Source organism: Rissa tridactyla, chromosome 4, assembly GCF_028500815.1.
Source record: "Rissa tridactyla isolate bRisTri1 chromosome 4, bRisTri1.patW.cur.20221130, whole genome shotgun sequence".
Taxonomy (NCBI): Eukaryota; Metazoa; Chordata; class Aves; order Charadriiformes; family Laridae; genus Rissa; species Rissa tridactyla.
Genome location: NC_071469.1, coordinates 84,320,958 through 84,446,081, shown reverse-complemented (window position 1 = coordinate 84,446,081; position 125,124 = coordinate 84,320,958). Strand labels below are relative to the sequence as shown.

The 125,124-nt window shown below is 39.4% G+C and overlaps 5 protein-coding genes across 30 annotated transcripts; 2 read left to right on the top strand and 3 right to left on the bottom strand.

Annotated features, from left to right (window-relative positions):
• Positions 1-8,306: 8,306 nt before the first annotated feature.
• Positions 8,307-36,133, bottom strand: DYNC1LI2 (dynein cytoplasmic 1 light intermediate chain 2). 3 transcript variants are annotated; one of them, XM_054199393.1, is made up of 13 exons: positions 35,977-36,133; positions 35,206-35,279; positions 34,668-34,784; positions 28,267-28,497; positions 21,596-21,762; positions 21,160-21,253; positions 20,458-20,593; positions 20,013-20,124; positions 18,884-18,943; positions 18,119-18,160; positions 17,566-17,683; positions 16,640-16,756; positions 8,307-11,314 (listed from the first exon to the last, which is right to left on the bottom strand). In XM_054199393.1, exons 1-13 carry the CDS (start codon positions 36,069-36,071, stop codon positions 11,208-11,210), a joined length of 1,470 nt encoding a protein of 489 aa, XP_054055368.1. In that variant the 5' UTR covers positions 36,072-36,133; the 3' UTR covers positions 8,307-11,207. The 3 variants fall into 3 exon arrangements, with proteins under 3 accessions (XP_054055368.1, XP_054055366.1, XP_054055367.1); XM_054199392.1 differs by lacking the exon at positions 8,307-11,314 and adding an exon at positions 11,321-14,294 and having other exon boundaries at positions 35,977-36,126; XM_054199391.1 differs by lacking the exon at positions 18,119-18,160 and having other exon boundaries at positions 35,977-36,126.
• Positions 36,134-37,203: 1,070 nt separating this feature from the next.
• TERB1 (telomere repeat binding bouquet formation protein 1) lies at positions 37,204-57,675 on the bottom strand. 17 transcript variants are annotated; one of them, XM_054198316.1, is made up of 21 exons: positions 57,602-57,675; positions 54,970-55,028; positions 53,911-54,021; positions 53,603-53,731; positions 52,997-53,128; positions 52,493-52,553; positions 52,284-52,399; positions 52,050-52,172; positions 51,359-51,511; positions 50,082-50,213; positions 48,542-48,667; positions 47,418-47,575; positions 46,102-46,457; positions 44,607-44,668; positions 43,493-43,585; positions 41,990-42,160; positions 41,426-41,503; positions 40,189-40,302; positions 39,672-39,784; positions 38,913-39,125; positions 37,204-38,351 (listed from the first exon to the last, which is right to left on the bottom strand). In XM_054198316.1, the coding sequence occupies exons 2-21, from the start codon at positions 55,001-55,003 to the stop codon at positions 38,322-38,324; spliced, it is 2,505 nt and encodes an 834-aa protein (XP_054054291.1). In that variant the 5' UTR covers positions 55,004-55,028; positions 57,602-57,675; the 3' UTR covers positions 37,204-38,321. The 17 variants fall into 17 exon arrangements, 15 of the variants coding, with proteins under 15 accessions (XP_054054291.1, XP_054054300.1, XP_054054294.1 ...); XM_054198325.1 differs by lacking the exon at positions 57,602-57,675 and having other exon boundaries at positions 38,913-38,966; positions 54,970-57,592; XM_054198319.1 differs by lacking the exon at positions 57,602-57,675 and having other exon boundaries at positions 43,493-43,564; positions 54,970-57,592.
• A 62-nt stretch (positions 57,676-57,737) lies between these two features.
• On the bottom strand, positions 57,738-71,435 carry NAE1 (NEDD8 activating enzyme E1 subunit 1). Of its 3 annotated transcripts, XM_054198332.1 has the most exons (20): positions 71,312-71,435; positions 70,353-70,456; positions 70,202-70,262; positions 69,257-69,287; positions 68,628-68,699; positions 68,245-68,324; positions 66,996-67,105; positions 66,532-66,641; positions 65,894-65,956; positions 65,580-65,643; positions 64,418-64,509; positions 63,100-63,159; positions 62,879-63,012; positions 61,954-62,029; positions 61,554-61,593; positions 60,327-60,413; positions 59,752-59,844; positions 59,208-59,322; positions 59,082-59,131; positions 57,738-57,953 (listed from the first exon to the last, which is right to left on the bottom strand). In XM_054198332.1, the coding sequence occupies exons 1-20, from the start codon at positions 71,365-71,367 to the stop codon at positions 57,844-57,846; spliced, it is 1,608 nt and encodes a 535-aa protein (XP_054054307.1). In that variant the 5' UTR covers positions 71,368-71,435; the 3' UTR covers positions 57,738-57,843. The 3 variants fall into 3 exon arrangements, with proteins under 3 accessions (XP_054054307.1, XP_054054309.1, XP_054054310.1); XM_054198334.1 differs by lacking the exon at positions 59,082-59,131 and having other exon boundaries at positions 71,312-71,400; XM_054198335.1 differs by lacking the exons at positions 68,245-68,324; positions 68,628-68,699; positions 69,257-69,287 and having other exon boundaries at positions 71,312-71,400.
• A 5,434-nt stretch (positions 71,436-76,869) lies between these two features.
• On the top strand, positions 76,870-84,563 carry CA7 (carbonic anhydrase 7). Its single transcript, XM_054199183.1, has 7 exons — positions 76,870-76,909; positions 78,930-79,127; positions 81,685-81,803; positions 82,701-82,796; positions 83,042-83,104; positions 83,994-84,149; positions 84,441-84,563. Exons 1-7 carry the CDS (start codon positions 76,870-76,872, stop codon positions 84,561-84,563), a joined length of 795 nt encoding a protein of 264 aa, XP_054055158.1.
• A 9,762-nt stretch (positions 84,564-94,325) lies between these two features.
• Positions 94,326-99,608, top strand: PDP2 (pyruvate dehydrogenase phosphatase catalytic subunit 2). Of its 6 annotated transcripts, none has more exons than XM_054199175.1 (3): positions 94,359-94,422; positions 95,195-95,319; positions 97,488-99,608. In XM_054199175.1, exon 3 carries the CDS (start codon positions 97,544-97,546, stop codon positions 99,146-99,148), a length of 1,605 nt encoding a protein of 534 aa, XP_054055150.1. In that variant the 5' UTR covers positions 94,359-94,422; positions 95,195-95,319; positions 97,488-97,543; the 3' UTR covers positions 99,149-99,608. The 6 variants fall into 6 exon arrangements, with proteins under 6 accessions (XP_054055152.1, XP_054055154.1, XP_054055150.1 ...); XM_054199174.1 differs by having other exon boundaries at positions 94,366-94,473; XM_054199178.1 differs by having other exon boundaries at positions 94,366-94,473; positions 95,195-95,346.
• The last annotated feature ends 25,516 nt before the right edge of the window (positions 99,609-125,124 follow it).

Genomic DNA, 125,124 nt, shown 5'->3' with positions numbered 1-125,124 from the left:
TGTTTGAACAGTTGCGAGGCACGTTTTCAGGGAGCCTGTTGACGGTGTCGCTGGCCAGGATTTCATGGCCATTCCAGGCAGCTCCTGGGGCAGCGGGGTATTGGCATCACCATCTGTGGCCACGGTGCTCCTCTCGACACCCTGCTCTGTACAGCCCCCCCTTGCTCTAAAGGGCCCCACGCCAGTACCAAGCCTTACTGGGGGATTTTCTGGCATCCTCCTGGATGGGTGGGTGGGCTGGACAGACTTGGCAAGGGCTCACGAGGTTGCTGCCAACACTTAACAAAGGAATCCTTTACACACATTCTTGCCTGATACGGCACCTTTTCAGCCTGCTCTGTAGCACTTGAAGGAAAAAAAATGTCTACGTTTAATATGTAAATAAAAGTACTGATCCAGTAAAAAGGTCACCGCATTCATCCGAGGCAGATCACGTTGCTTTCAGATAACTTTGTTTTTGCAAGTTCGTAAGCTTTCCAAGCACGGGCTGCTGTTCCATTGTGTGGCTGCCCACCAGGACTAGGGAAATGGGGAACCAGGTCAGTAATCAGCATTCCAGACGCCACCACAGTATCAAGCTAATCAGATCATGGAATTCATCAGCGAGGATTCCATATCCAGCTAAAATATGAGTGAATAGTGAAAACAAGGAAGAAACAGCACAGAGGGATTTTACAGTTTTACAGAACTGTTAAGCCAGCTTTGACAGAATTAAAAACTCCCCATCAGAAAGAATCCCCAGGACAGTGGTGATAAATTAAAACCAACTGGTGATTTAGCTGTAAAAAGCAGTGGAAAGAGAATCTTAAATATTATCACTGATCAAACTGAAGAAAACAACCCTCATCGCCCAACTTTCATCTCAGCTCTTCGTACAGCCTTCAATAAACTTGTGAACTTCTTGTGGGTTCATTTCATTAAGCACATTAAAGTTTTATTTTCAAGATTAAAGGGTGTGATTCTATTGCAACTGAATAGGAAAATCAACTTTAAACCAGATTTTTAAAGCTGCATTTATGTAGCTTTAACACACTTAAAAGTATTTTAATGTTTATACATAAAATTTTGTAGATCTGAACAGTGCTTATGACGAATGGTGCTTAAATGCAGTTAAGAGTGCAAAAGGAATGAGAATCCTAACAGGAAAGTTACATCTGTGCGAGTACCTGAAAAGAGCCGAGAGGTTCTTTAAGAGAATGCTCCGGTATTTCCACATGACCTACCAAAGGGAAGGAGCACTGGTATGCTGCCAAATTCCAAGAGAGCTGAGCGGTGATTAGAGTTTAACTCTGGCATCAGAGAGGAGGCTTTTTTCCCCCTTGAATTTCTCAATGTAAAAAATGCTGAAGCTTTTTCTCAACTTTTCAGTTGAAGGAAAAAAAAAAAAACACCAAACCCCACCCCATTCTAAAAAGCTAATAAAGAACTTGCTTTAGGAAAACATCTGGATTTTTTAAGGGCCTTAGTTCAGTAAATTGTCCGTTTTCACAGTGTGGGAGTGTGGCATGCAGACTTTGCTTCTGTAGCCACGAGCAGCATGGGAAGCAGGCAAATCATTTTGCTGAGTCAGAGTTAGGAATTAATACACCAGGAATAAGCTGCAAGTTCTGACATGGACTTTAAGCAACAGGAAAACTGGACAGAAGGGAGTCATGGAGTCAGTTATCTCTGGCTGCTGCTGAAGGGTACGATTCCTACCTGGCCATGTCCATCCCCAACTGGAGAGCACTCTGCAGCCTCCCAGGGTAAGGCCACTCAGCATAAAGGCACCTCGGGGACAACAACGAGAACTGAATTCCTCAGCTAGGTGTCAAAGGACAGTCAGATTGACTGAGGAAAGTACCCAGAAAAGCAGAGAGGAGGACAAAAAGAAACTCATTTGAAGGGCACCCTATAAAAGCTTCTTCCACGAATATCCAAGAATGGTTTCAGGGGCTGACAGCGCAGTGCCCTCTTCTCAAACCTGAGGTTTGGTGGGGGTGCTTCAGGCACATACTGACAGAGCACAGCGAGCAACTCTCGGCTTTTCCTCTGGTTAAAAAAGCGCAGCTCTAGTAGCAGAAAGGGTCAGTGATCCCTACTCCTGCCCGGCAGATACACTATAACGTTAGCCCCTGCGGACTTTCAATACCTTCACCTGCATTACAGCCTTTATGCTTTGGAAAATAGATGGAAAGCCTGACAGGCCTCGTACGCTGTGTGACAGTCACATTGCCCTCCCGTGTGAGCATCGTGGGGCAGCCACCAGGGCTCATGGCTGGGAGCAGAAGGTCACCACAGGACCTGTCCCAAAGGGGATGGATGGGGCTGGCTTCACCTCTTAAGGGACAGGTGAAAGTGTCACTCCTGGAATTGCACCGTCACTATCAGGAAACAGCATTTCCCCTTCAAAACCAAGCCAACCAAGAAAAAAAATCCCCTAAAAAAACCAAAACCAAGGAAGGCAACACTGCCAACAAAATTAGTTAGACCCTCACTGTGCAGATTTACAAACGTGACTTTATATGCTATTAACAATGAGCCATTCACAGACCAACCTTTTTTTTTCTTTTACTCCAGGATTAGCGATTGACATCTCCTTCGGTATTGTGTACTAGTCCGTTTCCCCAGCCTCCATCACTATGAAGCAGTCACCGAATCCTTTCACCTCCAAAACCTTTTCAGGACGTTTGCAAGTGGCTGTTACCTTACAGCCACATCTGGGCTGAAGGGCAGCAGACATTCTGCATAGCAGGGAGGTGAAATTAATTTCTATTAAAAAATAGAAGCAAAACCTCATACGCTTAAGAAAAGTGCCAGTAGACCTTTAATGGTGCTGGGAACCAGCCAAGACTGTGGGTTATATTTCTTTTGAAAGAATCCTGTATAATGAAGCACACTGAAAAATATGCAGAGAGACTGACAGCAGTGTTTATTTTATTCATGGCACTACATTTATTCAGAGAATAGAGGGGGGAAAGAAAAAAAAGCCCTAAACCGAGAAAAAAGGTAGTCTTCTTCCAATAAACCCATAAAACCCCACAGGCCTAGAAAAGGAAGTCAGAAAACACTAGTTCCCTCTGAGTGCGTGGGCATGGTCGCGCTGCCCCTGCGATAACCAGTGTTTTTACAGCAAGAGATGGAGCATGTAGGGTACAGCAGGCCTTTGGAGGGAAAGAGACGATTTTTATTTTTTCAGAAGGTGGGAAGCTGGAGGGGAGGATGAAAAATTGTATAAACCGTGTTTTATAAGCAAAGTTTTAAAGGTCCCTTAGCAGGCTTAAAAAAAAAAAAAAGATGAAGTACACTCACTGCATTCCTTCTTTCCATGGATGAAATGGGCCAGCGTAAAACAACTGACCTCAACTGCTTTAATGTCGCGTTTGTTGTTAACGTAACCAAACCGATCCTTCCCCTGCATTTCTGGTGGGGAATTGCAAACGTTCAAAAAGTTCACTTTTTAATTATGCTTGTGAATTTGTTTTACTTACAGCTATCACTAACATGACAACAGTTCAAACAATATTCCTTTTTTTTTTCCCAACAGCATTCCATATGACAGAACTTTATATTCAGCTAGTTTGGCTCATTCCCTTGCAGAATATTTCTTTAGTTACACGGGTCTTCTACATGCAAGGGAAAGTTTGGGCTTTTTTTTTTTTCTCCTTTCTTTTTTTAAACAGGAAAAATCATTTCAAGTCTTCCATCACTGGCTATAAACTCCGTGCGTATGGCCCCAACTCCAGAGAGCTGTACACAGCGGAACTAATAAATCCTGATTCCTTGCAGGCTTGGTCTTCTCTTCCCACCTTCCCCACCTCCGAGCCCATGGACCCCGCGCCCCCCCGAGGGTCCCTTTGCGCACACAGCAGGCTCGGCTCCCATTTATGTCCTCCAACTGCTGCCTGAGCAAAAGGAAGCAAATGCGATGCCAGGTCCCATCGGTGCAGACCGACAGATTTTTGTTTGGCCCGTCTTGCCGACAAACCCGCCAAACTTCCTTGGCAATCCCTACCTAAAGCAGAGGAAATCTTTGGATTTATCGTCTCCGCCAAGCCACTAATTTTCACACAACTGGTATTGTCAGCTATCTGTGAGATCTTTCTTCTTACTGAAGTTGGCAAAAAGATTCAAGTTATTTACAAGGAGGGGAGAACACGACAGAGCAAAAATGCAAAAGCAGAGGAAACCATGCTAAAAATATTTTACATAGGACAACATTCTGTTAATAGTTGTGCTGTGCTTCTGTTCAGCTAAAAGGTGACTTGGAAGGATTTTGACAGGCTTTTGCTAAATTGGAAGTAGTTCAGATCATGCCAATTTCACTGGCAATTTCTCAGTCCAGCAAAACAGCATCGCGAGGTATCGCTCAACACATCCTAATGCAGCTAGTTAAACAGCTGCTAATTAGAGTTGCCTACTGACAATCCACTATTTTTCTGGGCCATGTGTGCTCTTCCCAGGAAAATAAACCTGCAACAAGTCAGGTTTGTAATGCACACAAATTTCAGTCTTAATGCAGTAACCCCAAGCTCTTACATACACCAACGGCCAATACACCACCTGGTCCTTTCAAACCCTGCCCATTACAACAGGAACTAACACTTGGTGCCAGAGGGTGTTGTCAGCCGACAGCTGCCGAGCGGAGCCACACGGTGAGGTTACAGCACAGATGATCACTCTCCTTACCGACCCCCACACCTCAGCGGGATAAATCCAGGTCTGGGCCTGGCAGAGGTACCAAGAGCCTTTTGCCTTTGTTTTGGATTTAAGAGATTTTCTGTGCAGTCAGTGACTGATCTCTAATAAAATGGATTTTTTTCCACTTCTCCATCTCTGCCTATGGGCACAGGAACTTAGTCCTTTACACCATCGGCAAATTGTGAACATCTTCACTTTCTAATAATCTCCAAAGTACAGTCAGTATACCAAGTCCTTCATGGATAATAATTTGATTCCTCTGGAAAAGAGGGGGTTTAATTGGTAGTATTTAGTGCTTCATAATCATCGTAGAACAGTTTTTATTAATCAACCAAGAAGTGACATTCATCTCCACCTTTATCCTACCATTTAAGAGCAATATGGTCATTTAAACTTGAGTGCAACATCCAAGTTTGCCCTGCCACCAAAAAGCGTGTGTTAAGTCTGCGTTGAGATACCGACATTAATTACCGGGCCTCTGCCCAGGCATGTATTGCCCTCCCAAAACCCATGCCCACCATTCCCATTTGCAAAATTATTCCTATCACCTTTTAGTTGCAACCACCTTTCTGGTGTATTTTGAAGGAGTTTTTTTTGTTTTTAGGCACTTGGCAAAGCTGAGACAAGGATGACATTTTTACACGTCATAAAGCTTCACTGAGTGTTACAACAAACAAGTACTAACGGTTCCATTAGTGAATATTCATCCTGAAAAATCAAACACTTTTCAAAGGCAGCTTGTGCGACCTAATTCAGCTTCACTCTGCACAGAAACAACTGTTTTCTTTTAGCGCTGGACATTGCTATTTCAGCTTTTGTTCCAAAAGAAAGGAACCAGAGTGTCTTAATTAAGACAACCCAAAATTAGAAAGAACAAAAGCTCAACTTGTATTAACAAAATTCTTAGAACTGAATGAAACTGCTTTAGTTTGGGAGAAATTCAGCAATTCCCTCTTTGAAAGATACTTAGCCTAAAAAAAATAAAACTGCCGAACAAGAATGATTAAGGGAACACAAGCAGCAACGCCATACGCAGCATCTTGCAATGCAGAGGAAGCGGCATTTCCTACAGGCATCGATCCCAAGTCTGCCACCTTCTGGGCTTGTAACACTCCAACTCTAGAAACCTTCAGCAAACATCATCATAATTAATTGTCAGGGAGAAGGGAGTAAAGGATCATTTTCTTCAGATAAAAAGTTACAACTAGCAATGTTGATTCTGCCACATTGAAAGTCTGCAAACAAAGGCAGAAAAAATTAACTGCTTCCCTAGTTCACATTATCTTCCAGACCTCTCCGTGGAGCCATTAGCATGGTTCCAGTAGAACCCTCCGATAACTCCAGGTCTGGGACTCCCAATGCTGAACACAACCCAAGCGGTGACGGGGCTGTGCCAGAGGGTGACGGTGTGACAGCGCTGCACATCGACCTACACTGACAAGTCCAATCTTTGGCATCCATCGTTCCTGAACAACGTCAGCACCGTGCTCTCAGGTGCGCTGCTGTGTTCGGCAAAAGAAATGTCTAAAGTGCTAACACTACTCGTCTTTGTTTTCTAAACCAGTTTAAAGCAGAATTAGGTGCCCAATACTTAAGATTTATGGAGACGTGCAGGATTTTGAAGCATTTTAATACCACATTCATACTACCACTTGTAAACCACTTCATTTGAGAAAACTTCCTTGAGCTTTCTTTAAGCATTTGGATTCCAAGAGGCGTTGATGCAGATGCACAGGTCGGAGCTTGCTTCCCTCCCCTTTTCCAGAGCCAAGCAAGGGCCTTGGCTCAGCCGCTGCCGGGGCACGCAACGGCCGCCTACCAACCCCGGTTACATCCGACTGCAGCAATCTCAGGTGTCTGTGAAACCAGAGCCGCGTGGCGTCGCAAAGCATTAGTTCAGACTCTTGGCTTTCTTAATTGCTTGCGCTTACATTATCTCCTTCACACAATCCGAGTGGATCAGAGAAGTAGTAATTAATCATTATGAAAGCTGCAGCACAACAGGCTGGAAGTTTTATGTCAACGCTTCCTTGAAGGGGAAACTGAATCCCAGCAGAAGTGTGCTTTTGGAGTTAAAATGCCTCTATCCTATGAATATATTATTTGTTTTTTAATTAAAGAGATGAACAACAGACAGGTTCTGCTTTTGGTACTGAATATTCAATTTAGATATACCATGGCAGCTCTACATACAGACCCAAACAACCAGAGTCTGGTTTAGGTCATCAATAACAACCTAATATCTACAGCCTTTCCCTTGTATGCATTTGAACTACAAAGACTCGGAAACTGATTATTTTCTTCAAGCAAAGATTCTTATCTGAGCAGTTAATTCCCTGACAAACCCCCGCCGTGGCTGAAAAGCCAGAGGGTTAACGCCACCCTCTGGAACAGCAGGGCCAGCGAGATTCGGGCAGCGAGATTCGTCTTGGAAGAGTAGCTTAGAGCCTCCAGCAAGATGTTTTCCACACCAAAACCTTATTATTCCATTTTTTGTTGTTGTTTTAAATCTGGAGACATTTTGCTTTCAAAAAAACACAAATTAGAGTTGAACATAAAAGTAAACATCAGAATTAGAACGATGATCTTCCATTTCGATCCACTGCTATGGTCCTTCTGAAGAAAGTCATTTTCAACTTCAGCACGTCTGAAGATGAAGTCGTCATTTCATTTCCTCCCAAATTAATATAATAGATAATTCTCTTCATATATTCAAAAATTATTTTCTAAATCCCATCTTAAAGGCCTAAAATTAATTCTTTACATTAATGAACTCGTTAAAACGTAAAGCTTTATGGCAATTCTAAAGTGATGATTGTTTCATTCTAGTGGGAGGTGTCCCTGCCCAGGGCAGGGGGGTGGAACAAGATGATCTTTAAGGTCCCTTCCAACTCAAACCATTCTGTGACTCTATGATTCGTGGCCTCATAAGGATTCACTTCTCGAGAACCTGTATTTTAGAAACCAAAATCTTAGTTGATTTGTATTTCAGAGGCAGCGTGACCCGAGAAACATTAACAACTAGAATTTCAATCAATGCAGGGGAATAGAGTCATCCAGTTAAAGTAACAATGAAGTAAACAAGTACAATCCTAATTAAATGAGTCTACTCTTCCTATGCTTACTAGGAAGAACTTGTTACACCCACCGAAGGGAGAAAACTTTGCTTTGCTAATGGCAGAGAAGAGGTATTTGCACCACTCAAGCAATTTACTCCTTCAACTTCCCATAACCTCAATTTTAATCCTGCAAATTTAGGACCAGCGCTCTGACCGGATACAGAATTCCACAAAATATATTAAAAAGTATACATCTTAACCTGGGAAAATACGCAACTGTTTCCCCGTTCTCATGAAATAAATTACTCTGCATCAATCCCAGTCCTGCTGCCATAGCTGTTCACGTGTGAGCTCTCAGGAGCAGACGTGGCTGTAACAACTTCGCTTTACTTACGCGGGGTGGATGCTCCACACTCCGGAGGGGAGCTCCTCAGGGGGAAGCTGTCACTAAGGTACACAGCTGTACAAGCCATCTTTTTTTTTCCTGTTCACAGAACTCACTAATACTCTGCTCCCACAGGAGCCGCTCTAGAAGGGTGATCTTAAAAACCAGAAAAGAGCACAGCATAAAGCAGTCTGGATTCGTGTTTATTGAAGCCAGTAATTAAAGACGTCCTCATTTTGCCAGCACTAGAAAGCAAGATTCCACATGACTGCATACTGCACCTGGTTAAAGCCATACAACTGGACTAAAGGTTTGTTTCATACATTTGCAGTCCTAATTGTAAGTTGGAAAAAAAACCCAATAAACTTAGTATACAGGACAGTGAACTTTCATTTACAGCATGTATATTGTTAAGTTCATGATGTACAGAGCAGTCACTTTCAACGTAGTTAAATTAAATAAAATACGAAATTTTGTTCAGTTTAAACAGGTTTTTTTAAATGCCAATAAAAAAAGTGCAAACTTAAAATCAAGCAGCATAACCACAGCATTTTTATGGAGGGCCAATCTTTAAACTTTTCTATTTGCTTCAAGTTGAATGCTTTCATCTTTTGTTTTCTTAGTTTAAACATGAACAGTAGATGCAGTCACTATAATGCATATAAATATAGTCATATAATAGTTTAAACAGTCTACCATACAAGTGTATCTGCAAATAAAATGAAGTTTCACTTGAAAATGTAAAGGCTGTTTGCAATTTGGCCTTTGGTTCCAATGCTCGAAGACACCAGAATAACAAGTGTGCAGCTCACCAAAGCTGAGACTTTGGCAACCACAGGATGCTACATCACTCACGACTTCCTTGCCAGAAACTAGGAGCATTCACTTGCAATTAGAAACTGGAAATCTGTTTCTGTTTTGTCGGAAGCATCTTTCTGCAAAGCTGCTAAGTTATCATACGTTATCTGTTTTGATCAGTTTTAGTATATTTAACATTTCTATTGAACTGGAAAGTACTTCAATTTTAAGGTTTAGCCATATTGCTAGAGAAAGTGCTCGTCAGGTTAGATGGCAAAAAATGCAGTTTCAGACTGAGGTTTTCAAACTATATCCCATTACGATTGGACACTTTTTCAATTTTCCTGTGGAGTTTGTGACGTTTTTGTCTCCCATCTCCATTCTCAGTGTCAGGAGGACAGTGTGTAATTACTTCTTCTGGTGTGGTAACTTGCAACTGGCACCCGCTACACCAGGAAGTACATCCACATCACCCAGCCACAGTCTTAGCCCAACTCTTATCTAAACAACCGTATAACTTCAGGTCATACCATTTATTTAAAAAAGAAAAAAGTAAAAAAAAGGAAAAAATATAATATTTTCAACAAAAAAACTGGCACAAATAAAATACTCATGTTAATGTTTGTCAAAGAGGCAAGTAAATACTCTTAGCTCTCTAGATAATGTTTAGACAGACTTACAAGAACAGCCTCTTGATGTAACATAGGATTTGAAGTTAACATCCAGTACTGTGTTAGTGGTCAATCTAATTCTGTATATTTAAGTAACAATATATATTAGGGAAGTTATATCCAGACATCAGATTTAGTACAACAAGTTCATAGCAATAAAAAGTAAACTCTGCATAATTCAAATTGTGGTTTTTCCCTTCAGCGTTAAGAGCACAGAATATGCTTGGTATTTTTTAATTTATGGTAGTGTGTACATGTAAAACAAGCATACCGTATAGAAAATCAAAGTGCTGTTTCAGTAACCATAGCAGTTTTGTTTTGTTCTTACAGAATGATGGTTTTATGTGACCATGGGCAGAGCTCCGTTAGAGCAACGGGGACAATCACAACCCATCCTGCCGAATAAAATGCTACATTAAAGAAAATACAAACCAAGTTATTGAGTACGTTCATCACGTACGCATTCATCCTTTTTAGGTCACAACTGGAGTTGGCTGCACCTGCAGCAGATGTGGTTGGAAACGGGGCCTTGAAAGTTTTTTTTAAAAACCTCCATAGGTGTAAGGCAGGAATCGATTTTAGCTTGGTAGCTAATATTTAGTTACAAAAAGTAAGAAAAAAAAATACTGAGAGTGTTCTATAGCACATTTCATTACGGGAAAATGATACGTCACCCACCATTCTTCATAGGCTACCCTCTTGGCATAAAAAAAAAGGCAGAAGCTATCAGAAAACAGGATTTAAACTTAAATACAAATCGCCAAACTACTGATTTTAAAATAAAACCAAACAGTGACTGTTTGTACTACAGTGCACAATAAGTTCAAGCACCTTCTAAAGACACATCACACACTGTGCCAGGCACTTGGATCTAAACAAGTTACAGTTTCTCCCTTTGTCAGCTACACCAGAAAGGGCATCCACACTCTTAGACTTTTTTAAAAACTAAAACAAGATTTATAACAAGAACAAATTCCCATGATGCTTAGTGTTTGGCCTGGAATTCTCCAATGTAAAGTAGTCTTTTTAAAACAGTGATTATTTACCCTATGTGAAACACAGGGTGTAACAACATTGCTCCTCTCCGGTCAATCCAACATTCTAGTTTCTCCCTGTCCCCAGTCTGTTTCCCCTTTGAGGGCTCCATTCCCTACCCAGGCGGCTTTCACCTAATTAATGCTCTGCTACACCACCACCACCTCTCCAAGTATATAACGCATTTGCAAACATACAAGTAGCCAATTCCAGTAACTCTGAAAGAGGATTTCGGTTCTCTTTCTTGCCGTGCGTGCAGTCAGTAGTAGTATTTGAATAAGAATTCTCCATTTTGCTTCTCTGTGTTCTTCACAACAGGAAATGCAGCTGCACCTGCTGACCTCCAAAACCAAAAGAATTGCCCTATATAAACTCTAAATGGTTATCTTATACAGAGGGATTTTATATGCAAACTTCCTGAATGTGCACTTTTTACTGGGACAAGGCAATGATGTAGTAAGCTCATTTCCCCTGCCCCAAGAAAACTGATAGCATCTGCCATAGCAGAAAATTCCTGGTCTTATCAGATCAATATACATAGTTATTTGGTCATTTACATATGCATTTTTTTATGCGCTATCAAGCTTCGTTCTCTGTTGGAGGAGAGTTTGTTGTTACCATAGAGTCTGGCTTGCGAGTCATCCTGTCCAATTCCTCTTGAACATTTGTCAAAACTGTTTTTTGTCCTAGAAAAAAAAAAAAGATAATGTTAAAGCAATCTAATTAAATGTTTTAACCAATGAGTACGGGTTTTCATAAAATCACTTTTATATGACAATATATTATTTAATTTCTCATTTTTTCACCACCTACCCAGGAACACAGGGCCTGACACAACGCAAGGTAATGTCTATGTAAAGACTGATAAATACTAAGGTTTGATTCACTTTAAAGAGATGAAACACTGAATTATACAACAGCATAAAGCACAAAAATACCTGTGATATATTTCTTACAGCAACTAGCATTTTAAAAAAACCACATTTAGAATTTTCTATAATAATCACCTATACACAATTTTGCTATTAGTATTGATAGCAAAGACTTTATTTAAACCCAGATTTTAACCACGAGTTTTCCAAGTTCCATAGGACACCTGCAACAAAAATCACATTTGTTTGGTAACACTGATACTTGCTGCGTTTTAATGCTGAACAACTAACAGGAATAAGTCTTTTACGTCTGCAGACAACGTTTCCCTTAAAAAAAAGGGACATGAATTGCGTATTCATGTAATATCTCAGTGCAGTCATTTCAAAGGACTTCTTCAATTGGAAACAGACACACTGAACTATTTCATGGAAAGGCGTATCTTACATTTTTATATTAGACTCCAAACTTTTTAACAATTTTCTAACTGAGCCATCAGTTTAATTCTCTCATTCTGCAAATTATAAACCCACAGACAAATTAATCACTAAATTGGAACAATATATTCTAATGCTTACAGCATATAAGCATTTAAGATTAAAAAGCTATATTTTTAGACAAAAAGTAGATTATATAACCATGTACATCTTCCTTACATAGCCGAAGAATTTAACAAGCATCTGTTTTCCAGCTCAAATGTGTGTGAAATATTAGGTGGATTTTTTCCAGGGTACATGCTGAAAACATTAAGAAGGCAAGATTTGACTTTTAGAGATTTAAGTGGTTTTTTTCCAAAGTACAAAGACATAACCAAGTTAAAAGGTTACATTTAATCACTATAAAGGTTTTTAGATTTAAGCACTAGTCACAGGACACAGTACTCTTAATATCATCTATTCAATGGCTGAGTATTTAAACAAAAATTAGTACATTAACTGCAATATAACTTACAACACAGGACGCTTTACATGTAGACTCATGGTACCTCAGAGTTAAAAAACCTAAACGCTAAAACAATAAAAACCACACAAAATTCTTGCTCAAAAGTAGGTCTAAACGAAAACTGTGGCTTTTTTTATCCTAGATGAACCGGATCCCTAAGCCTCCAGAACAATACCAAGCAGCTGCCTCCTGCAACTACCTCATCCCGGGCAGGAAACACAGCGCCCAGCAGTTCAGTGATCCGTAGGTTTATACGCTCCCCTTCACAACCACCACAGGTCAGCACCGTTCACAGGAGAAACACAAGGAGCTCCTTCTTAAGAAAATAAAAGCTTCCCCTCCGGTATAAATTAAATTGATACTTGCTTTCAGTCTCCCTGCAAAAATACCGTCAGGGACAGTTAACGGCCTTAGTCAATTAGATCCGTGCTATACGATTGTATGTATTCTCCTTTCCAGGGAGCCTGAGTTCTTTATCTATTGCACAGGAATAGAAGGGTGAAGGCAAATCTTGGAATCTGCAAGAATCTTCTTGTGGATATAAATGGAAAGTCTAGAAGTCCATGCAAAGAAAAAAAAAATCCACCACAGAAACCACCAATTGAAGTTGTTTGAAATACCACAGTCTATCAGAGAGAAGAAAGACAGTCCAGAAATATAAAGGCAAATCAGATGGGTGAGGAATTGCACAGCATGAAAAACGGACATGACGTTGCAGCATCTGCCCAGATAGGAGAGTTCTTCTCAAGTAAGAGTTAAGATAGCAGAAACCAACCAATCAATCAATCAGGCTGACCAGTACGTCAGGACCCACAATATCTCCCTCATCCTGTGACAGAATCTCAGCATTTCAACCACAGGATACCCATAGCTGTGGGAGAAACAGATGGTCTCTTTAAAGCTAAATAATTTTACTGTCAACCTTCTGAAAACTTAGGGCTCTTTAAACAGTTTAGATTAGACATTTAAATTGCCTACAAAGGTCATTTTAGCACATTTACTGACACAGAGGATGCTGCCGTAAATAAGACTTTCTCCAAGATAGTCTATTCCACAAGACAGCAAGTGATCTTTTCTGTTATCACCAGCTACCTCTAACTCAACGAGAGCTTTTCAGATATCCCTTACCTTCTCAGGGAAGTTTAGTCTTAAATTGGTTGAATATAAGACGTGAGCACGTCAGCTGACAAGGAACAGGCATATTATATTCTCTTGTGAGCAAAAGCCGACTGTTCTGTTCCGAAAGTCAGGGAACGAGCGTGAGCTGCCAACTTGATGCAGCCAAGAAAAGCCAACTGTGATCTCAAGACCACTCAGGAGCAGCACTTCCACCAAAGAGAGAGAACTGCAGTACCAGGCACTACAGTGAGATGCATCTGGCGTGCTGAAGACAAGTCTCATCACTCGTGTTCGAGAACAGCTAAGCCAATGATGGGAACTAATGAAGGAGAAACCAGTAGGGAAAACAGAGCCCAACCTCTAACAGAAGACTAGAAGAGAACTTGTCTAATTTAGTCTCACAAAACAGGAAAGTTAAGAAAGGGTATGACGACTGTCTCTACATGTGGTAAAACAAAAAAAAAAAAAAAAAGAAAAGAAAAAGGTACAGGTACACATAGCCATTTGTTATCCTTGAAAGCTCCTGAAAGGCACGTGATGTTCTAGAAGACTGAAAGAGGAAACAGTAAAGCCTGTTACAGACTAGTTAGTTTTTACCCTAGTATTTTTTCCAGAAATTGCAATTACGTTTTAGGTGCTTACAAACAGCCTAGCAGCACAACAAGCAACACACATCTGTTACCAACAAGTTGTGTCAAGGCAACCACATTTCTTTCTATGGTAGGATAACAGGTCCTGCGGAGAAGGGAGAAGCGCTCGGTATCACATCTCACATTACCTTCATATAAATAAACTAGAAAAAAGCCGGTCTCGATATTTCAGAAAAATGAATGTATTGTAATTAATAAAATTACCCATTAGTTATTCTAGTACTAGTCAATATTTTTATTCAGCAGTCTTCCTTGTCCAACTGTTGAAGGCATCAGGTACGTAGGCCAGCATGCTTGAAGGGACTACAAAGGATTTTGGAAGACAAGATTGGAGGTAAAAAGTTATTTACATAAAAATTATCAAAGTGGTCCATAATAATAGAATGGAAAACAATGATAAAGCAAATGTACAACCTTTGGAAATAGTACAGTAGTTTGACACAGACTAGAAAACATCCTACAAGGAGGCAGAAACTGTATTAAACTGCCTGCACTGTTATAACAGATCCTGATCAGTGTCGTACAGATGAGAAACCCCAGCATCGTGCTGAGAGGGCTAAACAGAAGCACAGCACATAACGTGGATTAAGTAACCCCTATTTTGGCCAGACAACGCCCTGTCTGAACCACTGCATTCATTTCTGAGCACCAAAAGAAACACGTCATCCCAGTAGTTCAAAGGAGAACATCAAGAATTATCAGCCACAAAAAGCACGTCCTGCGAGGAGAAGCCGAGAAAAGCGTATCTTTGTGGTCCAGACACAAGCCAGAGGCAAAAGGGAAGAGCTTTCACATATGGAAGAGACTGCTGCAAAGACAGAGGGGCTACGCTGGTCTCTGCCTTCACTCAAACAGGAGAAACAGCACTGGAGTAAGAAATACCGACTGTACAAGAGAAAAAATAACTGAGAAATTAAGTACTGGCATAGGCTTCCTGGACAGATGACGTTACATCTTCTATTTCAGAGTTTGTTTCGTTTTTCATCACTAGCCAGGAACTCCCTAACTGATTCTGCTTTAGATGAAGAGGATGGATGAAACAATCCCTAAAAATTACTTTTAGTCCTATTTCTATAAGAACAGTTAATTTGACATGGTAGTCAGTAATAGCACGGTGCTGCACTCCACGAAGCAGGGGACACCTTTCAGTGTTTAACTGAACAGGGCTTTCTGGATTAAGAAATAAATAATTAAATATTTTTATAATGTAGATACAATAATATTATGTAAGTAATGTGTAATACAAATAATTATTTTACTGTTATCTTTATAATAAAAAAATTAATAAATTCCATAATTCATTGTGGTAAAACAAACAAAAAACCCAACAAAATACTGACTTGTCATAAGTCAAATTCTAGCCATTTTTGAGCTCTCAGAGCATGGAACGCCATAGAGAACCCTTCCCAATTTAAAAAAAATCCTTACTTTCCCTCTCCAGGAATAGTTTCAGTTCAAAGAGCCCCACTCCAACAACTGCTCTGGTTCTCCTACTGGCAGTATCATCACTGTGCCTGGCGTGAAATAGTTTTTATTTCCAGTACAGAACGTCTGGGCCTTACGCTCTCCTCTACGCATCAGAAACTGTGGGTTTGGCATCACCATTAAATTTGACATGATTACACAAGTCTGGGATCAGAAGTGGTATATCTATCAATAATTTAGTAGTGAAATAACTCTGGAAGGAAAGCTCCTGAATGTACGTGTGATGGGAACACCCATATAAAAAAGAAACAGTTAAATAATCAAAGTAGTAGTTTCTAATATCAGATGGAACAACCACGCGTTTCACACCACTGAGTTTTTACAGGTACCAAGTATCCTGATGGGTTTCTTTTATTTTCACCTAAACTCGTTCAATTACTTATCAGCAAATATCTCATATAATGCAGTCATAGGCACATACACAGGATGAGTCCACTTGATCAGTGTTATCGGTTGTGTTGGACCACAATCAAACACTACATAATTAATGAAAGAATAACTTCAAGCCATCACAAGAAGTAATTTATTTCAACTTGAACTCTGGAAGATTTCAATAGTTTAGAAACTACAGACCAAACCCAATAAACCGCATTTCCTTCAAGCGACAGTTAAGTGTCAGGAAAGGAAGGAATTCTCAAGTAACAAAAAAAATTAAAAAAAAAAAAAATACAATCAGCACTTTTTGAACATGATCAAGACTGAAATGCTATTTATATCCCACCAGTATAACTTCACTCAAAGAATCAAGAGGCTTAACAGAAGCCCCAGAGTTGTGAAGTTGCAGTAGTTAGCTCTTTTTTTTAAAGACTGCACACTTTGGCACTGTCATCAGTCAAGGTCTGTCACTTTACTGACCAGTTTAAAAGATACAAGCAGTTAGACCAACATGAGTCAAATAAAACATTAAAAGATATGCAAACCATCCCGCAATAACAAGTCCAATACCTGATTTCTTGGCTGTGCTTTGCACTCCTCCAGCACCGGGACTCCCGGGAGAGCCAGTCTTTTTGCTCAGGAGACTGTTAAAGAAACTAGCCAAGACACCTTCGCTTGCAGCATTATCTAAATAAAAACCAAATATGCATATAGATCACTGAATAGTTATTGCTGGTAAATTGTGGAACTTACATACATACATACATAACTCTTACCAATCAAGGAAATAAACCTCAAATATGACAGTCTCTCCTTGCTCAATTTAAAGACACTATTCCTTTGCACTTTTTGGCAAAATCATGTCTGAAAGCATATTACTGCCCTTCTGGAATAAGGGGGGAGATGGGTCACAAAACTTTTAATCTAAATCACGGAATTTTCAGAGTTGGAAGGGACCTCTAGAGATCCCCTAAATATTTGTATGCTTTTGTTTTTTCTAGAGGTAGAATCCAAACCCCAAAGTATTAAGTATGGATGTGCAAGTCAAAGATTTTTAAGTCCATTAACAAACTGCACAGACGTTTTAGTGCAGTCTTTCACTACTTTTCATACATCAGGCCATTCTAGAGAGGGTTTAGTAGAACAGGTTTCATTGCGGATTCCAGAATAAGCGATATAAATTACAAAACTGTGTGTAATTTAAGGCAGTCCCCAGTCTAGGAATCCAGCTGCTGCACAATAAACGTATCTAGGCAACCTAAGGAAATAATGTATTTGAACTCTGTCTGACTGCTTGACAATAACAGAACTCTACTTCAACTCATATGAATGACTCAAAGAAAAAAAAAGAAAAATCAAATCTAAAGCTATGTCATAGATTCATTCCTGCTGTTAAACTATCTATACCATTACTGAAAAAATTCCAAAATCTTTCTACAAAAGAGAATTTAACAGAAATTAACACATGATAAAACCAGTAAAATGCTTATTCATACTTTTAATATTTGGATCTGGTTTCTTAACTGATGTTATTGGTGAGGCACTGGGTACGTTGGCGGGACCAGCTCTGCCTTGAGTTCTCGGGGATCCTGCAGGGCCTCTTGCAGGAGATTCCTTCAAAAAAGTCCAAATCGCACAAATCAGAGAAGAACTTAAATGGTTTAGTTACATAAAGCAAATGTAACGTTATATACGAATTACTTTTTTAAACCTTTATATTGGCACAGCAGTGTGTCCACACTGGGGGGAAAAAACACCCAAACAAACCACCACCAGTTATTTTGGACATGTGCCTCCACCAAAAGAAAGGATGAATCACTGTAGGAAATGTTCAGTTCAATAATCATCGGATATTTCTATGTTTCCACAGTGAATTAGAATGCTTACAATTAATTTGTAAGCAACATTTTAAAATACTGACACTTTCTTGAATTTACTCTCTGCAGTTTGGAGAGACTATGTATTTTACATTTACAAAATGAACCTCTAAAGGTTAGAATCACTCCCTCTTCCCAACACACTTCCTACTCTTCTCTTGGATCTACTTACTGATGCTCTTGTAGGCGTTGCTGGCTGTTTGGCAAGGAATGACTGCAAAACCAACATATTAAGACTATTAAATATGTTTCAGAAAATATAAAGGAATAAGATACAGTGAAGCTGACTAACCATTAATTTATATTTTTTTTTTATATTTACACACTTCTTCAGTATTTATATACTTCCAGACACTACCAGATAAAATGAGATAAAATGAGTAAATAAGCTTCAGCCCTTTGTCTCACACAGCCATTCCAGAACTATAGGCCAGACCACAGACACTTACGTCTGTAACCTCTACAATATTTATAATCAACTGTGCAGGAAAGTGTTATTAGGTGTTTTAAACAAGAGCAGTAAAAAAAAACCCCAAGATACAGCATAGCCAGATTTGACACCCTAAAGTATTTCAAGCCTCTGGCTGTAAGAAAACTGCAGTGCTAAAATGTTTTAAAAGTATTTATATTTTACAGATTAACACATCCACGTTGTTAAATTTCAAGTTAACTTCTTGCTCTTCTCCCTTGAAACGTAAATTATTTCTGTTCTCAGCATGTTTTCCTTACAACTTGCCAAGATAAGTGGCTGTATTTTCTACTAGTATTTGTTAAAAGAAAGAAAAGTCATATTTCACAACTACATATGAATTTGGAAAGCTGAAAAGTGGCTATCTAGTGATTTAGATGAGGAATAAGAAACTGAAGGCAGTAACAATGGAGAGCTTAAAGTGAGATCTTATTTAGTAAGGACTTATTTTCATTTTTCCATTCTTACCTGCTGCTTCATAAGAAATACTTGTTCATCTTCTGCTGCCAGCTCTTTATCATGGACTAACTGTTGAACAAAATATTTTGTTATTAGAAGTAAAAAGTGAAATTACTGTAACTAGTTCTGTGTTTTGGTGATCAAAAGGGAAGAAAAAGAGGCAAATCTGTAATACTATTCTTTTTTTTAAAAAAAATCAACACTTTCATATTTAAAAGAGTACTAACATTAAAGAAGTTGTAATAATAAAAAAAATAAAGAAGCGAACGGAGCAGAGGAGCACTGATGCCAGCCTGTGGGTATTCTCCTAGGAAGACGAGTACTTGCTAAGTAGCCACATTCTTCTTTTTAAGTTTAGCTATTAATCTCATCAGCATCTCTTCAAAGAGCTGAGATTGCCTTACTCCATGAGACCCCCACGCAGTCCCTCAATCCAAAAGCATTCCGCTAGCTCCTACCACTATCCCTGAGTTACAACATGATCGAGCGTTTCCCTTACAGGAAAGCTTCAAACAGCTCCTCCCTTTTCCAAATACTGGGGCTTGAGCTAAAAATGTTAAGCGCGTAAGAAAGTTGTAAAAGCAGCTTTCTGATAGAGACCAGAATATATTTTCATTTACAATTTTCCATATTACCCATTTTACACCTATCCTATTCCTGTGTGCCTATACTCACAAAATTAGCAATACACAGAATTTATATGGATTATTTACTACTCTTGCCTTACATAAATAAATTGGTCATTAATAGTATGTTAATGCAATAGTGATATCCTGTCGTCTTTTACAAGATTTGCCTTTACATGGTAACCTCAATGCCATGGGCACACATATGTAAATTGTTGAAGCCCTACAACACTATTCTCCATTTTTGAAAAGTGTTTTTGCCCCATGCATGCAAAAAGGTACATGTGAAATGGTTATTTTTGGACTGCCTTTCATTCACGAAGGTGAATGATATCTGTGTTCGTTTGCAGTATTTTAAACAAATGGAAAATGAAAGCTTGATGTTTTGCACATTTGGATACCAAAAAAAATTACATTTAGATCTGGAGTTCTTCAGTATTAATAATTAGTAGCCAACTCAAGCAAACTGCACTTATTTGTCAGGGGGCAGGGAAGAGTTTACCACTTTTTACCTTTCTTACAGGAGGTTTTACAATGAAGTCCTCATACGCATCTTCTGGTTTCACCGTTGTGAAGTTTTCATGTAAGATGGCAATTTTCTTTTCATTGTCCCAACCAGCAGGTCTATAAAAAGAAGGAAGGCTTTGCCTTTTCACTCACAAAAAGCACTTCTACAGAGACCATTTCTTTACTGCCCTCTACCTGAATTATTATAGATCAGTCCTAACCCTCAGCTAAATTCCACAGATACTAAGAAGTTGGAGTGATATACTTACGGAGTCAGGTAACCCAAGTAATACGCATTAAATTGTTTTTTAAATTAGGATTTCAGAATATTCACATGCTAAGCATTTGATCAACAAAAAACATTCAAGTTATTTTTATATACATGTTATATGAAGTGTAGTGCTTAAGAGAAAACAATCTGAAACCACGCTGCTTATACAATTGACTTACATAAAAACTGCATCCTTTTCTACCACTAAGGCAGGTGTGGTAAACTGAAAACCGTATGTTTTATGTACAATGTACTTATACAACAGGTCAAGGTTCTTTTCCTCCTTAACTGATGTATAAATCAAGGCAGCCCCATCTGATTATGTATTTAAGGAAAATGATGTCAGATATAGTTTTTCGATTGTAGTAAGAATTTCAAAACAGGCACTGATGGACATAGATCTACTAGACCTAAGTTTGAGAAGCAGCTGAAGGCAGAAGCTACAGCCATTCAGAATTCAGGGAGAGGAAGGGGGTCTAACAGGAGAAGACTCATGATACTTTACTTCGACATAAACAAAAGTTACCTACTCTCCCCAGGCACTTAATCTGAAAAAGTCAAAAACTTCAGAGACAGCTGAAATCTCTGGTTTATGCAGAAATTGCAAGTTCTGAGGGGAAAACCAAGAAAAACCACCTCACAAAATGCAAGACAAGTCCTTTCTAAAGGAACAAAATTTCCAAATCCCATGCACAATTTAAAAACTAGAAGAAGTTTTACAAATCTCTCAACATTTTCAAAGCAACAAATGCTACACAGTAAATAGCTAAATACCAAGCAACCTTGAAGTTTCTCAGATTAACTTTATGTGCAATTCAACACTAAAACGCATTTTCTTGCTTCCAGATTACAGCAAATCTCTCCATAGCAGGAAAGGATACACTGTAAGCAGAATCTACGAATGTGCGACTGAATGAAGTCAAAGTGTTCTTCTCTGTAATCGTGCTCCTTCTCTAGTACACTCACTGCATCGCACTGGAAGAAAGGGAGAAAAACCAAACCAGAAAACCCAGTCATTTAACCCCAGCACATCTTAAAATATTCTCCTTAATATTACACACACATCGTATTTATTTTGAGCCTTTGGTTTTAAAGTGCCACCAATAAATCAAAAGATAAAGTAACTAATATATAATTGATAAGGTTACTCCTCTTCCGCAAAATTAAAAATTGACACCGCTGGCAGAAACTTAGTTTTTAAAACAAATCCCTTCCCTATTAATCCAGAATTCATTTTGCATGTCTGTATAAGGCGTGTACTTCTAAAAGAAAAGTAATTAAACTTTTCCATAGCAGCAAACAGAACCAGAAACTCACTTTTGTACAAACTACCAGCACAGGAATACCGAGGTTGTGAGTCAGCACATTTTCTCCAAGCGGCAATGAAACATGTTCATCCTCTTGGCCAGACGAAGGGCCTCGTCTCTGCGGTGATCCTTGGTAGCCTTCCTCAGGTTCCACATACTCTTGAAACTCCTTTATAACTATTAAGAGAGAGATCTTATTAAGGTACAATAAAGGAACTACTTCTTCTTTTTAAACCATAATTAATTTATGACTAATTAGGTATCTCAAGGTATTTTTCCTTTTATAATGAGGCACTACCTGAGAATAAAATGCAAGCTTAAGCCTTGTTGCCCCTTCAAACACGAGTTCTCCACCAAAATTTCCAGCAAGCTAAATCAAGAGCAATTTGGAGCTATTACAAATAATCAAAACTATCTGCAAGCACTATAGTATGCACAAATGCACACTCCTCAGCTCAAGGCATTTCATTGTAGGTGAGTTGACAACAGAAAATGTAAATGTAGTTTAGCAACCCAGGCTCTACTCACTGCAATTTGTACCTACTTTTGGAAGAAAGCATGTGAAAATGTCAACAGACACAGAAACTACCAAGCTGAAACAGCCACTCTTTCTTAGAAACTATTACTCAATTTAAGTTTCTATTACTCTACAATTCTGTTGCAGGAGTCCAGCGCTAGAAATATAAAAAATACACTGCATAAATACAGGCTCAAGGACTTCTAAATGTTATCTGAAGAAACTCAATTATATTCTGGAAAACTACAATGCAGTCCAGAGGAAATTAGATGCTTTCAATGTTTCAATGTTATAGTAACAATGAGCGTTCCAATAATATTGAATGCTACCAAATACTGAAGTGCCTAAGAAAAAGTATTATTTCTGTGCACTGTGACCCTACCCTATGCTTTATCGAGCCTGGGCTGCAACTTACAGCTTTTATGTCTTTTTTCCGGCCACAGAACAGACAAATCTGCGTCCTGGCTGTCCCTGCTCCCAGGCACAGCACTTCCCGAAGGCCAGGGCTCTCCCTCACGTGACAATCCCACCTGGAGCCTCCCTCAGCCCAGAGAAGCCTGTGGTTTGCCCCCATGAAGGCATCGCGGTGGGAGCAGGCTGACTGGACGTACAGTAAGGAGATCTCTCTGAAAAAGCTCCCGATCTCCAGTGCATTCACAAAGAGAGCATTGTTCATCCATCCATTCATGTGACAGGGAAGAACTGCCACTGCACTGCAGGCCAGCTGATACTTCTGAGGTTTAGGAAGTGGTGAAACCTCAGAAAACTTTAAAATACAAACCCTGCAAAAGGAAGTCACCGCACCTTTTCAAACCAGAACCATTCCTGCCGCAGAATGGGTATGTGGAAGGAAGAACAAATCAGAAAAACGCTCCAGTTCAAAGCTGCACAATCTATGATTTTTTATTAGAAATATAAAACCGTGTGATTCTTGTGGGGGAAAAAAAAAAAAAAAGAGAGCTCTAGTCCAGAGAAAACCCCATCAAATACTCCAGAAGACTTTCAACCACCAATTCAACGTATCCTAAGGTCCAAGGAAATAAAAAAGAAATTTGAATGCAGTTGCTTTTAAACGTGGGGAGTCAGTGCCTTCTGGTGGCGAGGAAGCAGCAACGCTTTCAGAGGGATGCTTTGCTCCAGTACTGTTTCCTACTCAGCAACTGCGAATCAGAATTCCATTATACATTCTGCACATTAAGTACATTTACTGACTGTCTCGCAGAAAGCAAATTCATTCCAGAGCATTTAACGAGAAAAGGGTTTAAAGAAAGTACTTATTTCATTACTCAGACTCTTCCTAGCTCAGGATAGAAAAAAAACCTATTGAAGACAAGTATATTAATGGCAGTTAAAAGAACACCTTTTACATCCACTACAATCACTCAGATAAGCCTCTCTGACTTAATCAGATGTAAAAGAATATTTGACAATACAGCACTCAATCTACTACAGCAGTATAATCAGACAACATTAGCTTCCTAGGTTTTGTTCATATCAAAGCAGAAAAATCTTTTCTTTACTAAGGTATCTATTAGTATAAACCCCCTCAAATTCGGGCAAGAAAAGCCTCTCTTGAAAAGAGTAAGACTCTGACAACATGATACAAATCACTATTCAACACATCCCAAGAATTTTACTAATATGAATGATAGCAAATGCAACATAGAAACTTCAGAAGACTGACAGCCCATCCTCATGAATTTCTGCCGAGGGGGAACACGGACCACTACCCTACAGAGCGGAGATTCCCGGCTCTGCCCATCCCCAGGAGGGAGCGGTACCAAACTCCTGCATCCCAGACAGTGACCAACAAGGCCGTATTGCTCTGGTCGATCCACGTATGGAGGGAGAAAACACTGCACTGTGGAGACGAACTGTTGCTGTGGATTGTTAATAACAAACACACGCGGGCTGGCATTAATCCCCCGTGAGCAGCTGAGAAATGCTACCGCATACACTCAGCTCTAGTTAACAGGGGTGTCTGCTGAACAAGTAACTGCTAGAGTTAACAGAAGGTAAAAGCTGCACTAAGAACCTCTAACTACTCTATCTTGAATGCAGATACACTTGTTTTGGAATCAAAGTGGTCTAAATGCCTGTTAGTGATAGGCTCTTAAACACTTTTTAATCCCATATCCATTCAAAATTTAGTCTTGTTAAATCCAAGTAAACCAGTGTCACCAGTGCACCCCTTGGGAACAAGCTGTATTCTGAGCAGCTAATAAAGAAGGTCACTTCAGTTGAAGTGTTTTTTTGTCACATATCAATTCAATACTTTTTCCTTACCTCCCATATCCACTTCTCACTTGATCTCCACTCTCAAACTTTTAATGGACATAAAGTTCATCATGCACCCAAACAGCTCGCATAGATCTTTTCTTTTCCTGTTTTTTCTAGCGAGCTATGAATATTTTCTCCCCCACATAATTCCTATTAAGGAATCACATTCTATATGGTATGGGAAATAACTCTTTTCTTTATTAAGAAAGAGAAAAGTTGGTTTAAATTTTTTTTTAACAGGAAATACAGATAAGATGATGCACATACAATAGGAAGGTAGATAAACAACTATTCATCTGACACATCAGTAATACTCTGTTACCTATCAGCAAGGTCAAGTACTAGGAATGGCCTATTACCTTAGAAAAATTATCACCAGGTGACAGTATGTCACAAAAATCAAACCTCTGCTACAGTGTGCTAATTTATCTACCAAAGTTGGGGCTTATCTGGGTAAAACCCCCTTTATTTAACCTTTTGTATTTAACACAGCAACAAAATGTAAGTGTCCAGTTGAGTGTTTGGTTCTCATGTTACTGCTTATTCAACACAAGCTCCTGAAAGCCAACTAGAACAAGAAGAGATGCATCTTCATGGCACAGGAGCAACTGGCTCAAGCACCACCAAGAAAGCGATCCACAATTATTCTTAGGTTTGGTTGTTCTAGTAACAATAAAATCCTCAGGCTTGTTTAACTGCAATAAGGAAATGGCAGACAAACACTACAACTTACTTATCTAGACACGCTGCAAAAGCACTGAACAGTAGAACAAGGAAAACTCGGAAAATTTTTTTGAAACCATCACTCTACATTTACATTCAATTTCATAATCAATTCATGCAGCTTTTAGCCTTTTTGTGCACTATCTTTACTGATCATAAATTTTAGTCTTGTGAAAAGAATTCCCAGACAAAAGATGACTGGAAAAAGTAAGTTTCATTTATCTTTTAGCTTAAGAATTCCTTCAGACCTATGTCAGGGGGGAAAAAAAAAAGAAAGAAAAGAAAAAAAGGCAGAGAACTTGCAACTAATTCAGCTTGAACGGGACACTATTTAATTTTCAGAAAAATACGCTATTGTGTTTCAAGTCTTTAGCTTCAAACGCTCCAGGGCACATTAATATAATAGCCATTTTACCAGTATACTTCCTTTCTGCATTTCTTGATTCTTGATAGTTGTCTTTTCCGCTTTGCTGTCATAAACAGGGAGGCAAAATTTAGAACTTCCCTGAAATAATTATTCAACAATGATTTATTGCAATTGAGCTTGAATTAAAATGCAACATTTGAACTAACATTATTTATCTGAATATTAATCAAGCTTTTAGCAAGGAATTTCCAGAGCAGCTCGGTGACAGGAGTGAGTGCAGACAAACAATGCTCTTGGTATACTCTAAATAATTCAATTTATTATTGAATATAGCCTGTTGCTTCCATATGTGTGTCCTGCCTCCCATTCTGGAAGCTCTTTAACACAAAAGAAAATCTTCTCATGTACCAGATGGAGCCTGGCGTCATCCACCCAGTAAAGCCAAGAGTCAGTATCTCAAATAGCAAACACAAGACAAAAGGCTGGGTGGAGAAAGGCCACGAAAACCTTGAAAGCAAAGACAAGCAGTCCAAAGTTCAATTCCACTGGGGACGGTCAGCCAACAAAAGGATTTCTGGAGACTGGTAATAAGATCCTGGTAATGGAGAAAGTACAGCCTAGCAGCACTTGGAACAGATGCTAACGGGATAACACTACAAAATGTTTCTTCAGGGTCAACAAGAACGACCAGTTGCTGACAGAGAGTGTGACAGCACTGCGGACACTCGGCTCGGGCCACATGCTCCAGCTCACCCCCAGAAGCAAGCGTAAGGGAATATGGTTCTACAGGCTGAAGCCAAGAAACACACCCCTCCACGTGGTGCTACACTGCGGTGGGGCTTCACTGGAATGCATTCAGCATGTCTCTTCATTCTGCACCCTGTTCCTAGGTTTCAACTGCCTACTTTGCATATGCACTTTATTATCCCAGTTTTTTCATATCCAGGCTATCGCAACACAGCAATTCTCTATTTTCTAAGCGGCAGCTCATCTCGGGAAGCGTATGCAGCAGGATTTTAGTAAGGAAAACTTTGCTGGTGTAGCTTTACTGGTGGACTGTAGTCACAAGGCATTCTTCAGGCATGTGTACTCTATACTGTCTAAGCAGTTACACTAATATAATTTGCTGTTAAGAGAATTACAAGCTACGGTGGCCAACATTTTGAGCACAGATCTGGCCTCAGGGCCAGTCTGCAAGAACTCAGAAGACAAGCATCTGAGATGACACAAGTGTCCTACACGGTGCCTGAGTAAAGGAACAAGATGGAAGTTTGGGAGTGGAGACATTGAGGCCCCTGTCTACTTGCACACTGATGTGGGACCGAAGTTCACCTCTGTTTTTCATCATAGGATGGGCTGCAGAGTCCTGCAAGTGTGTGAATTAGGCAGCGCTCAAATTTTCCTTTTCCCTTGACCCTATTAAAACATAAGAGAAACTAGGAATTTCTATGCTACTTTAGTTTAGAAATCTCTACGACAATACTATTGGAATGTCTTTAGTTCCCCAAACATGGTGCTAAAGCTTTGCCATAGCTGTAAGTGGCTCCTCCACACAGCACCTTTTTAGTGAAGCCTGAAAACACTTCTCTGCCAAAAGTAAAATTTAAATGCACAAACTCCGCATTTATTTGGATTGCCTTAACATTTGGTGTGTCTCAGAAAAGTGCAAATTGGGTTAGCTGATATATTTTGAGACTAGAACTGCCTTTCCATCTCCCATTCCCAAAAAAAATCTCTCACATGCACAAAAAAAACTTTTTTCCCTTAAAAATTGACAGATTTTACTCTTTTTTTTTTTTATATATAACCTGGTGATCAAACCCAGGTGGTTTCAGTCATTAGTTCAAACTCCAGCTAGTATACTGTAGGCACAAGTCTTTTAGGAAAGTAATATTTAACATTCAGAAGGGAGATCAGCTATATTAATACATCTGAATGCACACATGCCAAACAGATGACACTGCTCCCTGAACTGAATCTAAGGAAGCTACTGGTCAGTATTTGCAAGGTTTAAACTCTCCGGTACAGCCAACCACCCAGCCTGAACAAGAGCAGCAACCAGCAAGGATCAGGCTGAATCACACTTCAGCTGAAAAGGAATGCATGTTGCTAAGGCCCTTTCTACCAAAGGAATTTATTTTGGAGTAATTCAATATGAAAACAGAAAAAAAAAAATCTCACGAAACATTCAAAACTATTTTCAGAAAGAAAAGAAGCTGCAGCAAACAATACTGCAGCGATGACTCCTTGCCAGTGCCAGATTCTTTCCTGACACAGATATGCCAGGAAAGAAAGTTAATTTATATAACGTTCCTGAAGTCACAGGGTAGGGATGGCTATAGTGAGAGGCAATTACACGTACCAGAGCACAGTCTGAGGCTGGTGAAAAAACAAGGGCAAAGAGACCTACTGGAAGACAAACACAGTACCGGAATGGGACCTGGCTTAGACAGACAGCTCACTTGGCCACTGAATTTTGTCAGGATTTTAAAAAGCGTGATTCTGTATGGAGTTAGTTTTTTAAAAATCGGCCTTTTAAAAAATCAAATTACCAAAATATCATTATTGCAAGGGATTTAGACCATTAATTCACCTGACGATTCATTAGCACAGCAAAATTAGAAGAGTCTATTTGGATTAGAGTTGTAATCACAACTTCAAAGTATATTCTTGTCCAACCCATTCTCAAAACACTAATCTGAAGAAATTTGTCGTTACAAAAGAAAGTTGCAAGAGGTAGTACAAAAAAAAAAAAAAAAAAGAGACAAGAATGCATAGATGCAGAAAGACTTACACTTCTGTTCCATGTCTCTCATCTCTTCTGGAGGAATTTTCATCTTATCAATATGTTCTTGCAAGACGCTGGCCCATTTCTGTAAAGACTCCATAACAGTCCAAGGTCTAGACATATCTGCAACAAAGACTACAATGGTGTCTTGCAGGGATTCTGCAGAAACTGCAAACTTCAATAGCCCTTTATGGTATAAGTCTCCATCCAGGATCCAAACATTACAGCGAGTATGATCTGAAAGGAAAAGGTACAGTTGTAACTCAACAGACCCCAACATTTTGCTTTGCTAGGAGTAAACAGATGAATGCCTTACTGTTAAATGAACGACCAAAGCCCAGCTACCAGCACATCTTGCCTGTTTATTTTTAATACAGGTGCATGTGTAAATGCCCACATTACTTGGCAGACGCTTTCATTTAACAGAATTTTTTTTCTTGGTTCAGAATCTTTTTGTTAAAAAAAAAAATTTCTGTTTTTGCCATTTACAAAGGACAGCTGACACACCAGCTTTTAGACACTGCACAGCATTCCTGCACTTGAAATACGTATATTCCAAGTAAAACCAGAATACATGTGACACGCATGTAGCTTCAAGTTCAGAAGGGGGTGGTTATAGCTAAGCCCAGCAGAGAAGCCTTCGGTGTCCCTCAGACACATAAGCCGGTTCAACATCTCTCACCAGAAATAAGCCGCAAACAAGATAGAAGCAATAAGCAGCTTAGGTTTCTAGCACAGGAGTAGGAGGAGCAAATACATGATAAACTTACAACCTACCAAACTTTAAAGCTGTGCTACCTGCTCTTAATTCACCCTAACTTAGCTCCTACTTGCAGACTCCTTACAAAAGGGTACTGGACAAAAGATTTAATATTTCAGTTTTTGTGTTTCAATAGTGATTGGATATTTTTTCTTGAAATGCAAGGTGGGGAGGTGGGAAAAATCATCTGGGACAGACAGCTGGCATGAGAATTTTACCCCAGGCATGAACTTTGGCAAGAACAGAAGAAACTAAAAAGGGAGCATCATCCAGGAATGATGTATCAGGTACTCTGAACAACCAATTCTGTCCAAACTAAAAAATAAAATAAAATAATTACATTACCCTCAGAACTTCCTCCTGAAAAAGAACAACTCCATTTGTTTCTATCGTCTTCTAGACACTTCCTAGTACCTCTTCCAAAGTATTCCTTATTCTATTACAGCTCTCCAGAGCGAACAGGGGGTCTCCATAGGTATTGCATTACTAGATACATGAATTCTGAATTACATGGGTCAGCAAAACAATCACTGCAGAGCCAAGATTTTCAAAACAGCCACCGAGCTTCATAATTACTCTGCCTCACTATATTTCCCTGCCCTGTGCTCGATATCTTTTAACTTCACAAAATAAATCCAGTTGCTGCAGCTATCGTGACTTTAAGAAAGAATCCATCAGGATCAAAAACACTGGCCTAGAAAAAGGCAAAAAGTTAACAAAGGAAACCAAGAAGAAAAGAGTAGAGATACACATGCTACCTTTCTAATCAGGTCTTGGATAAAATTACTGAACAGCCAAGTTACAGACAGATTACATCAAGATCTATACGTGGGCAGTCTTCATTTAGCATTTGTTATGCTCCCGCTGTTAGGCTGTCATAAGACATTCAAACATTAGTCATCACACAAGCAGCCCAACAGTGATGCTTTTTACTTAAAGATCTTCTTACTTCCAGTTGTGCATCTCAGATCTGTCCTTTGCAAAACCAGTTACGATAATCGTCGTATTTCTAAGAAATGCCCCTTTGCATATCCATTAATTGTTTCCACCCCACTTTAGGACACCGTCTCACTGGTACTGCACAGGACTCTCACAGCACTGCATGTACCAACCTAAAGCTGTTGGAAAGTCTGGTAGAAGTTTGGAAAAGCAGAAAGGAAGCTAGGACTTAATGTGAACACATTCACACGTTTACTATGACACAAGAGTAAATGAACCATCTATGCAGGAGTCCCTTATCCGCTGCATTCCAGAAGCATCCTTTGTATATTCCCAAAAGCAGAAATCTACCAGGGAACAAAAACCCTGTCAGCTTTCTAGGAGTGAAAGGTTATTAATAGACATTAACTATGCCTATGCACAACTGTCTCCCTGAAGCAAAAATGAAAGTTTTAAAAACCTAACTTAAATCTCCTGTAGTCGATGAAAATGTACAACTCAGCACTTTCACAGTTTCTCCTGTGGCAAGCACTTTGATCACAGAAAAAACTTTCACACCTTAGCAAGTAAAAAGAATTAATAAATATCCTAATTCACTCCTAACTCACTTTTTTAAGCCAATATCTAAAGGTTACAAAGGTTTTGTTTGATAAACACCTTTGTCCTACTTAAGGATTTAGTTTCTGCTTAACATCTGCTTAATACAGACTGGAACTAGAATAGAGGTGGAACTAGAATGCAGTTGGAACTATCACCCAAATGAAATCAATCTGCTAGGAAGGCTGGAAGCCTAGCACTCAAGTTAAAATGCACTTTAAAAAAAGGTAACATATGAAAATGAAAGGTTTTCCTCCTTTCTTACAGTAAAGAGGTATGGCTTGTGATTTACATTTGCTAGAAATATAAAACACACTTAAAAATACAGTACTTGTTGTTCAAAATTTGGCAAGGACTTGATGGCAAGTTCAACTAATTAGTCCGACGATGTGAACGGTAACCGGGCCTTTCACAGCAGCTACAACATGAGACACCAAAACAGAGCAAACAATTACCAGATCCTCTTGGAAAAGCAGATGCTACTTATTAAAGACTATTAAAATAGCTGCTAAAACTACATTTCCAAATCCTGTCAATACTTGATTATCCCTTCAGTCATGAAAAAGAGTTTCCAGCTTTGATGAATTTTACTGCAGATGGTTAATACTGTGAACTGCAACTACATCTCCTGCATTTATTCAGAAAGTATCAGTGGTAATTAGATACCCCTTGTCCAAGCTGTCAAGGGAAGCAAAACAGGGAAAAATAATTTTCAAGAGAACTACTTTAAAGATGTGGACAAAAAATCCCCAATTTTCCCATTAGAAACCGGTGTACCAGCAGCACTTGGCTCAATCTGGAACAACCAGTTCAACTGGAATATGCATATGATGTGACTGAGGCCAGTCCAAACCTGAGGCAAAAACCAAGACTACTTGATTTTGTTGCAAGTAAGAATGTAACAACAGAATGGCTCTACTTCGCTGGCACATTTGGCACAGTCAGGACAAGCGTACTGCACCGGTAATCTGAGGCAGTTCACCTGAAAGTTCTCTCCGGTGTTTACAATTGCCAGCTAACCCATACAGTACCACCACAAAACCAGCCCGTGTCATTTGTCTCACTGTCTTGCTGTACATCCTCACTTTAACTCTGCCCCATCACTGCAAAAGACTCTGAAAGCTACTCTAGACATACATATCCTTTAAGGAAATTCTGCAGAGCCTCTCTGCTACCTCCTACAAATTAAGATTCTTAGCTCTCAAGAGCAGACTAACCAGCATAGACACAAAACATCTGCTCATCGCAAAGAAAGGCATAAAATTAAAACTGGCCACACCCCCTGAGAAATTCCACTATCAGAGGACTCTAGGGCCTGAGCTCCAAGGATATTTAATATTCTGAGTTAACTTTACAGCTAGTGCTGTAAGTGCTTTCATGCAGATGAACTTGGGTGTTGTGTATGCAGCAGCAGCCATATGCTCCAAGGATGCTGTACCCGGGGATAACGATCTAGGAGAATCCTCTCGCTCCTGGAATTGCTCCCCAGGCGCCTCCAACCTCTCCTTGAACAAATGCCTTAGCCTGGGCAGAACTGGGAATAGTACGCTAGGGAGCAGATTTTTGAGGTAGAGATTTGGTAGTGACCTTATTCTAAGTTATCCTGAGACCCAGGGACCAAAGTACTGCACGTTACATCAAACAACAAACAGCTCACAGAACCAACCCAGCTAATTACCAACACAGTGGTGATGTGCATGGTGCCATCCAAGCCAGGTACCAGCTGCTGCCAAGAAACAAGCAGATGGCAGAGAAAACCAAAAAGTTAGTGGGCACCTATATCAGCCACAGGGGTCCTTCAAAAAAGAAGTGTTTTCTACGCACTGATTTAACTTTTGTATTAAAAAAAAAAAAAAACAAAAACAACAAAAAACCCACTTTAATCACTGATCTGATCTTTAGGCGAAAAGACAAAAGTGACTGTAAACTAAGACATGCACCTAGCAATTGAGAGTAATTCTACTTCAATGCAGGAGGAGCCAGATTCAAATACCCCTTAAGGAGGAAGGGGAGGGGCGATAAGAAGCAACACAGAAGATTTTCCTTAAGATTTCCGAAGGGAGATTCGAGGTAGATAGTGACTCGGCACTATGACCAAAATATTTCTCCTGGACAGAATAAACTCTTCTGAAAGGAAGAGGAAAAAGGCAAAGAGAGCAAAGAAAGCTTCTAGCACCTGGGAGAGAAGCTGGAAAGATCTGCTCACTCCACTACAGAGTTTCAGTTACCAGCATCGATTTGACAGCCCTGACGATCCTTGTGGTTTGCTGGTCTTGAATAGGTTGGGGTATAATAAAAAGCAAATACCCTCAAAACTGAGTTTGTGACAGCAAGCTCCTGAATGCCTGCTTTCAGTTTCTTTACGGCTTCCAAGAATTGTGGGTCAATTATAAAGGCTTTGTTCCTAAATCTCTATCTGAGCATACCGACATCTAAGGTCTGCAAAGTTTTTAAAGAAACAAACCCAAACCCGTCCTAGAGAAGGAAGAGTGTTATCTTTGCCTGCTGGGAGGTCCTGACCCACTTCGCTATTTATTTTGCTTGCTGATGACACTAATGAGACAGAAAGGAAAAAGGCATGTATTATTAGATCCTAACACATCTGCTAAAGGAACGCATGAAGACCTGAATTCTCTAGCTGAGTCTGGCAGTCAAAAAGGTCTCTTTTTTTCCTGCTAGTGCTGCCTGAGTTCTTATGACAGGCTTCTCCTGATCACCTCAAATACTTCTTACTTCCAGCTACTCAGGAAGAGCCCCAAAATATTTCCAAAGTAGGGACATACTTGAGGTTTGATAGACAGCACCAGGAAAAACAGCACACCAAACATTTTTCTGCTTATAATACCATCTGCTTTGATGTTGCAAGAAGCCTGATATCACAGGCTGTCTTAACACTCCTAATCATAGGGGGTTTTTTTCCCCCCTAAAGTATTTATGCAGTATTAAGGAAGATTGCGCATGGTGAGAAAGCACTTACACCAAGAACCTCAAGAAGCCAAGAATGGCTCAGCACTTAAAATTACCGCACAAAAGATTTTTAGGAACTGCAAGATTAGGTGGCCACTGAAGCCACAGGCAATGTATGCATCCTTTAATTGTGCCTAACTTAGTATCCAGAGACAGTTTATTACCATGTGAGCACAGGACCAATCTCCATAACAACCAGTCACATATGGTACTTAATCACTCGTGCAAGCCCTCAGTACATTTCCACTTCCAAAATACCATTATAGGATCTTCCTAGCGCCTTTGTTTTCAGGAACATGGGTGAACCACCATCATTGCTTCCCTCTTCTGAACTGAAAACTCAGAAGGAAGTCATGAATAGGAAGACAGACAGTCCCCATTTTTGAAGGGGGAAACCAACACAAAGAGGTCCAGCAGTTCAGCCAAAATGAGACAAGCAGAAGCAGATTTAGCAGCAAAGATAACAAACCCACTTCCCATCTCTTCCTGTCCCTAACCTTTCTAAAAATAGGAGTATTCTGATCATTAGACCTGCTTTTAAATGGTCTTTTGTCGTTATCCCCTTCTCATATCGTAGATAAGAGCAATCATCAACAGCAACAGAAAGAAATACAGAGACAAGCTCCAATTTGAGAAAAGGAAATACTAATTCTGACTTCACATTCTGTTCTTCACTTATTCAACTCTAACAACTCCATTACAGTTAACTAAAATTCTGCATACAGCCCTGCAAGAAAACACCAACCCCCACCCCCAGAAATCCCTACTGAGAATTAAATTCTCATGGATGTATCACTTACTCTCTACAGTTATCACACAGTCATACCAAATGACAATCTATCGGCCAGTAAGTCAACATCAGCAAATGTATCTACCCTGAAAGTAAATGGATCCCGAGAGCCGCTCAAGTGTACTTTTCCCTCATACACAGGTCAAGCCATAAGAAGGGCAAGAGGCAGAATGTACACTGAATGCAAAACACATTTCACTTTTAAGAAACTGATACAGCTTCTAAAACATACTGAACAATGCTGGAATCAACTACTTGGGCGTAACCCAAAATACACTGATGAAACCACAGTTAGAAAAAAAGCACGTCAGCTACTTAATTACAGTGAAGAGATTACATACAAAATGAACTTACCATCTCTGTCTTCATCATGAATATTTAGATACAAATATTCCAGCCCTCTTCCTTTCTTGCCGTGCTCTGCTCCCTGTATTTTAGCCATAAGTGTGGTTTTACCTGAACCATCATCACCTGCCAGTAAGTTTTTACAGGAAAAAAAAGACACTTTCAGAATTCATTTTAACTTTGCAGAGAAAATTTTTGAAAACACACTTAAGTAATCAGAATTATTCTCGTATGTTTTTGGACTATACTTATTTCTTTTCTTTCGAGTATTCCAGCTAAATGCAACGGCTTATATGATGACAACAGGAACAAAGCACTTAAATATTCTGTATTACAGTCCATTTGTTCAAATATATGTTATAAATCTAACAGCATAAAGCAAAAAGAAAGTAAATCCACCAGCCTGAAGACAAAACCACCATAGTTTATATAATATAACCTAATTGTAACAAATTCATGTGTCAGTCCATTCACACCATTGTTTTAAACACGCCTTGCTTCTACAAAAAACCCAAACACGACCCGACTGCCTGCACCTGCTACTTACCAAAAACAAGAATATTCTTGCCCGATGGCAATTTAGATCTGGACCGGGTAGAAACTTCACTCAGTATAGAGGACCTAGAAGAGAAGCAGCGTTCTGGTTAGACTGACGGGCACCAGGATGCGCACAACCCCAACGCCACACAACACACAACACGCCACTCAATGCCGGCCCGCACGTTTGACAGCGCCAATGAGCTCAGCAGATCCGTGTGGGCCAATCCAGTCACATTCGTTCTATTTACAAACCAGATGCGATGTTAAAGTTCATTTTAAAAGACCTATAAAGGGCGCTACCTTCCTGAAAAAAGCTTTTGTAATTTCTAAGACACGTGCAGTGACATTTTCTTAGGTGTTTCTCCCTTCTAAGAGGCCACATTACTGCAAAACATTACTTTTCACCTGATGACTAACTCTTCCCACAACCCGACCCTGTATTGTACACACGATTTTTCTGCCGTTCGGCGTTTTCCGAAGCGTTACCAGGCGACCGGCGAGGAGAGCACAACCCCCGGAGCCCGCCGGAGCCCCTCCCGCAGCGCCCACTCCCCCGGCGCGCTGCCGGCCTGACTCAGCCGGCGGCGGGGCTCCCCCCCGCGCCCCGCGGAGCCGGGCGGACGGCTCTCCTCACCGGGCCCCGCCGCGGGGCCCGGCCGCGGCCCGGGCCGAGGCGGCCAGGCAGAGCGGCGGGAGCCCGCCCTGACAGCCCCGGGACGCCCGCCCGCCCCCGCCGCTGGGCTACCGCGGCCCGCGAGGTGCCGCCGCCGCCGCTCACCAGAGGTTCTGTCCCTCCTCCTCCTCGCTGGGGAGCTCGGCGCCGCCGGGCCCCTCCGGCCCCAGCAGCTTCTTCTCCACCAGCACCGGCGCCATCTTGCCAACCGCAGCCACAAAGAGTGACCTCACCCGGCCCCGCCGAGGACCCCGCTCCTCCCCCGCCCCGCCCCGCCCCGCCCGGCTCGGGTCGGCCCGGAGCGGACGCCCCGCTCCGCCGTCCGCGCCACCGCCCCCCGTCCCGGCCGGCCGGCCCCGCCGCCGCCGCTGCTCCCCGCCGCCTTCCGCGCAGGCGGCGCCCGGGCAGCCCCAGCAGCGCTCCCCGCCCTGGGCGGCGCCCGCCGCCCGCAGCGCCCCCCGGTGGCGCCGGGGCCGTGGAGCGCCGGGAGCGGGCGGCCCCGCAACGGGCGCTCGGGCCCGGCCCCAGCTGCGGGGAGGCGGGCGAGGTGACGGGTCTTCAGGAAATTTCCCGTTTCAAACGATTTCCCTCCGATTGACACACAAATTCTTACACCCCGACAGTCATTTCTCTTCTTGCTTCTAATCTATGACTTTTTCCTTTCGGACTATATCAGAATTACAGAATCACAGAAGGGTGGGGGCTGGAAGGGACCTTAAAGCCCTTCCAGTGCCACCCCCTGCCCTGGGCAGGGACACCTCCCACCAGACCAGGTTGCTCCAAGCCCCGTCCAGCCTGGCCTTGAACACCTCCAGGGATGGGGCAGCCACAGCTTCTCTGGGCAACCTGGGCCAGGGGCTCACCACCCTCACAGCAAAGAATTTCTCCCTAATATCTCATCTAAATCTCCCCTCGTCCAGATTGAAGCCATCACCCCTCCGTCCTACCACTACCTGCCCTTGTAGAAAGTCCCTCCCAGCTTTCCTGTAGACCCCCTTCCGATACTGGAAAACTGCTATAAGGTCTCCCCCGCACCTTCTCTTCTAAAATACATGTAGGGCAGATTAACAGGAATTGCTAATACACCTTCGGTCACGAGGTGACAGAGCAGCTTGGCCAGACCAGTTTTTGAGCCCTTGGGACAACACTGTGGAGGGTGAAGAGACCAAACCCCCCCTGTTGTGAATACTGCTCCTCGGTAGTCCTTCGGGTCAGGGTCTGCAAACACATACGTTGATATTTAACTACGCTGCTTTGAATAGCTCCATTCAAAGACATCTGTTACAGATGCTTTAATATTTTAATAATATAAAAAAACCAAAGTGCAAGAGCTGAAAATATTAGAAGACCTATTTATTATACCATTGGCATCATCTTTACTGCAAGTCTTTCAGGCTTTGGTTATCTTGCTTGGTTTTAACGCATTTAAGCTACATCATAGTGAAAGCCTAGCGCTAATTAGATAACTAAACTTTTTCCATAATAAATGAACTATCAATTAATTATTCCTTTATCAGAATAGATAAAAAGCACAAATGAAATACTGAAGCTACCACTGAAAAATCAAGTTACTAAGGCTTTCACTAAAGCTTTCTATAAAAACTGTGTAATTAGCAGAAACGGTGGTTCTGCTCACTTACTTGAATACACCCAAAAAAAGTCCAAGTGTAAGCAGAAGCCAGATTTCATCAGTGCCCACTTTCTGCTCAGTTCAGCACTGCGGTATTTTATGTAGGGCCAGAAATGTCACTCCAGTTGTTAATAGCAGTCAAGAAATACTGAGCTGAACCACACGCTACATCTTCTACCCAGAACTTCTGACATTTCCACAAGCTTTCTATCTTTATTTCTATTTATTTACTGTACCAACGTAAAATTACCTGCTATATATGCAGCAGTGTTTAACCATACATTTGGTACTTTCTGTCAGAGACACATTTTTCTGCACATACAGCACATTAAACCCACAACAAAATGTTTTACCTGCTTTAAACATTTCACTGATTAAGAGGAAACAAATTCAGACACAACATTAACACTTGCCAGTTTCTGACATAAAATACTCATTTTAGCAATATAGCCTTTTCTTACAAATGGTATAATGCAAACTATAAAAAGATTCAAACAGAAAGCCAAATTGCATGTTACATAAATCACATGTTCAAGAAGGTTAAATTAAAAAAAAACAAACATAAATTTTACTGATAAAAGATTTTGTTAGCTTTGTTAGCATTATGTAAAAAAAAACAACAACAAACCAACTTATCAAATTACATGTAATTTAAGTTTACAAAGCTTAACAACTCTGTCAGTGAATGTTATCAGTGAGAAACATGAGTCCAAGCCAATCTAAATTCTCTCAGGGCTCTTATTGTTGTGACAATACCTCACTGTTAATAACTCTGTTCTTTAGCATTTTGCAACAAAATCCAAAACACCCTTGAAAGATGTTATTGATGATCTTTGGTTTTTTCTTGCCTCTATAAAATGGAGATAAAAAAGAGAATATCAAGGCAAATGTTGACACAAAACACTGCACAACTTTAGAATAAACGTTTCAGTAGACCAAGGCTTCTCACTAAACGATCCCACCACTATCCAAGGCGCAGCAGAAATGCCTGGAGAGCATCCCTGGGTAAGGGGTGCACGTACCCAGCATGGTGCAAATGGCCAGAGACTGTCACAAACCATCATCGGAAGAGACTGGACAGAGAAAATACCAACTTCCTAATAAACACAGCGATTCATTTCGAGTCCCTAACTGAAATTCTCTAGATCCTGTCTGGTGGCACTGGAAGGCTGAAAGGCTCTGCAATATTTTCCCAGTTCAATTCTCTCTCTCCAGGCACGAGCCCTGACTGAGCCATGTCAGAGACCGTTCTAACACCTGGCGTGCACAGCACGGAACCAACACAAAGCACAGGCCCAGGGGCTGCAAATTGTGACAGCCTGGCCTTGTTTTTTGCAAGTCAATTCAGGGTCAAAAGCTGAAAACTGAGCTTACAACATATATTAGTAGTAGAAAATTAAATTATGCTTACTTGCAACTGTAACCTGTAGTATTTCTTGGAAAGATCAACACTTGTCCGTCCTTTCTGAAATGGATAAGACCACAAAATTAAACTCCAGTGATTACCCATTTTTTTTACTCCATTCAAAAGACAGTTAATTTCTTCAGTCGTGAAATCTTTTCGGGTTCTTCTTCTCTTGGTTACAGTTCTTGTCCTTGTGTCCAGCGAACATATTTCATTGTTCTGAAAATATTTATTTTAATGGAATTAAAAGTTATGTCAATTTACATGCTATTTCACATTTGGAAGTAACACATTATTACTGACAATACAATCTTAAGTACTTCTGTAGAAATGATCACTTTGTCAAGGTAACAATGGTTCTTCAAGATTTCTTCACTGTTACCCTCTTACTGAAATACAGTATTTTTCCGTAACCATCACCTTAATTTCTGTCATGCCTACATAGCTGATACCTTTGGTATGTATGTTTATTCCTTTAGGTTTCTGTTATTTCTACACTACGCAAATTTTCATCAGTGCAGGAAAAAACATACCTCCATACCCGTTATCCAGAAAGGACAGTCAGTTGGAAAAGGCTTAACTCATTTCAGGGCTAAATCAGTTATGACTAGAGTAGAATCAACATAGAGGAGTATCTCTTTAATAAGGTTCACTTTGCTACTGACCTCCTGTTAAAGGCGACTTAAAAACAAATTACGCAGTTCATAGTGATTTTATGTGGACATCTATAAATGTGAGTGTATGATTACGCTTTGCATAACTAACCTCATCTTTGTCAAGTGAATATATGCAATTTTCTTTTAAGCGCCGACATTGCTGGTTGCACATTTCTTTGATTCTCTGTCTCTTCAGGTTAGCATCTTGGGTTTTTTGGAAAGCTATGAAATTGTGAACAAGGCCACCTCTTAGTTACTTTAACTGAATTCTACTGTAAAACTGAATATAATGTTGTAAAGGAGCACTTCTCATGAACTTGAATATGTTATATTAGTAATATATAAATATATTATTAGTGCTATCTAATTTTCGTTAGATCTTTTCCTCATCATTGACATTAACACATAAGGATTATGTATGCATTGGAAGCAACTAGCAAATAATAGGAATTAACTCAAACATCACTAATACTATGATTGAAGGCACAAGAACACATCTATTTAAATTCTTAGCCATTTGTCTCCAATAGCAAGCACAGGTGCTTTTTCTCAGAGCCCTGACTAAAATGCAAAACTTGATCTTTAATTTATGCCTATTAAAGAATTAACTTTCCAGTAATACTCACACTTTTCATATGTAGGTATCAAATTATAGTCGTCAGTTAACCTAGTATTTTTACTATGTGCATCTCTATTTGAAGTATCAGATTTGTTTTTTCTAATTGGAGTCAAAAGAATACCTTAAAAAAAAAACCAAACAATAAAACATTACGCATCTTTCTTAAAAAAAAAAACAAACCCCAAACACAAAACACAGTTAATGTTTTAGGAATTAAAATTTAAGAGAGAACCATCTTTTGAGTCATACTACAATCTGGTCTTGTAAGAATGACTGGAAAATTCAGTTTACTTCAGAAAATGTTTACTTGCTAAAGGTAACATGTTAGTGTAATGGGGTTTTGAGATGGAATAAAGTTTGGTGATTTTTTTTAAATTTTAGACAACCTCAATGGCTATCATCATAGACAAATTAATTTCTTAATCTGAAGGGGGAAAAGTTTTTTTTTAAATAATTTTAAAACATAAAATCAATCTACTACTTTTTCCAGAAATTAATTAAATAGAATAATGATGTAAACAAGGTTTTTCAAAATAGGAGACTAAAAATAAATTCCTGATGGGTGGGCTGGTTTTTTAAAAGAGAATATTTTTAAAAGTAATGTTTTAGAATTTAAGTATTGATTTATTAAGCTGCTTCAGCCTACTTTAAACAACACCTTGTAATACAGGACTGGTAAACAGATCTCCTGTACTTAATTTTTTGAGAGGTTGTTTTCAGTTACTTGCTCTAGTATTGTTGTATACATTAAGGTTTACCATTTTAGCTGTTGGGCACACAGAGACCTGAATCCTTAGCAGAGCTCCAAACAAAATAGAAGCAGGTAAATAGGATAACATAGCTGTAACTGTGTAATAGAGTGAAGCTGAATCCAGTCACAGGCAACTCTACTGTGTTCTGATCCTGAGCGTACCTCTCCATTTCAAAAACTAATGCCACAAAACTGAAAAATAGCAGATGGCATGGAAGTAACCCTGACGGAATTCAAAGAAGTATCTACAAAGCAAGTGCCAAATAACTTCATTGTGAACTAACATGCATAACACAATTTCATGATTACAGAATATGCATTTTCTGTCCTATTAATATACAGATTTTTCACAGAATCCACAGAAAAAGAAAAAAAAAAAAACAAAAACAAAAAAACATAATGCCCTATCCACAGCCTCCCATGGTAAAGTCTTGCAAAAGAATTACTTTGACAGTAAGGGCTTTTTGCATTGGTTTCCAAACCAAGCCCTTACTTTGGAAACTATCCTTTTTGCTCCTAAAAGTTATTTCTGTATGCCGTCTTTCTTTCTTCACTGGGGTCAGCAGTATTTCTGGAAAATATAAGATGGACACCAGTACAAATGCCAGTAAGTAATAACTTTAATTTTCAAAATGCCTCCTTTAAACAAGAAAAAAATATAGGATGCACTTCTAATTCATTAAGAATTATAAGCCTCTTACACACGTAAGTATATAATACTAGAATGAAATTACCTTGTTATGATGTCATACATCCATTCACACTTATTTCAGCTTGATATATTCCCTTCTATTAGTATGTGACTAACTTTGGCAAACAGGACAGAGTCTCATCAAAGCCTACAACGAGGATATATCACTACTGCCAAGAAATACATAAGATCCTCAAAAGAAAAGGGGCTAGTTCTGATCTCACTTAGTACAATCCACTGGTAAATCAAATGAAATGAGTGAGTTTACAAGAGCAGGACAATAAAAATCAGACCAAAAAAAAGGTTCAGATTTTAAATATGAATTAAAACAATAGTTAAAACTACTAAAAAAAAAATCATAATTACTCTCATAAATTGCATATCTATTGTTGTTACAAACAGCTGATTTGCGAAGTTCCTTTTTATATCTTTCTTCAGCTTCCAGAATGACTTTATGACGGTCACACTGGTATGGACAACTTTGCAACATCTTGGTAAAGGTTTTACTGTTGAAGGACAGTCCTCCAGCTGTACAACCTGGAAAAAAAAGTAGGATATTGTAGAAACAGGAAACACAAATGCTACAGAAGGCATCACAAAGTCCAGTGTTTTATTTTGCTCATTATGATCAACAGTTTGACCTCCGGTTTTCCATATACACATGTCAAAAGAGGTTACACTTTATGTATCTTGTTGAAAATACTTCTTGTTTTGTACTTGTTCTCTTAAAAAAAAAAAAGTGTTTCCAATATGACCTATGGGACAAAGTTATGCTGCACTTCAACTCCAGAAGTACTAAATGAAGCATGGATCCTCTACAGAAGTAAAAGTATTAGTGGGACGGGAAGAAAGGGGCCTCAGTTCCCTTTGCACATTTATCCAGGGGCCAAAACATACAAGTAACTGTTACAACACAGGGAAAGTCTTCGCTATACTTTGAGACTTTCCCTGTGTTCTAACAGTTATTTGTATTAACCTGAACAAATGGTAAATCTAACTTAGGTATGAATTTCCTCACAGGAAGCCTTCCTGTTCGTTTTTGAGGACATTCCTAGGGTAATTTATGGCTTAGTTATTCTTGGATGTTCTCACAGTTTAAGTCAGCTGAAGGAGAAGCTCTGCACTGTGAGGAATTATAAGAAGGGCACTGGTACATATCTGCAATATTCTAGCCTAAGATAAAGCAGTGTTAAAGCTCAGATTGAATTTAGTTGGAGAACTAAATGATGCCTAAACAATGCTCAAAGGTGGGTTATGGGCACGTTTTTTTCTTTCCCTTTTTTTTTTTTTTAATAAAGAGACACAGGCTTAATTAGAAAATACACTTACAAATCCTGAGTACCAGCAGCATTCTTGTAACTTACTGATAGACCATATTCAGGAAGTAGAAGAGGGGATAACTGAGGGCTGCAGTCATGGATTTCTATAAAACTGCCTGCCTGTACTGAATAGCAGCAAGACAGAGAAAACAGAAGGGCTGCAGTATAGTTAGGAAGCTTAGCAGGGGAATACACGAGGGAACTGAGCAGGGCTACATTGTTTTCCTCCCTCATTCCAATCAGAGGAAGGAGGAAAACATCCACTCTTAAGTATTCGTGTAAGTAGTGTGTCATCTTTTAAGCTGTTGTATATTCTGTTTGTTAGGAAACCCACATTAAGATACATAAACTGAAATTGGAATATGTAAGCTTTATTTCAGTATTTATGTTTTATTTTAGGGGTGGAAAAAGGAAAGGAAGCAGTTAAGAATTACATGGTAATCAAATAGAACTGTTAAAATTTCTGTAACGTCAGTTCACTTACTGCATTGCTGACTTTTAAGGCTTCTTTTATGGACTCAGGAAAGAAAGACCTAAGGATAATATTTACCTATACACCTTAAATCTGCCATTTTATGGGATGCAGACGTAGCTGAAGTACTTTTTTCTTCCCTGGTTATATCTGAGTAGAATAAATGTTGATCTAAATTAGGAAGGAAAAAAATCCACTAAGAAAATGCAACCTATCCTTTGCGGTGGTAATCATGCATCAGCATACCTATATTCAATTGCATTTTCTATTTGCAGATTATTAAAGTTTAATTTACATAACAGTAGAAAATCCAAATGAAATTTCTGAAGTTAAATGGATCACATTTACATTTTTGTAAATCCAGAATAATTACATTTAAGTCAGTGCTTTTTCATCCCTCTCCCAAAGCGTATTACTTCAACTTGAACACAGCAAAATAACCCTGTAAACTTACATTGGTTAATTAAGCCCTATAAATTTTATTTCTATTTGGAATCAGCTGTTGAAAAATGTGATGTATCGGAATACTACTTATTCTCCATTTAAATAGGTATAACCTGGAGATCAGCTTGGTCACCTGTAAAGCTACCATTCTGTGAAATATGAATCTAATGAATAATTATAAATTTTATAAATTAACAGGAAACTAAATTATGAATAATGATTTGGTTGAACAGATCCCAATTCTGAAATAAATATATCAGACTAAGATGATCAAGTCAGATCTAAAAAACATTTATCTTAAGCACACATTCAACGTGTAGGAACAGATTCAGGCAGAAGTCACTCTCACAGGTAGGTTCTATCCCCAACCTTACAAGTACAGAATAAAAGCAGCATCCTTCTGCATTTTCTATTAATGGCCTTCATTGTTCAGTACGGATTGCATTCAGACTAAACTTAAAATATTTATCTGTGACACATTAATTTGAATCGTTAAAATCAATTAAAAAAGAGATAGATAAAATATGTATTAGAAGAAAAGCAGAATAAATATTCTCCTGGTAAATAATGTATACAATATAAAATTCCAAAACTATGCAAACAGTTAAAGGATATTACACATAATGCACTCTGTCATCTAATAATATATAACGTCTGATAAAAAGTAGTGATAGAAGTGCACAAAACTAGTTAAAATGTCATTAAGAAAAAAATTGTTTAAGAAAGGAATGTGTTTAACTCTTTGTACCTGATTTGCATGTCTGTTTCATATTTTTAACAATCTCTGCTGGTTGTTTAAATAAGTGTTCTCTGGGAAGATGAAAATGTGAACAAATTAAAAAAAAAGTAATTGAACTTCACAACATACGTTTACCTGTAAATTAATATACACATTCCAAAGGCAAAACAAAAAACACATTAAATATATAAAACTCTAAAAAATTGATTCTTATTATCCCAAGTTACTGGGACTGGAGTATCCAGCATATAATTATGGTATTAGAAATCTGTTACCAGAAACCTGTGATCAGCATTCCTTGCAGTGCTGTTCCACATGTCTGTTCCAGCATTTGGAATGCAGTGCTTTGAAGGGATGCTGCTTTCCAGAGTCATTTGCAATTCTGGTTCACATAAAGATTACTTAGTGCACATAAAACTTTCACAAAGTCTTCAAAATACTGTAGCCTTTACCAGATGTAGCAATTGCTCTAAAAAGGTCATTGATTTTCTTCTTTTCTTACACTGATTAACTTTTATGAAACCAACATGCTCGTATGATATGGTGATTGTGCATTTTTCAATGTCATTGACAACCTCTGAATGCTGCAGGAGCAAGGACCATAATCCAGAGTTATCCTTGGGTAACACAAATACATATGCAAGGAGATACCTTTTCCCCCCCACAAAAAAAATTAATTTTTTAATAGTTTGTGCTTCAGAGGTCAGAACAACAAATAAAGGTGTGTGAAATTATGCTGATCAATAGGAAAGGAAAATTTACCTGAATGTACCACGGAAAATATCCTAGGCTCTTGACAATTTCTGTGATAGTTGCAAAGTTACAATATAATGCAGGCAAGGAAACTGCATAGGAGCAGCGTCCAGCCAGCCACACAACCACATAAAAAAAAAATCACAATAAAAATGTAGAACTCAAAAAAAGTATTAAAAAAAAAAAGAGAATTCATACTCTCTCATTGCCCGTCTTGCGGGATATTCCGGCTATAAATTGAAGACAATGCAGTCTGTGTTTATGCTTGCACATTGCCTATAATTAATTGTACGCACTCCAATTTCAAATTTTGCAGAGCGGTTCTGTAACTGCAATTTTCCTAGTAAGCGCATACTACAGCAGTCTTTGTGGTCTCATCCAAACCAATGGGTCAAATCTTTATCTACTGAGTCAGTGAGAATTTTGAGGCAAAAACTATGGATGCTTTTTCATCACTATGTTGAAGGTATTAGATCATGGCCTGTAACAGGCTCTGTACAATCTGTCAGAAGCCTGCCATTCAGAGAAAAAGATCAGAAGCTTTTATTACTACAATGTCTATGATCTTTGATCTGTGACGTCAAAAACGCTTCCACAGAATATTCTCTTTGGTGAGCCACCGAAAGGCTACCTCTTTTCACTAGGAGAAAAAGGCATGGATAGTAACAGATAATTTCAAAAGCTGACATTCAATTTGGAAATTACTAAAGAAAAGCAACTTAGTATTTCTGCTTAGGTGTAAGATACTTACCTTACTTGAAGAACAGACTGATTTTGTACACAAGTAGTTTTTTTGTTTATACTGTGACTTTGAAATACACTGTCTGTTCGCAGTTCATTGACTGAACATAGAATATTACTCTGTTCACTTTGTCTAGTATTCACTGGATTCATAGCGTTCACGATTTCATTTTTCAGTGGAGAAGAATTTACAGATGGAGGAAGAACCTGATCATCTGACATAGAGGTCAACTGTGGACAATGTACTTTTTTATGTGTTCTTTCTATGTAAGTTTTTGGATCAGCAGGATTCGCTTCATGGTATTTTGATGCTTCAATGTTGTCTTCTGAAGATCTGTCTACAAATACTCTTCCTTGCACGCTTTCCTGAATTGAAAAATACTAGTTAGCGACTATGTAAGTGCTATAAAAATATTAAATAAATTTAGTAACAAGATTAACTGGGATAGACCAGTCTAACTCTGAAGGCAAAGTAAATTCCAGGTAAGTTTCAAAAACCCCAGACTGAATTGAGAGCCAACAAGACAGTCGTGTTGCTGGAGGTGTTGAAGGGGTGGTTATTAAGTAATAGTTCCAGGCTGAAGCAATAGATTTGCTACTAATAGAATCATTTAGATTGGAAAAGACCTTTAAGATCATTGAGCCCAACTGTTAACCGCACTGCCAAGTCCACCACTAAACCACCTCCCTCAGCACCACATCTACATGTCTTTTAAATACCTACAGGGATGGTGACTCCACCACTTCCCTGGGAAGCCTGTTCCAATGTTTGATAACCCTTTACAAGGCACTTCTAGAAATTAAAAGATTTAATTAACTTACGATCCAGCTAAATAACTCAAAATTGCCGTTCCACACCCAGAGATACCAAGTAGCTATACAGCACAAGGAAAATATGAAACAACTTCTTTTCAGTTTATGTTCACATTCTCCATTATCATCTATCCTATCACAGCTGTACAATCATGGGCATTTCATGCATGCAAATAGTAAAATTATAGGTTAAAATGATCAGCAATTAAAAATAAATCCAACTCTTGTTTCTCCAACCTAGCTGATCTCAATTTTGTAGAAAATCTGTTTTTATAATAAACTAAAATGCTTCATAAAAATACAGATGCCTGCATTCTCTGATTGTCCCCCATACTTCTAACTTCGATGACTTACAGTAATGGTAAAAGTTGCAGGTTGTAGTTTCACATACATCCAATGTTCTCCCTACTTTTTGAGCTCATACTGAAATTATCTTAAGGGTTTACTTTCTATTTCTCTCTAAATTCTGGAAAGATTTGCTTAGTTTTATCCTACTTTGGTAAATAGGCCAACCTCATCATGTTCTTTTTCAATCAAGTTTATTCTGTGTAAAATTTCTTTTGCTTTCTTCCAGTAGTCTTGTAGACTTCTTTTTCTGACTTGTGTGTCCAACTCTTCTGCATTGTTCGTGTTTAATGAGTTACCATTTATTTTCAGGGACAATTGTTCAGCTTTATAAAATATAAAACAGTATTAATATTCCAAATTTTAATCAATGAACACCGTGATAAGTATTTATTATATTTTAGTATGCTGAGGGACAGCCCCAATAATTTAATGCAAAATATAACCTCTGAATAATACTCGTTATATACTTAATTTAAATTTACACATTAAATGTTAACACACTTAAAAACTGCAGTTACAAGAGGTGAGCTTGCAATTATAGTTAGTATAAACTTTCTACACTATAATGCTGTGCTCTAAAAAATGACTTTGTGGACTTAATCCTAAATCTGTAGGTCCATTACCACTACAGGTCTCTGTTTTTTTAAAAAAACAACTCCATAATCACCACAACCCTCAATGTTAAACAAAACTCTTATGTTTTCAGTACAAAAATGTAGATATATGCTTTTTTACTAAGTAATAATTGCATAATACCTTCCATGCTTTAGAGATTAAAGGATGAGGTGTCTTTGTTTCATTAGTAGTATTATACAGTTAATTAAAAAAAACTTAAACAGGATACTTCAAAATACACTCTACTTAAAAAATAAAGATTTTTTAATATTGCAAAATAATTGTAGTCATGGTGATTTTGGCCTTGATTATTGATTCATTTAGTCTCCATATACAATGGTACTGAGGAATAGAGTACCAATTGCATGTTAAATAACAGTGTTAATATTTTGCACATAATTTATAGATGGGAAAGCTTTTAAGAACTGTCCCTACATATATAGGTTTCACAAATGCATTATTGCAACATTGCTGGAATTTTTACTTTTCTTTTCTCTGCGCAAATGCCATAATCAGTCCACAGTGGCAAATACACAACTTTTCTGCAGAAAATAAACATCTCTTGGAGAACACAGAATTACAAAGCTGCTGAAGTTAAAATCACTTAGAAAATCAACAGAACTTAAAGGTGGAAATAATCTCTGTAATTTTTAAAGCAATAACAGCAAGCTTACTCATTTGTTTGCAGTTTTGCAGCACAAAAGTAGCAGCTTTAATTAGTTCTTCATCCTGAGACTCAGTTAATACCTGAATCATAAGTGGAAGACCATTGTTCTGGAGCAGTTCACACTGGTTTTCTTCTAAAGTAGGACATTGTAAAGGAAAACAGATTGGTTTCAGCCTCATACACACTTAATCTTACAGTAGTTTTAGAAACTAATGCTAGTAATTTTCAAGGAAATTCTGAAAAAGAGAATTTCATTATGGATGCAAGCATGCTGTAACGACCTACTACCCGGATTGTAGAAGCACTTTAGATCACACAGGGTGATTTGACCATAGCTCAAAGTTCTTGTAAGAAAACTGAAGGAGGCCTAAAACAGATTACATGACAGAGATCCAAACTAATTTAACTGTCACCTAAAATATTTGAATTGTGGCCTCTGTATTTCTTTTCCTCTCGTATATACTCCTAAAGCATATATGCTACATTCATGTAAGCCTTGAGATGCAGAAATATCAAAAGCTTAAAGTTCATAATTAGCAGAACTCTAATAAAATTAGTAGTTTAATCCTGGTCTAGCTAATCTGTTCCTCCTCATTAACTAAGTAATTAGCTAGATTTTTTTACTGTGATCTCATCTGCAGTATGTATTCATAAAACCAGCAACTTTCTAAAAATAGTTCTTTATTGTCCAAACTTGATAGAACAAAGGAATCGACGAAAGATGAAATTGGATTATTTTGTCAGTGTTGACGTTTTAAGAGAAACTTTTATTCTTTTGGTTTAATCCTATTTCTGTTTGAAAGACATTTTCCATTAAGCTTTGTTTCCATTAACCGATCATGAAAAACTGCCTTTTAAAATATCAGATTTATGACGTACTGAGCTAATTATTGAACTTGTTATTTAGACAATGATAATCAATCAGGATTTTTGAACATAATCCCTTTTTCTTGCGTTTCTGAACATACATGGAAAGAACAGTAGTATAAATAAACGATTATCAGTATCTCACAACTTCCCGTTCTGTTTCTACCACAAAACTACCGACTACCATGAAATACCAACTTAAGTGTTATATTTTCACCAGATCTGCTTGGGAAAGCCCTGAGGAGCCTGGCAAAAACATTTTAGGGTTACCTACTGCTTATGTTACTTCAAAAACAATACTGTTCTATAGCTTTAAAAAAAATTAATAGCTTTGTAAACAGTGGACAGAAGCTGTATATATCAAGGGCCATTAAAACAGAGCTCATAAAGACTTATTTGGTATGTATGTATTGCAGTTTTCAGGTCTGGATGAATTTTACCCTGTGATACCTAAGCCCAGGTTCTTGCATAATAGTCTGCTTTTTCTAAGTTCTTAAAGATACTGTCTGCTAACAGATTTTAAAATTTAAAGGTGGAACATTATAGCAAACATTTTTAATGAATATTAATATTACATTATTTTACAGAACTATCCCTCCTGTTCCAGTCCTGATGAAATGACACCATTGAAGTAGCGTATGAGAATTTAGTAGAAACCGACAAAAAGAAAAAAATCTTACCACAAACTTCAGTACAGTGTCCAATTGTTAGAATAATACTAATTTTTTCTCCTGTATCCAGAGTGTCATTGGACAGCAGCTTCAGTAGCTCTGACACAGTGTGATACTTGGTCAACACTACACCCATGGCAGCTAATAAGTTAAAAATAATTTGAAGAAAAATAAACTAGATAGTAAGTATACAGGCATCATCGAAGTAGAAAATGCTGTTTTTCAAGGGAACTCTACACACCTCTAAAACCCTTGGGCCCACAGAGTCCTCCTCTTCTCTCTTTTTCATTTTAACACTTCAAATTACCACATTCCTCCTGGTGCAGTAATTCTGCCCACGCTGGTCCCCATATACAATGCTGCCCTATCTCCCAGATTGGGCTGTATAGAGATGTGGCAGAACATCTGATAAACAAGGGCTTTGCAATGAGCAAGTTTTGTAGACCTCTGCAGAGTTTCTCCACATCCTTTCTCAGCTCCAGAATTGAGCAAGAAAGAGTACAATAAGGTTTGACACATAGACTATCTGCCACAAAAAGAGCTAACAATGTTTCTGGTAGAGGGCAACCTCTTCCTAAAACTGGGAACGCCACTGCTAGTACATACATGCTGACACCTAATCCTGTCACATACCAACTGCTTTCAAACTAGCCTCAAATCTAGTGCAGGTATATGGTTTTAAATTTTTTTGAACCTCTGTTAGCAAGCACTTATGGCAGAAGTATCAAATATAATAATCATGGCCAACAACACAGATTCATCAGGCTCACAGGTTTCTCAAAATCTCAAACAGAAGACAGAAGGATCTCATTAGGATAGCACTATCCAGACAGTAAATGAGAGTAAAGATGTGTTATGCAGGCATACCACATTTGTCCAGCTCCACACCAGAGTTACTAAAGCCTCTTAAAGCTTACAAAGCTTATTAGCGTAGGCACAGGCCTACAGAAACACAGCTCTAACTCCTGGACCCAAGATGACTGCCACGCTCAGTTCTCGGCTTTACTTACACAAAACTAGCTCTAGGATCTCATTTTTATTTTCAGTATAGTTTAAATTTCACTATGTTTATTTTAGCAACAATGGGAAGGTAGTCCACCTCAGATGAACTGAAACACTCCCCATATACACATTTGAATTTTAAAAAGTCTGCTATATCAGCTGGGATGTATATAACTTAATTGCTTTTTAGCATCCATGCATACATTTTTCTACCAAAACTAGACTTTAAAAATTGCATTTTAAAATTACCATATATAAAAAATGGTAGCGATCTTTTCACTCACAATCATTAGCAATGCAGGCATCCAGAGTCTTTGTTACTACTACTGCAAGTTTTGTGCTTGAGTGACTCATACAGGAATCATGCATAAGCTTGATGAGAACTTTAGCTAATGTATCCAATCCTCCAACAGAAACAAAATATTTCTGCACATATGCTTAGGGAAAAAAAGAAAAAAACGTGTCTTAAGTAATACAAGCTGCAAATTGTTTGAGCATTTTATCAGTTAGGCTCATCACAATTTTTCTGTCCATGTATTAATCATTACATTTCCACCCATACAGCAGAAGTTGGATATATATTAATCTTCAGAAATGTAGTAATTGTCTTATAAAATCGTTACAGGAAACATGTGGCCCTAATACATGCATACAAATGGCAAACATTATATCCAAGTTCTAACCAAATCGTTGTTTTCAGAGATGTAATAATGACTTTTATCTGTAAAATACTGTTAATCAAAACAGCTTCCAAATTTTTTACTGAACTTACTAAATGTAGCCAGTTGGTGGCTGTTTGTGAACTTAAGCCCAATGCAGTGTAAATAAAGATGGTGGAACAGAGTTTTCAGAGAGAAAGTTGGAAAAACAGCAAATGCATTTGTAGAGATTGACAAAAAGAAATCAAATATTTAACTATCAAATTGAACTTACTTTTACAAAAGAAAAACTATTTAAAGCTTGAGCTGCACTTACAGTTATTTGCAACTGTGAGACCAACAAATGAACAAATAGGACGAACTATCTCAGGCTCTGTGCAACTTTCAAGCCACTCTTTGGCATATGGAAAAACTGAACAGCAAATGTTTTGATTATCTTCTGGAAAAATAAAAACAACCCCAAATCAAAATGTAATATGAAATTTCAGTTGAACAGTGAAAATGAAAACAAGCGTCACTTTTTTCACACAATTTTAAAAGCAACACTTACCATTCTGAGGGTTGTTAACGCAGGCACAGAGAGTACTACAGACCGAAGACCACAGCTGATAGCACTGATTGGCATTTTCATCTGACAGATTCATCTTGGATGCCGAAAGAGTTGTTCTGTTTAGAACAAAGCAAACAAGTCCCAAATAGTCAAGCAAACGTAAGTCCTAAATAGCCTATCATTTTTCTGTTTGAATTGCAACTGTTTACCTGAATAACTGTAGAAGAAGACCGATGCAGCCGGTATCTCTGACATAGGTTTGCCCACTTTCTAAAAAAGAACGCATACAAGATTCCAAAGACACATGCAACTTGAGACAAAATCTTAATGTCAAGTTTAATTTACATATTTACGTTCTATTTCCATTTCCTAAGCATATATCTCCCCCAAAAGCAAATACCAAATCACACCAACACATTTGCAACAATGTTCCATTTCTTTCTATGTCTATTTTTTTCTATACGTTGTCAGAAACTACTGGTTTGCATTATTTTTCTTTTTTAACTATAATTTCATTTTTAGAACTAAACCACTTTCTGCTACTTAAGGAAATCCAATGAACGATGACCTACTTAGCCAATTCAGGTTCAGTTACATGCAACCATTCATCTTTATAAACTAACTTTACCAAAACATTACTTATTGAGTGTTCCAAATTTCTGTACTGCAGATTGGCAAATAAAATACAGTGGTGGAAAAAAACTCCAACTTACTATTATTTGAAATCAGTACTAAGATGACATAAACAGACATTCTTTTCAAGTTCACACCAGAATCCTTATTAATTAAAAATAAAATGAGGTCTTCAAACAGTGCAGAAGTACACAAAGTTTGTTGACAATAAACTGAAACCAGAAGATAAAAACCATTAATTCCTAAAGCAAGCCATTCGTAATCCTAAATTATTTTTATAATACAGTAACTAGAGTCTCAGTTGTGTCCAGTATGTGGTGAGCAGAGGCAAAACAGGACTAATTAACTTGACTGAGGGCTTCCCCCTGTGGTCAGTTCTAAAGCAACCAGGACCTAGGCAAACTTTGGAACAACTGGAGAGTCACCACCTGCTGCTGAGGAACAGAAGTAGTACTGCTGTCTGGTATTATAAAGACATGCTGTCTACATCAATCCACAAGGTATTTCTCCAAATCTGGGGGTGGAAGTGAAACAATGGTACCTTTACTGCCCCTCACTAAAGCTGATGATAATCTAGTTAACTGATTTTTTTGAGGAAAAAAAATAATGGAGACAAAGCACAAGCAGAAGTAATAACATGGGATCATAACTCACTCAGAAATACAAATAATATTGCTTATTATTACCATTACTCTCTATTATAACTCCTAAGGTAAATAAAGCCGCTTCCTTTACTATGCAATGAACGCTTGACTTTGCAAGATCATTTATAAACATCAAACCACCAATTTCTCGAAAATATTCGCTTGCTTCACCTACAACAGAAAAAAAGAAAAGGTAAACTTTTGTTTCTCTGTAAAATGAAAACCTTCCAAGATTTTATAACTTCAAGCCTTATATCCTTTAGATAATTTTTTTTTATAGTGACAACCAGCTTCTTAACGTATATTGTGAACATAAAATTGTGTTGTTTCTAGGGAAAAATGCTTCTTACTGTTTTGTTGACAAATTGAGTAAATAGTGATCAAAGCCTCTTTCTGAGATACAGGGCAGTCCATCTGATATTTAAGGCATTCAAGCAGTAAGTTCAAATCTGTTTTCATATCTAAGAGCAAACACAAAAAACTTCATGTAAACTGTTGTCTTTTCTTTATATTAATCTATTTAGTATTACAATAAACCTGCCAAAAATGTAGTATGTATATGTATTTTAAGGAAAAAACAAAAAAACCAACCAGCAAGCAAAAATGGAGCTAACCAACTTCTATCCACCTACAAATAACAAACATGCTTAACCTAAAAATATTCCTCTCCATAGTTTCTTATTTGAGCATGATTTCCTTTGCTAAAGTAACAGTCCCCTTTTAATATTTCTGGCCTTTAATTACTAGTAACTGTTAGTAAATGTTTGTAAATTACCAAGTATTAAATTCACAATTGAAAGGTGCAATTTAAGTGAATAACACAGAACTATGAAAATATTCAGAGTGAAAATACAATTAAAACTCTACAGAGTGAATAGAGAAAAAATCCAACAAAGCAAAGCTTCCTATATAATATTTAGTTACTGAAGACTTAATTACTTACCACAGCAGCTAGAATCTTGAATCAGGTTGCTAGGTTAGTAAAAAAGCATTTTCTGGGCACCTACATACAACCCTAGGTAGGTAAACCACTTTGAAAATCTTGTTCTTAAGTCTCTTGGGTATAATAAAAATACATATTTCATAATTATTTGCAACAGTAACAGCAGATATTGTATATTTATACACTTGTAAAGTTTGGAGTTTCTTAAGTTAAAATACAATAAAACTGTGAGTAAATATTAGCAAAAAAAGGTGACACTGTGGTGTCATTTGAAAGTGTACTATTTGGTATACTATTTGAAAGTTTTCATTAGATTTGCCCTTTAGTTACTCAATACAGAAACCAAAAATTTGGGCAACAAGGAAAGAGAACATTTCCCCACCCCCATGACAGATCTATCACAGTCTACTAAAACTTTGTAAAATTGATGTAGATAATAAACGACAAATTACATTAGGAATCTTACCACACTGTTTTTTCTGCACCTTTTGAGTTTCCATTTTTGGTTGTATCCCTTTTCATGTTCTACGATGGCAAATAAAAAGTGTTTTTCTGTTTAGATTAGCAGCATAATATATGTAGTATAAATTAAGTGTTTTTTCTTAAAATACACTCAAATTTTCTGGTTCTACACTATAATCTGACACACACGGAGTTTAATATGCTCTTGCGTGGCAAAGATTTTCTTTGGAAGTACAGAATTTTATAGCAACACTGCATTTGTAACTACTGTTAGATAATTTTTAAATTGAAAGTTAGCATTTTCCATAAATCACGTGATTCAATGTTACTGTTGCGAGGCACGAAAAACATCCCTGTCATTAAAAATATACCTAGCTCTGTGTAATTTATCACAATAAATCTGATCCAATTTTCCTTACAATAGCTTGCCAACTTTGTCATCAACCAACAACTGGCAGAAAGACCACCAGGTAATGTTACGTAGAGGATCAAGTGTGTCTGACATCCACTGTAAAACATTCAGCCTCCTACTGCTACTCAGTAAGCAACTACACCATAACTACATTGCTTTATTGGTATTGATCAAAACCAAAGACAGTGAGCATGAACTGAAGCATTATACCTTAAACTAAGAATTTACTTTAGTTCACCAAAGAAATTATCACATTACATGAACCACGGAAACCAGGAAGACTCCTAGCATTGATGCTACATAAACCTAATGCACCGGCATCTGAGAGCTAGTTGAGGAGCTGTCAGAGTGAAATTCAAGGTTTGGAAGCAGAAAGATGGTCCCATACCCATGCCCCAAGTCCCAAACACAAAGAAAGGTTGATGCAAGCACCACAGTAACCTATTTCAATCTCTCAAAAATTATTAGCTCCAGGTAGAAACTTTAAATCAGTGATAAATCCAGCTTAATAATGGATTAGTTATCCTTCTCAAAGTAGAGCAAAGGCTCTGAGAAATATCACTGTCATCTTAATGAAGACAGACAGCCCTGCTTTCCATTTAGAGTTACCGATTGTCCCCATTTCTTTGCTGCTTCCATTAGTCCAAATGCTCCATATACATCCTTACAGTAGCATTGGTGAAGCGTGTGTTTTGAGAGGGAAAGTTTAAAAAGAGTTCCTCTTCCTAAGCCTAAGAGAAAACAAAAGCTACCTACGTATTCCTTAACAAAAGAAAGGCTGTAAAAAATGAGCTTACTTTGGAGCTAATTTCATTTCAGTAAAGTTTAATTAAATACACATTTATACAATTAAAGAGCCTTTAACGGAAGCAACGCAATTTTTTTAAACGCTATAGAAAGATATGTCTTGGCCTTAACTGGATCATTTTCTTTTGCAACATACAGAAGGTACACAAATTAATATTTATAAGCCAGTTGACATTAAAATGCGAATAGCTCAACTCTTGTTGTTGCATCACAGATGAAAACATAAGTAACAGGATTTGCTGCAACAGACTTCTGACAAACATTGCTTATAAAAGAAAACAGATTACCTCTTCCCCATCAGTTACGGAAAATAACCCAGTAACATCCCTTCAAACCTCAAAAAACACTCTTAAAAAAAGGAGCGATGTATTCATCTGTTTGTTCACCAGCGTTAGAGCCTAGGGCTTGAAGACAGGCAGACACAGGGGGTTAGCACAGGTTGTGGAGGCTGATGGGAACATCCCAGTCAGTCAGGGCTGGGTCTGATGGCCTTGCCCTGCGCAGCCACACTGGGCTAGAAACAGCCAGGTTTTTTTCTTTTTTAAAACCCAGCAGTCAAGTCCTGCACAGTGGAAGAAGTCTGGATTGTTGGTGTCCTACTGAAATCAATATTCACACAGCAGCTCAGGGTGCATCCGCTAACTTTTGAGGAACTCTGTTCAGTGTAACAGACCTTTGAAGCCTTCCAGTGCTATTTCAGCATTCACCCCATCCCTCCTCCCTCTCAGGTGAGCCACGTATGATTTGCAGCTCATTATCAAGCACCACTTTGAAGTCTTAACAAGTACTCCAGATCATCCCAAGTATAAAAATGAAAGAACGTATAAGATTTAAAAAAAAAAAAAAAGGGCCCAGCAAAAGCATTCTTCGTCCAGCTTTCAGGAGAGGTGGAGAATACCAGGAGGACGGGAAACAGGGCAGGGATTAGGTACCTGTTGAGCCGGCGGCGGCAGCGGTTCTGCTCACCCTCGCCGGCCTGAGGAGAGCCCTCAGCCGCGCGCCCTTCCCGCCCTTCGCCCCGCCCCGGCCCCTCAGGACGCGGCCGCCGCCCCGGGCCGCTACCTCAGGCACCGGCGGCGCTGCCGGCCTCCGCCTGGCCCGGCCCGGGGCAACCGCCGGGTGTACAGTGCCGCTAGCTTCCATACACTGCCTTTGGAAACTGCTGCAGGAAAAAGAACCTTTGACTAGACAAATAGAGACGAAAGAACCAAGCTTTCCAGCACACAACCCCTCTCCCTAATGTCCTTGAACTCAGTAAAAGGTATTACAGCTTTCCCTAGTGCTTCTGACAGTTGGATCCTCAGACCATCAACGTTTCACGAGTCCTCCCTGCCTCAATCTGAAGAGCAGCTTTTATGAAAAAAATAAATCCAGCTCTGCTGCAAACCAGGTAAGCCAATTTGTAAAAGCAACTTACCATGCCAAAGAACAGCTGCTGTTTTTTTCTTTGAAAGGCAAATCAGAAAAATCTACATTTAAAAAAGAATTTTCAGGATTTGGTATGATTTTATTTGTCCTCAGGGTGGAAAAAGAAAAAAAAGAAGATAAAATCATTACAAATAAAGGAACTTTAATTCACAGAACAGTCCAGTCAGTGGCAGAACACCACAGTATTTACAGCACACTGCGCCTGCTGGCAACAAATGTGAGATCGTTGTCCTACAGCTGGAAAGTCGCTGAAGTCTGTGACATTCCACTGTAAATATAGGTGTTGTTAAAAATAACAAACTGCCCTGTAATGACTTTGATAACCTCCTGTGCAGCAGCTCCTGTAAAACAAACAAACAAACAAAAAAAAAGATAAAATTAAGCAGAATGTAGTTGGCATGGCAGGTCATATTTAAAAAAACAAGAAAAAGGATGTTACTTATTTTGAACTCACTACACCAGAATTATTTTGGAAGCACCTGACACAACTCCTAGGATGCTTTTCAGTATATATTGCTGAATATATACAATATATTCAATATATATTTCAGTATACTGCCCAGTATAGAAGAGGCTCAGAAAGCTGTTACTGCAAAAGTTAGTTTTACATACACTTTGCTGTATATACATCCTCTCTCCACACGCACAGAGTAAAAAATGTGTAAGCAGACAGATCCATACATGTTGTGACCTCTCTAAGTGAAATTGAGAAGTTCAATTAAAAAAAATCATGCAGAGTTAAACTGTAGAATTGAAGGGTCACTTCACTGTGATCCCTTCATGTTCTCCTGTAGTATGAAATATTCTGTACTTTCTTCAGAAGTAATCTTTAGCACTCCACATGCCAAGTTTCACTTAATTAGAAAAAAATTTCTACATCCACAGAGTATTTAATACATGATTATCTTCAGCACGGCATGAAGTCAAATAAAGATGGTAAATTCACTGATGTATCAATTTTGAGCATCCATTAAACATACTTAGTTTTGACAATACCGACAGGTTGAATTAAGGTAAGCAATCAAGGCTACTTGTATTTAATAGATACTTAAGGTAAGTGTATTGTATTAATTTAAAGGAAGATGTGTACTGTGTTAATTTTAATATTACTACAATTATTAGTTTCTTTTTTTTTTTTAAACTCAAAGCCTCTTTCAAGCATTTTATTTTTAAACACATTTTTAAGGTACTGGAATTGTTCTACTGAGATTATTTTTTAACTTTATTTGGTTTCTTTTACTGACTTTAAACTCTTGCTGTGTATGTGTTTTCAATATACCATAGGAGGTCACATCTGGAGAATGAAGATGGAGGTTTCTGTTCTAATACTATCTTTGACTACGGTGTGTGCTTACAGTCTTTGCTCTGAACAACACAAAGTAATTAAAATAGTGGAGACTGTGACTCAAGTATGCACTAAACAGGTTGCTTTGTCTGTATGAATCTTAAACACACAGTGACATTCTTACCTCCCATGAAGGCAGCAATAGCATGTGGCTCAGCAGCTCCGTAGCGACAACTGGACAGCAAAGTAACAGTTAGTATTTCAGGTCAGCTTTACCAACAAAGTGACACTGAAGATATAAAATACTTACAACTCATGAACATAGTCATCTTTCACCACTACAGACAACCCATGTTCTTGTAAGAAACCAGTAAGGCATGATTTTAGTTTTCCAATATCATCTTCTACCTGATAGTTGTAGACACCTGGAAAATAAGTGAACTGTTTCATCACAGACCTGTAACACCATATTCAAAGTTAATGGATTTAAATGTCAGTGTAAGTATTTTATTTGTTTGAAAACTTTCTAAACGAATTATTATGTTAAAAGTATTAACACTAGACTACTAATAATTGAATATTCTGTTGACACTACTCATGATAATAACAAATTATTGCACAGCTGAACTGATTCATAATCCATGCAACCCATTTCAGTGGTATCGATTCAGATAAATTCCTTAAGTTCCCAAAGAGAAGAAGTTGTCACTTTAATTTTCACATTCCTATACTTGTATTAATATGGCATCAAACCTGCAACTAATGCTATAGTTGTACTTATAACTAGTATTGTAGTAACTATTGGATCTTTATATGTCTTTTGACAATGTTAAGTAACTCTGGTATTAACATACCTGGATATCTACCATGCTGCTTATAAAATCTATCCACAGCCCGCAGCATCAAGTACAGCACCAATTCACTGTCAGGGTTATCCATATGGGAAACTGAAAACAGCAAGAAAACTGGTTAGCTGGTACAGATGAAATGCAAAAAGCAAGGTTTTGAATTCCTTGAAATCAAGTATTTCCCATGTGTGTAAACTGTAAAATCTGCAGTAAAAAGAAATCTTAATGAAAACAACCTGCAACTGAGAATCTCAATGAGTCAACTGTCAGATACATGGTTTTGACACCAGAGTGAATGAAAAAACTGTATTATATATATTTGATATAAACTGTTCAGAGAAGATATTCACATTTTGACAGCTGCTATAACATTAAATGGGATATTCCTTAGTTATAATTTTGGGATTTGAAACACATACTTCATCTATTTAACTGTAATGACTGTAATTATAAAAAAGGTCTTAAATCCCTTAACATACAGCTCAGTAGTCTTTCTAAATACTAACTACTACTTAAATCACATTGCATATTACCAACTGATTCGAAGAGCTTTAAAGTAAGTGCCAAAAAGGAGTACTTACTGATTTCATCCTTGTTAAAAGTGTTTAAACCATATTCTTCAGACAGAGATCTACATCGTACTACTCGGAGAAAAGCTGAGTTGCTGCCTAAGCAGAGGGTGCAGAAACAAGTGCATTACCTACTTGAATGCATCACCAATTACTAAATCTTTACTAAATAATATACTATATATAGACTTTAGTATTTTATTTAGTGTATATATATTATTTACTCAATGTACTACATACTATATATGCTAAATAAAATAGAAAAGTCTGTATCTCCGATGTGTTAAACATGAAAAACTAAAACTTTTCATAATTTCATTTAACACTTTTCTGTTTATTCCGCTAGCTTGCAGTAATAATATCTACTAAACTACATTTAGGTCTATGATCACAAGTATTTTGGTGAAATATTTGTGCTTATTTACTTCTAGAATCTAAAGGCATCTGCCATGTTAACGTGACAGCTCACAACATGCGTAGCTCTTCTACAGCAATTCATCAGTTGCAGCCCTCAACTTCAGGTTTTCCTTTTCCATGCTGCAAAGGAACACGGGTTCTTTCAATTTACTGCTACAACTACCACTGTCCCACGTATTCTTAACGAATATTCTAACAGTACAGCTACAAGAGGAAAAGGTTCTTCCTCAGTATCATTGCTCTGAAACAACCCAATGTGCAGCTGCTACCTAACACTCAAAAATGAGGAACTGCCAGGTTCTCGGAACTCCCAGCAGATGACGCATCAAGGCAGAGGCAGCGTGCTCTTGGCTACATGCTTACAGTAGGATTCTCCAGTCGCAGGGAGCCTTAGCCAGGCTGCCGTGTGGACTTTACACGCAGCCAGAGCAGACACAACCTAAAATGCCACCAACAGTACTACTCGCTGCATTGCTGTTTTACCTATTGAGACTATCAGAAGTTTACAGAGCCTGCACTCTGAAGTCAGCATCACAGAATGGGCAAAAGTGGTTAAGCACTAATCACAGAAAGATTACATCTGCCACCTGTTGTTTGGACCTGAAAAAAAATCACATCTTTTAAAAGCCAACCTTCATAGACTTGCTATCAAGAGATGCTGAACCTCTATTACTTCCACTGAAGATGAGGGATGCAACTGCTAAGCACTTACTTGAAAAATCCAAATATTGAGTTACTGATTAATAACTACATTAGCATTCAAAATATTTTGATTATTTGATCATTTGCATAAACACAGCAACAGAATCCGAGCATACTCACAAAACAATTTTAATTCTCTCTCTGAAATAGATTCGGGTGCCTAAAAGAGAACATACTCATTCCAGTACATATGATGACCAGAAAATTTGTATTTTCAGAGCTATTCATATAATCATTGAAAAATAACTAGTTGCTTTTGTAAAAAAAAAAAAAAAAAAAAAGATACCTTAAATTGTAAATAATGTATTCCTGTATGCCTTTTGTTTTTATATAACCAAACCAAAAGTGATAAAACAGACAACAGATATTAAATTTCATTAGAACTTACTTTAGCCTTTTGAAGAGAATGAGGTAATTAAGCCTCTTCTTTTCATATCTGTCTCCTGTGACTCATTTCTGTACAGAACATCAGTGTAAAAATATTTCTACCCTGTCAGAATGGCAATAGGTTTGTAATTACCTTGCCTAGGGACTGTAACAATTTAGCAGCATGGTTACCCACAGCAGCGATATCCCTCTTTGCTTTTTCACGGTATCTGTTAACAATAAAGAAGTCTTAATAATTGCAGCATAAAGCCATCAACTTCACAGTGAAAACCATTTCTTTCTGTTTTATATGCTAAAGACAAAATACAGGCCACAAATGGAAGTGAGCTACCTCAAGGCCATGAATGCACTTATTACCTCCCTGTGTGACTGTTTGGCATGGCTGAGCTGTCCCCTAAAACGTGTGGCTTAGAAACTGGTTACAATTAAAATAAGTATTACTACCAACAGTCAGAGGAAGAATATTAAGCATGTCCTTCATTGGGCTTCTAATCTTTCATTAATTTCTGTATTTTAGTATTTGTAGCCATAGTTTATTAGTTCTGTTAAGACCTATGACAATGCAAACATCTCAACAACACAGTATTTAATAAAATTCAATTTAAGAGCTCATTTTAAGGAACTGTAATTGTTTTATCCGCAAATTAAAACCCTGTAATGCTTATTGGAATTGAGAACTGTAGTACATAATGATCTGGAAATTCAGGACTGATGCATATAGAATTCAGATTTACAAATTAAGGTGTCCGTGCAAATTCAAGCAATTATGGTTTCATTCAGCAAAATAATGATACAAGTTCCTGCACCCCTCCTCACCGCGTTCCCACATATGCACTTTTTTTGGTTTGTTGTTTTGGTTTTTCTTTGTTTTGGTTTTTTTGGTGGGGTTTTTTTGGTGGTTTTTTTTCTATTGTTTTTTTGTTTGGTTGGGTTTTTTTTGGTTTTTTGGGTTTTTTTTGGGGTTTTTTTTTTTACAGGAATTCATGCACTTTGTGAGGTCTGAAGTCATCACCATTTACTACCATTAGTAATTATTAAAGAAAAAATTGTATACTTACACATTTTGCAACTTGATAAATTTATTGGAGTCCGCTATCATATCAGGAATAGTGCCCCGGACAGGCAAGCTTCCTTGCCCCTCATTTGCCACAAATTCCTTCACAGCTCGAGCCAAAATCCAGAAAGAGGGCGACTGCAAACACACAAGAGACGGTCATGTAGACAGATGTTCTTTATGATGCTTTTTCTACATTAAGTATTAACCTTAATCACTCATTACCTGCTCTGTGAGATTTATGCAGCAATCATCATTAAAAATCTCTACAATGCATCTTGGAATCTATAAAAAAAAATAAATTTGGTTTGTATTTACATGACTTTCAATTTTACGAATTCTCTCAACACTCATTACACAGGTGATCCAACTCTAAGTGACTTCAGAGTTTCATACCAAAAATCTCTTCTGAATCTTATATAGTCAGCTTCTCAGACGTATTTCAAACAGTAGCACTGCCTGAGAACAAGGCACACGCTTCTGATCAAGATGAATGTTACCAACAAAATCTCACCTTATTTCCATCTTCTACATCGAAGATTTAAAAAAAAAAAAACACCAAACCAAAAACAACTGGTGGCAGCATCAGGAAAAGGTACTCCCAGTCCCAGCTGCACATCCTACCTGCTAGAGGCAGAGCAGCAAAAAGGCCGGGGAAGTGAAGAGGGGCTGCAAAAGTGAGTGTTTTGACACCTGAACTGCTGCGGTTCAGTCTGGCACAGAAATCAAAATAAATCATGAACAGCCTGGGACACAGCTTGTAGTGGCTCGGACGTCAGCACTAACTTCTACCTGCTGCTTTCTTGGGAGACTTAGCGTGACTGTCCAAGCAAGGATCAGCACAGCTCAAATGAAAATGGAATGTAATCTAGAAAGAATCACAGAGTGTGCTTTTACCTCATGTAGCTTTTGCAATTTACCACAGATGAGAGATTAAGGCAATCGAAGGTCAATTCTACACCATGAGTTACTACTTCAGAATTATTTAAAAACAATGAAAACCTGATTTTTAATGTTTTTAAGCTTTATCAGTTTATGAAAGGTATTTCGTAACTTGTTTCTTTGAGGAAAGTGCTGAATTTGCTGAGTCAGAGGTCCCTTGCAGCACTTCATTTCTATACAGAATAAATACTACAGCAAGCAGCTTCAATATAGCACAATTTCAACAACCATAGAATGGTTTGGGTTGGAAGGCACCTTAAAGACCATCTTGTTCTGTAAAAGAAAATCTGATAAAGTCTAAGAGAGGAATACACTACTAACAGAACTCTGGTTACTGACTCATTCTACACTTGAATTCGAGTCTTCAGGAAGGAAGTGCAGCTTCCATGCATGAGCAACGAAATACAAGAATTTCCATAAGCTACAGTGCCACCTAGCCTAGGTCTGTTTTACTACACTTCAATTTAAAAAATTGTACCAGTCCTGTTTTACCTAAATATAACTGTTGCAAATGGAATTCCTGTCCTAAAAGTGCGTAATACATTCTGAAAAGATTAGGTAGTTGAAATGTCTTCGATTTTGTCATAGAAGTTTATTTTACCTCTGTGGTATTTAATGCTGTGTTCACATTTTTTATAGCTTCTTCAAAGTTTTCCTCATCTTCTGGGGTTCCATTTTCATTCTTTAAGATACCTTAATGGAAAAAAAAATTAAAAATACACAATTCCTTGAATTACTTATCACCATTTAGGTCTTGCCAACTAATCATCAAAAAAATGAATTACCAGTAACGTGTACTGATAAAACTAACTACACATACATTCTGCATATATTAATTTTCCTGTGATGTTAAATAGTAAGTTACTTATCAGAAAAATTACAGTTTATTTGTATGAGAAAAACACTAAAGTTTCATAATCACTAAATTAATGTAGATGGTGGTAAAAAGACAATTCAACTTTCCTTCTCATACTTAGTCACATTGCGTTGGGGTTTTTTTGTCGAATTTGGCACTTATGAACCCACAGAGCAAGCCAGACCAAGAAATGCACTCCACCTAAAAACCTAATTTAACCAAAGTTTAACTGCTATGGATCAGACCAGTTCCCTTGCCCAACCTGGAGATGAGGATGACAGAACCACCCAGCAATTTGCACACAGGCCAGCTTTAAATAAGGAAATATGTTATCTTAAGCAACAAAAACATTAACTAAATTTTTGGTATTTCCAGGTCTTAAAAATGTCTCATTAATTTTAGCACCTGCAGAAGGTATTAGATCTAAACATCTGCAAAAATTAAGTCTATTCATACCGTGTATTCAGTAGCTACACAACCTCTCAACTAGTTATTCAGAGCTGCAACGGTTACCAATAGTTTGGTGGGTCAAATGACCAATCAAAGACATGCAGTTAATAACAGTTTCGGTGTCAAAAGCCAATTGCTTTCCTTTTTGACACACTTTCCATGTTAAATACCAACATTTTCAACAGGATTTTCTCTTAAGGCCTCTCCTCCCACCCAAATCTAAACATACTCTTGATCTTAAAGAGCAAACAGAAAGAAACACTGACAACACTGCTTTTATAAACAAGTCCGGGACCTTAAGATCCACCTGCATAAAACAAACATTCAGCAGAAGAATCATACTGTATGCACCAGCAGATTTTCATAAGTTAACCTGAGGGAACTTCTGATTATTTTTCATATTTTGCCTTATGTATTTCTGCCAGTATGAGTAAGCGACTCCTGGGATATACATTACCTTGCCGAATCAGTTGTCTGAAGGCTTCTTTTTCTTTGTAACTCTTAGGCAACTGATCGCTTTTCTAAATTGAAAAAACACAAAACCATTCTGTCTTTAAAATATCTAATACTAACCACAGTTCAGGCTGCTGAACTCTAGAGTTTGTCACTGTTCACATACATTCACCTGGTATTTCAATAGGGTTTTTTTTTTTTTATGATTCCACCTTGTTTTCTTTATTTGTTACACTGCCAAAATAATAATCTAGTTTAGAAAAGACATATCTAAAGTAGTAATAATAGACTTCTGACTTATCCAGTTTTGCAATATACCTCGTTGAACCATTTTGTTAGATACTTGGCTACGATCACAATCCATGGAGTGTGGCTATGGTCCTGCAATTGAACAGCAGAGAAATGTCTGTCAAGGTCAGAAAAGATAAAAACGGAAGACAAATTAAAAACCTATTTTAAATGTAAACTCCTAACATCCCTTGCACTATTGTAAAAACACAGGATATGTTCCAGACTTTGATTCAGAAATAAGACTCGCCAACTACCATAAACCAAATTATTATTCCTTCACTTAAAAGAGAGGTGGCTGAGCCAAGTTCTCCAACACTTTTCTGGAGTGGAACTTATGTTATGCACCAATACCCACACTGCAAAGCTCTGCAGCAGTTCGTAATCATAAAAATAAAATAAAAGAGAGGGGTGAAGGGGAATGAATCAAACAAAAGATCAAGTTGTCCAAGAACATTCCTAACTTCCCAAGACCCCCACTTGCTTAAGACTTAAATACAGACTGTAATATTTGGGCAGAGTCAAAAATAGTACCTCATGACCAATTCTACAGTTGCCTCTGCTCAGATGAGACTTGGCACCAAAAAGAGTAATCTGCCAAGAGCCATTTTCATAGAATCCCTGTTCTGCATCTGTCTTAGAGCACGTAGTGCAAACCACATACCAACCTTTCTGTCCATATGATCCAAGTCATAAGACTGAACATGTTCCCTCAGCTCTGGAAATGGTTTGTCCAGTCTCAGATCTTCTAACATATTGTCAGGATGCGATTCAACAACTGTGAAAAAAATTACACAATGTATTTCACGGCTTCATGTCCGACCTTCAAAACTGGGCTATACATCAAACACAGCGCATCATCTGCTCGTTTAACTGCTTGATTGCCAAAATAAGTGTTCTGTGTAAGTTAACGTCAGGACAACCTCCAATTTTACTATTTGTTGCAGCCCATAATTTCTATGTATTCCTCAAAGAATGCTCCTGGTGATGAACTGTGAACTACGTAAGACTTAACAAATACTAAATACATCACAAGACAAAGATGAAAGAAACCAAAAATAAGAAAAGTGACATCACACACTCAAGCTTTAAACCTTTTAGAGAAGTCGTTATGTCAGAAAAACCCTCTAACCTGTATGTTCTTTAATAATGACTCTCATGTAACCAACCAGTCCATAAGTCCTGCAGACCAGCAGAGGAATGTTAGAATCCCAGAGAAGTTCAGCCAAGCGCAGCAACGTACTGTAAGGGAAAAAAACATTTTTATTTTTTTTTTCAGATGTACAAGAGGACAACAGTTAACTATGAAGTTAACTCTTGTACAAGTCTCTTGTGAAGTTTTCTATGAGAGAACTCCAGTAACATCATGATTCGAAGAGCATGTAAGGTGATTAATTTAACACATGAATTTACACTAGGTAAGAAATACATTTATCCATTAGCTTACTTATATTTAACTTCATCCTCCCAAATGCTCCAAATATCAATTAAACAAAAAACTTAAATGAGTTGTGAAAGAAAGAAAAAAAATTAGGTCTGTGTGCTGCACAAAGGTAACTTCCCATGGGGGCAACTCCCATCAGAGGTTTTTGAACAGCACATAAGAAATACTCTTTATTCACAAACGCCTGGAAGGGAATCACCTCCTCAAAGAGGCAAGCTGTCTCCTGTTTCTGTAAGAGACAGGATCTCTGGCTCCTCTCTACAGTAGGGATACGGATAAACTATAAAGTATGAACAGCCACTTCCTTATGAAGGCAAGATTTAACTATTCATCTGTCCAGCAACCTCTTGCCTCCGGGGAGGCAGCTTGTCTACTGAAACAGAAGCATCCTCTTCTCCCCCAGGTTCCTCAGTGCTCCAAGGGATGTCATTTGTCACCTGCACTGCTTATTGGAAGGCAGGATGGGACAGGCCTCTCAGCAAAAGAGGTTAAAAAAGATAATCAAGAACTTCTGGTCTTGACAAAGTTTACACGGGCAATATAATTACATACATGGGTAAAATGGGAATAGCTATACCAACAATAAAATACATTTGCAAAAATCTAAAGGTATCACAGCTCTGCTTGTCTGTTACATAAGAAGAATACTTGCTATAGCAATTTTGGACCAGAAACCCCTTTCACTACAAAAGAGTACTTGACACAGACAAAAATGCCCAGAGACAGCACTGAGGAGTTGGGCACGGATCGCAAAGATATTTTAAACTAGGTATTAACGTATAAAAAGGACCACAGAAAAATGCCATCATTTACTGTAACTGTCCTTCACAATGACAGAGTTCTGTTTTGCATAAGTTTTTCTGCAAGAATATACCTGCAACTGAAACCTGCTTTTACAACTGAATGAAAACAAACAAAACTTTAGATGATTCTTTACCTTTCTGGTAGTTGTGTTGCAACCACCAAGTTAAACCGATTAAAAAAGGAAGGGTCATTGTCTAGAAGTTTTTCTGGGCTCTAAATAATAGGAAATAAAAATGTATCAGGAAACACTGAAAATTTCTGAATACACAGCAAGTCTGTTTAATATTCAATGTAAAGCATTAAGTGAAAACTATAAAATTACTGTGTTATAGAATTATAAAATGATTTTTAAAATACATAAAATACATAAACAGACTTTTTGGAAATAACTTAAGATCTTCTTGCTCAAATATTCTTTTATCATGAAGCTACTTACAAAGACAACACATAGGTATTATGCAATACTTTTATCACACTGTGTAACAAGAAATATACAATTAATTTAGGAAGACAAACCTCTTCAACAAAGTTTCCAGAAACATCATTATTCAATTCTTGCAAGAGCTCAGTGGCACTCTGGGCACGATTCTGTTTCAGAACAATCAAAACAGTGTTTAACCTCTTGAAATGTAATTTATACAGTGTATCGGTACTATATACACCACATGTTAAAAAAAGACAAAACAAACAACATCATAAGCTAGGATTTCTTATTCCAAGCCTTACTTATCTGAAGAAAAAACACATCCCTTAACAGCAGGCACTTGTTTGAGACCATTTTTAGTAACACCATTTTAAAAACAAAAAATACGTGACCTATGCCTTTTGTACTCTCTTGGTTTTGTGATTCCCCCCCCATCCACCTCTTTACTCTTAGCTTTACTCCTTCAACCACAATTCTCTTCCATCTTATCCTTCCAAAGATTTTCTTAACTATATCCTGTTCATTTTTTCAATCTTGCCAGAACTGAGCTTATCTTCTCACTTATGAGCAACTAAAAAGTAAGCATGAGGAATTTTGTCAAAGAATAGATTTTAACCTATACATACATCGCTTTAGCACTACTCATAATACTACATTTGAGTATTTACACAATGCTTTCATGATTTCAATATAGCTAAAGTGACATTTGTTATCTTCTTACCTGACCAATATGGCTTTTTTGTAGAAAGAAACTGAAAAGGAGACAGAAGTTACATGTGAAGTTTTATTTTGAGGAGAAACAACATTAAAGCTACATTTTGTAGTGTGGAATATGTTGCTGACTCATACACAACAAACCAAGTTCCCCCTTAAATCTGCTTTTCTTCTCCCCACTACTGTTACTTTTTCCTCGCGATCAGTTTCTCAATGAGATTTTCCAATGCCTGAACCACAAATCTGAAAAATAAGATACCCCAAATGTCCCTCAAAGCTGGGATCACACTGCAGATTCTTTTTCACTAAGCTAATTAAAGACCCATTAGTACTCATTTCTTCCTGTAAGGGAATATCCTTCCCCCTCATTAACCCCTGTAAGTAGACAGATACTCATAGGTATCTACCTAAACCATAAGAGAATGTGATCTAGAATTAGTAAACAAATTATTTTTATAGGACTTGTAAAGAGTTTCTTATCCCCTGCTGCAGGCAGCCTTTCAAAGCTATGAAAGCTAATTAATGGCTATCAGTCACAGGTTCACAATAATAAACTAATGAAAAGTTATTTGCATCATCAGAATTCCAGACAATACGTTTAGCCATGCTGAAACACAAGCAAATCTTGCACTGTCATATCTCAAGGTTACGGCAAACAAGTTATTTTTAAACATTTTTATATTGAGTAAACAACAGTCTTTAGAAACTTAATTTGTGATGCAAACAGACCTGTAAGAAACAACAACTACAAAAACTCTAAAATTTAGCAGCTAGTATCAAAATGATCGTGCATGCTGTATGTTACAAACATCCAAAACCACAAAAAAGTTGGGAGAAACATATAGAGGCTTTTAAAATTATTAATAATTTTATAAGATTTCTTAACAAGTACAGAGAAGGAACTACTTATGGAGCCCTGTTACTTCTCAACTTGTACAGGAAACAAACCTACTTATTTCCAACGTCTTCTCCAGAGACCAGATTCCCATCGACAATTGTAAATGAACCGATACCTTGGGGGGAAAAAAATGACTATTAATAACTGGGCATTATGAAATTATCAGATACACTGCAAAGAAAATACAGAAGAGATATCTACTTACCTGGCAGCACTAAGTTTTTGAGTATTTCGGTTCCTGTCGCTGTTGCATTTATCACACAAACATGTGCAGATTCTAAAGCTTCTTGTCCATGGTCACCCCACAACCTATATTGGGATGGAAACAAAAACATTCTGAAATTATTTCGTTTCAGATAGTAAAGCCAATATAAAAAAATTACAACAATTTAAACAATCACAAATGGAGACTAGCATACTACTTCCCATTCACTGCTGAGAGGGGATAAACAGCACTAACCAAAATAAGCTTTCCTTAAGAAAACTTACTGCGACAAACTTCAAACTTTATAAAGAGCAACCCAATTTTACTAACATTTCATTTTCTCCATCTTTACACCCCACACTACATGAATGCGCACATCTTCTTCTGTTGTAACATGTTCAACGTTTTAAAAATCAGCATGGGTCAAAACGCTCCTAACACAAACTTTGTCCTGAACTGAATGCTCTCTTTTTCACAAGTTTTATTACAAATAATGAATTTTTATGTGTTTAATAATTTATATCACAAGGCACTGAAAGGTACAAGCAGACGGGAATCACTCTTGATGAGTTTGGTAATGTATTTAGGACATGAGTGAAATAATATTGAGGCTGAAATCGGGACTCGACGGCAGTCGGTGACAAACACCCCTCTGATTTCACAGATTTTACCCTCTTTAGGGGCAGAAAATGAAGTTACGGAAGCGCAGAGCGAAGAACTGCGCCCGCGACTGCCAAGTGAGACTCCCCCCGTGCCAGGGGGCTCCGGTACGAGCCGCCCCCCCCGTTTCCCGCTGCACCCCGCTGCCCTGTCCCCACGCCGGCACAGACGTCCGCCCGCTCCTGGCCCGGGGCGGGACGGGGCGGCCCGGCCGGACCCAGCGCCCGCCGCCCCGAGGCCCAGCGCGAGCCGCGGAGGACGCCGGGCGCAGCCCCCAAGGCGGGTAGCCCGGGCGGTACCTGAGCTGCCGGTCGTAGCGCTGCTCCTTCAGGCTGGCCCGGCCCGTCTGCGCCATAGCCGCGCTACCCCCGCCGGCGGACACGGCGCATGCGCGGGCGGGCGCGGCGCATGCGCGTAGGCGGCGCCGCGCCAGGGGGAGGTGTGTCCCGCGGCGGTGCGTCATCACGGTGGCGCCCGTGCGCCGGTGAGGGCGGGGCGCGGGGGCAACCGGGGCGCGGGGGCAACCGGGGCGCGGGGTGGGCGCGTGTCGCGCGGGAGAGTGCGCGGGAAAGGGGAGACTTTGCGTTAAAAATCGCAACCCGCGCCTCGGGCACCGAGCGTGAACACGACAAGCCGCGCGGGTCGCCCCGGCTCATTTGTAGCCCATAAGCGGGTACTGCGTTACTCTTCTCCGCAGCAGTACGCTTAACTTGCTGTGCACCCGCTGGGACGCAGCTTACAACAGCGCGAGTGTAATTTACAGAATCACAGAATCACAGAATCTTAGTGGTTGGAAGGGACCTCTGCGATCATCGAGTCCAACCACAAAAAAAAAAAAACAAACAAAAAAAACCCCACACCAACACCCACCTACTAAACTCCACACCCACAACTCCACACACAACACCCCACCACAAACCAATAATCTTGGGCACTAGAGCATGCCCTGAAGAGCCATGTCTACACGTTTCTTAAATACCTCCAGGGATGGTGACTCCACCACCTCCCTGGGCAGCCTGTTCCAGTGCCTGACCACTCTTTCAGTAAAGTAATTCTTCCTAATATCTAATCTAAACCTCCCCTGCCGCAACTTCAGACCATTTCCTCTGGTCCTGTTGTTATTCCCTTGGGAGAAGAGGCCAACCCCTGCCTCTCTACGGTTTCCTTTCAGGTAGTTGTAGAGGGCAATGAGGTCTCCCCTCAGCCTCCTCCTCTCCAAACTAAACATGCCCAGCTCCCTCAGCCTCTGCTCATAGGACTTGTTCTCCAGAGCCCTCACCAGCCTGGTAGCTCTCCTCTGGACACGCTACAGCACTTCAATGTCTTTCCTGTAGTGAGGGGCCCAGAACTGAACACAGTACTCGAGGTGAGGCCTCACCAGTGCCGAGTACAGAGGCACGATGACTTCCCTACTCCTGCTGGCCACGCTATTCCTGATACAAGCCAGGATGCCATTGGCCCTCTTGGCCACCTGGGCACACTGACACTGCTGGCTCATGTTAAGCTGGCCATCCACCAGCACCCCCAGGTCCTTTTCTGCCGGGCAGCTTTCGAGCCACTCTTCCCCAAGCCTGTAGCGTTGCCCGGGGTTGTTGTGACCAAAATGCAGGACCCGGCACTTGGCCTTATTAAACCTCATCCCATTGGCGTTGGCCCATTGAAAATTTAGTGGTTTATACCGTGCAGATGACGCCGTAATACAATATAGAGCTTCCTCTTCTGTTTTCCCATGGGCAGCGGCTCCCCCAGAGTTCGTTTTTCGCAAGCCGCGTGTTTGCCATGTCGCAGTAAATCCTCCTCCCTTGACATCTCGGGGACTGATGCCCTCGTTCTCTTCCCACTCCCTGTTACAATTGCACACTTTCAGCTGGACAAACCATAAATCATAAGAATTATTATTTCAGACTTGGTTCCAAAGTACTGTCCCCATTTCTGCTGTAAAGCATCCAAGTGTGTATAGCTTTAGAAGTCAAATACAGGTAATAATAAAAACTGGCATTTGAAGGCTGGGAAACTCCCAGGGAGCCAGGGACCCCCTTCCTCTTTTTCTGCCCCACGTTCCCAGGAATGCTCCACATTAATTCTTTCTTCCCTCTTGGCCCTCTCAGCCCATATTTTATTAAAGTTTTTTCTCTTGCAAAATTGTCTGTTAATTTTACACATGTCCTTTTTGTCCTTTTCTTCTCAATCCCTTCTTAGAGGCCCCTTCCCCCCCCTCCTTATGCCAGGAAGAGATTCACAGTAAATAAATGCTGAGTCCTTTCCCTTAGAAATCCCATGAATCTCCCTGTGTAGCTGTGGGAGAAGGATTGCCACTTTCACTGCATGCATGAGAATCTCAATATACAGTCATTTTTGTGTTTGCAAAGAAAAACTTGAGAATAAATAATTTGAAATTTCTATTGTCTATCAACCAATGTAGGCGGTCACTTTTTAAATAATTAAAAAAAGAAAAAACCCTGAAATTATTAATATTTAGTGTTGGCAGTACACCCTCCTGTTTGTATTTACCTTGTGAAGTGTTTTTGTGCAGTTTCAGGATTCGTTATAAATTATTTTAATGCGCACATACAGAGCAGATATCACCTTGGTATAACTGGCATTTGGACGGTGCCAGCATTAGTAACGGCAATGGAAGAGAGGTGAGCTGCCTGGATAAACAAGATACTCGTGCAAGAACCTGAGGTGTAGCAAGCTCTGGAGTGATGAATGTTTTAACATTTAATCTGCTCCTACCTATTGCACTTCAAGGGCTCTGGAGTAAGCAGCCTGTACCCAAATTGACTGTATTTCTGCCATATTTTTGTTAATAGGCAATGACACATCAGACACACTCATAAGCATTAAATAAAGAAGGCACACGACACCTCGTTCAAATATATTTTGCCATTATTAAAGATGCTCAGCAAAGATAATTGCAAAGTTACTTAAGCAAATACACTTTGAGTGCCATTTAGCCATTCACCTTGGAACCAAATTCTTTCCTTTTACATGTCCTAAAGCTCTGCCCTCTACGGTGATGCAGTAATGTATACCTGGAGCATTATCCTCAAGTGACATGATCTCCTGGTGCAAATGCCTCCAATGACCCCGCGTCTGGATTATAGAGACAACTTCCCTTAGAGATTCAAAAACCCAATTTCCTCAAACCTGCGAGCTTAATTTGTTCAACTTCTACTTGGCATTCCAATCTTACTTGGAGCTTTCTAACCATAATGCTTAGTTTGGATATAGCAATTTTAATAAAGGGAACTCAAATCATACAGATAATTATTCCATATATAGGGATGGGAAAACTGAAGTGTTTGCTGTTAGTTCAGTATCACAACGCAGTGACAGGTTCAGAGGAAGAACCCTGTATTTGTCTGAGGCTGCTGCTCTGGTCACTCATCATGACTGTCAGAGAGGAATAAAACTGTAAGTATGGAGACTAGGGAAGACAGAATTATTCTTTAAGGTAGCTTGAAATGTTCGTTGTACTGGATGGAGCTACATTTTCCTGTCATTCCCTGCTAAGCAGACACTTCTGAGATGCAGCCAAAGCTGTGAGAAATTTGTGGAAATCATGATTACTTCACTTTTAACTCAGCATTGGAGAAATCCACTCTGTAAGCACCCACCACTCTGTTCTCACTTCCGTAAGTTCATGAGTGTGATGTAATTATCCTTGATTCAAGTTAGTAAAACTGAGATCAGAATTAGATTACTACCACAACTTTTGAAATTATAAATGGTGATTTGAGGACAGAATCAGTGAAAATCCATTCTCAGAGGCAGCCAATATCAAGAGGCACCAGGGTTACAGAATAGGGTTATCACGGCATAGGAAATATCATGGAATATTACTGTGATATTTGTATAAGCAGCAGTATTACTCTAAGGAAAACTTAGCATTTTCCTGAAAAAGAAAGAAGGCTGACTGGACGAAGGAGCACTGTCACACATACACTGGCTATCATTTATAGCTAAAGTTTTATGCAAGCTATTTTTTCTTTCCTCCCGAGTACTGTCACTCCCTCTTTTCACTTTTTCTAAATCCACTCCATGTTGTGGAGTCCACTTCCTGCCACGTCTTCAGCATGTTCTCCCTTGTCTCAGAGGTCTTCCTACGCCCTGCCTTTGTAGCCCACATGTGTAGACATCTGTGTTTTCAAATGTGAAAAGCTAAAAGCTGCAGTGGTGAATGGTGTCAAATGCATGTAGACACTGGGACACTTCAATGGCACTGTGCCCGGCGAGCAAGATCTGAGCTGCAGTTTTTAAGTTTCTCTTGAAAACAGTTGCTCAGTATTCTCTATCTTGCCTACAGTGTTCTCCAATCTATAGTCTCTTTTTTTAATATACAAAATTCCTCTTCCATTTCTTCTTTTCAGTGGTAAGTCGGTGGGTTTTGTACTTTCCCCCCATGGTCTAGAACAGTTTTCCTGACCATTTGCATCTGGCTGACTCCGTCTACACCTGGCTTCCCTGTCTACAACCACAGCACACAGCCACACAAGAATAAGAACCAAAGCACCACAATTTCTCACAGCAAAGTATTTTAACCCAAGGGCAGCGCTGCTCTTCTGCTGCCAGTGTTGGAGTCACCCTGAGGTCCTGTCTGGCCACAGACGTACTGGCAGTGTCGGGCATGTGCCGGGACCTGGGCAGATCCCAGCAGTTTACCAGGAATACATCGAGAAGTTGACCCAAGTAAGTCCTTGTAGAACTACTCTGTGGCCACCTTTACAGCAGTTTACATCCCTTATTGAGTGAATCTCAAAGGTTTATAGCTGACTATGGAAAGCTCCTGAAAAAAGGAAAGGAATCCTTACAAGGCAATATAAAAATTGCATAAAATGCTTTCATTGATTTTTTTTTCTTCATTTTCTTGATCGCAAAATAGGAGAATCCCTATTTCTGTGTGCTACTGTCTTTGTGAAAATCAATATGTTTATAAGATATAGCCTTGACATATGCATTTCCTCAAATCTAACAAAATTACTACCAAGGAGCCATTTTTCTTGCCACAAAGACATCTTAAGACGTTTTACAGCAGCAGATTGGGTATCTCATTGTAGCCTCTTCATGGGTTTAGCAGGGCACAGGCAACAACTGGACCATATCAGGTAACTGAGGCTTCACAGAGCAGCTCCTTTCTTTAGTCTGCTGTGTTCTGGTCCCTCATATAACCACACCGTCATTTTTGTCTTTTTAAGAAGTTAGTTTAGAGTTACAAAGGAAAAAAAATTGGATTGCCAATTGATCCTTAATTGGTGTGATTTTTACCTTGTTTAAAAGTAGCACAAGTGATTTTTTTCTGAGAACATTCATCTCATCTAAGCACGGATTCTGAAGTTTGAATTACAAATTGGGTGAAGGCATCATTCATTTTTTGCAGCTGGAGAGTGTTTATGAAAAGAGAGGCAGTAAATAGGTGATGTTTCCCCCTGCAGAACATAGACGTGAGAAGGGCAGTTCCCTTTACGACCTGCACACATTACTGTGCCCTGATGCTCAGAGCAGGTTACGGCTCTTGCTTCCTTGCGGTAGAATGGGGAAATACTACTACTTTTCCCTAAATTTGATCCCCGTGCCTCCTGAACCGTCTTGGTTCCTCTTTAAGTCCTGGGACTTCAGTTATCTCAGTTTTACATTTTCCTGTGCTGAGTTAGCAAACGGAGGGAGCAGGAAAGTTGGGAGCAGGAGAGTTGGAAACAGGAGCAGGGTGGTGCGTTCCCCGTGCTGCGGGACTGACTGGTCGCGGCTGCTCTGTGTCTTTAAGGGGCTGCTCCTACCCGCGGTGAGCCGGTATAAAGGCAGGTAAGCGGCAGCGCCTGCCTTGGGAGCTGGGAGCCGAGCAGGGGTAGTCCCGGGGATGACCGGCCACCGCAGCTGGGGCTACGGGCGGGATGACGGTAGGTTCCAGCATTTCCGTGCTGCATCTCTCTATCTTCCCCCCACTCGCTTTCTTTCTAGAGCTGTTGCCTGAGCCCTGCAGAGCTGCCTGCATTTCGATGTCTGCAAGCATCCAGTATATTCAGCAGGTAATTAATCACTTTATTGATAATAAATAGCACCCAGAAAGCGGCACCAAAAGATGCACAAACTTATGCCTGCTGCCTTTCACTGTTGCAATTGATGTTCCAAAACTGAGGGAAGCAGTACTGAGTGGTTTTTTTTTCAGGCTGCAGATATTACAGATGGGTCCCTTTCCAAAAAGCTGTTATGAAAAGGATTAACTGTGTCTCTCTCTCCAAAAGCAATTCTTTTAAGCAAAGAAGATTTAGTAGAGCAGTAATAGATCTTCTGATTCTGTGCAGCTATTGAAATGTGTTATCTAGGCTTCCACAGAAGTGAATAAAATAAGATATATGCTATGTATTTCTAGAATGTCAATAAATTGTACAGATCAGTATCAGAGATCTCTTACAGAACAATTTATGCTTTCTGGTTTGACAGTTTTTAATTTAGTCATCCTCCTTTGCTTCCCACCTCCAAGAATGCGTGTCACAGACTGAGAGGGTATGTGAAGCTGCTGAAAGATTCCTACAGTAGTGTTTCATAGCACCCGTCTCCTTTACAGAAAGGATGGCTGAGTGACTGCTGTTGTCCAATAAGATGATCTTTTGCATAACCTTCAGGAGTCTCTGTATTGACAGCAATTATTTTAGCTGCTGAGTGTCTGATAAGTCTTCTGCATAACCTTCAGGAGCCAGCCTCTCTCTTACCAGTAATTATTTTAGTTTTGTGAGTCCAAAAGAAAGTTTGAATGCTAAGTGAAGCTGGTTAGTGCTAGTAGGTAGTGTTACATGTTTGGGCATATAGGTAGTAGTAATATAGCAATGTATGTTCTTACAATGCTCGTAAGAGACAAACTATATTGCCAAAGCTTGTGTAACAGGATTTAAACCCTAAATCTTCTTTATAGGCAGACTGAGAAAAGATGATATTTTATAAGCTTAGCTCTTCAGAAAATGCCAAAGACAAATAAGAGTATAATAGATCACTGATTTTGTTACATAAATGCAAGGAGGGTTAATACCTGTGCCTGATTTTAAAAAAGCTTCCACTTGTGAAAGTATATGAGAATGCTACAATTAAAAATGTGCCTCTGGCAAATCTTAAATTGTTACTGTTAATACTTTCTGAACATAAGCAGTAGAAGAATTTAATTGCTTCTTGTACTACCATACCAAAGTAGAAAAAGAAGTGATATGAATAAGTCTTTGACACAGATAAGGTTTTGTTATCTAAAACAGCATAAGAATGTTCCTGCTTTGGCAGCAGAGCGCTGTGTTATTAAATTGGTCTTTCTCCCCACTGTTCGGGTCAGGAAGTCCATAAACGTAAATTTTCACACTGTACCCTTCACTTAGGGTACAGAGATACCATAATGGGCATGAGTGAAGAATGAAGCTGCCTCAAAGATTTACTGCAGTCATAAAATAGTTTTAAAAATAACTGCATAGTCAGTAGCTAAGAGATTGAGTCATCTGCATCTAATGTGAATCACTGGAGCCCTTACGCTGTCTTTCCCAGGAAGAATTAAATGCTGTTTCTTTGGGGGAGTGTAGGTGTGCATGCAAGTGTGTTTACACCTGCACCCACCTGAGAAGATCTTGATACCTTAGCAATGTAATTACAGACTCCGTAGAAAATTAGTAGCACAAGAAACTGAAGGTACAGCAGTCTGTTGATGTGATGTGATTTTCTTAGTATGTTTTGTACAGGATATCTGAATCCCCCCATCCTGCTGCAGCCTGTTTGTGCTAATAAAAACCCACCAGCATAGAATTTAAGTGAACATCTCAGATACCAAACTTTCAAGTCACTCCTGCTCAGCAAGCGTTACTTCAAGTCTTCTGAAAACCTGTAATGATTATTTTGTGTATAGTAGGAAGAAAATAATGGTGCTTTCCTTTCTTTCCTTTGAAGGACCTTCAGAGTGGCACAAATCTTATCCTATTGCCCAGGGGAACCGCCAGTCACCTATCGATATAGTTTCTGCAAGAGCAGTGTATGACCCTAATCTGAAGCCGCTTATTATCTCCTATGAATCATGTACATCTCTCAACATCTCCAACAATGGCCATTCAGTTATGGTTGAGTTTGAAGATGCTGATGACAAGACAGGTGAGACTAACACACAGCCAACTAACTCAGAATACCACTTTGTGACTTAGTGAGGGAAACAATCAAGTACATCCTATAGTATATTTTATATGATGTATAATTTCAGTTTAGAACAAGGCATATAACCAGAGCCCTTTATATCTTTGTCTCCTTGAGCCTCGTATTTCTTGTCTTCACTCAAGTCTCTCTAGCAATGCAATATTGCACAGCAGAACACTGTTTCTGCATTAGGAAAAGCCCTTGCATCAGGAAAATCAGAAGTTTGTTTGCAGTGCTTCCCTTTTAAATGGGGACTGTCGGTTTGCTTGACAGGGAATCCACGCATCTCTCCAGCACTCCTAGGCCACATCCATCATGCAGAGTAGGTATGAACACTCCTCTCTGCCTTGTTTCAATGGTCATCCAAATCAAAGATGTGAACACATGTGCCAGCTTGGTCTGGCTCGCTGCCCAGTTCCCATCTGCAGGGAAGAGAAGAGCACTAGAAGAGATCAGGTCATACAGCCTAGTCATCATAACCATGGTCCACTATACCAACCTGTATCTGGACCAGTCACTGTCACCTTGCATCATTTTCTCCTTTCCTCCCTGCCTCAGAGCACTTCAGTTTCTTCAGAAATTATAAAATCTCCAGATAATTCTGAGTTGGGAGCAGCTTGTGGATGTTGGACTATCTGCAGTTCTATCTTATTCTTGTCTCAGCTCTTGGCAGAGAACATAAATGCTTTAAGTGATTACTTCTGTTAATTCTACTTCCATGGTAGACCTTGCTTTTACATCTGGGGGGTAAGGGAAGAGCATTCAATGATGAAGTAACTGATAAATGGAAAGAGGGCACTTTAAAAATTGTTGAGTGGGTGTTTTTTTTAAACCTATCAGCTGATCTCATCTTCCACTTTGTGTTTATTGATCCTAGCTAAATAAGATATCCTAGATACTCAAAACAAGTTACTTTTTCTGTCAAGTGGTTTGTCTGTGCTGGTAACCCTTTGAAATAAGGGCTGGGGTTAAAATTCCAGCCATTTTGTTTAAAAAAATTTCTCATATGGAATGAATCTAAGAAACTGCTCAACTGAATGGTCAGGTTTTCAAGCATCTTTACTGAATTTGAAGAGAAGATGTGTATTTACCAAGATCTTAGTACACAGATCTATTAAGCATGTCACTCTAAAAAGCGAATTTGTAAAATATATCTGGTAGTACTATCTTAGCTTGCAAACAACTTTTGTAACATTTGAAACTGAACGGTGTCTACATAACAGTGAACTTTATCCAGCTTTAGAAGTTTAAGAACATCTGTTACTCTGCATTTAGATAGCCTCAGAGAATGAAGACTTCTATCCTTTCCGCACTAAGCACATCCCTTGCTTTAATAACACTTTCAAGGCAGAAGACTCCTAAGAGTGGAAAGCATGGTTTAAAGTGTTTTTAGTTGTGTTGAAATAGATCTAGTGACTCACAGCTCTGTCTAAATGGCACAACAGAATTTTTTGACAGTAACCCAGAATAGCTAGATTTCTTAAAAGAATGTTTGAGACAGGTGATACATTCCATTGCTAAGTTAAAAAAAAAAAACCATACTAGGAGGTACTTATATTCTTAATTAATACTAAAATCTTTGCTTTGGTAAGGCCAGTTTCCTGCATAAAGGCCAGCTGGAGCTATGCACATGTGGTAGCACTGTGCAAGCCCCAGCTTTAATTTTATAATAAAATGTTATGGTTACATTATCTTCCTACATTGAGGATAAGTGCTTTACAGTTACTAAACATAATTTTAATTTTCTTAATATAATCAGGTTTTCATGTCTCCTGACAAAATTTATTTGATTTAGTGCCATATAAAATTACAGGAGGATTACTGATACTGTTGATGAAGTATCTTCTATGGGTGGCATCTTAAACATTCATCTGTTCTTAAGTGTTATTTCTAAATGATGTATGAAGTTTCTCTGTAGCATTTCCTCACCTTTATAAGGGGATTTGAGATTCTGAAGGGTGTCATGTAAAGTCCAAGCTATTATATTACCTCTTCTAGGGGATCAGGTATTTAAAAGAAACAGAATATAGATAACCTCTATGTGAAGGAAAGACACTCTAAAGAGGAAGTACTTGGATGAATTGTCTACCTGATGCTCAAGGTATCTACACTCTTGCACAAAATCTCAAGTAGCACTGTCAAAAATATTTTAGATACATGAGTTTCAAATTGCGACTTATTTTTTTAATATTCAACTTGGATTTATTGTGTTTTAACAAGAAAGGCATAACCATAACAAAGCTGCCACATCTTATGTCAAATAGACTCTTTCAAAAAAGCTACAAAATTCTGTACAAGTAGCCACTCAGTGTTTTAAATTTCTACAGGAATTCAGGTGCTTTCTATAAAAAAAAAAAATCCAACCCTTCTGGATGGTGCATATCTTTGATATTGGCAACTGGGAGATGCGGCTGGCTTGTTTTCCACTACTGTGCCAGCAGTGGTTATTTTTCACTAATAGGAAGCTAAAAAGCCAGAATGCTTAAGCTTTTTCCTTTTTTTCTTCCCCCCCGCCTAGCCATCAGTGGTGGTCCCTTTGAGAATCCATTTCGGCTGAAGCAGTTTCACTTTCACTGGGGCACGAAGCACAGCGAGGGATCAGAGCATACAATTGATGGCAAACCTTTTCCGTGTGAGGTAATGGTGTGTTTTTACAGATGGGATTAATTCATGCAAATGCTGTTGACAAATGGCTTTGCCTACAGGGAGGACTGCGTGTCCTTTAGGATTCTGATTGTGTACTCACCACAGTTAGGTCAATACAGACTTTAATGAGAATTTTATTCCTTACACTGAAGCTGTTATCTCTTGATCACCCTGGTTTTCAGAATGCAAACTTATCCCTCTGGTGCAGCCCTTTCTCCAAGATCCTTAGTCCTCTTATCCTAATCAACAGGACACAGACAGCCCCACAGTTTAGCTGCTGTGCTCACACAGCACCACTAACAGTCCTTTGCTGTGTAGTTTAGCCTGCTGGATGCAATTGATTGCATCATTTTACTTGTAGAGATGGGAATGATATACTGACAAACATGATGCTGAGAAGCCATGTACAGCTCCACTACCTGGCACAGTTACTTTCAGCTTCAGCTGATGATCACAACCTGTGAAATGACCATGCTGGTGCTATCCATAGCTTAGAAATAGCTTCACCTGAGGGCTCTCAAGTTCTGCAAAGCTAGGACAAGGCACAGTCTATCCCAAATACTGCAGTAGTGTAGCATCCTGGAGTCTACCAGTGAAGCACTACTACTGGAGCATAGTGCTTTATGGAATGAAGGCCCATAGCAGGGAAATTGGGTCACAGGTTAATGCCTGACTTATTTCAAATTAAGATGATGCACAGAAACTCTGTTTAGCGTCTGTCCGTGCTTATGGACTGGTCCAAAAGATTGAACTTGCTCACCTTTCCAAAGATGCCTTTGGAGCAAAACCTACTTTCTGTTATGAACGGTCATTAGTACATGAGACAACCTATGTTCATAGCTTCTATCACTAATTTCTTTAATTTTTATTTGTTATTTTTCTTTAAAGCTCCACTTAGTTCACTGGAATGCCAGAAAATATGCAACATTTGGAGAAGCAGCAGCAGCTCCAGATGGCCTGGCAGTAGTTGGTGTTTTCTTGGAGGTAAGAATCACAAAAATAGCATGTTTACATGCTGAAAAGCATTATGCTGTCAAGTGTTTGAGAACCAAGCCATGTATTTAAGAAATGCTTAAGGAAAACAGATGACTTATTGGAAGCAGTAACTCATTGCAAATCGCTGTGAAACTTACTTTCGTAGGAATGTTGAGATTCAGATAAGAAAATAACACCTATTCAAAGCATAATGATAGTAATTCTTATCTAACCTGTCTATTCTGTTCTTTTAGATTGGGAAAGAACATGCCAAAATGAACAGACTCACGGATGCTTTGTACATGGTAAAATTTAAAGTAAGGTTTAAGCTCTTTAAATGTAATTGTTTCTGGGATATCCTTTAAAAATCAAGCTCATGTACATGTCTGAGACAAAAATGGAATGTCACCCATTGCAAATCCTCCCACCATTAGATCACTGTAGTTTTATTCTCCTCTTCCGCAGCTATGCTGACCCCACTGGTCATTCAGAGGTTCTAGTTTTCCCAGAGTATCTAAAATCAAAAGCTCCATGACCTTTCAGGCTCTTGTGGTCAGCAAAATAATACTTTCCCGTTGAGCCTAGCCTTGAACAAGTCAAAGGCTCTCTTCTGCTGCAAAGCTCTGTCAGGGGACAATCCTAATAAGGTCCTGAGCTAGTCTATTCTTACAGTGGTACCTGAAGGTGGTCTTTAGCCAGATGTATCAGAGATTTACTGAAGATTGATACGTGCTGCACTTTCTCAAGTGCAGATTGATTAGACCACTACAAATGTTACCCTTTCTGGATTCACATGAGGTTAATGCATTCTATAACATACATAAGTTCCCATATGCAAAATAAACTATATCTAATACTTGAGTGGGCATATTATTTCTTGCTCCTCTGTGTATGTTTGTGAAGGGGATGAAATGCAGGCAGTTACACAGCAGTATGTAGGCTGCAGACACATGATGATGATCTGATGTTTAAGTGATTTCTTCCACTTGCAGGAAAGAAATAGTTATCCCTCAGTTGGGTGATGGAATGTCTGCAGGTTGCCATGCTACTTTTAGATAACAGTTGTTATTAGGCAGCCAAACATTTATAGACTTTTCCTTTCCCCTACTCTTTAATATTACTTCAGCATTTTTTCTCTTTCAAAAAAAGAGTTCTTTAACCTGCACTTAAGATCAATTTCAAGTATCAACTTTATTTTTCCCCCAGGGAACAAAAGCTCCATTTAGAAGCTTCAACCCCAAATGTCTCCTGCCTTTGAGTCTAGATTATTGGACATACCTTGGTTCTTTGACAACACCACCCCTTAATGAGAGTGTAACATGGATAGTGCTGAAAGAACCCATCAGAATTTCTGAGAAACAGGTAAACTTTTGCTACTCTCCCAGTTCTTGTAGGATTCAACACTGGATATACAGGCAGTGACTGTTTTGATTTGCAGTGGGGCTAAGTTGAAAGACCATTAGCCTGTGAATAATCAGCCTGTTCAATAATCAGGGCTTCTGTTTTTTCTGTTACTACTCTCCAGGATCTTTGCTTGAACCCAGTCTATTAACAGAATAAAATGTACTGAATACTTTCCTTTGGTCCTTTTTAAAAAACCCCAAACATTACTGCTTAAGAGGGCAATGAATATTATTTCACCTGAATTTACAGCTGGAGAAATTCCGCATGCTCCTCTTCACCAGTGAGGAAGACCAGAGGATCCAAATGGTGAATAATTTTCGCCCCCCTCAGCCTCTTAAGGGGAGAGTAGTTCGAGCTTCCTTCAAGGCCTGAGGAAAACTGATAATGGCCCTGAGATATCCAAGAGCTTCCACATCTGAGATATTATAAACAAACTCTGGTGTCCAGATCACTCATGGAACATACAAGATAGCTATTTCCATGAATACTCTACTTGGAGGGGAACAATCTTCTGATTTTGTATTTTATTTTAACTGCTCATTACTTTGAAAAATGGGATCTTTTTAACTAGCACTTCTTAATATAAGGGATAGTTGAGTAAACTAGAGAGTTCTCCAAAACCTGAAACTCTAAAAATTAAGATTAAATTAAAATCCCACCTAATATATAATGGAAAATTATGTTGTGACCTACTAGTACTGATGGCCACAACTTCTAATTCTCATTTAATACACATTGAAACAGTAGTCCAGAATTTTGGACAAATTGGACTTAAATTTTCCTTATTGATCTCGTCTGATTAAAAAATTGCTTTCACTGTATTCCTGCTGTCTGTCAATACATACAGTGCACACAAGTAGCACTAGAAAAAAGTTCTTTACTCATCTCAAGTAGGTACTGGTATGAAAATTATATATATATCTTAAAGATACTATTCTAAAATGATATTTTATAACTAATTTAAAATAACAATGTAAATGCTGTGTCTAAAAGCAGGCCATTTTATTGCACAGTGTTGTGCAGACACTTGTTCTTTCAGCCCATGCAGTATACATAGCTATAATGCCCTTTTCAATTTTGTTGAACATCTGTAGCAATTCAGGTATATGTGTTGTGGTTCTTAATTGTTCAAATTCTACCTCAGGTAAGTGATTTGCTCTGCAATAGGACCTCCTTCATCGTCTGCCCTAAAGAAAGTAGATACTGTTTACTTCAGGGACCTAACATGGGCAGACCTTGACTGCACTGAATGTGCATTGCTGCACAAACCATCCCCTTGCTATGGCAGGCCATCGGGGATATACTCCCCGCAGATGTCAGGTTTCATCTGGACTGAGTCCTTTTTTCTTCAGAAGAAAGTTAGAAAAGCCATGTGTTGGTATTTCTGCTTCTGCAGCTTAGTGACAAACTGCAGACTTGTCTCTGGTACTAAATACAGTGATGTCATCTGTAACAACCCACAGCCTATTCTCAGTTACTTTAATTCTGGGCTTCAAATGTTCTACTTCAGCAATTTCCACCTGAACTATACAGATGATGTTCATCATTTTTCATCAGTTTAGATGGAGGAATCAAAAATGTACAATGTAAAGTAATGCAGGGGGGAAAAAGAACAGCTACTATGGGCTGTTCCCCTTTCTCAGAACAGGAGGGAAGACACTAGATGTGAAGCACGGTACAAGGAATGGAAGACTAGAATCCAGACCTAACTCTTCTACAGTTTTCCTGATACACTGACCTAAAACTTCTGTTCCTCGGTTTCCTCTTATATAAAATGAGGGTAACACCGACCTACCTCACAGGGATGTTGTGAGGGCTAATTCAGCATTGTTTTAGATGTGAGATTCTTATAAAGCAGATGCTAAAGGAAATGGAAAATCATTACAAAATGCAACATTTTTAGCTATTACGAATGTAACTTTGCTAGTAATGCAAACGGATATTGCAGAAAATCTATTTAATGTATCTTAATTTCTTTAACAAATGAAATAAATAAGACTTTAAAATTAAGTGTGCATCTTTGTCCTTTATTTTGAATAGACCTACCCCTCCCTACTTATAGGACTGTTTTTCTTGGACTTTCATTAACAGAAATGCTGTTCGATATCTTCAACTGATGCATCTATTTTCGTATCAAGGAATGATTTGATTGTTTACCTTCAGTTTCATAGAAACCTTGTTTATGCTATAGTAGAATAATCTGAGTACAGGTAAGAGGTTATAGACTTTTTTTTTAGTTCTAGAAAGTCTTGTCTAGTTTAAAAACTACTTTTAGTCTATATCATAATTCTTCCCATCTTCTGGGACTAGCAGTTTCTACTTCAGCTTAATCCTTTCACATAAGACATTCTGATGTATTTTGTGCACCTTGAATGACTTCTTCCCCAGTCAGAGTTAAATTACTGTTGTTATGGATCTTATGTCCCTCTTAAAAAAAAATTAAAACCTACACAAAGAGACTCCTCTTAAAAGTGTAAAAAGTCTTTTAAAAGACTTACATATTTGATAGCCCAAATACACTTTATTAGGGGTAAATTGAAATACTTTCTGATTAAAATTTAACCAATACTACATACCATATATAGCTTAAGTTACCAAAGTATTGCTGCATTAGTATTAGTACATGCTTTCACAAAGCAGCTCACTGATCAATATTTTCAGTGTTTTCTCTCTCAGTCTCTCACAAAAGGTAAAGAGGGCTTGCATACCAAAACTTTGTCCAGTTTTGCACCAGCTAAAACCACTGTCTAATAAAATAAAAATCTTATCCACAGAATGTATCCATTCTGTGACCTTGAACACAGTACTTAAGCTTCTTTAAGGGTGGTATACTGATGGACAACAGAAGGATAATGTTTAGCTCACAAGGTTATTGTAAAAGCTTAGCTATTGTAAAGAGCTTTACATGCTGAATCCACCAAGGTGTTCAATTTCTGGGAGAATATAGTCCACTAGGAAAACATAGCAAAATTAATAACAATAAAATGGATTGTTCCCCAACAAAAGACTTAAAATCACCAATCTAAGTTATTTTTCAGAAGGAGTAGCATGAATTGCTTCACTGATGATTCTTTCTCATTTAGCAAAGTTCTAGTAATAATATTCTGGGGTACAAGGAGCCATATTCATTTCTATTCCTTATACAGATTCTTGACATTACCAACATTATTTTATCTTCTTATCTGTGAGATGAGGATAATCAAACCCAAGGACTATGTAGTATATTTCTAATATGCTTTGAGACCCTCAGAAGATATTAATTACAACAGTACAAACTTCTATGATTTAATAATTCCACTTTTGGTCTGAGCTACATTTTTATGCTTACATATACAGACATGACCATCAATTTACAAAGTGCTGTGTTTTGTATCACCACAGGAATCAAGCCACTATCACCTGTTTGCTTGTCTGAACTCCTAACAGTATTCTAGGTAGCACCTCTAGTACAAATGTGCCCCTCAAAGGCAATTCATAGGGCCAAATACCTGTGCTGTGCATCAGCACTCTTTGAGGGTTTGCAGAAACTTAATTTTCTCTGTTTTCCTTCTGAACTTTCTCTGCACATAAACATTGTTTATAAACAATGCTGTTTATATGCACATAAAGTTCCTCCATCAAGGCCATTCAAATTCTAGAACGTGTACTATCCTTATCTTCTATCAACTATGCTGAAGGAAAAATAGCAGTTGAATCTAACTACTCCAGCAAGACTCATCTTTACTTGTAATAAGATGACAGTTGTCATGATTGGGAGAACGTGAGGCCGTGACTGTAATTGCACAGCTGTAAAAGCTAGACTAAAAATGCCACCTAGTGTCTGGCTGTTTCCATTTCTTACCACAATGCTTAAAACAATTTTAAGGCCAATTCAGTCAAAATACAACAGATGAGAGAATTTAACTTTGACAATAATTATTTTTAAAGGTATGGGTGAGTGTAATTGAAATCCCTGTGCTGGCTCTACGTACGCAGTCCTTGAAACTCCTTTATCTGATAAAAATCAATCTTACAAAAGACACTCATTGAATCAGTTACAATTTTTTTTGTTCCTGTTTTCATTGTTAGAGCGGAGATATCCTCTGCCTGGTAAACTGCACACCATCTTAAATTTAATTTTTTAACTTTAATAGCTACAGTTAAGGTTCAACTTAGGTTTAGTTTTTTTACCATCCTCTGCAAACAGAAAGATTTTTAGGTAGTTTCAGCGACACGATTGATATGATCTAGCAGTCATTTATAAAGATGTATTTCACGATGAGTGTAAATTAACCCAAATATAAGTATCGGGGAAATGTGTTGCAAGGTACCTTGTCACCAGATGGTGCTTTTGGTGGCATTCAAAGGTCAGAAAGATAAAAAAGGGAGCATTTCAGGAAAAAAGCAGAGATAAGGCTGAAAAAAACATGTTATCTTATATATCAGATTAGCTGTTTTCCTCTGAATTCCTTGTGTGTGCAAAAGTGACCATTCAGTAAAGACACTGAGCGTGGAAGCATGTTGCTCTATGCTGTCTGTAAGAGTGGGAGTCTCAAGTGTTTTCTCATTTACCCTGAGGAAACTGCAGTATACTGATGAAACCTGACTGACTTTAACAGAACTATTTCCAATTTGCATGGCTGTGATGCAGAGAAAATATATACCTCTGATGTTCCCTTTATACTGCTACTTGCATTACGTTGGAATTTTACTAACATTTCAGACAGGTTATGAGCAGCAACATAGTAATGCAAACCATCATTTAGTTTCATTTCACATTAATATAATGGAATATTAAATGCAGCATTTCAGGAGTAAACTCAGCCTGTTCATCTGTTGGAGGGGAAGAAGGTGGAAAGGGAGAGGGAGGGAGGGAATATGATTACTTTTCTACACATGAGCACTTCATACCAAGCCCAAAGACTTTCCTGTACTTGTAAGCTGTCCCCAAAAAATTAATCTCGTTTTTACAGTGGTCCAGAACCTTCACTGAACATGTATTTCGGTTTAACTTGAACCAGTTTGTAAGCAACATCCAGTAAAAATCATGTATGTCGAGTTCAGATCCAATTACAGCAACTAGATAGGCCTTTGCAGCAGTCCAATTACATTAATTTAAACTGGATCTTCAGTTTAACCCCTGCAACTTCACATATAGACACACTGCTTAGCCCCTGCTGGAACAGCAGAGGTTAAATAAAGTTGGGGAGTATGAAGTTAGAGAGTCGGAATGGCATTTTTCTACAGTTGTTCATTGTGTTTACCTCTCTTCATTGACATTTCTTGCAGCTTGTTTGCTTTGCTAGCATTTGAGTGTTTGTTTTAGATTATATAGGAAGATCAAAGACTGGAATTTACTGTAACCAAACTAGGAAAATGCAATTGCTTTAACAGACCCAGAGGAAATCTATTTTTTCCAGTCTCATGTTTTTTTTTTTTGTTTATAAGAGATCTCTGCATCTAAGCTGCTCATTTGCCTTTTGTGAAAATTCAAAATATGATATGCAGCAAACGAAATGTATGTCACTGTTCACAGGGCAAAATACATACAATAAACTGCAGACATTTTTAAAGGCTCTCAGCAGGAAGGTATCCAAGGCTTTTGCAGACTGGCGTATTCGTTTCCTTTCATAAAGCTGGTGAGCTAAACTGTTGTGCTTTTTGTGCAAAGGCAAGTCCCGACTCCATCTGTATTCTCCAAGACGGACCAGAGAGTCAGTTCGTTTAGAGGAGCTACCTTCCTTTGCACGATGGTCATTCACAAGTTTCCATGGGGTTTGGATCTATGGCTATTTTCTAATGTGTATCAATCACTTGACTAAGCCTTTTTCTCCATTTTAGGAAAACTTCTAATGAACTACTTTTCTTTGCATTCAAATTGTGTTTGTTACTAATCAGCTTTTTGAAAAAGCATTAGTTATTTATTAGAAATATTATTCTGATTTTAACTTGCTTTCATAGGAACATCAGGCTTATTTGATGGTTCTGTTCTTCACGTGTCCCCGTAACACAGAATGTTTACAAAGCACGAGGAGTCCCACACCTTTCATGAATATCAATTAGTTAGTGTAAAGTAATCTATAGTAGCACCTGCTGCGAAGGCAGCAGTAACTGATGGGCATCTGTTTGCAGCTTCTGGAAGCAGAAGCTGTTATGTATCCCACCAAATTAGCCACAGCCAGTTGCCCAAACAAACAAGGGGAGAAAAAAAAGTAATGTTCCACGGGAACAAAGGAAACCCCAAATAGTACAGTGTCAGTGTAAGGGAGGTCAAATAGAAAACTTTAAGTTTCCCTGTCCAGTTAGTCACAGAATTAGCCTCCCTTTATAAAAGGATATGAAAAATTAGAAATGTCTGTTCTTCCACCTCCTAGATACATTCTGGCTGTTTCTTAACTTCAGCAAAAGACCTCATTATCCCAAACTGTCAGAGCTATACTTTCCGTATGAAAGTATACTTTCATATGGAATTTCCAAGTGATGCATACATTTGACATCCTAAATTTTTCAGTTCTTCTAGACAGTGTCGGATTTTCAGAGAGAAAGGGTGACACGGCACAAAAAAGTGCTGTTAGGAGCGCAGTTACTGTGGAAACACAATTATCTGAGTTTCAGTTAACTAGAATTCTTTCAGCAACATAGATGCTCCCAGAGTTGAGTTGGCTGCTGCTCTTTTCAAAGGAGAATACTAAGTCCTAAAAGCCTCAAGCAAATATTATGATCTGTGGGACACCTCCCCGCACTCCCTCCCAAGAAGTCAGTTTTTCTTATCAGTTTTGCAGACATCTACTTCTAGTTCTGTGTATGAAAATCCTCACTGTGCAAATATTCTCTGTTATCACTGGATAATTCAGGTAGTTCTGTATTAACTTACTTGAACTACTCCAGGTATACAACATTGTGCATCTTCTATTATACTCCATTTTTTTTTTTTGGAATAAATGTTTTAAATTCAGACCAGACTGCTGAAATATGTCTGCTTTGCAAGGGCTGCACAAAGTCATTTACTTTTGCCTTTGTAAAGAGATTTTGGGAACTGATGAAGTAGAACAAACGCATCTTCAGTATATTGTAATTTGATCTCGAGTTAGTTTTTCTCCTCAGATCATTCTTAATGCTTAGCTAATATAATCAGTAATAACTAATTTTTGCCTTAATATTAAGATCATAATAGAATCTAAAATTAAATCAAGGCATAAAAGATCACAAAATAGTAAATCCAAGCTTATTTCAAGTCCCTGTATGCAACAGGAGGTATGCAATATAAGCAGAAATAAAGACATTTGTTAGTATTTTGGTAATCCCCCAAAGCGCTTACCAAAATACATCTCCCCTTCCTTCAGTCTTGGAACCCTAATTCTCCAATAAGCATCCAGTGAGTGATACAAGTTTGCTAAGATATACCACGGGAGAAGAAGGAAGCACTGGCTTTCCCATCCTTTGTATCCCACATCCAGAAACATGCAGCCTAAGGATGCATGTTCTGGTGTCATTCATCCGAACTACCTGAGGGCTGATGCCAGAAGCAGCAGTACCCTTCCCCATGCTACATTTGTCCCCTTTCCCCACTTGTGATCTAACGACGACATTACCATGCAGGAAGCTGGATCACAACTCCACCTGAAAAATCATTATTTTGTCAGATCTGATGACAGTCTGACTTGCTGTAGGGTTGTACGATAGCTAAATCTGATGGGAGAGCTGGGTTCTGGGAGAGAATAGGACCACATCTCTAAACAGCATGCAGTAATGACATCACATTCAACATACAGTGAAAATAATGAAGTCTCTTTCATTGTCTTGCACTTCTCCATTCATACAAACACAAAAGTTGGCTGAACTAACTTAAGGAATGTACTCCTGTCTCAAATACCTGGCAGGATTTGTCTGTTTAGCAACTCCTGAGGTAGTAACTTTGGGTCAGAAGTAAGGACGCCATGTGCTCACATGGCCTCATCGCAACCTGCTTCATGCAATGACCTTTCTCAAACTGACCTTTTAGCCTCAAATAAACATTTGACTTTATCTGAAACCTACTGAAGTCTGCTGAAAATGTCATTGACTTAAATGGGAGCTGGATTGCGGCCCAAACATGCAACACAGAAACGAGCACAAAAATGTATTTGCAAAGAAAATCAGAGTTGCTGACTGTACAAGTCAAGAGATAAAATTATACCTTGAAAAATCTAAATATAGCATTTGTTACATTTTAACCTGTCTCTGCACCTTAATTCAACGCCCCTGGAATTAGGCTCATTTGCTTATAAATACTGGTAAGAACTTTCTCCTGGCACAGGACATTTGATACTGAACTATAGCTCACCTATAAACAGAGAAGTCAAAACCAAATCTTAGTTTTATTTAAAGAAACTTGAGTTATAATTTTTTCAATGCAAATTAACAAGATACAGCACTATGGCAACCAAGCCACTGTTACCACAGAAATTTGCCATTTTAATTAGATATTCCTGAAGGCAAAAATACTGCAAGACTGAGTAATACTGTTTCTTTCCTCAAATCATATCAAAGAGTAGCATTTCTACTTTTTCAAACTTTAATTATTTATCCCTCTGGTTCACTCAATTCCACTTAGTATCAAGTCCTGTCAAGTACTGGATATTAATACAGAAAAGCATTACATTTCCTGGAAGCCTTCAGTATAGTATGCCTTCTTGTGCTTAGAAAATACAGAATGAAAGGAGCACCTTCTTCTGCAGGACTGTTATTTGTTTCACCTTCATCTACACGTTTCCTAAATCACTTCAGCTTATGCATATGAGTTTATGAAATTACTGCATGAACATGTGAGCAGTAAGTAATAGCTTTCAGCTGAAGAGAAGCATTTAAGCCTGCCAGAAGCACAGGAGACTCAGAACAGTCAAGCTGGTTTTCAGGCTGCTGCATGAGCTTTTATCACTGTTGTAAATGTTGCAAAAGCTGAAAAAAAATGGTAAGTCAGAATGAAAGAGTGCCTTGAGACCCAGAAACTACTGTTGGTATACCTGAGTAGTGGAGCAACAGAGAGATGCAGGTAAGGGCTGCTGTGGGTAACCTCTTTCAGTTCAGCAGATTTGTCAGACAAATAAAACAATTATGTCAAACTTAAGATAATTGTTTTGACATGTGCTAAAATATTGTCCTGATATTTTTCTTTAAGGTTACCTTCTATTTTTTTTTTCCTTGGTTTGGACTTCCATTTGCAATGAAACTGTATTTCGTCGCATTACTAGAAACAAGAAATAAATGAAAGCTCAGACTCACGAAGAGGAGCATGCTTCCTTGCACTTGAGATACCCTGGGAACACGCTTCTCATCTCGGGTATCTGCAACATATTTAAATGAAAAAATGCTTCAGTACAGGAAACCAGAATAAAAAAATGCACTGGTAATATCAAAACCTCTTGTGAGCCTCTGTTTTTGCAATATCACTATTACAGGTTAAAGCAAGGACTAATTAGTAACTAATCCATAATATGCAGTAACTACTGATTAACCACTGTGCACTTTGGGCCCTTTCCTTGTCTTGTTACATGGTATAAAACTACTCAGTAGAAATTTTAACCAAGACAAGCCAAAATAGGAGACCAAAAAAATGGGGAGCCCACAAATGAGCAAAAGCTCATTTGCTTTTAATTTTTGTTCTCCGTAATTTATATGGCCTATAGTTTTCAAAAGGGCTTTGCGATTTTGAGCCTTGTCAGCTGGTGGCCTAAGCACTGGAGTGTACAGCTGTATTTAAAAAAAAAAAAAAAAGGCAACACAAACCAAACAAACCCTACCTCAAGAGAATAACGTTTTTTGAACTTTATTAATGGAGAAAAAAAAAAAAATCTTGTTGACGCCCTTTTTCCTAAGGCATCTGATTTGAAGCAGACAGGGAGCCGGGCCGAGCCCGCTGGGCCCTCCCTCAGCACCTCACCCACGCTGACAGGCGGCCGGGTGCCGGCAGGCTCCGGGTATGCCTCCGGGGCCGGCTTTACCTCAGCCCTCGGCGGCTGTGCCCCGTCCCGCGGGCGGGGGGGCCGCTGAGGAAAAGATGGCGGGAGGAGCGCGCAGGGCGGCCCCAGCCTCGCTCCCGCCCCGCCGCGACCTGACAGGAACCCGCTCGGGGGGCGGGGCGACGGAGGGCGGTGCTGGCGGCGGCGGGCGCTGGTTGGGCGGCGGAGCTGTCAATCAGCGCCCGCCCGCCCGCGCCGCGCCGGCAGCCCGGAACCTGCAGGCGGTGGGGGTCGCGCGGCGGCTGCTGCGACTGGTGGGTGCGGCGGGGTCGGGCGAGCGCGTCAGCGGCGGCGGCCGAAGAGCGGTAGCGGCCGTTCCCCGGGGATGCCGCGGGGCGGAGGGAGCGGGCTTGATGAGTCTGCCGTAGCAGAGGACGGAGCCGTTGGGGCGGGAAGGCCGTGGGGCGGCTCTGCGGGGAAAAGGCTGGCGGGAGGGTGTGTGAGGGGAAGGGGCTGGGAGTGCGACAGCTTATGTGGGGCGGGGGCTGTGTGTGCCATGGGGGGTTAGTCAGGGGTGGTGTGGGGAGGGCTGGGGGGGTAATGGGGGGTGTGGGGCAAGGGCTGTGTGTGGGACAGGGTGTGGGGTCAGCCAGGGGTGGTGCCTGGGGGGATAGTGGAGTGTGGGGGGTCAGTCAGGGGTGGTGTGGGGCAGGGGCTGTATGTGGTGCTGTGTGTGGAGTCAGTGACGGGTGGTGTGGGATAGTGCGGTGTGTGTGGTCAGTCAGGGATGGTGTGGGGCAGGAGCTGTGTGTGGGGTCAATCACGGGTGGTGTGGGGTAGGCTATCTGTGTGGGGCAGGCTGTGGGGTCAGTGAGGGCTCTGTGTGGGGCAGGGTGTGGGGTCAGTCAGGGGTGGTGTGGGGCAGGGCCTGGGGGGTAGGGTACGGTTTGGGGTGTGTGGGATAAGGGTTGGGTGTATGGGGAGTGCGCATGAGTGGAGTATAGGGCAGTGGGGGCTGTGTGTGTGGGGTGTTGAGGGGGCTGTAATGCTAAATGTAATGGATATATGTTATTTTATTGGAAAAAGCGGGCGTTCCTCTTCTGTGAGCCCTCAGCACGTGCTCTGACTTCCCAGCAGTGAGGGGGCTGCGTTGTGGGGGCAGTTCTGGGTTCCAGCGCTCACAGCGATTCACCTGATGAGGAAGTGTCGTGGTACGTGTACCGCGCAGGGAGCCTGAGGTCTGTGCCATTGGCTCTTGCATAATGCTCTTTAGCACATTGCTTTTATTAGCGCTGGCACCGTGTTTTAACGTTGCTTGTGCTGGAGTGGCTAACGGGTGCAGGTGGGTGTCCTGGGCAGAAGCCGTGTAGTACGCACACTGCCACTGGGTAGGAGCCTGAGGATGTGGAAATTGTAGTTACTGGTGGTGAGTAGGGGTGGTTCAGAAACGTGCTGCAGGACTGATCGATAGGCAAACACGTGTCTAAATGGTGTTAGGCAGCTCTGCTGGTAGGAGAAAGACCCCACCACCTTGCTGTGTCTGTCAGCCAGCTGATATGAACAGGGCAAGTTTGTTTAAAGCAGTGTTTCTATTGGCTTTTTGAGTCAAGTACATGAAAGTTGTCATTGTTTCAATCTCACCTGGTGGGAAGAGACAGAAGAAAAAACATGAGGGGGGATGGCCTGGGAAAGGTTGGCAAACACGAAGACTGTTGGTGCTTTTTGGGTTTAGCTGATGCTGGAGTTAGTAGTGTCAGCTGCTTTCCTATTAGCTTTATTTTGGTTGTGTTCTCTCTGCAATACAACAAAAGGTGTCGGTTGTGTTGGGAGATGCCAGTGTCCTGGGAGACTGCAGGTGAGCCTCAAGCAATGAATTGGCAGTGCCTTTTCTATCTGCTCTCCTGACATCAGCAGTAAAATTATGCTGTGTCTTCGTCTGTCCTCATAGGGTCCCCAGAATTATAGTGCTTGGGTCCTCGTTGGTGGGAGCTTGTCTGCTCTTTTCTGTTGTTAAGCATGGGTGGTACACTTCAGAAATGTTTTGTGACACGTTGCTTTGGTTTTCCAAATGGGATTTCAGTAAAGTCCTTGGGTTGTATCAGTAAGCCTTCTGTTTAGAATAGTTAAAGTTTGGTTTTAGCTCCTGCTGATTTCTTAGAATGAGGCCAGGCTGGCTTCTTGTTATTTCTCATTAAATGCTCTACTAAAAAGCCAATGTTGCAGTAGTATGTAGCATCTTTGGCCTGAGACCCTGTGCACATAGTGCGACAGGCCACTTGAAAGCATTTCAGAGCTCAAAGAAAACGGTATTGTTCTAACTGGCTGCTAGCATGGTCTTTTGGGAGCAGTTGTATTTGGCAGTACTACTACACGGTTAGCTCTGAAATCCATGGGGCAAAATTCTGTTGTGGAGTAAGCATCTGGTGGTACTTAGCGATTTCCCACAGCTTGAATACCTTATTTAAGGTAGGAGACAATGTGATGGACCTCCCCCATGGCAACTGAAGAGCTTCAGCTGTTCAGGTGTCCTAGGTTTTCATGCTGTTGGCAGCTGAGCTCTTCACAGCTGCTGCTTCTAATTGTGCTCCAAATGAACAAGCCAAGTTGTACACCTGTGAAAGTTGCCAATGTAACTGTGCTATGACTTTCACTGCATCAAAGTGCACAGTGCTGTGATAAATGCATTAATTAACTAGCAGTAGAATCTGCCTTCAGCTGTGCAACAAATCCTACCTGAGTGAAGGTTGGTTGAGATCTTGAAGGTAGAAAGAAGAGTTGAGTGTATAAGCTGGAACAGAATTGGAAAGGTAGACCAGCTGGTTCTAGATGTGAGGATAATGGCGATTCATATAAATCATTATTTTGCCACATCTTTCAGTTTTTCCATAGGGTTTGAGCACTGATCTTCTCTTGATTTTGATAGTTAGAGTGTATTAATAGAGTTATTTTTCTTTTTTTTTTTTTTAAAGTTTTGCCTTAATTGTCACTTAAGTTCCTATTTGCTAACTCATTGGATCTGTTTGTTCTGTGTCACGGTAGATGAGACTTTTCACTGAACAGCTTACGATTACATTTCTTGTAATGTTGGAATTTCTTCTTAGCCTTGCCAAAATGAGGATAAAACATGCCTGGAAAATAAAAATTACCTTTTCTGATGAGTTAACTGGAGAGGGGCAGTTGTATCCTAAGCTGAATTTACCAGGGTTATAATTAACTAATGGAAATTTTATCCCTTTTAAGATACCTCTATCTATAGGGAACTTTTTCGGAAAAATGTTCCAAATGTTCCTGTGAGCTCTAGACTTGCTTCTGTATTGCTATATAGAAAATTTATTGTGAACCGTCTCAATTTTATACCTTTCCTGTTCTTCTGTTCCAGGCTGTAAGGACATTCTGTGTTACTGAAGGAAGGTGCTCCTATTTGTGTAGTGACTTATGATGTCAAGAACTGTATCGTCCTGGATCTTAAGCTCAGCAAGAAACAGCATTGTTTTACAAGGAAAAGGACGTTTGTACTCCGTCTGTATCCCAAACAGAAACAAGATAAAATGGAAGCTTGTTTTCTCCAAAACACGTCCCTACCCTGCTGGGAGCTGCAGCTTAGACAATATTTTCTCCTTAAAAAAAGCATTCCGACACACTTCCACCGAAGAAGAACAGCTCTCTTTCCAGTTGTCTCCATCACAAATCAATGAAATACTTAGAGCAGGTGAATTATCCCATAAAATACTGGATTTGAATGGTAAAAATGTAAATTCTGTGTTGAGGTTTGAAAGTAACCAACTGGCATCCAACACTCCTATTGAAGACCGCAGGAGCGCAGCCACTTGCTTGCAGACCAAAGGGATGATGTTTGGTGTCTTCGATGGCCACGCCGGTTCTGCGTGTGCTCAGGCAGTAAGTGAGAGGCTGCTTCATTACATAGCGGTTTCTCTCATGTCTCGGCAAACCTTGGAAGAGATCGAGCTTGCTGTGGAGTGCATGAAACCAGTTCTGCCTATTCTGCAGTGGCACAAGCATCCAAACGATGTAGAGTATCGAGAAATAACTTCACAGTATTTTGAAAGCCTCCGGGTTTACTGGCAGCATTTACTGGACCTAGACGCTGAGCCGGGATTTAGTTTAGAAGAAGCCATGATATGTGCATTCAAAAGGTTGGACTCGGACGTGTCACTGGAAGTTCAGGCTCCCCAGGAAAACGAACTGATGAGAAATATCGCCCTTCAGGTAGCTTTTTCTGGTGCGACAGCCTGCGTAGCCCACATTGACGGTGTTCACTTACATGTTGCGAATACTGGTGATTGCAGAGCAGTTTTAGGCGTTCATGAAGAAGATGGAACGTGGTCTACTCTCCCTCTAACCCGAGACCACAATGCCTTCGATGAATTTGAAACTAGAAGAATGAAGAGAGAACACCCTAGATCTGAGGAGAAAACCCTATTTGTGAATGACAGATTACTGGGGATTCTCATGCCCACCAGAGCTTTTGGAGATGTGCAATTAAAATGGAGTAAAGAATTGCAGCATAGCGTTCTTGAGAATAGCTGTGATGTTGAGGGTTTAAATATTTATCAGTACGTTCCTCCAAACTACCATACACCCCCTTATTTAACTGCAGAGCCTGAAGTCACATACCACAAATTAAGAAGCAAGGATAAGTTTCTAGTTATTGCTTCGGATGGACTGTGGGAGTTGCTAAGTAATGAGAAGGTTGTACAACTTGTTGCTGGACACCTTACAGAGCTTAATGTGCAGAAACCACAGCTGGCGTTTGAGAAACCAGTTAATTTGGGCTATATGCACAGCTTGTTACTTCAGAGGAAGAGCAGAGGCGTTGCCTCACTTGACCAGAACGTGGCTACTCATTTAATAAGGCATGCAATTGGAAGTAATGAGTATGGGGAGGTGGACCAAGAGAAACTTGCTGCAATGCTTACGCTGCCTGAAGACCTTGCGAGAATGTACAGAGATGATATCACAGTTACTGTGGTGTATTTCAATTCAGAAGCAATTGAAAATTACTACAGAAACAATGAATAGCGACTTGCACTGCTGCTGTTCTATACCACTAGCCAACTTTGATACTGAAACCATTACTGTTTTTCTCTGATAGTCAAGCTGTTACCAATGTTATGGTCTGGAAGTTCCTAAATCTTTTTGTTGCTTACTAGTCTTGAAAATAACTTTCTAGAAGCAAGTTTGGTGAAAGTTCCCTGGGTTTGGAGGTCTGTACACACTGAAGAAAAGTGTTTTGATAGAAGTTCACTGAAATGTAACTGATCTAAAGATTGCTGACCCAGTTCTGATTCCATGGGAACCACTTGTAAAACTTTCCAAATGAACAAATGAGATGAATTTCGCTGAGACTGGTACAATTTAATAGAGATGGATAATACCTGTAGCTGCATGGAGTGTAAGAAAGGCTCTGCTCCTGCAGAAAATGAGTAGCATCCTATTGAAGCACTGTAATTGAATTAAATAAATAACTACCAAACCTTTATTTGATGTAACAGTGTCAGATACTTTAACAAATTGCCTCACATATGTGAAGACAACACTAAAGAAGGCTGTTCAAAGAGCCCTGAGGCTGTCAGACATTTTTTTCCTAATTCTTTTTTTCTAAGCTAGGAAACAAAATCATATTTTCTTCTGCAATTATTTTGAAGTGTGAACGCACATTCTCTTAACTCTGTGTGTGGGCTTGTGTGACAACTTACAGCTCAAACACACATGAGGCACTTCATGATTCCCTGTTTAGGAATTAACAGTACTAGACATAAGCATGTAAGTGTCTAACTTGCTTGAAGAATATACCCTTTTGTTAAGTATTGATCTGTTGAGTGCTGCACATCAAATCCTCCAACTGTAATTTAAATGAAGTTTGAGAGATCTAGAAGTTCAAAAATTCACCTAAATGTAAATACAGCAAAAGAGAGCGCACCTATCTCTTCAGATTAAATGTGGAAGAGAGGAATAATAGTGCTGTTATTTCACTATAATATGTTTAATTTTTATTTTACTCTTATTTGTGCCTTTGAACATCAGCTTTTCCTCATAGGTGCAGAGTTATTTTCTCTAATGAATGTATGTTTTAATCTCTGAGCATATACTTCTGTGTATTTTACAATGGTTTTCTTTTATACTGTGCTTTCTAGATTGCCAGTCCTTGCTTGCAAATTAGCTGTATTTTCTTAAATTTCATACATGGTGTTCTCTAGTGAATCTCTTCCTTGTTTACACACAGCAGCTACTGTTGCCCACAAGCATGTGTGTACAGGGAATACAGGACTGTTTACTGCTGTTGCTGCTGAGTAAGAATTTGTGTGTGTAGCAGAGCAGATAAAAATACTGCTTTTTTTCTGAATTTCACTTAAAAGCGTTAGCCTCCTGCGGTTTAGCAGATGAAAACGTACTTAAATTTTTCTCAAGATCTTAAGTAGATGAGATCTTGGGGCATAAACCAGTAGCAGTTGTGGATTTGGGCTTTTTGTATATGGTTTCTCTGGATGAAAATTCTCAGTGCTTTTTTGGGCATTTAAGTAATCTGTTTTGAAGATTGATTAGAAGGAAACTAAAAGTGTCTAAAAAAATGTTCGTGCTTTTGACTATTCAGGATTGACCTGTAACTCAGTGCTACAATTGCAATCACTGAATGTATCCTGAAAAAAAAACGCTCTTCTGGCAAACCAATTTACCCTTAAGTTTTGTGTTTTGTTTTTTTTTTTTTAAATCTAGTACATATTGGAGTACATCCAGCAATTCAGCCTGGAGGCGGGTAGCCCGATTTTTCTGATAAAATGAGCAGGTCTGTTCCCTTTGATATCAATGGAACAGGATTGGCCCAACAAATCTGGCACTTAGATGTTGGTGACAGGGACCGCAGGAAGGCTTGAGGTACGTGCCAGATGTTACAGAGGTTGCTGAAATTCTTGTTGCTTGCGTCCAACTTACTTTAAAGTGTGCCCGCATCCTTGAGGCCGGTGCTGTGGAGAGAGATTTCATCTGCCAGGAGAAGGGAGAGGGGGAAAGTCGGGCCCTGTGTTCACCTTGGGAGGGTCTGCTCTACGAGAGGGCACCTGGGTGAGGAGGGGAGGGAGCTCTCCAGCAGCATTCCTGAACCCTCTGGGCTTTGGGAGCTGTTTACATTTCCTCTTACAAATCCTTTTGTGCCACTAGTTACATGCTTCGCTGCTTGAAATTTAGACCAAAGCAGTAAAAATGCATTTCGAGACTACCTCTTAATAGAGAAATTACTTAACAGTGTAGCTAGAGGACCAAAGGAGCTAAACTGTATTACAGCAGATAGGAAGTGTTACATTTTTTATGAAGATAATCTACAAAACTTTTGATATAGAGCAAACCTGCAACTGCAAAAGTAATGTAGCAAACCAGCTAGTCATAAAATAAAAATAAGCTGTTTTGTTCTTTTTCCCACCCAGTGGTGAAATCTAGGTCGTCTTTTGAAAGAGTCATTGTGGCACTATGTCATCTAAGCGTTACTGCAGGATGTGTTATTGTACGTAGGTTGCTGTAACTGCAAATTGATAATGATTGTTTTGGAGAATGCGTCTGACAGCAAGAAAGGTACTATTTCCAATTTCGTGTTAGTTTTGCTCAGTTTAACATACAACACTATAATTATCCTACAGTGGAAAAGGATAATATTAAACTAGTTAGAGATTTGGGGATTTTGGTTTTGGTTGTTGGTTTTTTTTTTTAATGCAAATCATGGATTTAACTGCATGCTCCCTGGAATTTGTTGCACGCCAATGAAAGCAACCTGTCCATACTTGTAAGGAAAATAACGATTCTACCCATTGAACTGCATCACAGACATTTTAATCTCTAGCTGCAAACACAGCTAGTAGGCATTAATAAATGTAGTATTTTGTGACTTGGAGAATCAGCAATGTTTAAATGAGCGAACTAAATGCATTAATCTGCTCCTGCAAGCACAGCGACCTGAAGGTTTGGTAGCACGTTTAGATGCGAGTCCTGCAATATTGGAAATACAGAATGGTTTGGGTTGGAAGGGACCTTAAAGATGTTGGAACAAACATCTTTGCAGAGAGTCTGTTTGGTTTAGGTTAGATAGTTCTGCTTGGCATTTGTTTTTATTTCCGCACCAGTCAAAACCTGTCACTCAAATTGTGTCTCTCAAAATGTGGTATTATGGGCATTATGACATCTGAGGTTAAGTGTTCAGGCCTCCGTAATGTATTTGGAGGTTTGGGGAGGTCCTTTTTTTTATTTTACTTTGGTAACTTCTGTGTAAATAGTGAGGAGGATTACTGGTTTTGTAAGTAAAAATATTCATTTCAGACTTAAATCTAATTTTTATTAAATGGATGAAAGACTTAATGTTCCGGTTGCTGCACTGGAACGGGCATTCTTTCAGCTGAATGCTTACATGAGAAGATGCCAGATTCCAGGTCAGAGAGTGTAAATGTTCAAGCTGGGGTAAAAGTAAATAGTTTGAGCTGGCGTTGTGAGTTTGCTTACGTGTTTGTAGCTCTGCGGTTTTCCCAGAATGGAAATAGTTGTTCATACATAAGAGTTAAGGACACCTTGATACTATCAAGGCTCCACTGAGTGAATGCGTCAGCAGAGGGAGCACGAGCTCACTGGCCAAAATACCCACCTTGGGCTTTACTTAATTTGACAATCTACGTAAATCTGTTTCAACTTTGATCGGGTCAAATGGACATGGGTGTTTATCAGCAGTTAAAGCATCATGGTAACAGTCACATGAAGCGTGTGCTGTAATTGTCTTTAAAAAGGTGCAAAAAACCCTACAAATACAACATCTATAGAAACACCAATAAAATGCTTGAGTTACAACAGACCAGTAGCAAGGCAAGTGTTCAGGTGCTTAGTTTTTGAGGATTAACTTAATTTCTATTAATTCCAAGTCTTTGTCTCTTTTGGGGCAGTAAAGAGAAAAGAAAATTATTTGGGATGCATTTTTTTCTTTCTTTTTTTTTTTTCTTCCAAAAAAAGATGTTTGCCTAAACTTTGAGGAAGAGTGGTTTTGGTATTATTTTAGTTGAAGAGAGGTGGTCTGTTCAGAGCTGTAGTTGTTCTGAGAACTGAAAGCAGAACTGTGCGTGTCGTGTGGTTTTGTCAGGGATCAGTTTGTCGGTTGGTGGTGCCTGCACTTTACTCCCCCAGGCGTAGTGCTTCAGTAGGAAAGTAAGAATCCAAGGCATGTGTTTCTCTTGGGGTTATCTGTATCTGTTGTGGAGAGGTTAACCTTCAGAGAAGTATTATTGTCAAATAAAACACTTGAAATTTTACTAAATCTTTGTCTTTATCCAGAAGAATCAGTTCAGTCTGTCACTGTCGGATCTCTGCAGTTGTCAGTCAGGTAAGAATTGGTCTTATTCTTACTGTGTTAGTTAGTTGCTGCTCAGAGACTGTAAGCCTGTTGGCTGGTACCATGCTAACAAGCGGTGCGGTGTCTCCTTGAGTTTGGCTTCTTTTGAGCCTGTGCCATCAGAGACACTCAGAATGGTTTGACTGAAGACCTTTAATAGCTTGGAGGAAAAATATGAATGGGAGCCCAGCAGTTGTGGAAAGGAAGCAGAATTGTGGTTTCTCTTTGGGTTAAGCAAACTGAACTGGGCACTTCTTACTTCTTAAAGAGGAAAAAAAGTACCTTTTTTGCCTTCTGGCAAGCTTTTTTGAATTAGAAACAATTAGGAGGGGAAGAATATGGTCAACGACCAATGTTTAAAAGGTTACTGGAAGGCTAGGGAGCAGATAATTGGGTCAAAAAGCACACTTCTCGTGCCTTCCTGCTGAAATTGTGGAGCCAGTCCCATAGGGATTTGTTCCAGAGTGGGTTCGATCCCACAGGGACTTGTTCGAGAGTGGCTTGGGTAGTTCAGACCCTGACTTCGTCGTTCCCTCAAGTCAGCCAAAGGATGCTGGCTGGGGAAATAGTTCTTCCTGGCTAAAGGCCACTGCTGGGTGTTAGAAGGCAGCGGCTTACTGTCAGCTCGGAGGGTTCTGAGCTCCGGTGGTGGAGCCTTTGCCATGCTCTTGCCTATTTTTGTTCAGCCTGCTTTGCTCTGTGCTCTTTGAAACGGTCTCTGTTGCTTTGAGGTGGCTCTGACATCACTGCTTCGTGCTCTGCAGTTCTGTGGGGTTTTTCTTAACAAAAAGGATTGCAACTTCAGTGCGTCACTGAACAAATAAATCTTTGATTTCGTGCCTGCAGAACCGAGGGTGTCCAGAAGATGTCATCTGAGCGTTGCAAAAGGAGAGCCGTGTTATGACTTCAGTCTCTTCGATATTATGTGTGCGTTCCTAACAGAAATTTCAGGTGCTGTTGAAAAATGGAGGAAACCCCCCCCCAATCACCTACACATCTTAAAAATTTATGTGATTTATTAGTACTTCCAATTTACGAACTGGTTAATGTGAGCAGGAGTTGGATTAACTAACTCTTTGCCAGAACTAAGTTTTAATGGCCCAAGTACCCTAAGTGGTTAAGCTTTGGGGAAAACAGTCTCCTTATCCTGGCACTGCTGGGTACAAGAACACAAGAGGGAAGCCAAGAGGCACCTGTCTGGAGGAGCTTTCAATCAAAGAAGAAAAGGTGCTTCCTAAACTGAGGAAACCTTTGCTCTGATGTTATCTGTGTGTAGCTTCTGCTGTTGTGCAGCTCAGAAGCTGCAGGTGGCCACGGCTGCTCCAAGGCTGTGCTGTGGTTTAGGTTAAGTCGGTTTTGTTTGGACAAATTTCTAATCTGGAAATGACATTGAAAAGCTCCTGGAGGAATTTGCTGCTATTCAGTCTAGGTGTTCACAGAGACATCCTGGTTCGACCTCGTTGTCAGCTGGGATTCTTGAGTAAGTTGGGGGTTTGAGAAATAAATCGGTGTTTGGTTTGTTTAGTGGTGGAGGTTTTCTGGCCCCCCTCCCCCCCGCCTTTTTTTTTTTTCCCCTTTATCTGCAGTTCTTTCTTCTGGACATAGTTTCCTGCAGTAGATGCAGTTTATCAAAACTTGCATCTCTTAACATATTCTTGCTGTTGCTCTTTCCACCCCCCACCTCTCTCTCTCTTCTCTTCCCATTAGTCCATGGTGTTTCATTTTCCATGTGTTGTTCTGGGCAACTACTTCAAGGAAAAGGGACACCATTGCATTTTTGAGAGCAGTATGAGGAGGGAGAGGTGGCTTTCTCATGCATGCAGGAATTGAAGGAATTTTAGAGCGTGCCAGGAGGTGCTTTCAGCCAGGGCCTTCACAAAGGATCCTACAAGCAGTTACAGCTGCTGTTGCAACAACGCAGGACAGCACAGCAAATATCAAAGATCTGACGTTCTCTGTGATAAAGAGTAATTGTTTTGTTGTCTATGTTATCACAGATAAAAGTAATGCATCCTCTAGTAGACCAGCTTTACCTTCTGTTTAATCCCAGGCTTCAGCCTGTTTGAGTCTCTGTTTCTAACCGCTTGCCGTGAAAGTGAAGTACTTGGACAATTCTGGCAACTCAACTGGAAGAGTAACGTGAAGGGTGGTTGTGGGGTAGAATGAAGCCGTGGTGTTTAGGTTACGGAGCTGATCCCCCCCAGACGTGCTCCACGCATGGACTTGGGTCAGGGTCTGCTCTCAAACCCATTTGATGTGTCTGCTAATCAGATCTTTGCCATGCTCTCTCTGTTAAAAGTGAAATCTAGTCATTTGGCTAGATTTTTGGAGGAGCTAGGTCATGATTAAAGTCTTACAGGGTTGGGGCTCGTGTTGCATTGTCTTATTTTAAACAAAACAAAATAGTTACCTATCACTGTTTGCAAGCATATGTAAAGCAAACAAGAGCTGTGTGTCCGTCCCTGATTCTGATGTTCTGTGCATCAAGGAACTTACTGTTTGCTGGCGATTTCCTTCACTGTGATACCCCTGTGAATTCCTAAGGCATGTACACAGGGCTTTCCTCTCACTTGCAGAGCTGTGCTTATGAGTAAGAGATAATTGCTGTATTTTTTTTTTTAAACTATGATAATAGTAGAGAGTAAATTCCCTAACCACCCTGATCCTTTCTCAAAAAATGTGCCTAACACTGCTGAAAAGGTTAGTTACTTTTATTATGACTGTGTTTGAAATAATCCCCATGTCTTTGAAATCTTTGGCCGTGGTAGAACAGGCCGCACCAGTCAGTAGCCTGAAAGTTCTCTGGTGCCATTGTGCAGAAGAGAACATAGAACTCTGTAAAAACCGCAAAACCGGTGCGACATCGCTGCCTTTTTACAGCTGTGTGACAAAAAGAAAAAGGGGATTCAATTTCATTTTGAATTCAATTTCTGTGTGGTTTTCCAGGCATCTGATGTGAAGTAGGCGTACTCGGTTATCCTCATTTCTGGAGTGCTAGTTAATATTTTACATGTGTTTTTTGGTTTGGGTTTTTTCTTTTTTTCCAGTCAGGCTTTTAGAGGCGTTCTAGTGTCATTTTCAGTGAATGCTAGTAATAAATATTTCTACCCGATTCACCTGCCAACTTATCTTTTATTCATGCTGCTGTTGAAAACAATCTCCCATGAAACTTCTGTTGCAGAAAGAGTTCAAAAACTTTCCCATTACAGATATAGCAGATCCTTTTTCACCTTAGCACAAGAATTTTCTGTCACTTTGTTACACATTTTTGAAGAAGTTAGGAATTGTAAAGTTCTGATTTTAATTAAGGCAACAGAAACAATGCAACCCAGGACGTGTCGCAACAGGTGAACCTGCACTTACTTTTTGTTCTTATTGCGAAATGCCGATGTTGTACCAAAACAAAACTGTCTGTACTTTTATTTCCTTAAAGCTTCAGGTGGTGCAGCCGTACCTCACAGCCTGCTGCGCCTGCGTGGCGGCAGAGGTACCAACCGCGCAGGGGGTTGGTTATGTGGGAAGTTTTGTCTTGAGAACTGGAATGGGGAATAAATTAATTGGCAACGTGTATTGACTGGAAAAAAGGAAGCGCGCACAGTACTGACTCTCTTCTCTCCGTGTAGGGTGAGAGCGTGCTAATGCAGGAATTTGGGGAGGTACCACTGACTGGAATCCATCTGAGTGGTAATTCTTTTTTCTTACTTGAGTTGAAATTGCTCATTTATGCAAATTATTGGTAGCATGATCTCAGCCTAATTGCTGGTACCTCTTTACTATAAACTAGCAAATGACTTAGCTGTAATTAAACGGCTTTTGTAAAAACTGTAAGTTGTTGCAGGAGTTTACATATCTAGATAAAACTGTAACAATCCCTAAATACACCTGAAACAGGTTTTAGTATTCACCAGACCAACTGATTTATGCAGCTTTATATATAGACGTGTCTAAAAACCATCATATGATCTGCAGATGAAAAGCAAGAACTGTAGGCAAGCCAGTATCCTGGACAGTCATGACTACCAGGATTTTGCTACTTTAAATATATTTTTGTAATATGAAAATGGGATTTTTATGCTCCGTGAAGAGAAAGGAGAGGTGTGAACGTGCATCCGTTTAAACTTTATTTTTATCTAAAGTTTAATATTTATTTCTGTACTTGACTAGATGAACCCCTTAGCCCCCTTCAGGAGCTTTCCTGTGAAGGCAGAGGCATGACTGTGTGTTTCTGACACATTCCTTGGGAAGATGTCGGAGTCTGGCTCTGGTTTTCAGGATGGTGTTGAATTAGAAAGAAAGCTGCCAGTGATGGAGCATTGCTACTGAAGTCAGATCTCTTGAGGCGCCTGTCAATAGGGTCGATATCCTCTCAGCTGTGGCAGTGGATGAAACCGGTACCGTAGGAAAGAAACAAATGTCCACCTCTAAAAAAAAATCACGGGATTTAGGATTCCCCGGCCTGGAGTAGAATGTGCAGTGTTGTGCTCTCCCTTGAGATCACATGCGATTTCACTGCCGTAACGTCCTGGGACTCGGGCCAGAGCCAATTGACCTCTCCTTGGAAAACTTGGAAGGAGTAAGAGTATGAAAGTCCAGGATGTGTGCATTCTGACTGCAAAAGAGACATAGTTCTAGGTATGCAATACCCGCCACTCTGATGGTTACAGGTCTATGTTCTTACGGCCGTGCAGCAGTATTTTAGCTATTGGCCGATAAGAGTAGTTTTTTGTTTATTGCTGACCAGTTCTTGAACTTCGCTTTTTATTTTTGTAACAGAAATAGCTTAGATCAATAACCTATTAATAACCTATTCAAGCCCAAAGTTCTATTCATCCTCGCCCTCCAAACAAGAGATATTTCCATTGTTCATTATTACGTGCCACTTCCATTTCAACCCTGAACTCATAAATCATAAATGAGCTTGAAGTATTCATTTCCCTCTTTCAGCACTACCTTTATCTGGTATTTGCTGACATGGCTCATTATAACTTATTTTTGAGCACAGTCAGGCCTTGTTTTCTGAACAGATGAATTCATTGTTGGAAAGGACTCTATAAATAGAATTTAGGGGCCACCAAAATGAGAGATTCTAGCTCATTAGGATTTCAGCTGGAACAACGTGATCTGATATGCAGAGGTTTCGAGCTGATGAAATGAAAGCAAAGACTTAGCTAATTGATTCTAAACCTTTAAATTACGAATGGGCTATTTTTGTATTACTGTTAAGGGTGATAGAAGCCATCTGGAAGAGAGATTGGAGGCAGCATGTACAGGAAGGAGAGAAAGGAGAAAAACCTAGGGTAGTTAATATTAAGGAAAATATGTGAAGTGTATACAGTGGGATAAACAAAAGGTTTTTGGTATCTTCTGGTACTCTGAGCTATCTTCTTCAGGTGAGGCTTGCATAAAATTAAAATCTTGTTAACCTCTATCTTCCTCCTATGTAAGAGGCAGATATGTCTCCTCTAGCAACTCTTGGTGCTGAAGTGGTGAAGTAAATTTATGGATATGTGACTCTCTTTCAGTATCTCAAGTAGGATTACTAATGGAAAATGCATGAATCCTCTGAACTATCTAGTCTCGCAGAAGACTAAGGCGTACTGCATCAGCCCAGAAATATGTCCTCTGGGAATGCTGGAAATAACTGCACACACGTTCTGCTCCGAATGAGTCTCTGGTGCACGGTGCCTTCCAGGAGCTGGAACTGGGGTGTTGGGGCTGCGGGGAGACATTGCCCTAATCCTTCCCTTAGTGGCAGGCTTCAAACATGGTTGAATGCCAAACTGAGTCAGTTAGTTTTATTATTATGAAATAGCATCCTAACTAAAGTCTTTACTTCCTCTTTCTGTACTGAGAAACAAAGCGTACTGTGCAGGGTGAAGACCTGGTAGGCTTGAGGTTACACAGTACGTAACTGAGGAGGAGCTGTAGGCCATTTTTCTCAGATACATACATTTGCTATTTAAGAATTACATTATCTCACCATTTTCTACTGTCCTCCCAGGACATCTAAACTTTAGCTTTTTTCCTGCATCCTGAAGCCAGGTGAGCCCATGCGTTGCCTCTAGAACCAACAGTTTCCATGAGAAAATGATGACATGATTTTCTTTATAACTTAATATATTTAAAATTATTGTGCTTTAATTAAGGGGCCTGTGAAATATGAGTGAGATAAGAACTATTTGTGACTGTTAGGGCAGTGTGCAGCTTGGAGACCCTGGTCATGGTTGTCCTGCTGTCCCCTATGGGCCATGAACAAGAAAGTACATACACTGTAAACGCCTAAAAAGGAATAAAGGGTAGAAAGGGAAACTGGTGAAGAGGTGAGGAAATTTGCTGAGGTGGGATTACTTTAGGAGCAGATAAAATCTGGGAATCCTGTGCTGTCCCCTGCTGCTGGGTCACAGCTCACACTCTGTCGTGTGGCACAGACAGCCCTTGTGGAAGTCCCGCTTCATTTCCTGAGTATGGAATAGCGAAATATCTTTGACATCAGGTGTTTTCTTGTTCATATCCAGAACTGCAAAATTAATCTAGTTATGCTGAGAATTCGATCTTTTCAGAGGACCATTTTAAAGAGGTACTTTTAACTTTGAAAAATTGTATTGACTACAAATCCTTTTCTGAAATAAACCAATATCTAACACTTGTGTCTGAAAGATTAAGAAGACTTTGCAGTACTGTGTTAAGAAAAGCAGTGTGATAATGGCAAGACAGGTGGTTGATTTTCCCAGCTGTTTTTTTCACATCTTTTGGTGCTCGGGGTGATTGCTGAACACGCAGAAAGAACTGCAAATGTTGTTGCAGACTCACCCATACAAACCTAACGGCAGGGACAGAGGAAGTATCTGAAATTCCAGTTGGGTTTAGTATTTGTGACTTGACAAGCTGCCTTCTCTTACATGCTGCAGGTTTTTTTTAGAGAAACATGAAGCATTGTCTGTCTCAGTATTCACAGCATTAAGAAAAAAAAGAATTGTGAAGTCGTGTTTTTATTCTGTTTAACCTTAATTCAAATGACAAGAAGAATGAAGGCATTAATTTCTTCTTGTGCTTGTCATTTCTATTGTATTTCTAAGTATACACGTAACTTCAAAGTGATGTCTGTCTGTCCTCCTCTGTTTTTTGACACTTGTTTTAAAAATAATTCTTTCACTTCCCTAAAACAGGAAATTCCTGATGTAGCTGTCTAGAGATATTTCTTTGAGTAAGCATTTTGTGTCAAAATTAGTGCTGTTAAAATAGATTACTAGTGCATTCAGAAGTCAGGAGGAGGAAGACTAATGCTCAAAGATCACTATATCCTCCTTTAATTGTGTCTTGTTACAGTTTTCTGTCCCTTCTCCAAAAACTCAAAAAACCCCAAGAAGCTCCATGAAAGCAAATCCTACCCTCTCCAAACCAAGCCAGTATGAACGGGCAGCCTATTCAAGCTGATTTTTTTGGTGTTTGTGAAGCTCAGGGGACTGGGAGACTGCAGCAAAAGCCTGCGTAGTTCCAAATACCCAGCTCACGTTCAGCTGACTTGCTGCATGTGTTGTGTCCCAGCTGAAAGCACAAACTGCCTTTTTAAAATCTATTTCAATTTTAGATTGGATTAGTGATCTTAATTACACTAGGGGTAGTGTAAGCCAGGACTCATTATGGAAAACAAAGTAACAGAAAATCATGCACTGACCTGAAAAATAATTTGCTATGCTCATTTAAAAATCACTGAAATATTTCCTGCATGCTTGGGTTTTTCTTTGGTCCCTGTAGATTTGTAAACCTTATGGTCCTTCTTGCAAAGGATGTGTAGATTTACATCGTATCCGATGCTTATGGAAGCATGAGGTTAAAAATAAGGTATTGCCTCAGTTTTTTAGGCGTAGGCACTAGGTACTGATTTTGCTGAGGCTCGTCCTTATGTGAGGAAAGAATGTATTTGATATGGTGGGGAAAAAAACAATCGTAAAGTACAGAACGTTAGCAAGCAATGCTAAACTGGGATTATCCCATATGAAAGTCTTAGTGGCGTATCTTGCCTTCTTATATTAGTGGATTAAATACAGTAATATTTATATATATTATTTATGTATTAAATATGTTTTAAGGATGTTAATATTATTATGTGTCACTGTCTCTACTCAAAGTTGCCCATCCCCACTACTTCACTAGCCTGCTCGATCTGTAGCTGTTGACCTGCCTCATTACTCATCAGCAGCCAATAGAGCGCGTTACCATCTGACTCATACCACCTTTAATGGGGTACTGATGGATGAGTGAGTAGTTTCACATAAAATAAGGCACTGCTTACAAATGCCATTGTGTTAAACTTTTGCTCTGTGACAATGCCTTGTTAGGAGTCTGATGTTGCATCGTCTGGGTGAGAGCACGGTGCGTTCCCAATGTCCCACAAGGACAGTGTCCTCGGGAATCGGCCCATTTCCAAGCCTGGATTCCTGAGCCGTACCTTTGGTGCACATCAGACAAATATCGAGGTCAGGTCACCAAACCAATACTCAAGTTATTTCTTAACCATCTCTGGGCGTGCAACTGTTAACACAGACAAAGCTAGGCAGCCAAGTTTTAGAAGCAGTTACATTTCATATTCTTAAATCTTTTAAAGATGATGATTCACAACCTTTATTCATTAATGGGCATCTGATTCATCGCTGGTTATAGTGGAAATAGATTTTTATATTGCAGTATAATTGTTCATACTGCTTTATAAAGACTCTGCAATTATTTCTATTATTGATGTCTATTTGCAGGATTTATAACTTGTCTGGAAAACCTACAGCCTGCCAAGCTCCAGCGTTAGAGCAGTCTCTATTTGGAAGTGATTTAAAGTGGTCATTTTTAATTTATGAAATGGTTGTTCTTTTAAAAAAAAGTTTCAAAGCGTTGACAGCCTTTTCAGTAGCATATAGAACTCTAATTTTCACTTAAAAATGAAAAATGCAATGATTTTCTGTTGGTTTAGCTAAACTGAAGTGTTTCGTAGTTAGTCATGTGTTTCACAGTCTCACACGCTCTGATTTTCGCAGGATAAAAATCAGAATGTTTGGAAGGTAATCAACAAAATACTACAGGGCAACAAACCCTGTATTTTATTTTTTTTTCCTCAGGGAAGGGATGAAAAAACCCTAATTTTCTATGAAAAGGCAATTCAGAACTTCCATTGGCGCTTTTTGAAGTTAAACCAGCTTATTCAGAAAGAGCTTAGGTGAGATGAAGTATTAATTTGTAAATTTTCCGTGTCCCTCACTTGGCAGAGGGGTCCAGGCTGAGTCACAGCAGTGCAGTGCCATTAGTCTCTGAGGCCGTTTGTTTCGTCGGTCCTTGTGCCAGAGCTGGGTCCTTGTGCCAGAGCTGGGTCCTTGTGCCAGAGCTGGGCTGGAAACGTGCTGCTTCCTGCACAGCAAAAATTTGGATCGTTCCTTATTGAAAGCGTGATCTTCTCAAAGCCCAGTATGAATGGTCACTAGCTAGAGGCTGACTTCTGTTAGCCATCCTGTGCTGTAGGGATTTGTTTTGTGGTTGGGTTTTGTTTTGGGGGTTTTTTTGGGTTTGTTTTTTTTTTTCTTTGCACAGCTGACTAAACAGGCTGGGAATTGCAGGGCTGTAGCACACTGCTGGGAGAGCTGTGCTGACTAGTGGCACCAGATTGTGAGTGTTCCTTGGCATCTCAAGATTAAAGAAACTGGCTCATTTTGGGATACTTTTATTCAGAATAAGCAAAATAATAGTAAAAGCAAATCTGACATTTAGCATTTGTTATTCCCATGATTTGGTCCCAGGTGATTTGTTTAGCTTTCAGACAGCCCTTGGCAAGCAGTAGCTGTTGGTTCTCCCTTACTGCAATAGTAAATCTACTGTTGAAACCTGGGGGTGAGAGGAACAGAGATACTGTATTCAGAGATGCTTGTCTTCAGGAAAGGGTAAAAAAAATCCTGGTTTTGCACCTTTTGCTCTGTGTAGATAGGGCTTCATCTGCAGGATTTCCAGCAAGGGAAACAAGGAAGGAGCCTTAATGAGAATCTGTACCACAAATGTGGTTCTACTGCATCTATTTTTTGGTACTTATTTTTCACACTTTTATTGTCCTGACTCTGGCAATACTTTAAACTAGGTAAGCTTACCATGATTCCAACCCTTATCCTGTGGTTTAGGAATTTGCTAATCTACACTGCGTTCACGTCTGCTGAAAAGTCTATTTATGTCTGTTTCTGGAAAGGGAGGGCTCGTTCTCTCTGAGCTAAGGAAAGGTGAATACACATGACTGTCAGTCTAGAGAAACCCCCGGCTCTGACTGGCAGCTGGTGCGCGTATTGCACAGATGACTCGAACTATTCAGTTCTCAGTAAACCGCCTATTAACTACTTATCTGCCTCTTGCTTGCCAAATGTTAATTGCACTGATGTCTGTCTCTGTCAAGTGTATAGGTTGGGATTGTGGAGCATTTGACTCAATGCTAGATGTGTACCTTATCAGTCATCTGGCCTGCTGTCAGCGGAGCCCTCATTTCCACCTAGCACATCAAACTGGGGATAAGAAAAGCCTCCCTCCAGATTATGTGCTTGACAACTTGCATGGGATATACTCAAACAATGATGCTCACATTTGACATCAAGTTTGTTTTTTTTTAAATCTTGGAAATAAACTGATAACATTTATGTGTAAAAACAGCAGTCTAATATTGCTCTATGGTCCTTATAATTGATAGCTGTTTTCATCCTTCCCCTTTAAAGGCTAAATTACAAGGGGATTTCAGACATAAATTATTAGTTGTCTGTAGCTTGCATAATGGCGTTCACCTTTTTTGGCAATAATTCAGGCTGAAATTAAGAGAATTCAGAATTACTCCCCTCTACCTGGCAACCTGCTGTAGACTGCAAGTATTGTGCGTTGTTCCGAGTATTCTTATTGCTTGTCTAACTCAGACTGAGTAATGTAATCATAAACCTTATGTATTTAAGATAGGTAAATAGTGTTTCCAGTTAAAAACAGACAACTAAGCCAGTAGAAAAAGAATCGAGGCTTGATTTTTTTTTTTTTTTTTTTTTTTCCCCCTGTTGTTCGGGGGTCAGTCTGGACAAATTCTTATTCCATGGGGTCACTGAATCCGCACACAGGTAATGTCCTTGGAGACTTAGCTTGGGTATTTATCGTGTATCAGAAAGTTCTCCACTGCAGGTTATAACTATCGTCCTTTAAAGCGAGTATGTAAACTGATAAGTCAATAGTAAGATGAGTCGTAGCCTGAACCTGAGTTCGTTTACAAAGAGAATTAGTGCAGATCAATGGCATGAATTTAGTCAGCTAGCTATTTTGCAGTAGCTCTGTGTGTCCTCCTAAGACAGTTCTTTAATAAGAAATGGTGCAGAGCAGGGTGCAGTGCCATTCTCTCAACAATATATATAGCGAGCTCCAGCATGGCACTGAAGAGTGACCAGCTTTGGCTCCAAAGGCAGCAAGTAGTTCCTGGGGTGCAATGCTGCTCCTTGGTTAAATAGATGGTTGGTGGGACCTTTTGTAGAGCTGTGTGTTGCTAGGACTGCTTCTCTTTGGTTCTGCTCCTGGTTTGCTGAAGGAGATCGGCGCCATCTTTCATTTTAAGGGGAAGGCACGTCCTTAGCTCAGAGCAACTTTGTGCACATGGACTGATCATCTTTCTGAAGTGTTTGCGCACAGGAGGTAGTGCAAAGTAGATAACAAACAGTATTTCCTTACCCTGGCTGAATGGTCATGCTGTAGACAAGCCTGTTAGTCACTCCTCAGCAAACACTGTCTGCCCTACAAGCATTTAGCAAAAGAGGCTTCTTCCACTGTAATTTTCTAACTTTCAGATTTTATGAAATTAATAAAAATGAGAGAAATCTAGTATATGACAGTGCAGCTCCTTTCTGATAATGGCTGCATCTCTCTTAAGCTTTGATAATTAGCAGTATATTAGTATTTTTTTCTGAGAAATGTCAGAATTAAAAATCACTGCTGAATATCGAAGCTAAAGGAAGGGAACCTTCTCCTACCAAAACCAGCTTGTTGTTTTACTATACATTTTTCCGTTGCCCATATTCTGATTGACAGCGTAAGTTATGACTCTGTTAATTTTAGTTGAGCCTGTTTTCTGTTGTTTTCCCAAATAAAGCAGTTCTGTCGGAGTACAACAAGATGCATCTTCTTCCGTGGGCTGTTCCCTGTAGTCAGACCTGACTCTGGAGACCTGAAAAAGGCAAAGAAGAAATCTGCTAAAGAACAAGGATGTATACACACAGATATATGCACATACATTGTGTATTAGCTTTTAGAAATAAAACTCGCTTTTCTCACCTTATCCAAAAAGCATAGTAACTTCTCCATGCTTTTGTTTTCTTTTGTTCATCTCATTTTACTCTTTGGAGGAAAAGATTTCCATGGAAGGTCGTAGTCTCTCTTTCAACATTTGAAATGGTCAAGTGCTAAAAGGAGAGGGAGATTATGTACAGAGGGAGAGGAACAATTTACTAGTTGGATTAATGGCCATGAATAAATTCATTAGCCTGCCTTAGCGGGGGGAAGTCTTAAGGGCTGAATTTTTACTTAATGACCGGTGGATATTAACATTAGCAGACAGCTAAAATGAATAGGTCTATGAAGCTCTGTGTTCAGCTGTAGCGATTGCTGCCCAGGCTTTGAATCTAATCTGGTCAGATTTTCAATCCTTTCAAAGTAATTGTGAAATGAATTGCACTCGGTAGTCTTAAAAAGTATACCTTGAGTATACCCTGCTAAAATAGGACAAGTTGGAATCATCCTGCTTTCAGCCTTAAGCAGCCTTAATGCACTAGTATTTAGGACCACATTTGTTTACAGGAGAAATAAGGTCCTATTCACAGACTTCTTGTGAAATTAACTTTAAAAATTATTTTAAATATTGGCAAAGTGCCTATAACACTGATTTTTTTTTTTTTTCCTTGTAACTTTATCACATGGATTGGCTGTTAAGTCCTATTGATCAGAAAAGGGAACACAAGCAAGAAACTTCAATTAAAAAAAGCATTAAACTGAGATCTGGGGATCCATTCCGGTTTTTCTGATGATGAGCCATGGATTTGTTTCTATTGTACTTCTTTACCTTCCCGCTATTTGTCTGTCCTGAATATTTGTTCTATGCCTGTATGGTACCAAGTACAAGGACTAAAGACTTTCTGAGCGGTAGGCATTGGAGAATACCAGTTACCATACCAGTAACCAGCATTGCAGCTACTAAGCCTGAAAGCAAGTTGAAAGCAAATCTTCAGTCCCATAGAACTGAAGCAGTGATGAAATGAGACCTCATAAAACTAACCATTTCTGCCAAAATTTAAAGAAGTATTTGTCGGAAATCATTGTTAGGTAACCTACAGTTTTCAATCATAAAGGACCTAGTGTAACTTTATAGGCTGATGCGTGGGCCTTTGCCAGCTGAATTCGTGGCCTCCAGCCTTGGGGATTTTCAAACCTCATTGGGTACTCTGTTACTTTTTTTAACTACCCCTGTTATAAAGAGTATTTTTTCTTATGCCTTTCCTTTGTTGCAACTTGTCACTACTGCTCTTGGTGCTTTTGTGGCAACCCTTTGAGAACAGCCTGTTGCTGTCGTCTCTGTAAGCCCCACCTTTAGGTAGCAGAAGACAACACTTAATTCCCTTTTGGCCTTCTCTTCTCCAGGCTAAACAAGCCCCATTTCCTCACCCACTTCTCACGTGCTGCATGTTCAAGCCCGCTACCATCCTTGTGGCTGTCCACTGGAATTCCTCCAGCAGAGAGAGCTGGGAGACCCAAAACTGGACACGGTGTTGCAGATGTGGCCTCTTCTCCCTTTTAAAGTTGGCCTTCTGGAGTGTCTACTTGTTTCTGTCTCCTGGTATTATTTTTTCCTGAGTAAAAGTCAATTTAATAGCCTGGGTTAGTATTTAGTCAGCTGCAAATGGCACTGTCACCACGAAAATAGTAATCCTTGTTTGAAAAATCTCGCCAGTGATACTAAGATTTGTAAGAACCAGAAAATAAAATTATCTTCCAGATTCTCTGCGTACTGAGGTAAACTAGGTCTAATCTGGCAAGCATTTCTTAAGCTTAAACTACAGAACACTTAGTAGCAATACATTTCCTTGGGATTTGGCTCTGACTACAATAGGAAATATCAGAAATGGAATTCACTAGACTGTTGACAGCAGTGACTAAATCGGGTGGTGCTGCCAGAATTTTACTATTCCATTATCCAGTTGTATTGAAGTGATGTTAGGTAAAATAACAAGAGCTCTGCCTACACAGTAGCTTCTAGTGCTTTTATGGCTGGTGGAGTTGTATTAGAGGTAAATTATGACTTTTAAAAAATATGTTTGGGTAAGAACATCTTCAGTCTGCACTATGAAAAAATAGTGAACTCTTATCTGTTAGAGGGTGAATTTGGCATCTGCCATTATTACCGCATTCTCTTATTAAAATAAATATATATATGTATCCTCTCCATGTTATTAAATGAGGAAATACGTCGACGTCATCCCATGGTTACTTTTCACTTCTAGTTAATTCAATTCAAAATTATTCTTTTCAGTTAGCTTAAATATCAAACCATCAGACATCTTAGAACTTCTTGAAGTGACAAGTCCTTAATACCCCAGCAAAAATTTGTAAAACATGTGATAGCAGAGTCTCCATTTTCTAGGTCAGTTGTTTCTCTAGTGAGCGCAAATATCCAGTAGAATAAACATATTTCCTTATCTTTAAGAAAGGCCGTGTGTGCTCTGACAGCACCTGAGCTGTGTGCAAGAGCAGTCATGTAGGCTAAAGATCATGAAAGTTTCTCCAAGCCTCTGTGCCAAAAATAGCCAACGTTTGGTATCTGAAATCAAAGGGTTGCTATAAAAAGACGCCCCTAAGCCTGTGGAGTATCCATGTCATTCGTCAGGAGAGCTTATTTTTGGCCCGAGCGTTGACACTGCCACTTACAATCAAGGCAGATAGAAAGTTACTGAACCATGAGCTCCAGGAGCAACATTGCACAAAGAGCACTGTGACTCTCACGTGAGGAAAGCCAGGGAATGCTACTGCCTGAGAGCTTTGTATTTTACAGAAGAAATGATAATTATATAACTCAGAACTGTATTGTTCTTGGTGAACGATCCACGTTTCCCAGAACAGCTCAGAGGTCCTACATGTGGTGACCCTTTCTGGAGGCCAGAAGGGCAAGATGCTGCATTGTTTATCAGTCAGCAGTGGTTGTCTAAGTGTCAGAAGACATGTTCATTACCCAGGAGCAGAGTTTGAAGGCTCTCTGCTATCACAGCCTTTTTTGACCCCCATACTTGAACTCTGGTACAGTTGGGGGTTTTTGATAGTTGAAGTAGAAAGTTGTGTTTCCAAAAAAAGTTTGTATCTGTCCGCTTTTCTGGTGCTCAGTACCATTGTATTTGAGGGCTGTACAATCTTACCCTCAAGAACCCCTGCAAATATTTTCAGGCAGCAAACCGAGGCACAGACAAGCCAATTACTTGTTCAAGGTCACAGAAGAAATCTCTGATGAAGCAGGATGTGAAAGCCAGTTTCCTAAGTGTGGCTGTCCTCTGCAGGCCTGCCAGCTTCTGACAAAGGCTACTCTTTGGTAGAAGACTTTATTCTGACAGATAGGCTGAGTCAATCTATTTTGCTGGATGTCTAGAGTGCAGTGGTATCCAAATGACGTCTTCTGGCCAGAAGGTGCTGCAAGTGGCAAGATGCTACGGCAGTGTGCTGGGGGAGAAGACACAATACGGAGAGAGCAGGGTGGAGGCTGGCAGCTCGGCCGGCTCCTCTCCCTGAGCTCTGCTGCCCGCTGCAAAGCGCACGGTGCTGCCTGCAGTCTGTGCCTGGGCAGGAAAGGCCTCTCCCTGACCTCTGATTTGCACTGGTGTAGTACCAGGTGGGATCTAGGCCTTAGTCCTTTGCCTATTAATTGAAACTAATGAATTATCCAGCTTCACATTCCAATTCCTCACTGAGGCTGAGAAAGTTGGGTAGGCCTCAGTGCACAGCAAATAGGCAAAAACCAGCTGATGGTGTCACGGCAAATAATTTGTATTGCATATTGTCTGTATATATACAGCTTTCAGGACACATAGTTGAATATAGTATTTGCTAGTTTTATACACATTCTTGGATTCTCAGAGGGACCTGAGTCCCCTCATTCATTTATCGAGGCTATATTCAGCTTTTGCAGATGGCAATAACTAACTGCTCTTGCTCTTCTTTTTTTTCCTCTTAATAAGTTTTTCAAAAAAGACACTTCCCTAAAATAAGGCTTTCCCTGCTCACCATTCTTTTTGGATCCTCACAAGCCCAGCAGATCACATCTTTTTCGCTGGCTACAGCGTGATGTGTTATTTAATGCATCATTTCAGGGCGTGTAGTTTGGCCTGGCGTGGCAGCAGAATTTGAAGAGCCTCCTGCGATTACACGGACTGCTTGGGAGTTCTGCAAAGATGCTCAATGGTTGGTTGTGTTCAGTTTCCACCTTGCTGTTTCTGGCAATGTTCCTACTACGCAGAGACGCTTCCTACAGGATAGAGACTAAGGAAAATGTCAGAAAAATGACAAGAAACAAAGTGTGTGTGAGACTTCCCTCTTTCCCACAGATTATTTGCAGTAGAGACACAGCTCCCTGGCCAAGTCTTTTCTGCAGGGTTCACGTTCCATTCCGAGTCACACTTCTAGTGCTTCTGTTTCTCTAGGTTACATAAAATCCTTCTTAAACATTAAAAATATTTGCATCCAGTCCTTGCATATATTACTCTGTGTTTGCCTCCAGCCTTGATGCTATCATCTTTAAAATGATGTAAAAAGCTCAGCTTTCTTCCTTATGCAATGATTAAATAGACTAAAATAAATCTTAGTAGTGTGAATGCAGCTTGCTTCTAGTGCAAATGTGAAGCAACTCTACCAAAGTTAGTGTGTTAAATGAATTCAAAATCAATTTATTCCAAGCAAAATTAGACTTTGAATACTGCTGACAATAAATTTTCCGTTACAGGTTGGTAATACAAATCTATTTCTGCACAAACACTGAAAAATTTAAATAAGTCTAAACCCAATACCATTAATTTGCCCCTGAATTCTTGTAAAACGAACCCCCTGCCAAGTTTCCAGGGAATGTGTTTGATAAGGACTGGGCATCCTTGTGACCTTACTAAATGCTCTCCTAGTGTGGGAATATATCTTACACACTGTGCCCAGTAAGAATAGTAACATTGCTAACTTTGTAACAGATAGCTAAAAACAGGCTACTTCACGCCTTGGGTAAATTATTCCAGTATCTAGTGGATGATGTGCGAAAACTACTGTGAGGTTTGGTTTTAAAATGAAAGGGTATGAGAAGAGAGCGCTCAAATGATGGCTCTTGGGTAATTAAAACTGTCTAATCTGGCTCCTTTCTGACTCTAAAGTTACTCATGAGGTTTACGTTGCGACTCAGCCCGTTAATGATGAATAATTGGATAGACAACTGAGGAGCTCACATCACCTTCTCTCCATAGTTTGTTGATGGAAAAATAGCACTTCAGAGATTAAAATTCAAGTGACACAAAAAATATAGATGATATCACTAAACAAAAATACCACAAAAATGCTCTTCCACATTACGTTGTGGTCTGGAAATACCACCCTTTCTTCTCTTCCCTTGTCCCATTTATTTTATATTTTTACCGGACAGAAACACTGAAGAATCTGATACGTGGGTACAGAGGCCTGAACGCCGTGTTAACAATGGCAAGAGCATTATTAGTTTGTTAACCCCCAGTTTCTAAATCAAGCACAAAAGGTGGTTTTGAGGGTGAGATATTTAATTCTAGTTGTATAAACTCTGCTTTGTAACACATTAAACACACTTAAAATTTTAGTTAAGCCCAGGTATATTGCCAATTTAACCTATTATTGAAGATAACTTTGCAGAGTTTTTCTATAGGTGTATTTTACTGCTAGACTGCAAAGTTCATTTTATAACAGGGCTTGGCAACTGTATAATAAACTAAAAAATATGTTGAAAGAGTACAATTTGTTCTTGGATTGATTAGCTGGCCAGCAAACCCGTTAACAGATTTTAGAGTGAACCTGCTGTCTAAAATAGACTGGGACATCAAGCGACACAACCATGTTTTTAAAATCACTCAATATTGTGAAGTCTGACAGAATGGCATGAAAATAGTCATTGTTGTCTATATTTTTGAATAGTTTTGACACAAAGCTGTGTCTGATGTGTCAGTGAAAACCTGTGAATACTGAGTGATAATAAACTTTGTATTAGAATTACGAGTCTCCTTTGTTTTCAACTAAGCTCAGCCAAATTTTCAAAATGGCTGTATTGAGTCTGACTTTCAGAAATTCCTGCTTCACACATTAGGAGTGATAAATCATTTAAAAATTCAGAATAAGCTTTACCAATTTGCCTATTTCAAAGCATAAGAGTACTGTAAGTTTACATGACAAGAGTTGGGGCAAAAGAAATAGCTGCAGGTGTTTACAGTGTATGTGCACTGAAAATGTTCAGTGATATATGTGTTTTACTTTTATGTCTGCATGGCTCTCCTGCTATGTTGCTTTTCTTAAGGTGTTTGAAGTTCCTAAATGTCACTGAAATATTTTAAGTCCCAGCTTTATTATTTGGTATTCTTAACATGAAGATGTAAGGCATTTGTAATGTTTGCATCACAAACCAAACTTTCACTGAAAGTTCCTATCCCATGGGGGAATGGATAGCAAGACACTGTATTTTGTCACAATTTTGAGAGGAAATTGATATTAAAATGTTAGAATTCAGATGTTCTTGTCATTCACATTCTAAAACCTTCTGTCATATTTTCTAAAATACATACTCTCTCAAACATCAGAAAAATCTCACTTTTTAATCAAGTGAACTATGAACCTTGGCTTTTCAGGATTTTTTATACAATTACTTTTTTTCATTTTTAAAAGATACAATTTATCAAAATATTTTGGCAAACAAACTAAAATGAACTGTAACTACTCTTCGGTACTATACGTATCTTTCCAAAATTACCCCAGCTTTTCTGTAGATATAACTGCAAGATGCTTATTCTGCTAACAATGGGAATTTTAAAATATTGCTTGATATACTCCCTGTTATGCAGATATAATTTTCAACTGGAGTCTGCAGTGTTCTGGGAATCCTTGCATAATCTGGAATGTGCTATAAATAGAACATGCACTCAATGGAAGGAAAGCGTGATTTATTTTGTAACTATATGCTTGCCACAGATCCAGCTCCCATCCAAAGTCAGATTGCTCTTGTCAGTGCTGCCAAGTTGTCAGTTGGGCAGAGAAAGCTCTTGCAATGTGCAAGGTGACTTTTCAGACTAAAGGCAGCGGGGGAGGAAGGAGGTTTCCCTTCTGCTGAGTAACTAACTGGTTTCAGTCCTTTTACCAAGCTGTTTATATCTTCGGTTTGAGATACTCTCCCACAGCCAGATCAGTCTCTCCATTCAGGAAGGTCTGTGAGACTGTCCTGAGTTACGGTCCTATTGGGTCCCTGTTGGTCCCAGCAGGTCTACCACCGAACAGAGCTGAACCTTTGCACACGTAGAGTAATGAGGACATGATAAGTGAGCAGTTGCACCTTCACCCTGTTTCTGTGGGCTTTTCACAGCCACTGATTTGACAGGAGAGGTGGTTAGGTCTCCCACAGGAAGGAGCCACATGGAGCCCACCACAGCCCTCTTAGCCACCAGTTCCTAAGGGGAAGTGCAGCTCCCAGCAAGGAGGACTCCATTCCTCTCCAGGCTTCTCATCCCAGTCTTGCCAGACCTGGTGGCAGGAGCAGGGAGAGGAGGCAACAGCAATGCAAGAATCAGTGTCCAAGTCCAGATTTCTGTCTGGTTGATCGCTTGCTTCTTTACTTTTCTTTTTTTTTATGTGCCAATGTTTGAAGGGCGTTTTGGAGGAAGAATGTGGCTCTTTTTAACTTTCTTAGATCTATAATTTCATCATGTTTTGTGTATTCCTTAGGTCTGTTCTTTTGAATCTTTCTGAATCCATACGAATGATGTGCTTTTGCTGTCACTTATGGAAATCTCTGAAAGTGACTTCCAAAGAAATCTTCTTTCCAAAGAAAGACACTGAAAGTCTTTCTATTCACTTTCTCTGTGAAAGTCGATTCCTTCTTCTCATTCTTTTCTGTGAGTGCTCCTTGGTCAGGTCATCAAATAATGGCAGCAAAGTCTCCATTCCAATAAGATGAAGTGAAAAAAACAGTCTTTTTTTATGTAATTTCTCAAAAACTCCAATGTACCAAAAGACCTAATCTTAAACATTGATGAAGTATAAATCAAATTGGAGGATGACAGAGAGATGGACAAACAGAAACTCAGTGCCATATCCTGGCTTTCTGAATGTGTCACTGAAATGACTCAATTTTGAAACTAAGAAAAGAGCAGAAGGTGGTGGTTTTGGGTTTCTGTCATGCTCACTGAATGACGTAAAACGTTACTTTGTAGCTAAGCCGTTACTACACAGCAGCCTCTCTGGACCAGTGAAGAAGTTATGGTGAGATCACCACAGCAGAGGGAATCCTTATGAGCCTGAAATTCACGCCACAGCTCCAGTGCACCCCTTTTCTTTCCTGCCAGGAAAATTTTGTCTGGCTGCACCACTTGTCTTAGCTATTTCTATTTTTAATAGGCCTCTTGAGTTTACTGGCAGTTGGTATTACTGAAAGCAGACCTTATCCTACTGCACCCTATGCTTGGGTGCATTTGGGCCCATGTCCAACTCAAGAGGGAACGTTAAGACCTCCTCTGCAAAACCACTCAGATGTGAGCTGGGCTACAATGGCATTCTGGAACAATGTTACAAGACACGTGTAAACTACAAAAATATGTTGGGGAACAGTTTCCAGACACATGGTGGCAACTGGGAAGAATTTTGGCATTTTTCACAGCTCAATGTTGTTTTGGTCACATGCAAAGAGAACCAGCCACCAATTTCAAATGAGTCCTGTAAAAATGCCACCTCTAGAAAGGAGAGCTTGTATATAAAGCACAATTCTAAGCTACTAGGAAAGAGTCATTAGAGTAAAAGAGATGTAAAAGTTTGCCTCTTAAGTGAGTATGATTTACAATTTTTAAAAATAAATCAAAGAAATATTTCACTGCTATCAAGGTTTGGAAGCCCCAAAAAACACCTGTAGAGCCATTATTAGCACTGGCCAAATGTACTGAGCCCTTCAGTCGGAACTGCCAGCCCTGTTCTTCAGATCTAGTCTGTTCAAATCAGAAAATCCTAGTGATGTTGCATTTTCCCAATTCATGTGGTCATAAAGTTAGCATAAAATATACCCTCAAACAAGCTATGTTATTGTAACCTCTTATTATTCTTTTCTTACTAGTTCTAGTAATTTTCTGCCATTAAAAAAAAAAATCAGATGGGAACTCTAGTCTCAGAAACTTTTCTTCTTTCTTTTCTTCCTTTTGCTTTTAGTAAGTGACTAGGAAGATTACTCCATTTCTTACTCATTGGTATAATGCTTTGAATTTGAGCCAAAGTAACAGAGAAGAAAAGTGTTAAGTATATTAAAACAGAATTTGAGGATTCAGCTGCTGAACTTAGAAATACATAAATTGCTGAAGGGGTCTTTAATATTTTCAGTTCC

Bases quoted from the DNA above. Each gene is read 5' to 3' on its own strand.
- DYNC1LI2 (XM_054199393.1), bottom strand. From the start codon at position 36,071: ATGGCGCCGGTGCTGGTGGAGAAGAAGCTGCTGGGGCCGGAGGGGCCC. The intron at 21,254-21,595 runs GTGAGTTTCTGG...CCTTTCTTCCAG, and splicing joins TGCTGGTAGTTTGTACAAAA to TGCGATGCAGTGAGTGTACT. The intron at 18,161-18,883 runs GTAAGAATGGAA...TTGGTTTTGCAG, and splicing joins TATTTCTTATGAAGCAGCAG to TCATTCCTTGCCAAACAGCC.
- TERB1 (XM_054198316.1), bottom strand. From the start codon at position 55,003: ATGGAAACTCAAAAGGTGCAGAAAAAACAGTGTG. The intron at 53,129-53,602 runs GTAATAATAAGC...TTCTGGTTTCAG, and splicing joins AGTTATAATAGAGAGTAATG to TTTATTGTCAACAAACTTTG. The intron at 48,668-50,081 runs GTAAGATTTTTT...GTCCTACTTTAG, and splicing joins ACACTGTACTGAAGTTTGTG to AAGAAAACCAGTGTGAACTG.
- NAE1 (XM_054198332.1), bottom strand. From the start codon at position 71,367: ATGGCGCAGACGGGCCGGGCCAGCCTGAAGGAGCAGCGCTACGACCGG. The intron at 67,106-68,244 runs GTAAAGAATCAT...TTTCCCTTACAG, and splicing joins GCAACACAACTACCAGAAAG to TACGTTGCTGCGCTTGGCTG. The intron at 66,642-66,995 runs GTTAGAGGGTTT...TTTTTTTCACAG, and splicing joins CATTATTAAAGAACATACAG to TTGTTGAATCGCATCCTGAC.
- CA7 (XM_054199183.1), top strand. From the start codon at position 76,870: ATGACCGGCCACCGCAGCTGGGGCTACGGGCGGGATGACG. The intron at 76,910-78,929 runs GTAGGTTCCAGC...TTTCCTTTGAAG, and splicing joins GGGCTACGGGCGGGATGACG to GACCTTCAGAGTGGCACAAA. The intron at 81,804-82,700 runs GTAATGGTGTGT...TTTTCTTTAAAG, and splicing joins GCAAACCTTTTCCGTGTGAG to CTCCACTTAGTTCACTGGAA.
- PDP2 (XM_054199177.1), top strand. From the start codon at position 97,544: ATGATGTCAAGAACTGTATCGTCCTGGATCTTAAGCTCAGCAAGAAAC.